Here is a 101,049-nt window from a genome sequence, read left to right as displayed (position 1 = left end):
TTCCCTGCATGGACAGGGAAGAGTTTGGCAGAGCCAGGCAAAAACACAGGTGGCAACTCTTTTTTTCCCGTCAGGCAGTCCATAATTTCTTAACAAACTGTTAAAAGTGTTACCTGATTTGGGGTAAGTGACCACAAACACATCAGAGTCACGGATCTCCAGGTCTCGGATCTGGTCCACTTCATGCGGGAGGTGCATTCCTCTGACCATCCATAAGCCCTTGTGGAGGAACAGCCAGCTCTCACTGAATGACATGTTTCTGTCTCAACTATTCAACTATACAGGGAGAGTTATATAGGCTATTCAGCCTTCTGAAACTTGTATTTGCACTACACAGTAATGTGGGCCCATGGCCATTGTGTTTTGTTTTTTGTTGCATGTTTGCCGTGATTTGTTACTTTTGTTGCATGTTTTGTGAAACATTTTTTCGGCTGACGTGGCAAAGAGCGCGGGACATCGGCTCAGTTATTATAGACTTTTAGCATTTAGGCCTAGGCTATTTTAGACTCGTTACAACTTTTTTACTGTTTTTTTTATGCTGCTAATAAACCTACTGAACCTTTGGGACCTCTGTGTTGTTTCACTGCTCACCCCTGTGTAAGAACCTGTGGCCTATTGGGTCCTACTCCCGGAAACTAGGTGGCGTTGTCGGCACCCTAAAAATAATTTAACTTACCACCGGCTTCAGTAACAACATCTGCTGCTTTATCTATTTGCAAATCCACTGACGTTATTTTGGCGGTACATACTGTACATATTTTGTTTATGTAAGGAGTTAGGGTCTTATTGTATGTCTTATGTATCTCCAAGCAATTAATACACATGGTATTATAGATTGTTATATAGCACATAACATTGTACTAAATTTGGTGGGTATGTATCAATGTAAAAAGTGTTAACCAATTTTATATGAAGCTTTTAAACCCTTTACAAAGTGAGATTTATCTGTATTTACATCTTATTTTATGATACCAAATCATCACAGAACATGCCTTTATAGTCTTAAACAATAAGAGGGTTAGACATGTCATCATTAAAGAAAACAGACACTGGAGGCAAGGTGGGTTAAGTGTATTGCCCATGCCAAAGGACACAACAACAGTGTGCAGCTGCGGGGATTCGAACCCCAACCCTTCCAATCATGAGACGACCCGTTCTACCATCTGCGCCAGGGCCACTATAAAATGTGTTCTGTGACCTCACCCAACCACAGAAATAAGATGAGATAACCGGTGTTCCATTCAGCCCCATTCATTGTAATGATCCCCAGTGGTCTGTGAAATCAACATGCTGCTCAATCTCCTACGAAACCTGTAGGCTACAAAGGGCAACAACCGCGGGACCAGCTATACGAGCCTCCACAGTGCTCCAAAGCCTGAAAATCATAGACTATAGAGCTGATCAATGTACGAAAACCAGTGTGGTTAAAAATATGACATCCAGCCCAGCGTTGTCACATGGGTCATAGCAATTTCAGGCTTTTAAACATCACCTACAACACCTGCCTCCCCCACTCGCTGAATGGTAGGTTGAAATTCAACCGATGTAACGCGGCCACTGAGATCAGACCCAGACGTACATGTTGCACACTTGATGAAGAATGAACTCAGAGTGTGACTTTCGATGGTTTTATTATCTGCGAACACAACATGACCACACTGTAAATGTTGTGCGAGATGTTGTCTGCCGTTTGACAGTAGCAGAGCTTGTTTATTCTACTAACTAACTAACATTTTTAACAATCATGTACAAGTTTACAATAAAATAAAAAATAATGTACACAATCTGTAGCCTTACTACTTTCGAATTGGCTTGTTGCACAGTATGGCTATGCTAGTTCCTCTGACCTGAAGTTGTGAGTGCCAGTACTTCCTGTCTGTATTCTTTTCCTGGAATAATAATCACATTATCTAAAGATTATGTGGTGGGCAGTGAGTTCTTGGTAGATGATCATTTACTGTGTTCAAATCATGATGTGATGGAGACACCTGTGATAATAAAGGATTGATAGTTTGGGCACTATTTCAAATTGTATAATGCATGAAATGAATGTTAGCCTTTAGCTTCAAGACAAACTCACTGATCCTCATAAACATAGAGGTCTCATCTACGAAAATATTTACACTGTACAGCAACTCGTTCACCTGCAGGAAGTGATCATCTACCAGGAACTCACTGTCCACCACAGAATCTTTAGGAAACGCGATGATACGAACGGGTCTAAGCTAATCTTAATGGAAATGAATACGAACAGGAAGTACCAGCGCCCACAACTTCAGCTCAGAGGAACTAGCGTAGCCACATTGTGCAACAAGCCAATTACCGTTTTAGATTCACTAGGTCAAGTTACAGCGCTGCCATGGCAACAGGTCTGCCGCGCTAGCATTAGCTTAGCTCGAGTTCTGGCCAATTTACTGATACACTTCTAAATCTACACAGTGGGCAAAACGGCCAACCTGCCCCACCAGTAGGTCACAAATAAAATCATTTCATACATTTATGTACTTCACACATTACCAGCGAACACAACATGACCAAAACTGTAAATGTTGTGCGAGATGTTGTCTGCCGTTTGACAGTAGCAGAGCTTCTGTTTATTCTACGCAGACGCCCGCAGTTCACGTGAAGGTACCTCCCCCTTGTGGTCGATTATTAGAATTACACTTACTGCAAATCTAAAGGGCTGGCTCAGTATTAATGTACTTTAAAAATAAATAGAAATAATACTGGAAAATAAACAATGATGAATATGACAAAAACACACCAATGATGGGATATAAGGAATTTTGAGGGGTGGCCTATTTTCAATAGCTTCTTTCTATGTCCATCCTTCGTTATCCCCACATACATGTAGGGAAATTGTAATTGACCGGAGTTTACGGATGACTAAGGCCAGGCCAGTGCTAGGGAGGTGTAAAGTCAGAATCATGTTTACCAAGTGTCTTTTGGAGTCGCCTCTGGCCACCAGGGGGTGGTATTTCAGCATTGTCAGCTCCCTGCCATGAGGACCAAAGAGGCTGAATGGAACACCGGTTCTCTTCTGTCTTATATCGATTAACCCAACCCACCCAGCTCTCCTCCATGCATTTTTGACAACAGCAAAAGGACCTTAATTTTTTTTTTTTTTTTTTTTGCTTTAAGTGTTTATAATTTAAAATGCACCAGCCCAAAGTCTAGAGTTTTGAATAGAAATTAAAATAAATAAATAGATAAAACAACCAAACATCTATTTCCCCACTGCTTTTGTTGCGAACGAAACCCGGAAGTCGTGTCCCCGTCCCTCTCGTGCGACTTGACGCTGAACGTGTTCCGTGTGTCTCCAGCTGAAAACACCCCGCACTCGAGCCGCCGCGGTTCTGCAGGTTTCACTCTCACGCCTCCTCTCCGCGCACAGCTTTACACCTCCGTACCCATCGAGCCGGACCCGCACCGTGGACCATCTCTGCGTTTGGCCCAAACAAAACCGAACCGCGCGCCGTGTGGACCCCCCCCTCCTCACCTCTTTCCTTCCACAAGTGAAGCTGTCGAGACGGTGAGGTGACCACTGGATTCTGTGCAGCATCTGGAGGTAAAAACCAGGATGTCAATCGCTTTCAATGAAATCCAAGGTAGAGCAGCCTTTTTTTTCTCCTTTTTTGGCCAGTGGATGATACTAGCCATTTTTACGCAGTGCTTTTTCTCCATCCCTAGCTTTTATATCGCCCTACCTGCCTATCCCCAGCGTCAGCGGTGAATCTCTGTATTTTTGTATGTACTTGGTCTTGTTGTGTCCATGATCCCATGCGCGCAACATGTAGCTTCATCATCTTCTTGCATTACAGGCCTGCAAATCATGGCTTCTTGTGATTCCAATATAAAAGATCGCCTGCAAAACATGTCGATCTATTGGCTATCTATCCCACTAAGGGCCATTTCTAATCCACACAATGCACGATGTCACAATGTTGGGATTATTTTAGGCAGAGCGTGCGTGAAATGGGATGTTTTGGGTGTAGCATATGGAGCTCTGGCACTGGTTATTAATCCTTAACATGGGAGCAAAATGTTTCATAGGAAGCCAGCAATTCTGTGTTTATTAGTTTGTCTTGTCTTAAAAGGCCTTTGTCAACATTGCTTGAAATGCCAAAAATAATCAGCTACTTCCATGAACATCTGCTTCCTTGCAAAATTAGTTGGAAGTGGTGTGATGCAGTGTACATATTGGAAGAAGACACCGTTTTTCTTATGTATATATGACTGGGATTAACATTTTTTATCTAGCACAGCCTAAAACAAAAACACAATATGACTTAAACTCCCAAAGATTTAGTTTTAGTCATGTTTGCTGTAGTCTATTGACGATAAAACAAATGAAATGGTAAAATGGTTTAGTCAAATATTGCTATAACATTGATATAGCAATGCCTACAGTTATTGTTCATCACTTTTTTATTGCTATATCGTGTATACCTGATTGGAAATCTGAGATACTTCTTTCAATTTCAGAAGTAAAAAATCTTAAAGCCATTGTGAACTGGACTTCTTTATATATTGATTGATATATAATTCTGCTCAGATATATTTTTTAGACAGGATAAAGACAGATTATTGGTGGTCGGTGTTGAGAAGTGGATATATTCTGACTGGTTATTAAAGTTGGCATAGGATTTTCTTGTCATACTGGCTTTTTTGAGTAGGAGCTCGCCGAATATGGCAATTCTGCTGCTTATGTATTCTCTCTCTCGTCTTCCTCCCTCTGCCCTTTGCCATGCTGGTGAGCAGGAGAATCCATGTGTTCCATAATGAATGAATGAATGTCAGTGGTATGTCGTAGTGCGCACTGGATGTGGTCCCTGCAAATAATTGTTTACTGTCCAGTAAGACTGCAGAGATGAGAAACAATGCAATATTTGAACTATTGTTGTGATTTTGCAACAATAGTTATTAGTTATTTATAGTTGCATTTTGATGCACAACAAATGTCCACTCAATAAAGGACTTTTAAACAAGGAATGGGAGTGCCTCGGATTTTGCCTATACTTTTGTTTTGATCCGGAAGAGCACCTGACCTTCTTTACAGACAATTCCTTTGTTCCTCTCAAATTTAAACACATTTTTTTGGTCTTTAGTCAAAGCATGACTACAAAATATATAAAATACATAAATAAAATTAGGACCAAAGCAATGCCCTAAAACTGACACTGAGGTTTTGGGCATATTTCAAATTGCCATGTTTTGTTTTGTATTAGATAAAAATGTGTACATGTCAATGAGACGGAAGATCTAAATTATTTTATTCATTTGATAGAGACAGTGCATATGAATGAACTTGTACAACATTTGTCATGTAAATATGCCAGATTATAGAAAAAATGCTAGTTTCCCTCTGTGTAATCCCTATAGGCGGGTGACCGAGATAAAGCAACAACACAAATGTGGCCACAAATACAAGTGACAACAGGTTAAAGTGTTCACAGGCCTGGTTTTCCTTAAGCCACTGTTTTTGGTGTGATTTAAAAGTGGCCGGTGTTGGAGTCTCCCTTATTGATACATTAGATCCTTGCGATATGGATATTGCATCCCACAATATTGCAATAATGATAGTTTAATGAGGATTTACCCTCCAAGAACTGCAAAAATATCAAACTGTGATTTTTCTGATAAGTAAGATTTGCAATCTATGTATTAACTATAAGATGCAGTTCAATGGAGCATTATCATTGAAAGCAACCTTTCCTACAGATGTTGCTATGGGCAGTACTGTGCTGTTGCTATATCAAAAGTTAATATACGATATTGTGCTTCAATTTCTCTGATATTAATTTTATGACCCGAGTTATCGTTGTTATCTGTAGTTTTGGCGGCAGTGGCTTAAAACAGCTCTGTTCAGTGTTGACACAGGACACAGTGCGGGCCTCGGCAGCTGCAGGATTTAGGCCCCGCTCCATTAAAAATAAAGTCAATGTACACACGGAGCAGCTGCTAAAACAGGAGAAAGTTACACACTCGGACACGACACGAAATGACGAGAAAAATGATTGGGAAAAGGCTTAAATATTAATGAAATGTTGCGATTGTGGCATTATTTATATGTTCTCTGATATTTACTGCGCAGTTAGTAGATAATAGTGATGCATCAGGGATATTTGTAAGGAATAGTTGATTGATTTGATGATGTATTTGCTTTCAGGATTTCTGAGATGCGACTATGGACGTGTACGGGGCCAAACTATTGAAAACGACGCCACGGCAAGAAAGCCATGAGGGAAATCCAAAAAAAGGGAAAGTGTTGGGACAATGTTTTTCAAAACGCTGATTGAGATTTGATCCAGAAGAGGAGGAGCGGTGCGTTCGAGCGCCACGGGATTAAAAGGGCGCCACTGTGAACATGTAACAGAGGAGACGTCCGAACGCACCACTGTCCTGACGCTGCCAAACTCGGTCGGGGCGGCCGCAGCGCTTCGTGATTGAAACTGCACACATGCTGGTGACAAAGGTGACGAGATCGAGGTGAGGAGGATGTGACGGAGAAGGGGCTTCAGAGTCGGACCAACAGCTTCTTTTGGGAAATACAGGTGAGACTGGCACTGGTGCGTTTCTCTTTTTCTGAATATTTTGCGGGACGAAAATAAATGTAATTGCTTTTTCCGTGACCAATTCTGGCATCACGGTGCTAAACTAGTGCATCACTTTCAGAACAGGATTTTCACAGTCTAAAAATAAAATACTTCAGGTAAGACGAGGTGACAGGATTTTTTTTATTGTTTGCAGAGAGAGGATATTGTACCTACAGTAAATTTCATTTGCTTGCTTTATTGTGGTCATTGACATAATTAATTTTGCAGCCCTTTTTCATGCAAAACCTAAAATTGTCATGATCCTTTGAGCTTGAACCTAGCCGTGTTTTGATTCTGGTTTAGTCTGGTGCTGATTTTAAACTCTGAATGTCAATTATTGTTGTAGATAAAAACATGAAACAATACACTACTTTGTTTTATGAGATGTTTAGTTGGAATCTCATGCTTCTAAACAATTACAGCACGTATCTAATTGCAGGTTGCAGTCAGATTTAGTTCAGAGTCCAAATGAATTAAGCAGGAACATGTATTGTTGCGCTCGCATGACTATTTTTAGAGTCATGGCAGGCACGGGTTCGGTCAACTCTTTTTAGTGGCACAAGAGAACACACACACAAGTGCATGTTTTCGTGACTTGTCCGACCCACTCTCCCAAATGAATGCTCCTGATTAGGGCTGGGTACCTGTAGTCACATTTTTCCCCCAATACCGGTGTTTTAACGATACTTGGTTTACGATACCGACAGCAGCTCAGAGATTAAAAATGCAGGATTAGTCAAACACACATGAATGATAACTGTGGTTCACATGGGAGCAACATTATATCAGGGTTAAGCTCAAAGAAGTCAGAGTATCCTAATATGGACATTAAGTGCTTTTTTTACCCAAATCTAAAAGCTTCTCACCTGAAGAGTTTACAGCGTATAGGGCAGTATAACGGCTCATTTGGAAGCTAAGGCCTGCAAAACTTTTTTGTCATGTTGTTGCTGCGTTTTTGGTAGCGTTTTTGTCATGTTTTTGTTGTGTTATCGTAGTTTTTTTGTTGTGTTTTTGTTGCTTTTTCTGTTGTTTTTTTTTGCCACATTTTTGTCACTTTTTTTTTTTTTTGCTGTTTTGTTGTGGTTTCATCCTTATTTTTGTATTGATGTTTTTAGATTTGGGTAATACCAACCTGGAGAAAATGTCCTCGGTCCAGGCGGAGGTTAAGAGACTAAATAATTTAAAGGTTTTTCCATACTGAGGAATACATTGGGAAAGGCCAAATGTTAACAACATATTTGGTCTTTTTGCATGACTGAGGGCACACAGTTCTTCCATGCTGTGATATGTTCTTACCTGAGCTTAGACGAGTTGATACGTACCTGTCTGGTCTTTGTACCTGTGGAAGAGCGTGGTAGCTTCCAACTTCAACCCCGTTTGGAGCTATAGGAATATATTGAGGGAGTCCAAATGCTAACAACATCTTTAGCCGTTTTGCGTGACTGAGGGCATGCACAAAGACCAGACAGGTACGCATCAACTCGTCTAAGCTCAAGTAAGAACATATCTCAGTATGTAAAAACTGTGGACTGTTCCTTTTTAAAAATAACAACTTGGCTAAACAGTTAGAGTCCTCACCTCCTTTCCTGGCCTTACTGTGTACAGTTTGCATGCATAAGAGTCATTTCCAAACCAAGAAATTGAGTCTTGGGGAGTGTTCTGGTTTAAAAGCTAAAGAAAAATAAATAACAGCGGAATAAAAAGCTATGCACTCTCTAATCCTAATGGGAATAATTGCTGAAGTTGACCTGAGTTCCATTCCTTGCATTTAACCCAAATATGAATGTTTATGCCTAAAATGTTTTCGTTTCCTCTCGTTCAGGCTGCCACACTTGTCCCTCGATCCTCCAGCGCCGCCATGCCTCGGACCCGTGCGTTTTCGGAGCCGGAGTACTCCGCGGAGTATTCGGCCGACTGCTCCGTCACGCTTCCGTCCGACCCGGGACAGGCTGTGGGGCGCACCCATGAGGTCACCGTGCGCAGCTCCGGATGCTGCCTCTGCCTCCCCCGCTTCATGCGTCTCACCTTCGCCCCCGAATCTCTGGAAAACCTCTACCAAACCTACTTCAGGCGGCAACGGCACGAGACCCTGCTAGTCCTGGTGGTTTTCGCCGCCCTTTTCGACAGCTACGTCATCGTCATGTGCGCCGTGGTCTACACGAGCGACAAGCTGGCGTCCGTCCTGGTGGCGTCGCTCGGGTTAGCCGCGGATATCGTTTTGTACCTGCTATGCCGGTTCGGGCTGCTCCCGGATCGAGTGTCCCGTCGAGTGGTGCCCTACGCGCTGTGGGTGCTCATAGCGGCGCAGATATTTTGCTACTTGGGGTTGAACTACGCTAAGTTTCACCAGGCCAGCGACACGGTGGGATGGCAAGCGTTTTTCAGTTTTTCCTTCTTCCTGACGTTGCCGCTCAGACTGACGCCGATCGTGCTGATAACTACGGTGTCCTGCGGCGTTCACACTTTAGTGCTGGGGGTCACGATCGCTCAGCAGCAGCAGGAGGACATACAGGGCGCTTCACTGGGACGGCAGGTAAGATCATTTTATGACACGACAGATGACACGACAATTTAGGTCATGTCGAGCTCAATTTAGATGAGAGTAGTTTAAATGTCTATCGTTGATCTGCAGATTTTGTAGTGTGGTTGGATGACAAATAACAATAGCAGAAAAATGATAATGAATTACGTTCAGTTTTAGAAACGCTGAGCAAAAGTGTGCCTTCACGTGGTAGATATTTTTGTCTGGTTTAAGGTTTTGGAGTTATCCACATGAAAGAAAAACTGGAACAAAGTTTATTGTCTTCCCAGTCACTATACTTAAAATCATATTGCATTAGGCCAGTGGTTCTCAAACTGGTGGTACTTGGGCTTCTTCTGGTGACAGTCTCCTCAGGGTGTGTGTGTTTGGGTGGGTCTGTTTATTTGGTCGGAACAGTGCATGTTAATGAACACGCATGTAAACACGCAGACATGGGAAGAACATGCAAATTCCACACAGAAAGGCCCCGCCGGGGATCGAACTTGGGACCTTCCAGCTGTGAAGTATGAGTGCTAACCGCTGCCCCTCTTCCATTTTAGACTACTAGAGATATTTTCATTTATGTTTTAGTAATGCTTTTAAGTTAGGTGTTTTCTGGCTTAAACATGGTTAACCCTCAGTTTAGACATAATTTGGTCCAATTTAAATCTATTTTGTATCTATTTCAGGTCAGTTTCAGTCATGATTTGGTCTTGGTTTTGGCCTGGTGGTACTTTTGCATTAGGCTACTCAGTCACATGAATCACATGATTAATATGACAAATTAGTGGATTTTATCCCTATCAAAAGTGACATGTGTATTAACCGTTGAATATTTCTGACTAAAAGGGGACCGTACATTCATGAACATTTCTATAAAAGTGTCAATATCAGCTGCAGAGCTAGTTTTCAACTATTCTCCCCGGGCAAAGTGTATAGTGCCAAAAATAATAATATGTATGTGACATGTGACATGCAAAAGAGAAAAGACATTGGTGCAGCTCAAAACAGAAAACTTTAGAATAAAAATTAATATACAGGTATTTTATACAAAGCCACACCTCTTGCTTGAGGTGTTTTCTGACGCATGGCTCAGTCATGCACCAGGGGATCTGTATGTTCTTGTGTGTGTTTTCAGTTCAGAGTCTTGAAGGTGTTAAAAGTGGGGCTTTTTCTCATGTAGTGAGACTTTATGGCCTCTGTCCTCGATGTGAACATGAGTCAGAAGAGCATATGACTGTCCCAAAGGCAAATACACACAATGGATTATCAGTGTCTGCAGAAAGTTGTCCGTGTTAACATGATGCGTCCATTCCTGATGTTGATGAAACGCTTTAAAAGTGACAAATTGCAAAACCAGATATTGAGGCTAACTTACTTTGCTGTCACAAGTGAAAGAAGTGCAGACTTTTGCATTCAAAATACCATCCTGCATTGTTGTTTCAAAAACATACTTGAAGTTCTGTTTTGCCTCATTTGAGCAGGTTCCAGTAATTTACAGCTCATTCCATGTCAACAAATGCATCCACACACGATGTCACATAATAACCAGTCTCTGGAGTTTCAGTTTCAGGAATAACTTGATTTTAAGGAGTGGGTGTGTTTGCCCAAAATCTAAAATGCTAAAGCCAGACCAACTGTAATTCCTTTGTTTGCACAAACTGAATGAAATGTTCAGGGTTTGTTCTACATATTGTGGACTACTGTAGGTGCTACACAGAGGACTCAATCCAGTATAATTTACACTAATGGCCTGCCAGATCCCAGATGATATTTTTTCCTTAATTCGGCTCCACCAGTTTGATTGAAATCTGCTATAGCAACATGTAGGAGAACTGTATTACTGTCTTGGTCTGCCTTTATGATAATTCACTTTTTTTTATTTTTTTTTATCAGCCATTAAACACAAAAGCACACACAAAAAGAAGCACCGGAAAGAGCACGACTTCCTAGATACATGTTGAAAAGCACATGTGGATGCATTGAGATTAGACTAGGGATTGGACGATAATGAAATTTGGGGTCACGATTATCTTGCCCAAAATAAATGCGATTAACGATATTATCACGATATTTCCCTGTTGTTTAAAAAATCACTGAAACTGCAGAAATTATGGTTATTGGGCAATTATTAAGTATTCCTCTTCTTTGTCTGCTGTAAATGTCCTATTGAGTATTTAAAGGGGCTAGATGCAAGTTGGTCATTTTATACTCACTACTGCCACCTCAGGTCTTAGCTGTATCTGCAGCTTCTATATTAAGCTTGTGCATGACGTTACTTCTGACTCGAAATTAGCAACTTTTTGAGTGACAGTGCAGGATTTTAGAGGCAGTTGTGGTGAACAGGTCTGAGCTCATTCTACACATTAGGACGTTGGGCATTGGAAAATACTTCTTTTTTTTTTTTTTTAACTCCTTATAGTCCCTTTAAAGGCACACCGTGTGACATTTTGGACTATACGGTTGCCATCAATACAAAACATGCAGCTGACACAGAGAATGCTATTTCTGCATTGGGTTATCAAAGAATGGATGTGGATGAGGAACTAACCTACTGAAATCTTAAATACACGATGGCTCTGGTTGTCTGATGGATTTAGCGATTATCTTTTAGCACAATAATCAAAAATTATGGCGATTGATTAATTGCTGCATTTTTTGTCGCGATTAACGATATTATTGTATATCGTCCCATCCCTAGATTAGACATGTTAATTGTTTGCCCACTAGTTATTTCACAAACTACAAAACAATCGCAACTTGGTGTAACTGGAAAAAACACTGTTGGGTGGGAGCTATTTAAGATATATCGATATATATTTTTAAATGAGATACGGAATTAGACCATATATCGCATATATTGATATAGTTCAAATTCTGATAAGCTATTAAGTTAACAAAAAGAAAAAGGTCATCTCAAGGTGATGTTTAAAAAAGTTTTTAAACTGTGCATTTTACCTTTTTATCTCTTTACATATAAATGCTGCCCTCAGAAAAAGATTGATCTATATGCATCTTACAGCCCTTTTTACAGCCCTTTGTTATACAGTGTTTATGTTTACATTTTGTTGTGAGTTTTCAATAAAATTGACTTGTATTTGCATTTGAATTAGCCTTTACTTTTCATTTCACAGCTCTCACTTTGCGGAAACAATATCGGGATATACAGTATGTCGTATGTTGATATTCGATTATATGGCATGAAAAAATGAGTCAAGATTTTTTTCCCCCATATTGATTGATCTCGATTTGTGATTTGAGTTGACTTTTTCATAATTAAATAATCACATGTAGCTGATTTTGTCTTCTCCAAACTCCAAAAATAGGTACTGTTTCTGCCAAAGAAATGGCTGTAAACCTGACTATTACAAAGTCCCACGACGATTATTGAGATCGGCCAAAGTAGGGATTTCCATTAAATTTTAGATGAATTGCCCAGCCCTACTATTGGGTTTACGCCAACAACAATCCTTCCAGGTATGAAGAAAATAGAAATGGTGTCTTCAAAGTCTGACTCCGTGTACATCTTCAACAAATTCCCCCAAGTTGCTATTGTTTTGTAGCTTTATTTTTGCAAGATGCCGAGGCTAAGTTGGCAGAAAATATTTTAAAAGCTTGTGCAATGCATTTTAAGAGACCTTTAACCCAGATCTCAAAGAACCACAATTTAATCTGCAAACATCGGCTAATCTTCCAGGAAAAGAACAGGCCAGACAGCAGTATCTCGTGAGCTTCCTCCTAAAACTCAAGCCTCCTTTGTCTGCTGCAGGTTTCGGCCCCGACTTCCTTCATCCCGTTTCATCACTTCACATTTTGTTGTACTGGACAAACACATCAGTATTTGTTTAGCCCATAACCAAATGATCCACCCGGGTCAGCAGTGAGATAACAGGAACTCAGGGAGGAAGTAGCTACTCGATCTGTACAGTCAATACGCCTGCAACATGTGCTCAGCTTTTGAAGAACAGCTGAAAGGGCAGCAAGAAGGAAATAAAACAAAGACATGAAGAAAAAAGAATGACGGAGAGAGAAAAAAGGGGGGGAAAAGTCTTCAATGCACTTATTTTTTGGGGGTTCAACTTTCACGATGTCACTTTAACTTTAGCGGCTGAATTAAAGTCAGACAAAACACTGATTTCATTAATGTGACTTAAGTTATATTGTTTTTATATGTCAGCCATTTCAAGTCATCTAGACATCGGTGGATACATGGGGCATAATTAGCTGGTGTGTTGGTTGGTTGGTTGAAGTTCGGTAGTTAGTTGGTTTCTTGGTTAGTTACTTGGTTGACTAGTTGGTTGCTTAGTTGGTTGGTTGACTAGTTGGTCAACTAGTTAGTTGAAGTTGATTGGTTGAAGTTGGTTGGTTACTTAGTTGGTTAGTTAGTTGAAGTTGGTTGGTTGGTCAGTTACTTGGTTGTCTAGTTGGTTTAGTTGAAGTTGGTTGGTTGGTCAGTTACTTGGTTGTTTGACTAGTTGGTCAGCAAGTTAGTTGAAGTTGATTGGTTGAAGTTGGTTGGTTACTTGGTAGGTTGGTTGGTTAGTTGAAGTTGGTGGGTTAGTCCGTTGGTTTGCTAGTTTGGTCAGTTAGCTGGTTAGTTTATTGGTTACTTGGTTGAAGTTGGTTAGTTAGTAGGTTGAAGTTAGTTGGTTAGTTGGTTTAAGTTGGTTAGTAGGTTGACATGGTTTGGTTGGCTGACGTTGGTTAGTAGGTTGGTTAGTTAGTAGGTTGAAGTTGGTTGGTTGGTTGACAATGGTTGGCTAGTTGGTTGAGGTCGGTTAGTTAATAGGTTGATGATGGTTGGCTAGTTGGTTGAAATTGGTTGGTTAGTTGGTTGAAGTTTGTTGGTTAGTGGGTTGTAGTTGGTTACTTTGTTGGTTGAAGTTGGTTACTTATTTGGTTAGTTAGATGGTTGATTATTTGGTTGGTTGGTTAGTCTGTTGGTTAGTTAGCTGGTTAATTGGTTGGTTTAGGTACTACTGGTTTTGAAAAATATCAAAGTATTGAAAGCAGGTACTGAAAAAGTCAGTCTCATCTAAACTTCTCCAATTGTTTTGTTGCTCGTGAGCGAAGTCAAAGATTTCACTAAATGTCGACAGCTTGATTGTGTTTAATCAGTCTCCATATTAGACTTTCCTTTTAAAATGAAAAGTGCTAAAGGTCCCGGGGAACAAAAGGTTGAGGTACTTTGAAAGAATGGGAGCGTTACAGCCTGGACATCGAAGTGTTCTTTATTTTTCAGCTCTTGGCGAATGTGGTGATCTACGTGTGCGCGATCACTGTGGGGATCATGTCCTATTACATGGCTGACAGGAAACACAGGAAGGCCTTTCTGGAGGCGAGACAATCTCTGGAGGTGAAACTCAACCTGGAGGAGCAGAGCCAGCAGCAGGTGAGGAGACTTTATTTTGTTTTTATGTATTCACGAGATCCAGATTAATCCACCTGTCACTATTAACCAGGCAGTGTTTTCACAAGTAAAAGCTCACATAATTCCTTTGGAGAGCTCAGAGGTGATTTATTACTTATGTTCCTAATACGTCTGTACTGTTGGCAACAGTGAGGAGCATTAAACGGGGCTCTTAACATTAGCTGTCAGCTTTGAAGTTGGATTTTAGATTGCTCACAAGGGCCATGCAATTTTAAACACTTTATGTATCGACTTTTCTTTACTTTCAACACAGTTTGCATTGTATGGTTCTCATTGAAGACATTAAACTATTAATGAGCGCATGGGATTATCCTGGCATTTTCTCAATAAGCTTCATATGGTGAAATGGTTTAACAGTCTGTGAAGTGAAAACCACTTCTTGTGATTACATCGTGAAGGAGCCCATTGAGCAAATGTCAAAATGAATGCCTTCGATGAGAATCTACAATGTAAATAGTCATAAATAAATGAAAAAAACAACAACTTTTGAATGATACTGTACATATTGTTTTAAATATTTCAAGCCTTCAGGACATGTTTACAACTAAATGACATACAACAAAAACACTTCTGTCTTTACTCTCAAAATGTCCTTGAATCACTTTAGCTTCAGGTTTGAATTTGCGGGGAAAAGAAAGGAATCAATTGTTCTTATATGAAGTTCTTACACAATCCCAGAGCCTTGACTTCCCAGTGCAGAGAGGGCCACGTGCTTAATGCTTAATGCTTAATACATTTCCCTCTGATTTGCATAGAAAGAGATCTGTAAAATGCTAATAACCAACTCGCTGAATGCTAATGGGGCTAACGGCGCTCGAGTCTTGAAGCACCAACGTCCAAAAAACGCGTGTCGAGTCGAGAGGCGACCGGCCGCTCTGATTGGGTGCTTCCGTTACCGCGGCAACCGGCCCCTGTGAGACGGAGATGTCATCGGTAATCACCGTCGGGCTGGAGGAGGATATGGAGAGTCTGCGAGGGTTTTTTTTTTTTTTTAAACCCGGTCTTCAGTTTTGGAATGAAACCAAGACTGTTTACTTTATTTTATCTTAGACATTGCTCTACTTTGTTTTTATGTTCTTTTGTTTACAGAAATTATTGTCTAACATTTCAACTTTGCTTTATATACATTTTTTACTTGTTGCTATAAAAGCACTAAAGCTTAAAAATGACAGTAGATCTTTGTTTGAACAGTACGTAGATCTTAAAATATACCACTATAAACATGAAATACAATAAAACACAACACACTTTGGATAAAAATATCGAGCCCGGTCATTTATTGAACGATAAGTTGATGTAGTAAATCGTGACAGCCCTTGATGATCAGACCAGAAAATACGCCGGACTTAATTGTTTTCTCTGGTTACTTTGGGGTGTAAATGTCTTGCTATTGCCTTTTTAAGGAGCGGTTGCTGTTGTCCATCCTCCCGAAGCACATTGCCGACGAGATGCTCCAGGACATGAAGAAGGGGGAGAGTCAGAAGGAGATGCAGCAGTTCAACACCATGTACATGTACAGGCACGAAAATGTCAGGTACAGGGCTGAAGCTGAACTTAATCAAGCTTGAAAACATATGCATACATATCATGAATTGTTGGAAACAGGAAATGTAGTAACTTGCTTTTCTCTGTTTCAGTATTCTGTTTGCGGATATCGTCGGCTTCACTCAGCTGTCCTCATCCTGCAGCGCCCAAGAGCTCGTCAAACTCCTCAATGAACTCTTCGCTCGCTTCGACAAACTGGCCGCAGTGAGTTTGTAATTCATTGACGACAACAGGCTAGGTGGTTAGGACTCGTAGCAAGAAGGTCCTGGCTTTGATTCCTGGACTGTATGGGCCATTCTGGGTTTTCGGTTTCTCCCTTCAATCCAAAACGTGCACAGTATATGTAGATACGGACAGCATATAATGGTCTTGTTTGAAGCAGCCAGAGAGGGGAAAACGGAGCAGAGACTAAAACTGAACTTACTCCCATTTCTCCACCATTCGTTTAACAAATGCTGAACATATTTTTCTGCTAAATAAAGATACAGAGACATGGAGAGGAGCAAAGTGGTTCAACAGCCAATAATACTTAAAAAAAACGGACAATGCTAACCGGGACTCTAGTGCTAGATTCATGCTACATATGCTAACATTAGCGATGAGCGCCGTTTTTTTATTTTATTGAACAATTTGCTGTGAGAGAACAACAAAATGGACTTGATTTTGGCTTGACTTTATTGTTGTGTGATGAATATGTTATAGTTCGCCAGAAAAAAGGCTAAAAAGAGTGAAAAATTGTAATTCCCATGCAAGGTTTTCTTCCCTTGCCACGCTCCCGTGTATGGCTGAATGATATGGACAAAATTCCATATCTCAATATTCATGCCAGATATCTCGATATCGATGCGATATAACTATGGGTTAGGTGAAAACCAAGCATTTTTTCAGAAAAATATAAACATAATGCAAAAGAGTGCAGTTTTACTGATGAAAATCTACATTGTTTATATCTTGCTTTTAATGTTTTGAATGTTCATATCTCAATATCGATACGATAACGATATGTCTTTCAGCCCTACTCCCTTGTATGACGCATTGCCTGCTGTATCTATGGCTAAAAAAAAATCTCATAGCAACTAACTAAATGTTGACCAAGCCTAGCTACTGACAGGTTGCCCCAGTGATATTGAAGTTAGGGTTAAATACAGAGACTACGACACGGCACCTCGACAGAGACGTAAACCTTTCACAGAAAACAGGCCAGCGGACTGAGAGTGGGAGCTTCTGGGGCAGGTGGGAGACTGTCACAGGGGGAGGAAGAGCTGCTAACTTTATGTTGAGCTAACTTATTGAATTGGTAAAGTTACAACCACATGGCGACGTAAAGCAGACCTCACAAGTTCAAGCACTGTCTCTTATTACAAAATCAAGCAGAGGGTAAAAGAGTGCATGTCACAACAGCGGAATAATCAGAGGAGAAGGAGAGGCCCCTCCTCCCCCCCCCCGTCATTCTCCCTCTCCCACAGCTACACAAGCGCTGCGTAAGGCACTATTTGCTCACAACAAACACACAATAATATGCTAAGAACAGGAAGGAGACTGTTTCGTATGTAGTTGGCTGGACGTACAGCAGGATTAAAGTTTGACCGGTCATTGGAACTAGGGCTATGAGCCCAATGCGGGTTCACAAGCTCACAGTAGGATTAAATCTCTACAACCAGATTCAAAACCAATAGTCAGATACAAAAACCTGTGAGGCTAAAAATATACAATGTGTCATTCCACTTTCTATTAATGTTATTGGTAATCTGCTAAAAGGCTTTGCAACTAACTCTGTTTTTATCATTTTATCACAGTGTCTCACATACCCTGGTGGCTCAGATTTGTGATACACCAAGTAACGCATTGATTTGTGAAGATTTTTCATATCATGAAAGGATTAAGAGCTTAAGACTTTAGGCCAAGGATAAAAGCAGGAGTTGAGAAGTAAGTCTACTAAACAAAATTAAAAAGTAGTTTGTAGTTGACAAAATGAGGCTTAGGAAAATCCACTCCTGTTCCTTGTACCTTGCAGCTCCTATCACTGTCGGCGAATCCCTGCCTTTTACCCTATAAACTAATCACTTCTCAAGCCATTCATATAAATGCACTTTCTCTCAGCTGTGTTCCTCCTCTGCCCCCATCTCCACCGCAGCAGCAGAAGCATCAGCCTCCTCTGCCTCTCCATCTCCTCCTCTTCACCACCAGCGTCTCGGTTCTAACGTTTATAAACTATTCATTGTGCCTTTCTCATTTGTCTGTGTCTTGGCTGAATTATTTTTAGAAAAAAAAAACAACAGCAAATGCTCAGCTGCTGTTTCTTTGTGCACCTGCGACTCAAACCAGGTGCGGTTCTGTCAGCTCACGTTTGATTCGAATAAGAGTCGGTTTCAGATCTTTAAAACTAATTTTCAGCTATATTATATTCATGGGTTTCCGCTTCCAGCCTTTTTCCTGTTATGAGTGGCACTGGCAACGTCATTGGAGATTCATGGATATTCAGAGACATAACTCTAAAACAATGACGCCCCATAGCAACCAATAAGAACTGCTTTATTTTCCCTGCAGGATTAACTGTCCCGTGCATTTGACCCATCCTTCAATGCCGCTTCACTGGGCAACCTGTGTTCATATACTTTTATATTTGTACTTTTACTTCCTCCACCACTGTACACTGGCATTCCAAAAAAATATATATATATATAGATGAACTGACAGAATATTGGCAGACAGTTCGTATTTCTATATGATTATACAGACCTTGTGCACATTTATCAGGGCTGAGCGAAATTGAAGAGTATATGTATATTTTTATATTATAAAAAATGAAAAAGATGTGCCTTGGTATGAATGTTAAGTACCATATGGTGTATTTATTCTGTTCGACTGTAAACGATGAATCCTTTATGACATATTTGTAAGATCATAAATGGTTCATATTAATGCACAAACATAGACTCATGCATCTGTTGCTCGCCTGAGTGTTTGCAGAAAGTTTATGTGATGTTTTTATGAATGAGAGATAAGGGGTAGGTTTTTATACGTTCTTTGAATTTCTTCCTACTTCTTTTGAGCAAAAAAGTCTTATTCTTGTCTATTCTGTAAAAGATGTTTGAAATACTTGCTCATATAAATAAATTTGGGCTGAAACGACTAATCGATGACTAAACGATTATTGAAATAGTCGACAACTGTTTTAGTAATTGATTAATCGTTTTTTGGTTCACATAGACTCAAATAGAGCAAAAATGACATGAAAATATAGTATTTTTGATGAAATCCTACTTTGTTTTTCATAGTAAGTGTATGTAGTGTTTTGTGCATTGTAACTTTCATGAATATCTGTTTGTGTCTCATCCAATCAGAAATCTGAATTAGCACTAAGAGCCTCCAACAAGCATTTACTTTAAGTTTACTCCATCCTTAAGCGACGCCACTTTAGTTTTATGTGATAAAAAACATTGAAAAAAATCTAATTTTCATACACCATTCACAGCCAAGCGATTAATCGATTAATCGTAAGAATAATCGATAGATTAATCGATGACAAAATAATCGTTAGTTGCAGCTCTCAAATAAATACATGAAATGAAATGAACAAGGACAGTACCAAATTAATTATGCAATGTCTTTTTTGTGTGAGCTCCTGAGCTATTTTGGTTAAAAGTAGCTGGAGGATTAGCCTATTGTGCATATTTCGGGTTGTTGTTGGACACAGAGAGAGCTCCCCAACTTCATACTACTGCAATACTGTTGGAGATAAAAGAATATACCATGTTGGCTGCTGCATGTCTTCTATATTCTCATTGTAACTCAATTTTGATTTGAGCTTTTGAATTTGATATTTTCTTCCCTCAGAAATACCACCAGTTGCGGATCAAGATCTTGGGTGACTGTTACTACTGTATCTGTGGTCTGCCGGATTACAGGGAGGACCACGCGGCCTGCTCCATCATGATGGGACTGGCCATGGTGGAGGCCATTTCGTGAGTTTCCTCTAACACCGCGCCTCTGTTGGGGATGAATTTAATGACTGTTCTCTGTGCCAGGCCAGTGCCATCTGGCGCAAGTCACGTGCCTATTATTGATCAGGCCCAGAGATTGAAATTGATGTTTTGGGACAGTTGCTCAGGCTAAAGTTAGATATGCAGTGTACTGCTGATTCAGAACAGCCACAGTAGAGGCCTATTTGACTGGACTGGGAACCTAATTTCTCATGAGTGCTAAAAATGTGCAAATTTGATCATGGTTCTTATTAATGATTGAAGAAATTGTCCCCATGAAATCTTTGATTGTATGATTTCAAAAAATACAGAAGGTGTTGCAAGAAACAAATGAATTCACACTCTCAGCTAACTGGATATTGTCTAGGCCAGTGTTTATCAAACTGTGGTCTGAGTTCCACTGGTGGTACCTGCACGTGATGCTGTCATCTGCAATTTTATCATTTATTTTAGTGAGAGGACTTTTCATTTTTGCTTTCGTAATGCATTTAAGTTAACTGTTATGTTATGTTTTGGTTTAGACATTAATAACAACCAGTTTACACAGGATTCAGTAACATTTTAGTCTATTTTAGATTATTTTAAGACTCAGTTTAGTGCTGATCTTGAACTAGTGGTGCATAGGCTTCGATTAATTTACCTGGGTTGCTTGAGCCTTGCAGCATCACGAGACCTGTGCTTGGAAGGTCAAACGTTTCATGAGGTGGTACTTACGTCTTCATACATACCCTTATAGGAAATATTGGTCAGTTTAGTTCCACTGTTTTTGATACAATGGTTATACAAATGACATGATTAGTCTCAGCATTTCAAATCAAGTTAAAGCTGTTTAAAGCTGCTTTTGTTGTTGTAAAGTAAATGTATTTTACCACCACAGAGTATGTTGTAAACACAGTAAAAGCAGACCTTGTTGCATGGTCTTCACGTATTTTTTTTTTTTATTGAGCGATAGAAGTAGAATCTATATTCTATTTGCCACCACTCAAAACTGTCCATGGGCTTGAAACGTGCATACATTTATAAACAATTTGTTTGAACATTGCAGTAGGGATTGTGAGAGGTAGAGACGAGTTTTAGCAAAATTAAAAAAAAATCTCTGTTTGTGCTGGAAAAATACCCCAGCTTTAAGTTTATTATTGTTACAGACTGAGGAACTGGCTTTTTATATTTGACCATGAATAGGCTGTACCCGTTCTCCAAATTTGTATTAGAGTGAAATGCATTCTAATGATGGCATTGCAATGACTTACGTTCACACACTTGTTGAATTTGTTGAAAAAAAAGAGACTGCTGCATGGCTTCGGCTGCGTGTTATGACTGAGCCTGAACGTAGCATAATATAGGATAATATTGTAAACGTTACGGGTCACTCTGCTTCCTGAAAGCAGTGAAATATGCTTATGAACTCATTAATGTGAAGAGATTAAGCAATGTGTTCAAAGCGATTGGTAAGTAATTGTTTTAGACCAATGGAAAGTGTAATACACCTTCCCTGCTCTTAATGATTGAGCGATGACAGATCTGTGACAAAAACAAACTTTGTGGCTTTGTTTTTAGTAAATCTACCCACAAAAAGAGGGAGATTCAGCTTTTGTCAATCTGTTCAAGGATCTTTTGATTAAAAGCTGTTGCATCTGCAGGTATGTGAGGGAGAAGACGCAGACGGATGTGGACATGCGTGTGGGCGTGCACAGCGGCACAGTGCTGGGGGGAGTCCTGGGACAGAAGCGCTGGCAGTACGACGTCTGGTCCACTGACGTCACCGTGGCCAACAAGATGGAGGCCGGAGGGATCCCTGGGTGAGAACTTGACGTCGCATATGGATTATACAGTGTTTTCATAAGAAATGTCCATGCACAGCACTGAATCAGATCATTTATATTACTGACAGGATCTGGCAAGATTAATCGCAATGGAATCATGTAATCTTATGCAATATAATGTTCTGATGATTAAATGTCCCTGTTTCTCCATGATTTCTTATTATTTTATAAGAGCTGCTAACCCTGTAGATTAAACCGGTGTTTCACAATCAGGTGTACAAGGACTCCTAAAAAGTTCAAAGAAACAATATTTAAGATTAAGCTTATTTTACAGTAAAAAAAGTATTTGTCTGAGTGATTTTAGCTTTATTTTTAATACAACGCATTGAATTTCTTGCTGATAAATATGCGTTTTAGGTGATTACTTTTTAAAATGTCATCATGGACCTCCTCGAGGGTGGGGCTACTCCGAGTATAAATTCAAAACGGGGTGGATGAAGTACTCAATTTCTTGAGCAAAATTGGTTAAAGTAAAATGACGTTATCAGCCATGTCAAACATCATAGACTAAATGTGTCACTTTTGTTTTCTGACTTTTTTAATCTCATGTGTCTGATAAAAACTTGCATAACTGCATTTTTTTCACTTTAATCCATTTAAAAATGTAGTGGGGTAGAAGGTACAGATAACAGAGATGTAGTGACTTGACTCGGCTCAAACATCAAACTGAGGACTTGAATTTGATATTCAGATGAGATGACTTGGACTTGAATGATTTCGCTCTCAAATCCTTGACACTATGGACCTCTGAAAATGCGCTTTTGTAAACAAGCTTTTATATTATGGTTTAAGTTAAAGGAGGTAAATGCTCGCAGAATTCATAGGAGGGTCGATTGCGTGGAGAAACTGGTGGGGAAAAAGTAGATGGGCTGGACTTGTGCCATGGACTCAGTTTAACCAATTTCAAATGTCGTTCCCAGGCGTGTGCACATCTCCCAGAGCACGCTGGAGTGTCTTCACGGAGAGTTCGACGTGGAGCCGGGGAACGGGGGCGACCGCTGCGACTATCTGAGGGAGAGGGGCATCGAGACCTACCTGGTGGTGGTGCCCAAGGGTCCCGTGGGCAAAAATGGCATCAATGGAGTGGTGAGTTCAAAATACGCCGCGGGGTTATAATAAATGTGTTAAATCCTCTTGTGCTGTTTGAGGAATGTGTTTTACGATTATCAGAGTGGCGCTTCAGGGTATGAGAAAAACTCTTCAACCAGTTAATTATAGCCTTTACAATTTATATATCACCTTGCACTTCTATTACGTGGTTGGAGCAGCTATTAATTTTCCTATTTTTTTATGTATTTGAAGAGCAGATGTGATGCATGTGATTGTTTTAAACGCTTTCAGACACAGCATTTTATTTATTTCATAGATGCCCCAAGACATTGGAGAATACTGAAATAGGTGTTACTGAAATGCTCCGACGGTAAATGTAGCTAAATATATTATCTGGCTTTGATTGTCTTTGACTGACCAGGAGACTCTCGAAGTCCATGTTTTTTGCTGTTTATCGCACTTGGAACTGTTTACACCAAAGCAGCTGTGATCTCACTCTCAACTTTGCTGAAAGGCCGTGGTTAAACGCGGTGATATACGTACATATCCAGATCATATCTACCTGCACCTGCATCACACAGGCCCGTTGTGCACGTCTGTGTCCTCTCTTACGGCCGCTCGCCTCGTTTTTGTTTCTCTTTCCTCGCCTTCGTCAAAATTGTAAACAAACAAAGGATTGACATAATGTCCCTTTCCATGTCATGAGTCTATGTCATATATTACTGTCACATTTTAAGTTGAATAACAGAAGTTAATACACTTTTTCATGATATTCTAGTTAAATGGCAAGCACTTGTATTGGATTAATATTGGACTAGAAGCATCTGCACTTTAATAAAATGAAATACTTTGACTACCATTGTATATAGGTCTAGGAAATACTTGAATACAGAACATAAACCAGGTGAAAGCATTGGCATCAATGGCGCAGACCAAAAAAAGGTCACACGCTCTAATATTTTGGACGCCTTTAGCTTTGATTACAGCGCACATGGCACTGGCATTGTTTCCAGAAGCTTCTGTAATGTCAAAAGATACAGTTTTGTCTTAATTTTTCACCAAGACCTTGTATTGAGGATGGGAGTGTGAGACCACTGAGCAAAGCCTTCTCCAGGACATCCCAAAGATTCTCATTGAGGTTCAGATCTGGACTGAATCCATCGATGGAATAACCTGGTCATTCAGGATGTTCAGATGTTCAGCTGTTCTCATTCTTTGGGTAAAGAGTGTTGCTGAACCTAGACCTCACCAACTTCAACCTCATAACAGTTATTTAGATCTAGGTGGCACATTTTGGGGGGTCAGGCTCTGTATTTGCAGTCCAGAAATTCTAAACCATAGGCTCACTTATATATAACTATAACATTCACACTTCACATATGTTTTTTGTTCCCCCTTATAGAAGCTGTCTGTGACCTCGTCCAATGGGAACTCTCCTCAGCTCATCAACACCACAGAATGTAACGGCAGCGTGAACACGGCCTGCACCACCCCGGAGGAGGCGGACGAGCTCGACGCCAGGGTAAATACAGCAGCGGCTCAAACTATAATGAAATATGGGAAAAGAATGTGAGGGTTGACGATGGCTTTGCTCTCAAAATCTCCAGTTCGGCAATAAATAGCTTACGCTCGGCACTATTGTTACACCCCTTGTATTTCTTCTTGTCTCTCTGCAGGTAGTAAACCCGTCGTTCCCAAACCCGCGGAGAAGGCTGCGTCTGAGGGACCTGGCAGAGAGAGTGATCGACGCTCAGGAGAACGAGCAGGAGCTGAACAAACTGCTCAACGAGGCTCTGCTGGAGAGAGAGACCGTCCAGGCGTGAGTGTCTGTAATACTGAAGCTATTGTTCTAGCTAACCATTAACATTCAAGCCAATTCTCTGATCTGCGCTCTATTCAGGCTTTGTACTGTAGTTACTCCTTTCTTTTGAGATATTCTTGTGTTAGCACATGGTTCCTGTTAAGAATAAAACAAAACTAATTTTCTAGGGACCCACTGGTTTACTTTAAAGGCCTTATACCAGATTTTTTTTCTTTACAAACATTGAAAGAGAGTGTGCATACATTTGAGTTGTAAGTGCTTTTCCCCTTCCTTTTCTTTACATGAATTTGTTTAGAAGCATAACTTTCAGGGAGTAGTACTGTCATCTAATGTAATGATCAACAAAATGGGTTTATAATTAACAATGCACATAGGGTGTCACTCTATTGTCAATGCCTTTTTATTGAAATGGAGGTGAAGTTGCTGTGTTTCGTTGCCTCAGTTTGAAGGGGAAGCACACCAACAGCCTGTCGTTGCGGTTTGTGGACCCGGAGCTGGAGACTTGTTACTCTGTGGAGAAGGAGAAGCAGAGCGGAGCGGCCTTCTGCTGCTCCTGTGCCGTCCTGCTCTTCACCGCAGCCATGGAGGCGCTCATAGACCCATGGTACGCCCACACGCAGTAGTTTAGTTTAGTTTAGTTTAGTTTATTTATTTATTTGAGCAGGGACAGTGTACAATATACATTAACCTCAAAGGGAGAGATGCATTGTACCAGGTTATAGCACTTGTGCTAATTTCCACCTGTAGTCCCTGGGCAGACTGATGTCAACAAAGTCATAAAAATACTAATACAGAATAATACATTTCCCCAAAAACAGCATTAAAATCAACACACACTTCATTCATTCAAAGCATTAGATTGCACGCTCTTGCATACACACCAATTACAGGACATTATGGGAACAAGTTTGTTTTAAAATAAGCCATTTTTTAGCCTGGTGTGAAAAAGTGTTAAAAGTACTGTCTATGGTTTACATCAGGAGGCCTTTTGCTCACGTTTCCTATCTACATTTTCAACATATATTCTGGAGCGGCATCAAAGGATGGGCAATAAAGTACACCTAAACCTTAAACCAAAAATTGAAAAACAAGATAACAAAATGACTTGAATAAAAGTCAATCCAATTGTTTTCATGAAAATTGGCTCAGATTCTGGCACTATATTAATATTAATTGGTGTCATATTAGCTTCTAAACTAAACAGCAGGTCCGTACATACGGTATGTTCCCCACTACAGCTGTTGCCCCTTTTCAGTGGATGGGGAAATCAAATGGAGCTGTTTTTATAGCCTAATATCAAAACAAGAGTTGCCTCAAAGCGGGACTTGTTCTCCCACTCAGATTTTGGAGAACAGCAGTCCTGGGGAACTACGCTTCTCACCGATCGTCAAGATCCCACTTCCAGATTCTGGCCCTGACTTAAACACTACCAATGTTCATTGCACACTTTAAACCTGAAATCAAACCGCTGATATTAAACCCAGTCCTAATCCAAACCCCAACCCCTAATCGTGGCCCTGATCCTGAATCTGAGCGGTACCTTTGGCATACGTAACACTGGTCACCATTGCTCCTGTGAAACATCGCGTTGATCTCCTTAACACATACAATATCTAATTGTGAAACGGGTTTGATTTTTGTTTTGATTTTGGGTTCAACACTGAATCCTATTGTTAAGAAATGTTAGCATTGCTTTGCCTCATCTAACATGCTTTCTCTCTGCTCTTTTGTCAAAGGCTGATGGCGAACTACATCACGTTTGCAGTGGGAGAAGTTCTGCTGTTGATCCTGACCATCTGCTCGCTGGCGGCCATCTTTCCCAGGGTCAGCCCATGACACACACTCATTAAATTTCAAGTACTATTATTGTAGCATGTTAAAAGCTCTGTGAAAGCAGCGAAAAGATCAAACAAAACCACTTGATGAATAAGATGATAGAACACAAAACACAAACATGCACATTGTGAATGAATGACTTTGGATTTGGTTAAGTGGACCCTGTGTAAGTGCTCTCATTTTATTCCACTCCAGAAAACCTGATTATATGGTATCATTTTCAATCAGTGTCTTTTTTTAAGATGACTGAGATATCGCAGTTTAATTGACAATTCAAAAAAATATGTACTGAACATTTTTCACATGCTACAGATTTACATTTTTGAAGAATAAGAATATGGCCTGTCCAAACTCCAAACCTATCCAACTAATAACATAAAACTAATCTAATTTGACCCCTGATTTGTGGTTCAGTCCATCAACGGGGGACTTTTTCGACTGTTCATTATGTTTTTGGCACCTTCTCTCTGTGCTTTTGGCCTCATCCTGTTCGTGGAAACTACGATATATCAATACATTCCCCTGGAGCCGGGCCAAGTATTGATCTCACAAACCCCAACATGACCGACCGACGACATGAAGTGTGGAGCTGCATCATCACTGTTCATAAAGCTCGGGGCATCGAAGTCGATACAGTTTTGGATTTGACATTGTCCACTTTCCCCTCAGCAGATGGCAATGGCAGCATTAGTTACATAGTCCACTCTATGAACCAGTGAGGCGTGAGACGGGACAGTCACGTTTACTGTGCAGCCGAAAAACACTTGTTATAGCTTCACTACAGACACACTTTTTGCTTTCTCTCTGTATTTTAACAGCTGCACAGCAAAGAGGAGCAAAAGGACTACGGTGGGAAGAGGTTATGATGTGATCTCTTGAAAATCTGAGAGTGAAACTGCTCAATATTTTTTTTTTAAGCTGTTTTAGATCAATAGTGCGTGTAAGTGTAAGATACTGATAAAGATGTGTTTGAGATTATTACCAAGTACCTCCAAAAAGCATAATTACCCCCTCTTTAAAATAGAAATCAGAAGAAGTTCACCGAAACACTTACTGAGCTACTCCCTCCCAAAATAACCTGAAGATTAACCTTAAAGATGTGTGACTATTTAAGTTGTATGTGACCGCAGGTTTTCCCGAAGAAGCTGGTGACCTTCTCCACGTGGATTGACCACACGCGCTGGGCTCGAAACACCTGGGCCATGGCAGCCATCTTCATCCTCACCATGGCCGACATTGTGGACATGGTCAGTTTCTCTCCCTTTTTTGAACTGTGACTAACCCCTAGCCTTGACCATATCATTAACCCAGTATAGACTGTAACCAGGAAACAAGAGTGCAAAACTCACAAACTATCTCTCTTGTTTGCCACATAAAAATACATTCTTATTCTTAAACCTCAGTCAAAGTAGCCTTGGCTTTGTTGAATCTCAATGAGACAAAATAAATGCCCTGTCTCTAATCTGTCCAGTTGAGCTGCTTGCACCGGGTCCCGGCTGCCTCCTCCACAGCCTCTACCTCCTCTCCCAGGCCGGGGCAGGGGGGCTGCCCTGAGAACCCAAAATACTACAGCTACATCGCGGTCCTCGCCCTCATGGCCACCACCATGTTGGTCCAGGTCAGTCACATGGTCAAACTCACGCTCATGCTCCTGATCACCGTGGCAACGGGCATCGTCAACATCTACAGCTGGAGGGACATCTTCGACCGCTACGACCAGGAGCGCTTCCAGGATTACAGGTAAAGCAGCATGCCATGCGTGTTTTTAGATCTAAAAGAGTGCAAAATTGATCAATAGTAACTCTCACAGTACACATGTGTCTGGTACAGGTGCAGGTGGGTTCATGTATATCGTGTTTTATTAATTGATCAAATTCATTTGGCCAAGTCGGTCTTTATGCCAAGTTAAATGATCTTGAAACAGTCAACAATATATTAATATAAAAAAAAGAGTAGAGTAAGAGTAGAGTAAGACAGAAGGTTTGTTCACCCGCTAGTTTATTTATTTATTTATTGTTTTTTTTGGTCGGGACAGTGCATGTTAATGAACATACATGGGTCTCATGCATGTAAACAAGCCACACTGGATTGTAGCCATGGGCTAATTTCCATCCGTTGTCCCCCATGCGCACTCTCAAACACACTCTCATTCATCCTGGCCTATTGTACATGTTTTTAGTGGTAGAGGAAACCGGAGTACCCGGAGGAAACCTACGCAGACAAGGGGAGAACATGCAAACTCCACACAGAAAGGCCCCGTCCAGGTGGGAATGGGACTCGGAACCTTCTAGCTGTGAAGCACAAGTGCTAACCACTGCGCTTCCTGTAGCCTTTATCAGAAGTGTTATGTGATGCTGAAGTGACGTGCCTTGGGCTGGTACATGGGTTTGCCAGTCAGTAGGGGGTGCTTAAGGCACCATCATGTTTATAAAAAAAAAAAAAAAAGTTAAAGTAAACTAAGAAGGCAGTATTCATTTCTTCAAAAGATTGCTGAAATCCATCAGGTATTTAAGAGTAGATCTTGAATGCCTGTCCTGCTTTGTTGCAGCCCGTACTTGGTTCCCTCCAAATTCATCATGACCATTATGATCTTCATTATGATGGTCAGCTTCTACTACTTCTCTAGACATGTAAGTAACATATTTTTTCAATATTGCATATGTAACAGATATAAAAACACTTGTGTTGATGTAAGATGTATCCTTTTGTTGAAGAAAATGATTTATAATGTGTGTGTAGCATGTGAACTTGACATCCAGGAGTTTCTAACAGTCCCAGTTTTAGGCGTCTTCACCCGTTTCTGGTTCCAAACTTGTTTCCTTGTTTTTGCCTCCACAACTCTGGTCTACCTTATGTTGAGATGATAAGCTTGACATCGCATGTCTTCACCGCAGGTTGAGAAATTGGCTCGTACGCTGTTCCTGTGGAAGATCGAGGTGCACGAGCAGAAGGAGAAGGTTTACGAGATGAGGCGCTGGAACGAGGCTCTAGTCACCAACATGTTACCCGAGCACGTGGCACGGCACTTCCTTGGCTCCAAGAAGAGAGACGAGGTATGAAGAGTAGTGGCAGTACTAATATTAATGGTGGTAGTATGAAGTATGACAGTATATCATGTGGTTTCCTTCTAGTTTCCTTCACCCCAGACCCCTATAGACAGTGTTACTTAAGTCCTCCAGAAATACTTGGGAATATTGGAGAAAAGCAAAGTGTGGTGTTTTTTCTGTCTATTCAGTGTCCTTACTATTGCGTGCTCGTAGTCCTCACAGCATTAAAAACAGAACTGTTGTTACGTTATAATGAAGTACATTGTTTTACCCTCTTGTCCCCCACAGGAGCTGTACAGCCAGTCGTACGATGAGATTGGCGTCATGTTTGCCTCGATCCCAAACTTCTCCGACTTTTACACCGAGGAAAGCATCAACAACGGGGGCATCGAGTGTCTGCGCTTCCTCAACGAAATCATCTCAGACTTTGACAGCGTAAGACAGTACTTCCTGTTTAGCATTTAGATACTTATATAAGGCCAGTAACCAGAGTCCGACTGAGGACACTGCACAACTATAAAAGCATTATTTCCCCAATCTTCTAATATTATTAATGTCATTATTTTAGCTGCTGGATGAGCCCCAGTTTCGGTGCATCACCAAAATCAAGACGATCGGCAGCACGTACATGGCAGCGTCCGGGGTCACGCCAGACGTCTCCAACGGATACTCCTGCATCAAGGTCCGCACTGGGAGACAGAGCCACATTCGAGCATTTAATGTCTTTCTAACTTGTAAATAACTTGCATTATGTTGTTGTTTTGACAGAAGGAGGAGCTGACGGACAGAGAGCGCTGGCAGCATTTGGCCGACTTGGCAGACTTCGCTTTGGCCATGAAGGTCACGCTCATGAACATCAACTACCAGTCCTTCAACAACTTCATGCTGAGGATAGGTACTGGGTTTACATTTTCATCAATAACGGGGAGCTTGAGTTATTTATGTTGGCCCATTCTTACCATATATTTCTTGTCCCAGGGCTGAATAAAGGCGGGGTGCTAGCTGGGGTCATTGGAGCCCGGAAACCTCACTACGACATTTGGGGCAACACTGTGAACGTGGCCAGTCGCATGGAGTCCACCGGCGTCATGGGAAACATACAGGTCTGGATTCATGCTCAGTACTTTTGATTATAGGGGCAGATGACCTCTAAAAAATTCCAACCTGAATATTTAGTCATGTATACTCTTATTGTAATACAGGAAGTACTTGTATGTGCCGTTCATGTATGGTGCGCAGCCTTCAGTAACTATCTGAGTAACTATCTGCTCACACATGTGAACGAGTTATTCCAAATGTTTCAGAAACCGGAATATCGACCTTAAATTGAATATAGTGATATTCTGTAAGATTGCAAATGAGGAGAGAGAGAGAGGACATTTCCAGAAGTAAATGATCAACTCCCCCCTCCCTGACTGGACCTAAAAGCCAGTCCTAATATGCAATATGACGAGAGGGAGAGACTATTTAAAAAGTAAACAATCAAGCTGCCTCTCCCTTTGCTCCTGGTTGGATCTGACAGCCCAGTTTGCAGAATGAAAGACGATTTTGGTCTTTAGCTTCTTCACACGTCTAATAATGCAAGAGTTTAACTATTTGTAACTAATATTGTTAAAGAGAATTTGCATCCAAGTCATCTATTTTAAATGGGCACTATCTATTATAGAAAACGCTATTTCCATGGCCGCCGCCTGGGCGCCGCCATGTTTATTTCCATACCGACTTTGAAGCTAAGCAGGGACGGGCCTGGTTAGGACTGGGATGGGAGACCGTTCCTCCGAAGCTAAGCAGGGAAGGGCCTGGTTAGGACTGGGATGGGAGACCGTTTGGGAACATCAGGAAGCCTGGCGACAGTACTGAGTGTGTGCGTGGTGCCGGCCCCCACGTTGCGGTCCCGCCGCCCGCGGGCATTGACCACGGGTCCATATGGACCGCGGTGCTGCTGTCCGAGGACAACCCGCCGTCACAACAACGCGAGTGCACGAGATCTGACTGCCGTGCGTGTGCGCGCATCCACAGAGGGCGATGCGTGTGTGCGCACGTGCGCGCGATTGTGTGTGCGTCGGTGCGTGTATGTGTGCGCGCGTGCATCACAACAGGCCGGTGTGTGCGTGCGTGTGCGCGTGCGTGTGTGCGTATGTGTGCGCGTGTGCATCAAAACAGGGCGGTGTGTGCGTGCGCGCGTGCGTGTGTACGTATGTGAGCGCGCGCGCATCGAAACAGGGCGATGTGTGTCATTTGCTTTCACGTATTGTGAGCCCAGAGGTACATTTTATTCTAAAGCAGCTTTGAAAGCATTGCGAATTTTATTGTACGGTTATAAATACTGTCTAACAACGATCATTAGGCTATTTCATTTCTAAACCAACTTATTTTTTTTTTACATTGTACACTACCGTGATGCACCAAACCACGGGCCCTGCACCGTGAACCGAACCGTTAGAGCTGAACCCCTAATATTTATCCATAATTATTCCACTGTCTCTTGAATTCTATTCCCTTTTAGCGAACATATTGTCGTTGTAGTTAATAAGAAAGAAGTACGGGTGCATCAAACACTCAAATTGCAGTTTGTTTGAAATTATTTTTAGCATTAATTATTTTACACATTTGTAGTGGCCATAGTTTTTGGACTGGGTTGGGAACCACTGGTCTACAGCTGAACTGTGTGACGGGTTGGACATTTCTTTGTAATAACTCATAATCTCAGAATATCAAATGTGGAAACTACCGAGGCCCGGCCGAAGGCCGGGTCTCAGCTAGTTGTTACTAGAAAAGGACTTCATGATATATTTGTGTGTCGCCCCCAGGTGGTAGAAGACTGCTACAACATCCTGAAGGAGTACGGTTTCCGGTTCGTGCGTCGAGGGCCCATTTTTGTTAAAGGCAAAGGCGAACTTCTCACGTACTTCTTAAAGGGGCGGGACAAGCAAGGCTCTTTTATAAACGGATCCTCTGTTACTTTGCCGCACCAAGTGGTGGACAGCTAAAGACTGAACCGACCCACTCGAGGACAATGATTTTCATACAAGCAAAAGACTTTCCCTGAAATGGGACTTTGAACCAATCGACCACTGTTTCCTTAACCATCTACAAGACATGGGCTGCCATTTGGACTTTCTACATGCGTGGACCAGCAGAAATGGTAAAAACGTGAAGATGGATTGTAGGGGAAGAGATGTCTTTTCTTGAAATGATTCACTATGCCAAGCTTAAAACTTCAAAATGTTGATGTTTCTCTGTTTGTGGAAAGATAGACACAGAAGGCGTCTTTACACTTTTCATGGGAGCGGTTTGGAGACGTTTCCACAGCTAAAATTAAACTGGGGTCACGTTTGCAGCGGGGTCTGGAGCTGTCCACCTTTGGGACCAGTTTGAGAAAAGGCAGAGGAGATGGTAATTGAAAAAAGTTGGTGATAAACGAAAAGTAGAGACACCATAAGACACCATAGATACTTGCCTTAAGAAATTGTCCTCTCTCTTAAAGTTAATGAAAGAGGTAGAATAGTGGGGTGGAGACATGTGACAACCCAGCCCTATCCTTATCATTTCACTCTAGAGTAGGGCTGCACAACATAGGGACTGAGATCACTTTAAATTAAAAGGAGAAGAAGAAAAATGCTCAATCAGGACCAGAACTGGGCTAAAATGAGAAAAAATATAGATTTTTGGGAAAATCTCAGTCATTTTGTGATATGTTGTGGCTTTTTGTGATTTAGATATAGTTCACTAATAATAATAATTTGGCAGTATGTTCTGCAGCCCTACTCCAGCGTAAATTTTCCAAGTAATTACTACTTTCTTTACTTTGTGTTCTGTCTTTCCACAAAAAGATTGAAAGATCTCTATTTGGTCTGCGTCGGGAGGGACAGCCTGGCTTTCTGCTGCCGTCCATGTGTGTGTGCAAGTTTAACACGCAATTTTCACCTTTTTTTTTTTTATTTTATTTTTTTTACCCGATCTGAGGTCAGGCACGAACACGAAGGTGAAATTATAGACACTTGTGGCTTACAATATGAATGAATGAATGTAAGAAGACAGAAACACTGGTGGTTTATGAGTATGTAAATTGTGATTGTGGACTAGTGGAAGTGCCTATCACAGCTAATGGTGGAAGGATGACGTTGCTTTCAAGTTTTATAGCTATTTAAGCATTAGTAATCCTAATGAGGCATTTTAAGTAGCAAGACATTCTGCTGAGCTTATACATTAATATAAAAGGGTTTTAACTCAAAATGCAAATGTCTTGCCTTGGTTTGTTGTTAACATCCCCGCATTCCCCGCTTAGCCACATGAAACCAAAACTGGCACATGTCTCTCATATAATCTACAAAGTTTACATGTGGCATTTAAAAAGTCAGTGGATAAATGAATTAAGGCTTTAAAAGTCATTAATAAATGAATCTAAATTTCTTACACATAGCAATATATTTTTTCCTCAGAGACAGAACCCACAATTGCTCAACGATTTGTCAAAAACACAAAAAATCTGTAGTCTAAAAAGAGAAAGAAATGCCTCCAAATTCCCCTCTTTTCTTTTGCATTTGTTGCATTAAGAATATAGCATTTAGGCATTAAAATGGCATGAAAAAGCTTTACATTTTACTTCCTGCCACCTGTAGAAACACTGATCTAGGGCAGTGGTACTCAGGGTCATACGCAAAAAAAAAAAAAAACATTTTAATTACAGTGAATTCCATGTACAGTATGCTTAAGTAATGCATTTAAGTTTGGCGTTTCTCTTGTTGGTTGGACAGTGTGCCATTGTTTTCCCCAAATCTATAGGATTTTGTCTTGGACTTTTTTGAGAAATATCTTTCTCCTTCCACTGTTAGCCAGACAAAAGGAAAGACAAATACACTTAGCCTAACATGCATATTGAACCACAGTGTGTGAAATTGTCAGAATGTCCAAGGAAGCCTGAGGAGGGTCTCTGCTGATTGTAAAGCCCATCGTCGAGTGTCTGAAATGGGATGAAAGTGCAATACCGTCTTCTCTCTTTGAACCAACCATCTCTTCCCCTTTAAACTGTATTTTTATATTGTAACTTAAGCATTTAGTTGTATTAATGGAAAGTGAACTCAAAGGTCCTTTTAGCCATGATGATTTTCTCGTCTGAACCATACTCTGGAGTTGTGTTTGAGTCACCCTGGATAATTGCTCCCCAAGTCCAGACTGGCACCATCGCCGGACTCCTCCTGATCATTACAAGTTGCCTTCACCAAGCGTTGACGCGAGCAGTTATTGTTTTTAGCCTTGTTTTGAAGACCGTCACTCCTCACTGCACCAGCAGGGGGCGAGTTCTCGTGCTCTCTGCAGTCCACCTTGATGTTTTGTGCTCCATAAGTTATTTTAAGCTGTAAAACGTCGAATGCCAAGGCGAACGTGTCAAAAGCATAGTTCAAAAAGCCTAAACAATGCATACAGTAATATAGGACCTTATAAGGAAGTGTACATAGAGAGTGTTTTATTGTTGAAGATTTTATTTATTCTGAAAAGACTTTGGGGGCTTTGCTTTTGTTTTGTTTTTTACTCAATGATAATGTGTGAAAGTGCCAATGATAAATTAAGAGTAATTATTTAAAGGCTTCCATGCCAAAGCGCTGACCACAGCTGTTTACTGTATTTTCAATGAAATCTCAGGCTTTGGGAACAAAATAGCACTTTGAGAAACAATGTGACAGCTCTGTATTAGATTCTTTGGTTTTTGTCCAAGGTTTAAAATGATTTACATGTAGGCTCTTAGAGTGTGGGTAAATGAAGTTGAGATAAAGGGGAAAAAAATGTAATTACAACGTCAATCCACATGAAACAATCATTATCACTGTCAACACTAATGAGCTATAGGTAATCTATGGTTGAGGGGTCTGGGTCATGACCAAAAAGATGCTGAAGATAGTGGTGAAAATGAGTTCCCTTACAGAGAGGGTGAGGAAGTCCGTTATCTGGGAGGAGCTTGGAGTAGAGTCACTGCTCTTTTACATTGAGAGAAGCAGGTGAGGTGGCTCTCTCTGGTCAAGTGTTCCTCTTGAGAAATGGCCCCAGGGAAAACCATTCCTTGGATGAGCTAGAGGGTCTCTCCGGGGCCTGGGAACACCTCGGGGTCCTCTTTAAGCATGTCTGTGGAGAGTCATGCTTAAGAGTCAGTTTAAACTTCTGCCTCCATAGCACTGGATAAGCGGTAAAAGGGGATCAGACCAGTGTGGTTTTCATGGTTTTACTGACAGTCTTTATTGCCACTTTCTACATTCTGAGCGCTCAAAACTTACATATGAAACACTACACAGGTTTGTTTAAAAGGGCCTTTCGATTATTAACATTAGAAGACTAAATTGAACAATATTGGACTATTTTATCTAATCAAGTTTAAGCAATTATTTCACATGAGGGACTTGACTATATGAGGAAGCAGCACGAACAGCATTGACCCACTATTTACAATTCAATTAGATAATGGCACAAATGCAGTAGATGAAACATATGGCTTTGATCCAAGTCGAGGAGCATGGGTTTAAAGTGTTTGAAGGGACTATTTTACACTTGGCTCACTTTGCAGCTGATTCCAATCAACTTATAGTTTGCTATAGTTTGTTATGTTCCTGTAACTTGTTTACCAACACTGTGAGAGTCGATAACACAGTCTATTATAGGGTCCAAAGACCAAAACCACTTCGTCCCGTGTCTCGAATCGATCTGAGCATGTCTGAGTTTCTATTCCCAATTTTGGTTCCTGTTGGAAATTTAAATGTACTGGTTTAAAGAAGGTTTATGTCACTCTTTGATTTAAAGAGATTCTCTGTTTGTGTAAACTCTGATTTAACTTCTAATGTTTGTCCCCTTTAGGTGAGATGAATAAAAATAAATGAATTAAATCTGTGGTTTTCATTCTTGTTTAAATTGAGTTGTTAATTAGTGTAAATTGGTATGCCGCATACTGTTCAGTTAAGAGGATGGTTTTAGCTTTGTCATAAGCGCCTAAAGTTTATCACAAGGCTATATCTATGCAACCACATCGATGTCAGTATATTCACAGTATATTTCACATGAAATTATTTTTTATTTTTTTATTTATCACTTTAGCATAACTAGTTAAAAAGAACATAAAACGCATCCATTCGGATGTATGAATATACAAGAAAATAATTAATAATAATAATAGCATGTGCATGGGAGAGGTAGAAGAAGAAATTAAAGAATAATGAATGCTGTGCTTTTATTGGCTGTAAATCTAAAGTACGTTTTTTTCTCTTTTAGAAAGCACCCCTGTTGTACCAGGCCTAGGTTTACTGATCACGCCCTAGCTGAGAGTATTTTCTCCAGTTCAGCTTTATCCAAATCTGAATACTTCTGGACTGGAGCTTACAGACTATAGGCCGGTGTGACGCCTCATTTGAAAGCTAAGACCTACAAAACTGATAGTAGCTTTTTTGTTGGGTTGTGTTTTCATTTCTTTTTTGTGGCGTTTTTGTTGCTTTTTTGTGTGTTTTTGTTGCTTTTTTGTCACTTTTTGGTGTTTTTGTCACTTTTTTGTCATTTTTGTAGTGTTTTAGTCATTTTTTGTGTTTTGTTGCCTTTTTGTGTCTTTTTTGTCTCTTTTTTATTGTGCTATTGTTACTTTTTTGTCCCTCTTTTGTTGGGTTTTCATCGTTTTTGTCACTATGTTGATGCCAAAACTGGGTTCAGGTGGGGGTTATTATTGGTTGGGTTTTTGTCCTGGTTTAGTTTGGTCCTGGTGAAATACGTCCTAATTTAGACTGTATGTTCTGATGCAGTACTTGTTTGGCCTTCTTTTCGTGGTGTTTTTGAGAACTACTGTACGCAGTGAAGTAAAAGCGGTGCGAGCGCGCCCCCTGCAGGTGACGCAGCGCGCACAGCGAGGACGTGAAGGAATTTCCGCTGACGTCACTGCGTATGTCCATAACAAGGCTGTGCAGCTGTCTGAGAGCGCAACAATAACAAGCGCGATACTGCAACTTCTACGCGTCCGAAACGGGCCCTGACAGCGCACCCAGCCCGCAAAACCAGACAAAATGCGACGCACGGAATAAAACCCCGGCCTCCGCTTTTCACCCCCCCGCGGTTCGTGTCGTAAAAGCGGGCGATAAACACCGGCGAGACTTGGCCCGCAGTGGAAGCGCTCTCGCTCGGCTGCATCTGGGTCAGGCCGAGTCCGCTCCTCTTCTTCTTCTTCTCCCTTTTCCTAAGCGCGACACACGATCCACAGGGTGAAAATGCAGGCGAACGGAACAGCAACAACAACAACGGCGGCGGCGGCGGCGGCGGGACAGGAGCGACCGCAGACCGAGCTGTCATGTCGCAACGGAGCCCCGACGAACGGCGACTCGACCGGGGCAGAGGAAGAGGTGACCAATGGACTCCCGCTGCCCGTCTCCGTCTCCACCGCCGCCGCCGCCGCCGCCACCAACAACACCAACAACAATGGCAACTCTGTAGGCAACAACAACAACAATGGAGTGACAGCGGACGACGGCAACGGCAGCCCCCAGCTCGACGTCAGCTCATCGGGGAAGAAGAAGAAGCGTTTGTCGCAGTCCGAGGAGGATGTCATTCGGCTCATAGGGCAACATTTGCACGATCTCGGGCTCAAGTAAGTCCCCCCCCCCCCAGTGAGAGAGTGTGGAGGTGGGGGGGAGGAAGGGGGTCAGGGGAGGGCACGGCGGCTGCTGCTGGGGTCATTGGGTTGACATTGGGACATAGGCTCCGGAGTCCTGTTGTCATATGTTTCCATGTTTGGGCTGGTGGAGTGGGAGCCGTGTCCTTGGCGTTACGGCTGTGTAGTTACAGGCAGGGTAGGCCTATGTAAGATAAACAGGACCTCTCTGTGTTCCCAGAAATGGAGTAAACACGCTCAAAGGTATCGACAGTTGTAATGTTGTTGATTTATCCACGGTTACAAAACGCCGTCTGACGTGAAGTTGTTGTTATGTTGACCCGTTCTGGCTCTTCAAGGCTCTTTACTAGATTTGTTCCATTGCATTTGCGTTTGTACCATCCTAATTCTTCATAAGGACCGGTTAAGAAGCTCATTTTACAGCTTTCATGGAGCATAATGTAAACAAAGAGATAGACATAGATGCTGTTTTTCACCACAAAAGTCTTGATTTTTGAATAAATAGAAGGAGGATCAAAACAAATCCCACTAGTGTGCTGGAAAAAACATTGTGTACAGATCCTTCAGGGCCCGTGTATCCAATCAGAAAGTCCATGGAACCACTTGCCTCTGTGTAGGGAATAGATGAATACGTATCACAGCTTGCTTTGATTTTGTTGTTTCATTTGTCCACTACCTTCAGTGTTGTTTCTACGGTTGGTTTAGTGTAGCCTGTCGTTCTTTTTTTGTAGTATCTTGACAATCTTGTTATTGGATTTGTACCAGAAACATGTTGTCTTTCACTTGCCTTTTAAATACTTGGGAGTCTAGGAGTCTCACATCCTCTGCTGGCAACAGAGTGAAGCATTTTGAAAAGACAAATTAGCAGTGGGCCAGGGTGTTGTCTGTTTTGCTGCACAGAGAGTTGAAACCGCGCTTTTATCTGTGATCAGTTCTGTTATTCCAACGTCGTTATTATGCAGAATTGATCATTGAGTCAGTTATATATGGTGTCCTGGTTTGCTGGTTGTGGTGTAGTCTTTTTGTGGCACCGGGACTAAATGCTGGACTCCTTGTTGCAGTCACGTTTTACTTCAGTTGATTCAGTGCGATGTTACTCAGTCACTGTCACATGACTTATAACTCTCATCCATCACACTGGAGCCTTCTGCTGCTTCACGCTGTTTATATTTATGACCCAAAGACCAAACTGTAGCTTTTTTCCCCCACCATGATTTCATAAAACCACTGTAAAGAGCAATGACAATGTTATTGAGGTTGGAGAAAATATCAAAATCCAATCGTCCAGTCCTGCAGTTTTCAGTTGACTCGGGTCTTACGCTGCTGAAGTGTTTTTCGGCTCCGATCTCATGAGGATGAAACACAAAACTATCTTCTCATACACCATTACCAGACGCGTTTCCCCACTGCTGCCTGCAGAGGGAGCTCCAGGCAAAACCCTGACCCACCCAGGCCCTGTGTTGAGTCACCTAGGAATAAAATGTGAAATCAATTTGTGTTTGATGTTGCTGGAGTGGAAGGCTTTATTGTTTTTATTTCTCGTTGCCTATGTTAATAAATTAGTGAAGCCATAATTATTTGATTGAATCATAGATAAAGTTAAGCTCTCAGTCGTATTATTTTAGTGTTGAGGATGCTCCGCCTTTCACCTCAAGAGGCTTTGTCAGCAACTAATGATCTTTTATTAGTAGGTCGAATGTACATAGGATTTATAGATAATAAAAGCTATACGACAAATTGTGATTAGCTTTTTTTTTTAGTTTATTCACCCAACCAAGTGAAAAAAATATTAAAAATATCTACTCACTGTACAAGCCTATAGTAGCCTATAGAAAAAGCAATGATTATCACATGAGTAAGCGCAGCCCTACCCTCAACCTTAGAAACTGTGCACCTGCATTATTAAATCTAACTAAGTTCAGTGCAGACAGTCTTGTTTGTGATTTGCATTGTGTTAAATACCTCAGCGGATATGTCATAGACCTTTGAAAGTTAAGTATAGTCCTGATGTTAAAGCACATTATGTAGAACTTACAATGGAACCCACGTAGAAACAAGTTTGCATTCTGGCTTTGATTTTCCTGGTTTTAGTCTTTGGTTTAGTCCTGCTTTGGTCCTGCCTTGTATTTGTAATAACAGATCACGTGTAGAAGGAGTCATGGTCCCTCCCCTGCGTGTCCTCATAATGATCCATATGAAAGCCTTTCTGTGTAATCCCTATTTTTAGCTGCAACTCCATTCAAGCGCTTATCCTGTCTGGTTTGTTTGTATCAAAGCTAAACAAGCTAGCATGCTAATTACAGCTAACCACCCTGGGTCACACCCGGCCCCTAAATGCACCGTAATCATGGAGCACTTTTGGAGCATTTGGCTAATTGGCCAAAGTGAAATGAGCCCTGTACCTTATTACGCTAATGCATTGTAAAATCACCAGGTGCTAGACAGCTACTGAACCATGGTTGCGAGATCTATTTGTGATTTTTGAACAATTCTGATGTGCGGGAGGGATTGTAAGAGCTAGAAATGAATTTGGGCCAAAACAGTTTGAACTGGAAAAATCAGGTACCCCAGCTTTAAGACCCCACAGAGCAGGGGTGAACTTTTTTTCATGGAGGCCGCATATTGAAGCTTATTAGCGGTGAAGGGCCACAGATCGGTGGTCAGTTCCACAAAAGCAATGGTTTAAACAGTGAGTGACCTTTAAATGCTTAAAACCTTATTGTCAGCTCCTGAAATAAAAAGGACCATCTCATGTTTGCCGATTCTGCCATATAGACGGCACTTTTTGTTGCTAGCACAGAATATTTTACTGTCTTAATCTGTGGTTCTCAAACTATCATAATGATAATAATGGATTATATTTATATTGTGTTTTACAAGCCTGAGTTCATAAGCTTTTCAAAGCTTTATACTGCAATAAAAATATAGGACTAAAACCTGAAAAATAAAACATCTTATGAGTTATTTATCAATCTGATTCTAACCTTCTAAAACATCAGCAAAACTTTGCTAGACTTGGCCAATGTTTCTGCAGTGCTGTTATTTTCACTCGTTGGTAAATTACATTATCTAAAGTGGTGTAGAGCCAGGACACTGCAGAGGAGACGCAAAGGTTAGGACTGGACTTTCATAAAGGGATGGAACGCATCGTAAACGCATGCACTGGTTTTACTTTATGCATTCACAGTTTATCTTCAAATGTTTGGAAATTGGCTAGTGTTATTGTTAGCACGACACCGTTTAAGAATGATTATTTCATCATTATTTTTTATAAGTATTTATTATTGGGACTTAAGATGTGTATGGCTTTCGTGTTATTCTTATAATTATCTTGTAACATTATGCTTGTCTGTGTTTCATGTTGCACCAAAGAAAATTCCTAGTTTGTGAAACCCTTCTCTGACAATAGCAATGAAAATAGCTCTCATTCTGATGCTGCAGTATGATGTGGAAAAGTTGGGACTCGCCCATTTTCAGTGGGTCGTGGGCCTTTCCCAAAACCATAGACTGTAGAATTGTTATAGACTAAGTTAAGGTAACCTCCCCTGTAACGTTCAGTGTGGGCTTACTGAAGCTCATTCATGCTAGCAATTTTGGCTGTTTTTTTGGAGCCAGCTCTTTGGCATAGTGCAGAAATAACAAAAACACGATAATGTTGTGCATGTTCAGACAAACACATGGCGGTAAGAATGACAAGCCTGTGTTCAAGTCCATTACAGCAAAGAACTTCCGTAAGCCTGCACTCATTTCCTTTTAGGCTTCATTTCAGCAGCTAATAGCGATGCAACGTCCATGTTTTTCACAGTCTATGGCCTAAAAACTGACGGTCAAGTAATTGTGTTAATAGTGATAGTCAGGGTCAAGAAAGATTAAAGCTTACACCATCAAATCAGAGTCAAACTGCCTAATATTTGTATTATAAGTATACGAGTTGAGAACCACTAGAACATCTTGCTCTTTTTTTTTTCTAATTTTGGGACATTTTTTCTAGAATTTGATTGAATGTTTCCATTTCGAAAATACTCTTACACTCGATTTTCTTTCTCCCTTGACAGTCAGACGGTGGACCTCTTGATGCAGGAGTCTGGCTGCCGACTGGAGCATCCTTCAGCCACAAAGTTTCGGAACCACGTCATGGAGGGAGAGTGGGACAAGGTGAGACACTTACATGTAATATGCAGGAAATTAAACACTACTAAAAGCACACTATGAGACCGACCATCCCACAGCAGGCCTTAGCTGGAAAATTTATAGGTCAATGTCGTGACTTTTGTAATGTTATTTATAGATTTTTCTGTCTCACCTTGCACCAGACAGCTCTTTCTGATGGGATTAATTCAATTTTACTTTACTACGGACTCGGGGTCCAAAGAGACAGAGGGACACAATAAAACAACAACTATAATAATATTACAAAACATAGCAATTCCAGTGATGACAGTTAGGCCAAAATATAGGGTTGTGTGGTTTGGCCGATTCAAAGCAAAAACATATTATCATTATTCATTCCTCTTTCTTTCCTTCTTTCTTTTCCTTACAGGCTGAGAGTGACTTGAATGAGCTAAAAGCACTGATGCATTCTCCCAGCGCCATTGTGGTAAGAGATTATCATCGTATTAAAATCAGTCCACATTCAAATTCTTTATGTTTGTTTTGTGTATTGTATGTTTGCCAACGTATTGGGATTGTGATTATACTGTAGTTGTCAGAATGTGTTAGAAAGACGAGGAAGCAGCTGAAAAATCCAAAATATCTCAAATGAGGCTGAGTTTTCAAAGAAATGTAGGTAGCTCTTTAGATTATAGCCTGCGAGTTCCGTGTGTTTGTACAGGGAACAAGAAAGTAATTATACATGTAAGTTCAGGTAATAACACATAACAAGTGCAAGGTTTAATAAAGGAGTTGTGTGACAACTGTATACAATGTGTAATAGAGGTGTACTAGGTGTAACAAAGGTGTACAACGTGTAGTTGCAGGTGTTTCGGCCATATACAGATGTGCTAGCTTTAAAAAATACTAGTTTCATAAATTGCCGAAAATGACTAATGTGTAACTACCATTGGCGGCTGGTGATGTAAACTCTAGGTGGGGCTGTTGCACACCACGTTTGTGTTGGATATGTATATATTTTAATCGCATACTGAATGCAGATTCTTATTGACAGAGCATCAGATCTATAACAAGGCAAAAGTTTACTCTATAAACGGTAAACAGCTACATAACGTATTTAAAACAGCAGACTATTACCTAACAATGCGTTTACCCTGAGAAAACAAGTCGCTTATGTCTTGCTAAAGTTAACAGGCCGGACAGATATGAACCGTGGTGTAAACATTGACTCACCCATTGAGGAGCATCGCGTCCTTACGTCTGTTTAGCCTCATTGAAACTCCATAAACACGCGTCAGTTTCCCCACTGCATCTTGCATTTCCAGCGAAAAGTCCCATTGCGAGGAATCGTCCAAAAAAACAAAGGATATCTGAATAATCCCCTGGTCTTTGCTAGTTTCCCATAGTGTTTACTGAGACCGTGTGCAAGTGAATGTGACAAATGAAGAGTCTTCAGCATGGTTTCCGTGCTTTGTGAATTTAATTACGTTTTTCAGTTAAAGGTTTGATTTTGAGTGTAATTTAGCACTATTAAATACTGAATAATGTTAGTTAGTTGGTCACTTTGTAAGATTATTGGCAAGAGGTAGGGGGTAATCGGAGTATAAATGATCGAATCAAGGGGCGTGCGAGACAAAAAAGGTACCACTGATCTAAAGTACCTCTTTATTACCTCTTTGTTACACCTTGTACCCCTTTGTTACATGTACACCTACATGTTGTACACCTTAATTAAAGCTTGCACTTAAAATGTAACACTTATCTGGTTACCTGTACCAACACATGGAATCTGCGGGCTAATCTAATCTAAAATGTTACAGAAATTTACAATGCGTTTACGATGCTTTCTTTCAAAACATTTGGACCTCATGATATAAATCCTCCCCATTGTTAAACCGGCCTTGTTGTTTTAAATGGTATATTTTCTTTGGCAGAGAATGAAGTTCCTGTTGCTGCAGCAGAAGTACCTAGAGTACCTGGAGGACGGGAAGGTGCTGGAGGCTCTGCAGGTGCTCAGGGCGGAACTCACTCCGCTCAAGTACAACACAGAGCGGATACACATACTGAGCGGGTCAGTCGCCTCACTATTTTATTATTTGTTTTTTTTAGCTGTATTTTTTTTGGGCTGGTATTGAAATTGGCAGCCTAAGTTTCGTACCGGATTGGGGGGGAAACGGGCATCAGAACAACTCTTGAAAACGTGATAATCTCCGCTGTATCACCTCCTATCACACTATTGTAAATAAAAGGCTGCGGTGTTGGTGCAGCGGGGGCGACTGTTTTGAGAAATCCTGTGGAAAATAGTAGTAAGCCATTGAGTGTGACCAATATGAGTCACGTTTTGCTGAAGAGCGCTGAGTAATACAGGGGGAGTACAAAAGAACAATAAAATAACAGGTTAGTACTACAAAACGCAGCTCTCTCTGCATCATGGCAGCTGTTGCTGCGGCGAATATCAGGCAGCGAGAGAACACAGAGTCCTCAAGTAAATGTGTGCGGAAAAATATAGCGGAAAATAGTACTTGGTTTAAGCCTGGTTTAGTGTTTGATCTGCATCGGTCAGTATGAAACCTGGGTTAGTCCTGTATCCGTCTGATTTAGTTCTGGTTTAGACCAGAGTTAGCCCTGGTTTAGTTTTACATGTGTATTGATAGAATCCACATTGGCACAGGCTGTCGCTATTCTTGCTGGGGTCATTTTTCATTTATTGTATTTTATTTATTCATTTCAAAACTGCCAAGTCAATGCAGTTTGAAAAGGAGCAGAAGAGAAGATCAGTCTTATGATATCTGCCTCTTTTTTACTTTACAATCACTGCAGATCAGTTCAGTTATTTTGTCTCTTTTTATCAATATTTACACACTGTAGTTTACAATCTGTTATCACCTCCTGCTCTGCTCTGATCACTGTCTATCAGAGGTGCTCCGTCCTAGTTTAGTCCTGCTTAAGTCCTGGGCTGGACCTGGTTTATCTGTCAAACATAATCCAAGGAGAGACCCCAGTGGTGAACTGTGGTGTGCTTACAGGTACCTGATGTGCAGTCATGCTGAAGACCTCCGGGCCAAAGCAGACTGGGAGGGAAAGGGCACCGCGTCTCGGACCAAACTCCTGGACAAACTACAGAGTGAGTTTGAAGAAGAAAGAGAAATGACAATATTGAAACTTACAAGTGCTAACACATGCTCAGTGCATCTATGCCTGATTTTTTTTTTTTTTTTTATGTTTTGAGTGTTGGATTCGGCAGAAAATCAATAGAGGTCCTATATAAAGCTTTATTTAGTTTTTCAAACATATTTGGCTACCTTGAAGGCTTGTATAATCTGTATAACTAAAATGTATCATTCTTAAAATAGATTTCAAAGTCCTATAATCAGTATTTTCAACACTTTTGGTCTGATGTGATGATTCAGGGAACAGGCCAAAACATTTGCCGGAACACTCTCATTAAACAGCATTATATCAGATACATTTTTTGCCGGATCCTCCTAAATATTTCCCGGATCCTTTACCCTTAAAAACTGAGAATTGGGGGAATGTGTTCAAATTAAGCACGGCCTATAATACCTTAATTAATGAATAAAAAAACGAATAAAATCTGCCATGAGGATGCTCCGTAGTTTGGACATCTAGACATTGAGTGAAACACTGGCAAGTGTAAATAGGGCGTATTAATGAACATCTGCAACGTTTGCGATTTAAATATGGTAGATCAGGTGTCCAGATCCGGACCTCCAGACGCTTGACTCTGGACCCCAAAGCCTTTCCATCCTCTCTATATACTTAATATCTCAGGCTGAATTAACAATTATATCAACAATATTAATAACATTGAAATAAAATGGCAAAATGACTGATTCATTGATCAGCTCTGCTAAGTAAATAGAATAGATAAGTAAAGACGAGACGATTTATTTGGGGACCCCTGTGCTAGATAATAGCAAAGATACAACTATCCATCTGTAATCCTTCGGCAGATGATAGATGTAAAACAAAGAAAACAAATGGGATGCAAATACAACAAGAGACTACAGCGAGACTCTAATTTACCAAGCGTCTGCTCGTGTGCAAAGCAAGTGGCACGAGCAAATGTGGATCAGCAACAGAGCTGTATTTTTTACTCACGCATCATTGTCTCATTTACATATCAGATTTGGGGTAAACTGTAATACAGGCAACATCAAATGGTAAATCAAGTGCAAAATGGCAACAAAATTTAGCACTTAGCATTTAGCACCCGCCTTGATAAATTACCCTCTAAAACCACTGTTTTAGATGTGATTTAAAAGTGGTCTAAAGCTTTACGGATGAGTGGCGACACATTCTCAACTCATTTCAGTCCAGACACTCTCATACACTTTTATAGCAATCCACCCTTATCTGTTAATCCCACTGCTCAATGTTCACTCATCGATGTAATACAAAAGCACTAAATCTAAATAAAAACCCTCAGATCTCTTTGCATCCCCAGCGTACCTGCCTCCGTCAGTGATGTTGCCCCCTCGCCGGCTCCAGACGCTGCTGAAACAGGCCGTGGAGCTGCAGAGAGAGCGCTGTCTGTACCACAACACCAAGCTGGACTCTGGGCTGGACTGCGGACTGGACTCTGTGTCTCTGCTCCTGGACCACACCTGCAGCCGGTAAGGATTCCGACTGGACTGGATTCTGGTCTATAGTACATTTTTGCATTACTTTCCTATTAGTTTTACCGATCAAATGAAAGTGTGGATACATGGCCATGGTCTAAAATACTTTAAATTTAAAAGCATTAAGAGTCATTTACCAGGTGCTTGACGTTTTGAATGTGTGTTGTTTTTGTTTTTGCAGCAAGCAGTTCCCGTGTTACACTCAGCAGATCCTCACAGAGCACTGTAATGAAGTCTGGTTCTGTAAATTCTCCAACGACGGCACAAAGCTGGCCACAGGCTCCAAAGACACCACTGTCATCGTGTGGCAGGTCGACCTGGTGAGCAGACATTCTGTGTGTTTAACTCACAGTGGGAGTTTGTCCTGTGAGCGCTTGATAAGATGCGTGAGGCTGCATGCAGTGTTAATTTAAAGAAGAGGAGGGCAAAGAGGAAGTCGTTGTAGTCAGAGTTGTTTGTAGCACACCGCGCCTCAGCCGACCCCTTTTTGTCTCTCAGTGATGCCCTCAGGTTACCGGCGAAAGCACTGGCAAGATTCTTATTTTTCCTTGAGAAATGCTGTTGTTGCGCCAGGCGGGCCCTTAAACTTTGAAGCCTCAGGAAGGGCTTATACCTGCTTTGCACTTGACTTGTCAAGTTCTGAAAGCGCAGCTATGTATTCAGTAGTTATTATTCATTGACTCCACACTCCATTGGGAAGCCACATATGTAGCCACACAGCTGCCCTGTTTGTCATTAATCTGCGCAATCGGCCCCTGCAACCACCACTCTTCACACACACATATTCATATAAAGCGAGGTGGATGAGGTGCTCAAGTCAGTGCCAGAATTTGAACCACTGCATTTGTTGCATTTGTGATACTTGTCCTTCTGCTGTTCCTTGGGCTTCTTCTGCAGTTTTAGACTTTTAGACTACATTTCAATTAGAGATACTGCAAATGCATTACTAAATCATACATGTATATGAACTTAAGTTTGGGGTTTTTTTGTTTTATGCATGCTCAATTTAGACATAATTGAGTTCAATTTAGGTCTATTTTACCCTTTTTTGACATGATATAGTCCAAACATTTTAAAAGGTGATCCTTCGAGAGTTTGAAAACCACTGCTCTAACCAACTGAGCCACTATCCTTGAGAAGTAGTGAACAATTTCAACTAAAATCCTGGTTTGGATCACTATTGTTGAGACTATGACTATGGGACGGCTATGAAAGAAACTACACCCAAAAAACAGATATCTGGCGAGTGTTTCTCAAACTGTAGCACCTACAAACCTAGTTCCACCGTCATTCTAGTTTTGTTCTATTTAATATACATGTTCTTTAATTGTATAATCTCCTTTGTTGTATTCCTCTTTCTAGATTACACTAGTCACAGTTTAGTCCTGGTTCAGTCCTTTTGTAGACCTAGTTTAGATCCGGCTAGTTACTCCTGTTAAATGTCCTGATTCCAAATCTGAAAAATAATAGCAACAACTTGATAAAAATGAAAGCTGGGCATGCTTCTGCGAATGTAAAATGTGTGAAACAAAATTATTTTCCAGGAGAGCCACAGTGTGAAGATGCTGAAGACGCTGGAGGGCCATGCGTACGGAGTGTCGTATCTGTCCTGGAGCCCTGACGATGTTTACCTGATCGCCTGCGGGCCAGACGACTGTTCTGAGCTGTGGCTGTGGAACGTACAGGTGACGAGGCATTTATCCCTTATTTAAACACAATGAGCTGAACTAGCATTAAAGCTGCTGTACCCGATTTCTCCTGTTCTCAAGCAGCGGCATTTTTGTTGTTTTTGTTGCATTATTATCATGTGTTTGGATGTTTTTAACTGCACTACAAAGAACTTGAAGCACTCTGTTTCTAATTTGTTTACGGAAATGTTTCCTCTCCCTCTCGCACGATCTCAGGGCTTTAACAACCTGTGCATTATTCACCTTTACCTGCAGCGTTACGCCCCAGGGTGCGAACAGTCATGTTTTGTTTCTCCTCTAAATTTGCCCCGTCTTACGATGGAGGAACAAGCTCGTATCTGCGGTTACTCAGTGTTGATTCTTCCTAGTTCCCACAAAAACAAAGCCTGCCTGTGTCCAGCTCTTTAGAACGACCAGCTGTCATGTGACTATGGTGGCCCATCTGTCCACACTTCATCCACGAAGCACTCACTATTTTATACACAGCGTGAAAGCATTTAGCCTCATAAGCCTTTCTTGTATTTATTGCCAGGCTCTTGTGGCAATGCAATCGACAAATTATTGCTTTTAATGATGTTTATGCTTTGGTTTCGGATTCTGCAATGAATTGGGCTATAAAAGATTGTAGTTTACACTTTAGAATATCTACAAACTGATGCTTCATAATTTATTTAACATTTACAAACTGTACTTATCATTTGTTAATTATTTATAAGCACCCTGTGAAATGCTGCTTTAGTTTCCGTGGTAACACACACACAACTTCTTTAGAAACAATGGGCGAGAAAGCACAATAATAAAGCTCTAGAAAGAACATGGCTATAGTAATACATTGGAACGATTGGCAATTCTTGCGGCCATCTTGTGGCCCTTGTGTGATCCATGTGATCAAATGGGAAGCACCACTTATTTCCTTGATACTGTTTTTATCTATTTTTAGTTATTTCATGACTGTTTGATAATTGTGACTGGCCTTATGTCATATCTGGCAAGAAAATAAAGTTATTGCCGTTTATCCACATTTTATATCAGTTGCACAGGAGGCATAGACTTAAGCTGCATTTGTTCATGGATTTTCATCTGTCCAACACTTCATATCATTCACTTCTATTTATATCAAATACTACGTTTGTTTCCTACTTTAAAACAGTATTTCTGTACTTTTTAACACTACATGACGAATATTTATTGAACATGGGTCAGTGATGAAATGAATGCTAACCACCGGAATGCTAACCCCTGAACCCTGGGAATGAATGGAGAAAACAATGCTAATACGCTTTAACAACGCAAAAAAACCAAAAAAACAAACAAGACATTTCAACAAAATTACATGCTGACGGAGATACCTAGACCAGTGGCGTGCACAGACATTTTGAGGGGCAGGTGCTCAACCAAGACAAAAGGGCACAACCCCCCCCCCGTGTTTTTTCTATAATTTGTGACACTAACAGACCATTGATTAACACAGCAACAAAAAATGTCCAACTCTGTGGACCTAATAGTAAACTACATAGACTTTAAAGGACAATGTAGAACTATCACAAGGCTTTGCACTTAAAGGCACACTGCGTAACATGACCAGCTCGAACACAGAAAATGCTGCTACTGCAGTGTGTGATAAAAGAATGGATTTGGACGTGAAACTAACCTGTTTAAATCTCAAATTCTACTGCCTTTAGTCACATCTCCATGGAGACGGGCTGGAGACGCACCCACTCCCCGTAAAGTTTACAGCCATTTCTTAGGCGGGGTGAGCCTCATAGATGTTTGTTTGTACAATTCTGAGGTATTTTTCAATGATGAAAATAATGGTCATGAAATAAATGCTTATATTTACATTTTATTTATTTTATTTATTTCACTTAAAACATCTGGTTTGTCAATATCATGACATGGATATTTTTGTCCATGTCAGAAATATGTTAAATAACAATAATCCTGGGCTGTTCATGTTCCTGCTCCTCCCACAGAGGCACAGTGTCCAGAACGCAGGCACCTCCTCACCTTCTCTCTCCTCCTCTGCCCGCTGTCTCCTCAGCTCACACTGCTCTGACCCTGGTCTACGCTCAGCCCTGACTTAGTCTGAATAATACAGCTCATTTTCAGAACATTTTATAGCGCGACAAACAGAACCGCTAAAGTGACTGACTTCTTACCGCGGACTTTATCCGGACGGTCTCGACACGCGCAGCACTGACAGTCTCGCCCCGACGGCCCTTTTGTTTCCTTTCCCCTTAATAATCCAGTCATGTCGCGCTGGCTCGTTCAGAAAGTTATCAAATTTACTCAGTTTACTTTAGCCCCGCGTCTCACAGAGATGGGCTGTACCATCTTCTTAAACAGGGGGAGACACGGGGACAACAGCTGCCCTTCTGTGATCAGGAGCATCAGCGCCGCCGCGGCTCGAGAAGCAGAGGAGGAATGAAGCGCGATTTGAAGTTGTTGAACATTAAAACTGTATTTTCAGCACATGTTGGCTTAATAGGGCAAATATCTAAGAACAATAAAATAAATAATACTTCAAAAAAAAAAAAAAACTGGTCTGGAGAAGGGCACTTAAAGGGCACAGGGCAGAGGGGCAGGTGCTTGAGCACCACCTGGGCTCTATCTGTGCACGTCCCTGACCTAGACCATGAAGTAGTACAACCAATCACATCGTTGAATCAATGAAAATGTTGCTCCTGTTTTTATATTTGTATACATCTAATAGCGGTTAGCCTCGCCAGTCAGTCACAAGATGGCCGTCACATTTGCCATGTCAACGAGCGTCATGTCCGATCTAGAGTTTTATTAAATATCTTTCTTCTTACCAATACCAACCCCTAGTGGCTTGGGGCGACTCCAACTCCAAAAGATTTACAGTATAATACAGATAATACAGTTTATTCCTGTGACAATTCTGAGAAGAATGACGTTTTTTTAAGCAATAGCGTTACTCATTATTTTTGTAGTTATAAATGATGAACAAATAATGAGGAAGGCTCTGTAAATGTTTTGTGAATACATTTATTCTTGTCAGCGCAGCCATGTTCGGGTTAGCTCCACATTTGCACCACATTTAGCAGATCTCTAGTGTGTAGAAACAGCCCCCTTCTTCCATGTTTCACAAAGCCACTTGAGAAACATTTGGAGTACATCTTTTCTTGCCCACGCTCTTCGGATATAATTTTATAAACTGTTACTAGAGTTTATGTTGTAAAAGCTATCGCACTAAACCCTATTGTATATTGGGCAGTCAACATAATATCTGGGGAAATCTGCTTTCTGTATTCGACCCATCCTTCAATGCCACTGGAGGGAACTGCTCACTCCACAGAAAAGAAAAACCTTTCACAAACTCTTTGTCTTGCTTGGGCAGCTGGTCGATGTTCATTCTTATAAAGTTCGAACTGTCCCGTCCCTCCCTTGTGTAGACCGGCGAGTTGCGGACCAAAATGTCGCAGTCGCATGAGGACAGTCTGACCAGTGTGTCGTGGAACCCGGACGGCAAGCGCTTCGTCACCGGGGGACAGCGCGGCCAGTTCTACCAGTGTGTGAGTATCAGACTCATGGGGTTATGGGGATGTTCATACGTCTACAATGGCTACATGCATGAAGTGAATGTGTCATCTGTATTAGTTAAAAGTGTATCCTCTTTCTCGATCTCTCGCTCTCTCTCAGGACCTGGATGGAAATCTGTTGGATTCGTGGGAGGGCGTGAGGGTGCAGTGTCTGTGGTGTTTGAGCGACGGCAGGACGGTTTTGGCTTCAGACACGCACCAACGAATCCGGGGGTACAACTTCGAGGACCTCACCGACAGAAATATGTGAGGCACCAGTATTCTGTAATAATATGAAAACACAAGCTATTTCTCAGCTTTGTCAGCTCTTAACCTCTTAACCTCCACCGGAAACGAGTCTGGCATTAACCAAATCTAAAAGCTTCTTGTAAAAAGCGTCAAAATAGAGGTAATAAAGCAACAATCACACATTTAAAAAATCAAGAAAATGCAGCAAAAAAGTGACAAAAATGCAACAAAAAAGGAAAAAAAGTCAACAAATAAGGGACAAAAAAGGGAAAAAAAAAATCAACAAAAAGGTTACAAAAACACAACAAAAAAGGGACAAAAAAAGGAAAAAAAATCAACAAAAAAGGGACCGAAAAGGGAAAACAAAATCAACAAAAAAGTGACAAAAACACAACTAAAAAGTGACAAAAAAAGGAAAAAAAATCAACAAAAAAGGGACCGAAAAGGGAAAACAAAATCAACAAAAAAGTGACAAAAACACAACTAAAAAGTGACAAAGAGGAAAAAAAATCAACAAAAAAGTGACAAAAACACAACAAAAAAGTGACAAAAAAAAGAAAAAAAATCAACAAAAAAGTGACAAAAACACAACAAAAAATCGACAAAAAAGGGGGAAAAAAGTGACAAAAAAGCATCTTAAAAACATCAAAAACACAAGAAAAAAAAGCGCCCAAAAAGGGATAAAGACACAGGGAAAAAAACTTTTAAAAAATGTGACAACATAAGGGCGACAACACAACAAAAAAAGTTTTGTAGGTCTTAGCTTTCAAATGAGACTCGTAATTCAAATGTAAGCTCCAGTCCAGAAGCTTTTAGATTTGGGTGAAGCGGAACTGGAGAAAATGCACTCTGTTAAGGCGGGTGGTAAGAGGTTAAGTTTAGTTTGATTCCTGCTGCAGTTGTCCTTGGGCAAGACTCTTCTCTAACCATGTGATTTTGTGGTGGAAAAACACAATGCCAAAGACATTAACCAAATTGTACTCATCAAGCTTCTGCAAAGCCTTTGTGACCCCTCGTTTAAACTTACCCCTACTGAGATTTAATTCCAGCATCTTTTTTTCAGGGGCATCGTGGCCCCAGAGCCATTGAGAGGGCTTTTTTTGTGAATTGCATTGAACTAACTACTTAAATGGTGGATATTCGTTATTTGTTTCAGAGTGCAAGAGGACCATCCCATCATGTCGTTCACCGTTTCGAAAAATGGAAGATTAGCGCTGCTCAATGTCGCAACTCAGGTCAGACTTCTACCCATGTATTCTGCCTCCTCTGTACATGTTCATGCCATCTCGATCTCTTATCAAATGATGGAGATAAAACATTCAGATAAAACATCTAGGACGTTTCCCCACAAATGTAGCTTCTTCAAGGCTGTGTAGTAGTTGTTTTTCAGCTGTAGTGTTTGCTTTGTTACCGTGTTTGTTACTGTGTCTCTTATGCAATATAACGTGTCACCGCCTACTACTTGTCTACTACATCTTGTCCAGTATCGTAATAAATCCATGTGGAACACTGTCACCAAACAGGCCTCGAAGAAGCTTTGTGGTTTGTGTCGAAATTTTGTCTTTTATGTCAAGAAAGTCCAGCTGGTTTGACTCATTGGACTGATAACTTCAGCTGTTGAAATGCTTGGCTCATGAACAATTATTTTCCTTGTTATGAACAAAATGAAGAGATGCCTGTTCTCTCTGTCTGTGTCCACAAGCCACTGTCTAAACTGCTTGTAATAGATCAGGAATAGCAAACGTCAGGCCCGGGAGAAAAAATCTGGCTCTCCAGCATAGATGATTATGAGACATTGTTAAAACAGAAATTAGGGAAAGTGCCCTAAAAATGCTGAAAACAATTCCTCCAAATGTGCCCCAATCCTCATATTAGGACGACTATCATGAACAACACTGGGACTTGGAGACATTGGGTTTTTACTTTCGGCCCCTGGACTGTCGTAGCCGGTATTACCATTGTCTTCTTTTTTTTACTTTAACTCTTACTGAAACTCTTTTCACACACAACGGTCCATTCTACATGACCAGGTCTCTTCCATACCTCTCTTTGGGGGTAGTCAATAATTTGAATTCAATGAATCAGTCAAATCTGCAGTAGGAGTGCGTTGCAGCAAAACAGCATGTGCCACTGCTTGAGTATAGATCTGCAATAAACCGAAAACAACTGAGCGCGTACTGATCTCTCCACACTGGCAGATTAATATTGTTACATCACCAAAAACCTTCAATTGCGCCAGATCAGTAAAGCCAAATAACTCACTTGCCAGTTTTGTGCTTTTGTTTCTTACCTGTCAATAATTTTCTCCTGGTCGTTTTGCGTTTTCAGGGAGTTCACCTCTGGGATCTTCAGGACCGGGTGTTGGTCAGAAAGTACCAAGGCGTGACCCAGGGCTTCTACACCATCCACTCCTGCTTCGGGGGACACAATGAAGACTTCATCGCCAGCGGCAGCGAAGGCACGGACACTTACTTTAGTAATCGAAGTTATGAAAAGTAAAATGGTAAACAATGCTAATCCTACACTATCTAAAAGAAAGAAGGAAGTACTTTTGGGGTGTGTTTTGCTTGACTGCAGGTAGAGAGAAATACGATGTGAAATTGACTTTTTAATTCACTCCAAAGCGTCTCTATTTCCTATATTTCAATACCTTTAATTTATTTTCGGTGTTTCCTGTGTGAATTTCAGACCACAAAGTGTACGTGTGGCACCGGCGCAGCGAGTTGCCGATCGCCGAGCTGACGGGCCACACCCGCACGGTGAACTGCGTCAGCTGGAACCCCGTGGTGCCCGGACTCTTGGCCAGCGCCTCGGACGATGGCACGGTCCGGGTCTGGGGTCCCGCGCCCTTCATGGACCTCCCCGAAGCAGAAGGCCTCAGCGGTACGACACATTGCACTGTCCTTGATTCTATATAGTGGGCTGGTTTTGTGATGTTTCCACTGCCCAAAGTGAACCGTGCTTTCTGGTAAGGGTCGGGACTGCGTAGGGCCAGAGTACCCCCTTCCCAGCTCTATTTCTTGCTTAGAAAAGCTATATTACACTAAGGGGGTCATTTAACAAGACGGGTAGTGTGAGCTGGAACAAAGCATATAGCCATTTGTGAGCATGTTGCATCACAATTCACCATTAGAAATCTGATTGCCCATGAGCAAACACTTGGTTAATGACCCCCTACATCAGGGGTAGGCAACGTCAGGCCCGGGGGCCAAAACCGGCCCTCCATCATCAAACTCTGGCCCTCAAAATGATTTTGAGAAATATTATGACCCAAATCGGAGATATAATGCCTGTTAAAGAACTCTAGAAATGTGAAAAATACTGTCAATTCCTTAAAATGTCTTAGCAGAGCACCTTTTTAGGCCATATTCCTAAAAGAATAATCATCTAAAGAAAGAAATGACTTAAATCTACTTGAATTAAGAGATTAAATCTAAAGTTTGAGTAGATTTGGTCTGGCCTTAGAGCAAATAAAAACCTATTTTTGCCAATGGAACAAGTACAAATTTTTACAGTAAAAGTTAATTTGTCTGATTTCCAGTGGGATTTCTATTTGTTCGATTGGCATAATCGTTTTTATCTGATTTTAGATTAGTTCAATCCGACTCAAATTTATTCAAGCGATTTTAAGTAATTGATCTAATTTAAGATGAACATTTTCCCACCGTATATGATGTGCAACACTTGCATATGTAGAAAGTCCAAAGCTTCAATTGGAGGGTCCGGCCCTTGGTCTTTTGACGATGAAGAAAACCTGCCTTCCACCGAGCAAACTTGCCTACCCCTGCCCCACATGGTGTGTTGTTGAAATGAAAAGCAGCAGCACCAAGATATGAAAGGCTGCGTTCAGACTTTTTTTGTTCACTCTATGCGACCTGTATCTGATCTTTTCATGACGGTCTGAACGAAACAGAACTGATGTTTTTAAATGCGACCCAGGCCACTTGGATATGTGGTTCTACATCCGATACGTATCTGAACGACCGCATTTATCCGACACACGTCAACGATGCGCTACAGATGAAATTCATTATTAGGGCTGGGTACTGTTAAATGATACCAGCCTGGTATCGAGGGAAAAAAAAAGGTTTAGTTACTACTGGCATCGTAGGTTTTTTACACGAGGGGGAAATTGAAAATGTTGGAAAAATTGGGGAAAAACCACATATCCAACTAACGTCATCACGGTGCCAGACCCGACATTATCATCAATCAGCTACTGCAGTGGTTTGTTTTTCTGCGTGAACTTTTCCAGGCCATCCATGAGTTCTGAACAATGTGACTGATGATGCCCTTCCATAGCTGTCAAGTGTCCCATTTTGCCCCTCTTATCAGTCACTGTAGCCACGGCAGAGCGGTCATTTCAAAGCCGAAATTGATAAAGGCCTAGGACCCCCCCCCCCAGGGTATTGACGGGTATTTTGCACACTGGTCTTTAATCTGGGGGTGAGGTTTACATTTTCTATATAGTTTGAATAGAAAATGTGCCTTGTGGGGATTGCAAACAACACAGTGTTATAAAGGTATTCCCAAATAGAATAAAAATGCTGATATCCATTATCTTTAGTAAACTTACAAATACCAACGTAGGTTTCTTTTACAGTAATCAGCAAAGAAAAGTAAACATATATACATTTAATGCAGTTATTCTCCGTAAAACATGTCTGTGTGTGTTTTTGTATCAGAGTGCTGCAGCATGGACAGCTGATAACCGCTGCCTCCCGCCGGACTGTTCTTTCTTCCTGATTGGGACAAAGGGACAAATTCACTGGACAGCAGCTCGTGTGAGGGCGGGACATAAAAAGGGAGTCACCAAAACTATGAACAAAACAAAACGCTGATGTCAGACTCCCGTTTTCAAAGACCCGCCTCAGACACTTTGGACCACGAATCCCTCTCCTAATATTTATTACAATGTTATTTATTCTCCGCTGCAAATGGAGGACCTCTGAAGAGATATAAGTACAGACTATTGGAAGGATTTAACGCCCACTTGAAAAAAAAAAAAAAAAAACACTTTCTAAATGCGTTTAATATTTTGTTTTTTGTTCCCGGTTTTTGTTGCTTCGAGGTGCAATGACTGAGCCTGTCGCCGAGAAGAGGCGTAGTTTTGTGTAAGGTGTCACTATGTCGAGGTTTGCGTTGAAGCGTTGAGTTCAGATGGAGGAGGAGGGAAGTCATTTCAAGAGATTATTTAGAATGTCCATTGTTTACTGCACAGGTAAATGTGGCAGCTGGAATAAGAACCTGTTGAAAAGAGGCCAAAGCCAGACAGATATGATTAGACTTTGAGGATCTCACAAGACGAGACTCCAACTTTTCCAACTACTGTTTCCTCAAATACTGTATATAAGCCTATTGGACAACGCTATTCCTGCTACTCTAAACTTACGAGCACCAGTACTTCCTGCCCACTGATTTTTCACGGAAATTAGCTTGCATTTTGTCCGAATGAATATATTTTTAAAGATTACGTGGTCGACGATCATCACCCTCTGCCTGCCTTGATGTAGGACAGCCAAGTTCGGAGCATCGAAGCCCCGTTAGCCATCCAAAATTATTTCTTGGCCCCCCCAATAATAATATATTGACTAATTTCAAAGGAATGCCTTAATATTTGAATCGACTAAAATTACATTAAAGCAGTACTAAGTAACTCTTCCCCCTAGAGGCCATAAGCGCAACTGCAGGTGTAGTAGCAAGTTACGATTTTTAAATGTATTAATTGTCTTGGAGAGTAAATTCTACGCTGACAGGAAAGGCGAAGGGAGAGAGGGTTACTGTGCATCCAATTATACAATAGAAATATTTTGTTTCACTCAAACTTGGCTGTAAATACTGTTTAAAGTGACGCTAGCCCGCAGTTAGCTTTGCCCGTTAGCATGTTAGCTTCTTCTTCGTGATTACATTAGTGTGTATTGCTTTCTCCGGACCGGTGGCAGTCAAGTTGCAAACATGGTTTTCTGGCCAGAGACACCAGGGGGAGATGAAAGACCCCCCAATCATCCCATAAACACTTGTATTACCCCCACAGGGACTACGGAAAGGATTTATTAAGGTAAATAAGTTACTTAGTACTGCTTTAAAAGATAGGCCTTTATTGATCTCGCAATGGAGAAATTCAACATTTGACGATGACTATAGGTTCAATACAGGTTTAAAGTAGTATTAGTAGTAATGTAGCAAAGAAAGGGCCCCGGACCCTACTTTGGGAACCACTGATGTAGGACATATGCTTCACCAGAGAAGACGTTTGTGTTTATAAAGGCAGGTGAGTTTGTCTTGAAGCTAAATGCTAGCATGACGTAAAAGATTAGATAAAGCTAATTATAACTAACTACCTACCGTTTTTTCTGGACTATAAGTCGCTCTGGAGTATAAGACACACCAAATATGCGTAGTGAAGAAGAAAAACAGGCTGAATAGGCATAGCTATTAGTTAATATTTATAATGGATCATATTAATGTTAGCCATTAGCTTTACGATAAACTCATCTACCTTTATTTACCAGGAACTTAAACTTTGTTATTAACAACTACGGTAACTAACAGTGGATTGTTTTGGTTTCCAACAATCAGTTTACAGAAAGTTCATCCCAAGGGAGTATGCGACTTTCCCTGGCCTTTGCTGATTTGGTTGCATATTTTCCAAACAGTGCCCCCTACATCCGGGAGTAATAACTGCACGAACGAGTAGTGAACATTCAGTCTCTCTTCTCTTCGCGTATGTTGTATAATTTCTAAACAACCTTCCAGCCTCCATCTGAACATTGCACTGACCTGGTTTGTGTGGTTTCAAAGCTTCGTTGGCCGCTGCCTGATTTGAAAACAAAGAAAAAGAAAAACGCTTTTCCTTTTGGCCTTCAGTTTATACCCGCTTTATTTTTTTCGCTGTTACATCTTTTATGCTTTTCTCCGATCTTATTTTCCAAAAGGTATTTTTATTTTCTCAATGTAGCATCTCTTGGTTTCTTGGTTTGCTTCAGCTCGATGTTTTAAAGATTTATTTATTGTCTTTTATTTGTAATTGTGACGCAAGTGGAGCGGGTTTTGGACGACACACTCACTCATTTTGGTTAAAAACCGTCCACATTTTTCAAGCTCATTTTCAGGTTTTTTCATGTATGGAAACAGACCAAAGCCAATAAAAAATGACTATTATGTGCCATCTCTGTGGTAAAGTTCAAACAAACCAACAAATATAGTTACCTCATTTTAATAAAATGGTTCTAAGAGGAAAATACTTGAAGCCATACTGCGTAACAATAGAATACAAGCATACAATCATTATTGCTTTTATTTTTAAAAAAATATCTACACAGGCCTCTTTACTACCTCTCCTTTGCGGGGACAGGGTCACCACAGGATCAGGTAGTCAAACATGAGGTTTAAATGTAATTGGTCCTTTTGTAAGTGCTTTATTTAGAAAACCCACTGCAAAAAGAGTTGTCCCTCAGTGTCTCGCTGAGCAGCAAAATGACACCGAGACATTTTTTGTTTAAACATGTGGGGTTTGCAATAGTTTAGTTGCAACATAGAACCTGGAATGTTCCGCAGTGTGGCTTTAGCAAAGGACTGATTTAAGCACAAATGCTCTCCTTTAGCTTATATAAAGTCGTCATGTCTTGGTAATTTTGACATGACATGCCTTCAAGTGCCAAAAAGATTGTGAAGGAACAAAAATATGTTCCGCTTAAGAAATTATGAATGACAGGATTCCTTTATTTTGTAATCGGAAGTGGCAAAGTTTTCAAAAAGTCATCTGGACAAGTGGCTCATTATTTGGACCTTCCTGGCCACGTTGTTGTCTTCATGGATGACCAGGCTCGGTGCCAGTGACTGAAAGCAAAAAGTATGCGAGCACTTTCAACCAAAGACTTGGTAAGATGACCCAAGATTACCAGAATGTTCAAAACAAGTAAAAATAGGTTTACATTTGCACATTGTAAATAGCATTCAGCTGGTCTGTATGCATAAAAAATATATATTTAGGCCAGAGAGCAAGGCCGGGACGAGAGCGTGGCGGTCGCAAAAGCCTTTATTACCGCCTGAATCTTTATATACAAATATAATATTAACATTATTTCTTGCTGGTTATATTGGCTTTGGTCAATTTAGGGCATTTCTTGAACTACATTTTTCCTTGCGATACTGTGCCTTCCACAAATAACAGCATTTCTATGAAAGTACAAACAAAGAGATCAGTAGATATCAAATTGTTTTGGTCGAAATTAAATACCGTTTAAAGTGGTTCTAGCCCGCAGTTAGCTTTGCCCGTTAGCCTGTTAGCTTCTTCTTCGTGATAGCATTACTATGTATTGTACTATGTTGAGGTCAGAGTTCCCTTTTACCAATAACTGCATAAGTGAGGGATGCCGGTGTTTGCGGAGGGCACTGTATATGTGGGTGAGTGTGTCGTTTGTGGTCAGCGATGTGAATACATTTGTAACATAGAGCCTCATGGGGAACCTGTACAGAGAATTTCCTAAAAGTCTATGGATCAATGCCTGATATTGTGTTTGAGATGTGCTGTAACTTCCTTTGTTTATGGCATGTAATACGGGGCAGCTTCATGTTTCGGGCTCCCACTTATTCACTATGACAGTAAATTATTTAATATATAATCAGGTTATTGAGCTTTTGAAGGGCCTATCGTACTCTATTTTTTTTAACATTATTATCATGCTTTGTCATATCCTTCATCAAAACCATACCTGGGATGGTGTTTTGTGGATGTAAAAAAGGCGTTTTAAAATGTTTATTTTTGCGCCTCCAACACTTTTTTGTTGTTGTAAATTGACGTATTTACATTATTTTGAAACACAAATTGCCATCTATGTAAAACCAACTTATCCATCGGTTTGGTTAGAGTCATTGGCCTTTTCAACATGTTCCACATCTTCAACCAGTAACGGGGCAAAAAGTATAAATACAGGCGGCATCACCCCATGTTTGAAAACAGTTAAGGGGGAAAATAATTTGGAGAAAAATGGAAACTTTCTCTAATTATTCAAAAACTACTCTAACAAATGCTGAATTATGAACATAGTTGTGTGCTAAATAAAGATACAAAGACATGGGGAGGAGAAAAGTCACTTAACAGCCCATGAATACATAAATAATGGAGAATACTAACACAATGCTTCATGTTAGCATTGTGCTAATGCTAACGGCTAACTAGCACTAGCTACGACTGACGTTTTTTCACTTCTCCTGAATAATCTGCTGTGATAAAACATCCATATGGACCAGATTAACATTTGACTTTATTTGTGTGTGGTAAATAAGTCCATATTCCACCAGAAAATGGCTAAAAAGAGTGGAAAATTGTGTTTCCCAAAAGATTATATTTTCCCCCTTGACGAAGCCACGCCCCCTTCTATGACACGATGCCGCCTTCAGCAAAGTTATAAAACAAGGTATCATGTATGCAAGTAATTGACATTTATGTAAAATGATTTCTACATTAATATTTGTTTTACTAAAATATAAAGTTGTTACGTTTTCTAAAATGTTAAAAAGTGCCTACAATTTTCTGGGAAAAATCTGCCCCTGTTTTTGAGAGAGAACCACAAAATCACATTTTACATTTCAGTAAAACAATATGTATATTTACAAATCATGATTTTTTTTTTTTTTCGCCAATCATGTGAGTAAGCTGTACCTGTTCATTTACTCTTAGGAGTTGCACAAACACTGTTGTGACTGGATCAGAGAAACACAATGATGGTAAATACAAAGCTACAAAAAAATACTTGAATTATGTACTGTGTGATAAGCCATTAACTACTGTGCAAACCGGCCCATAACTTACTCCTATACAAGAGAGTGTATAGGCCTACTGATTCTTTTTGCGCACTCAGCAGTAGCAGTAATTTATTTCACTGGGATGAGCGAGTGAGGGAACACAAGGATAATATAATCCCAGCACTGTGTTGTTTTGTTTTTTAATACAATAATTACATAATTTTCATTTAAAATTCTGTTATTGTTTCCATTTGTCCATATCTGTTTAGTTTTGGCCTAATATCACACATAATAATGCCATTTTCACTGTAAACAGCACCCTCAACGTTCCTGAGTGTCAAAACAAATAAAGTTTGTAACACAAAGTTGACACTCATTTGGCTTGTGCTGCCATCCTGTTACATCCCCTGCATCTCCAGCACCGTCTCAGCCCCTCCGGATGGGCCGAAATATTCGAATAAGTGGGAGCCTTCTCTTTGAGCATCACCAGCTTTCGCGTCCTCACAAATCGATAGATGTCACACTGGACTCACTGGTTGTCTGGTGTTTTGAATATTCTTTTTTTATTTTTATTTTAGTTTGTTGGTTTGCTGCAGCGTTCCCAGCTCCCCTCCGTTTTTAATAACCTTCGTGTTGGGCAGACACTCGAATCGGGAGCTGTTTTTAAAAAAAAGAAAAAAAGCTTGCAGAGGGATTGTTTTGACGCCATTTTGCAATTTAAATGTGTTATTACAAAAAAGTGATTGTACTGTTCTGTATTGTTCTGTAGGAGAATTGTCATGTAACAGATTTTAAATAAAGTATTCAGGGGTTTCAAGAAATTAAACCGTTTTCGTTTATGTATTGAACACCATGGGGAAGCACATTAAAGGGGCTAGATCATATAGTTCTATGGGCTAGATGCAAGTTAGCCATTTTATACTCACTACTGCCACCTCAGGTCACATGTGTAACTACACCTTTTATATTAAGCTTGTGCATGATGGCAATTCGGACCTGAAGTAACAACTTTTTGAGTGACAGTGCAGGATTTTCGAGACAGGTGTGGGCTCTTTCTGCACATTAGGACATGACTGGAACAGGTAGGGGGAGGAAAACACTTAATTTTAACATTTTTAAACTCACTCAACTTACGTCACAGGGGGCTAGTGCGTTTCAGGCTGTGTTTTTAAGATAGTCTTGAATTAAATGAAGCAACTCACTTTTTAACTTTCATTTCTTTATTTAAGAAACTTCCTCAAACTCAAAACAATACTGCAGCAGACAGTTCGCCCACACTTGAGAGAAGTAAATTCACATTTGGACAAACCACCAGGGTGATGGATTTCAACAGCAGAGGAATGTACACATATAAAAAGCCACGTTCGCCGTTTGTAGCTTTAGCCGACTCTAGCTGAAATTAATTACATTGGGTCATTTTGATTAGGCTTCTTATCAGGTATATGATAAGTCACAACGTGAAACATGGATTTGTTCTGAGCATTTAAGGGAGACACTGCAGATGAATTGGAGGAACATTCTTTGAGACATAAGAACATTATATGATGTGTAATAATAGCCAAAATTGCCTATATATTTAATCTGTAGATTGTTGGATTATTTTAGGAGAGAAGCTTGGATATAATCTTTCAGCAAATAAGTAAGTAAATACTGGGTAAAAAACATCTGTTCTTTTTTTTTTTTTTTTACTGTTGTTTTAACCTCTTAACCCTCACCGTAACCGAGTGCATTTTCTCCAGTTCAGCTTAACCCAAATCTAAAAGGTTACAGCCTATAGGCCAGTGTAACGCCTCATTTGAAAGCTAAGACCTACAAAACTCATCGAAATGCATCTTTTTCACTTTTTTGACCTTTTTTTTCCCATGGCTTTTTTGTTGTTTTTTTTGTCTCCTTTTCATTAGGTTTTTGTTGCGTTTTTATCCTTGTTTTCATCTCATTATTGTTGCTATTTTGACACTTTTTTCAAGAGGTTTTCAGATTTGGGTAAAGCCAAACTGGAGAAACTGTGCTAGATCGGTGGGGATTAAGGACAGTTAAAACAAATGAAATATTATAAACAAATCCTTGTGTTTTCAATTTTCAAATATAGATTTTTTCCTTTCACAATTTTGCCAATTACAAGACTAAAAAATAATACTAAAAATAGTTGGTGCCACTTTAAGGGTTGCCTTTGAGGGGGAGGGAAAGGCATTTTGAGACAACAGATTTTGTAGTTATAATTCCCCATATAAACCTATGGATGAAAGTTTAGTCAGTAAAATATTAAAAGACTGTTTCCAGGTAAAAGCTAGCACCAAAGTGCCAAGTGCATCTGAAGTGCCTCCCCTTAAAATTGCTGGCAGGAGGATAAATTCATCCAGCAACGAGAAGCTGCTTTTATTTACAAGGCAGAGTGGGTCAATCAGTAAAAACCTTTGTTCTGACTGGCAGAAGAGAGTTATTGTCTTGTAAAATGTGGCAAAAAAAAAAGAGTAAACACTTTCAAAATAGCCGAAAGTACCCACATTTTAAGACTCAATTCCAGAATGAATTGTGGAAAGTGAACTGCCATTTGTTCTGATCAAAGCGCATCAACCGGGAATATTTAAAACAGAAACAAATATTTACACAAAGTAAAAGGTATAAGTGAACCCCAAACGCTTTTCTCATGCACCGATTTAGCTGGATATAAAACTGTCTGCATATAATCTGAAACTTGCTTTGTGATGGGAGTGTCTTAAGTTGGTTCAAAAATCCTCACAAATAATTTAATAAAAGCGATGACAACAAAGCGTTAGTGCTGCAGAAGACAAGTGTGTCCTCTGGGAAAAATAAGGATAAAATAGCCTAACCGTGTCCTGTTCAGTGGATATGTTGCATCAGGCATAACACTGGGATATAAGCGAGTTTGACGGTAGGAGGTGTTTTACAATTGTGACAGCCTTCCTCATTTTGCCTGTCACCTCACAGAGCCGGTTGTGACATGTTTTAAAACGTGTTACTCAATATTGAGAGCCAACAGAGGAAGACAATCTGTAGTGACTATCAGAGGAGCTTTAGATCTGGTTTAGTGCAACTCTTATGGTGCTCAAAACCATTCACTCCTCCCTTGAAGTGTCTGGCTTTTCCACCCTAAAAGCCTATGATGTACTACTTAAATTAAAACTTTGCCGCTTCTAAATAAACATGGAATATTGTTTGGCGCACATTGAACGAGGGGCATCACGCACCTGCATATCAACTCATTGTGAAGGAACTCGTTGCCCACGTCTTCTCGCTGCTTCATTACGGAGCAACCGTAGACTGTAAATGTAGAATGGACTAATTGTAGCCTAGTCCTTCCTGAAGCCGCAAGGAAATGACGGTGGGCTCCAGAAGTGGATTTTATCGAACAAAGTCTTGTATTAAAAGGAATAGGCCACCGCGGCGCTTCTACATACTGAGATATCTTCTTACCTTAGACGAGTTGATGCGTAACTCTCTGGTCTTTGTGCGTGCACTCGGTCACGAAAATAGACCAAAGACGTTGTTAGCATTTGGCTTCTCCCAGTATATTCCTATAGCTCCAAACTGGGGCGAAGTTAGACGCTACCTACCAAGCTCTTCCACGTTTTCCTGTTTAAAGGAATAGGCCACCGCTTTTAAATACAGAGATATGTTCTTGCCTTAGCTTAGACGAGTTGATAGGTAGCTGTCTGGTCTTTACGCGTGCGCTCAGTCATGTAAACAGAGCACAGACAGCGTTAGCATTTAGCCTCACCTCTTCTCATCTATGGATCCAAACGGAGGTGAAGTTACAAGCTCTTCCATGTTTTCCCTATTTAAATATGGTTACATGAGTAGCTACACAATCCAAGTATAGTCACACAAAATTAAACCTGTCAATTTTCTAAGCGGATAAAAAGGGGAACTATATTGCAATATTGTAGTATTGTCTTGCAATATAGTTCGTAGTACTTTCCGCTTAGAAAATCAACATGTTTAATTTTGTGTGACTATGATTGGATTGTGTACAGGCTCGTATTTAAATTTAAAAAACGTGGAAGAGCTTGGTCGCTTCTAACTTCACCTGTTTGGATCCAATGCTAACGCCGTCTGTGCTCTGTTTACGTGACTGAGCGCACGCGTAAAGACCAGACAGCTACATATCAACTTGTCTAAGCTAAGAACATATCTCAGTATGTAAAAACAGTGGCCTATTCCTTTAACACACGCGACATTGTCCAATTTTTATTTTTGTCATATTCTAAATATAGGAGCTGGCACCAAAAACCCAGCCAAATTGCTAGCACAATTGAGCTTCGGTAATGGGGGGAGCCACTCTCACTTAGTCCATTCTTAGTTTCCAGTCTCTGGCAGCAACATGTTGGGTGTTAGGGTTAGCGTGTAGCGTGTAGCGAAAGGGAGAAGAAAGCAGTTTTCGATCAGTATCTATCCATCTAGTATTCCATGGAAGTGTGATTGCACAATATATCGGCTCAATGCTACAGTACTGGAAACCACATAAATATAAAACATATCATAATACACAAATGATGTCGAGTGATCCAGTTGTTATGCCTGATTGTTTGATAATACTCCACTGTTTAACTGGTCAGCCCAGAAGATTTCATAGCCCTGTTTGTTTCCTATTACAATAGATTTTACTGAAACACCTTTTAGAATACGCTGGATAGGTTTGCTCACTGCTACTTAATACAACTGTTTCCTTGTGGAAGTCGTCTTGTTTTCTGTGAGTGGATAAAAGTGAGGACCAGTGGTTTTCAAATAGTGTTCCAAAACCAATAACGTTTCAAAATCAGCATACTACATTCTTTATGGCACTTATCTATTTCTCTTTAAGGCCTCAAATGAGCTGAACTGTACTGTATTGTCCCACAAAACCCCCTTTTAGCGTCCTGAACCACCATTGGAGAACCACTGCTCGTCTGTCTGTGGATAATGTTGAGATTAAATGAAATGGATGCGTCTCCTCAGCTCAGCCGCTCCCAGTCGATTAATGGAGTTTTGAGTGAAAAAAATCCACACGTCTGAACTGACTTTGCCGTTTGGAGGTTCAGTCATTGATGAGAGCCAGGATCATGCTGCAAAACAAAAACAAAAATACGTTAAGTGACATTTATTACACAGTGAGTCAGGTCTGACTGCAGGAAAGCTTTAATCCACTAGGCTGTCGTGAACTCTCCTCGTCCATCCCTCTGCTGCCTCTACTGTGTGCATAAGCTTTTTTTAGGGATGTACAATAATAGCAGCCAATATCTGACTCTATGGCGTCATGACTGATAATCTGAGAAAACATTTTTAAGGCCGGTAATGCCCAAATTGCAGACCGGAGCTGCTGCAGATTCACAACAGCAGATTTCCGAGCGTCTTCTGCACCGTTGTGACTTACACTGAAGTTACCACAACATTTTTACCGCAACAACAGGATATGTGGAAAAGACGGGGAAGTTTGTATTGCATGAACCCGCACTGAAGTTAAACACACGAACAGAATGGGTCCTAAATTGATCTATTGTCTTTATATTTGAGTGTGATGAATGAGGAGTTTTGCATGCATGGTTTCACACGTTTGATCAGAGATAGCTTTGTCCAATGGGAAACCTTTTTCGATATTATGGCCCCAGACACCATTCACAGCGCAGATCCAGCCACTAAATCTGGCTCTCTGATCATTGCTTTTAATCCTGTGTCTTTATAAAAGTCAAAAAGCTGCTGAATTGTAGCTCTGGTTCACAACACCCACAGTGAAGCTACTTCTTTCCGTTCCTGCATTGTAGCCACGTGACTTTTGGGGAAAGCTCCAACCATAGACTTTGCATGTAAACCAGACGCTCTAAACATGTTTGAGCACAGCAAAATGGATGCATAAGGCACCAGCAGTTCTGAAATACATGCAAGATTATGGAGACTGTCTCATTGAAATTCAAGTGTCAAGGCCTTGGGGATGTTTCCTGCTGAGGCGTGCCTGTGTGCCGTTACCTGTACAGGTAGATGAAGAAGCAGAGCAGGTGGTAGCCCAGTTTGATCATGGCCTCCTTCATGTGAGACTTGAGCTGACCGCGATTGTGGATCTCTGTGGGGTCAAAGACTCCCATGTTCCCCATCGGCACCTTCACGTACCTACAGAGCATTTCACATTGAAAACCATTACAGACAATAAGAATCTGTATAAGATTAGAGTTTGTTATTTTCGGAAGTAGGGAGGCTCTATTACATTATATGGTTTAGGTCAGTCATTCTCAAACAGTGGTGGGAGTTAATAGTTACTCACGGTCAGCAACAATTTCAGCCTTTGTTCATTTGAGAGTTCATTTGTCCATTATTTATGCTTTACTGATACATGTTTTTTCCAATGTAGACATAATGTGGTTTTATTTAGAGCTATTTTAGACCTGGATTAGTCCTGTTTGGATCTTGATCTCAGCCTAGTGGCAAATGGAAGGTCAAATACTTTATATACTATAATACTTTCACTTGAATTTGTAGGTTTTGGTGTAAAGTTTGAGGTAATGCCAGACTGAGGATAAACCTGGAAGCTCAGCTCTGAAAGAGAAATGACTTAACACTTCATTCACACTTTCAACAATGGCTAAAAATAATATTCAGGGTGAATATTATTCCTCCATCTGTGAGATCAATAAAGTACCATCTTATCTTATCTTTATCTTATCTATTACAATAGTACAAACACACAGTATCAAAGACATCAATAATTCATATACTGTAGAGGCGTTTTGGCAAGCAGCTTTCCCTGTATGTAAACAGAGAAGGAATAATAAAAGTAAATAATTGTGTATCTTTCTTAATTGATTTGATGCTTTTCTCTCATCCTTATATTCTCCATCACTACATTCATACATTTCTTTGGTCTTCTAAAACACAATCTAAAATGAGCTCTCTGCATAAACTCTTGACTCCTTCTTCAATGCTTTTCATTCTCATCCTCTCACCTGTTCCTGAATGCCACTGATTATCAAAGATAGAAAACACAGCTGCTGCTTTGCCGCTGTGCTACACTCATTTTTTACAAACACCAAGTGCTCTTAACACTGCATTGTATGTGTTGTGTTGATTTTTTCCACTGATTTTACCTGTAAATATTCCAGACTGCGACCGGAAAGTTGAGCAGAAAAATGAACCAGTGCATCGACACAAGCATCAGCATCGTGGAGAGGCACTGGCCGATCATCTCTGGGATCACCCACTACAAAACACAACAAATAAAGATATAGAGCCAACAAATAACACAATAAAAACTACAGTACTGGCAGGGATTTTACTGACTTTGTTGAGTTTCGAGCAGCAGGCTCTTGCATTGATGTAGTCGCATTCAAGATCAGACAAAGTTATGATCTGAAGTGGATGAGTGGTTAAGGAGTAAATGAAACGTACAACAAGATAAAAAATACACCAACTTAGTACAGACGTTCATGTTGTCGGTAGGACTGGGTTGATTCAATACCAATACAAGTATCGGATTTTATGTGCATGTATATGTAATGCATTAAATAGATAATAATAGTTCTATGGTGGGTCAAAACATCTTTCACAAACAGAGCATTGCTTCTGGGAAAAGATCAGCGCTGTATAAGATCTGTGATGTAAATAAACAGCTCTTCAAGCTTGGAAAAATCAGCTGTTTGCCCACCAGTCGCCAAAACATCCAGTGAAAATGGCGATGAAAAAGGCGATGTTGAGGGTGTAACTACAAAGAGGAATAGGTACCAACTCTCCTTTGTGACCTCTTAATAATCAAAAATGTATTACAAATTAATGGTGAATGTTTTTTTTTTTTCTTTATGGGCACATCTGCAAACCAAGTGATTATGCATAAATGTAGTCATTCAAAATATAGACCATAAATATCATGTGTGTGTACTGGTTAGGTTATGCTGAATTCTAATACATAACATTTACACATGGGATATTGCTAAATCCGAGCTTTGCGACACTTCAAAATGCCATAAAAGCCTGGTTGAATGCAAGAATGGTAAATGGTCTCAATTTGTGTAGTTCTTTTGTACCTTTATTAGGCCCAAATCACTTTGCATCAAGGAACCGGTCACCCATTCACTCTCTCATTCATACACCAATGTACGTTGTAAACATACCAAAATATGTCTTTTGAAACAATCACACCAAACCAACCCACTGGCATTTTAAGACATCTTAAAAAGCAAACTTTATTAGCTAAAAATTCAATGTATAACTTTGAAAAGTGAGCAAGCCAAAAGAGATTAAGAAGCACAGCATAGAATTACATATTGATAGCACTCGTGATCGACTGAGTCATTCAGCGCTAATGCATTTCCTCTTATCCCTGACCACTTTTTAAGCATCTATTCTGAAAAGTAGCTTAGTTTACGACCTAAAATTGGACTAAATTTGACCACGCCTATAGGAAAAAGAAGAGTTGAGAGTGCGGCTAAACCCAACCCCCGGCGGCTAGTGCTAAAACAGCTAGCACCGCAATGCTAACTGCGCTCATAAACAAACGAACGGAAGCGATTTCAGACACAGGTTTCACATCAGATGATTGAGACAAAATGGAGAAGTCATCGTGATAAAAGGATACAAAATAGACCGATAAGAAAATCAGCGCACAGCAGTCGACCAGTGAGAGAATGAAGACTGCCGCCTCCATGTTTGGGCCAGTTCTTCTTCTACGGCGCGTCTTCTTCTTCGTGGGATTCAGACACGCGCTCGCGGGTTTCTGTGAACTCTGTCGCCGTCTACCGGAATAAAGAGTCACTAACCGTGGTGCAAAATGACAAAGAAGTATAAAGTGATTTATTCCAAACCAGAGAGAGTGGAGTAGAGAAAATATTAAGAACAACACAAATTCTAACCTCTCAAAAAAAAAAATGTAAAGAAAAAAAAAACAATAAGTGACAAAAAATGCAATGAACACGAACAAAATGCAACAAAAAAGTGACAAAAATGAAACTAAAAAGCAACAAAAATGTAAAAAAAAAAAAAAAAGCAACTGAAATGTTACAGAAAAGTGACAAAAAAATTGAAAACTTACTAAATCGTTACAAAAAAGTGGCAAAATATGCAACAAAGTGGCAAAAATGCAAAGCTTTTTTGTCAAAAAATAATTTACAACTAAAATGAAGCCCTTGTTGTGAGCATAAAACACTTCCATTAATCCTATTCAAGATCATTTGTCAAAAATTTTAGATTTAGAACAAAATAAAGTTAATCTTTGTTCATTGCACGTTTTTGTTTCATGTGGATGGGCCCAGTAATTATTAGAAACCGTCATCACCATAAACTAGGTCCAAACATCTGCAATAGGACAGTTTGGAGGGGGGATGGTTTATAGGGGGGATGGAGGGGGGATGGTTTATAAATCAAAGAACAGTTACTCTGGTCCCTCCTCCTTTTCAGACTTTGACATAAAAACTCAAAACAAAACACAGTCATGTTTCCTGCAATGCATTTTAATTGACAGCATGGTTCTCCAGTTACATAAATGCATTCACAAAACAATATTTAAAAGTGCAGACAACTCGTTTTATACCTTGCATATTAAAATTTGCCATAGATATTTGAAGCTCTCGCACTAAATGCCCTGGTTTACACATAGTCCATCGCAGCAGTGTTTTGAGACTATTTTCTGCCAGGTGCTGCCCTGTGCATAGAAAAATATATTAAGATTTTTCAGTCTTTTTTAATTAAACCTGGCTAGTCGTAGGCACGTCTTTAGTTTCAGCCCTGGAAGGCGTGGAGCGCCTGATCCTCAAAACCCTGCTGCCTCAACAACCTGCAACGCAAAAGTCAGGGTCAAAAAGATGTACTTGCAAACTGGAAAGCAATGTTTATACCAACCCCATGGTGAGCTCGGTGAAAGCGTCTGGACCACAGACGCAGGCGAAACATTTGGACCCGTCTGGCTTTGAGACGGTTTCTCTGAGCAAAGTCTCGTTCACTCTCCCCGTCGTCCCGCTCCAGCTCTCACGCGGCTCCGACAGGACGTACTCCACCTCAAACCTGAAGAAATACAGATAGAAAGACTATTCACCATGAAAGATGAGACAAAACTGTATGACTTCCTGGTCAGAGATTCATTTGCTTTCATTGTAGTGAAACACTGGCGAGATTTTCAGTATGAGAGAGCAAGAAAACATTATTTTGATTGAGCAATTAGAGTAAGAAAATGTAATAGGGAGTAGAGCTGAACGATATGGACAAAATTTCATCTCTCGATATTCATGCCAGATGTCTCCATATCGATACGATACAATATAACTATGGGTTGGGTGAAAACTAAGCATTTTTCAGAAAAATAAAATCATAATTCAAAAGAGTGCAGTTTTATTTATCATATCATATCATATCAAAGTTTATTTATATAGCACATTACAACAACACCAGGAGGACCAAAGTGCTTCACAGAAAGATAGAAAACATTTTAAAATGTTATTTATGAAAATCTATATCATTAATATCTTGCTTTTTCAATTTTAATATTTTTCATGTTCATATCTCGATATCAATACGATAACGATATATTTTTCTTTTGCGATATTGTTATCTTGAATGTTCATATCTCGATATCGATATATCTTTCAGCCCTATTAGGGAGCACATCACTTCACTTTCTTCTGCAAGTATTTGGCTCTAGAAAAACAGCAGTCTAGAGCCCTGATGTGTGTGTATTTATAACAATATAAATAAAATGATTGCTTGATTTAATTTGAGAACAGAAGCATAGTAATTTATGAAGCTATGGGCGCCATTTTTGAACATCAGAACTTGCAATGTTTTTCTTATTTCAAGCTATTATTATTTTAAAATTATTATAAATTATTTTGAAATCACATAATAAATATAAACTCGTCAAAACAACACAATTCATGTAAAAGTACCTCTCCTCAGTAGCTGCCAGTTCGTCCAACTCACTCCTCCACAAAATGTCTTCTTCAGTCCGGTTGAAAAACAGCAGCTTTGTTTTCCTGCAAGCAGAAAACACAGAAACATTCCAGGACCTGCACTTCTTATTTTTAATTATACACAATATAATCAATTAGTAGAAATTATCTGTTTTCCAGACCTGATGGTTTGGACGTCCCTCAGTGCTGTGTGGATGAGACGGGCCATCGGCGTGAAGCCCGTCCCCGCGGCGACGAGGAACAGGTGTGTGACATCACGAAGGGGGCGGAGACTAAAGCTTCCCTCTGGACCACTCACGGAGATGCTGCCCCCTATGGGCCACAATAAAGGACGGAAACATGTTTATTTTACACATTGAATCACATGAACAAGCAGGACGTGTGGGAGATATTTGGAAAGTTTATGTACCGGGGTGGATGCTGTCCAGGTGCGGCGTGAACAGACCGTCGCGGTACACTTTGACCATGAGGTAGAGATCGGGGTCCTGAGCAGAGTCCGGGGGGGTCCACAGGGTCCGGTCCACGGGGGTGTACGGCCGAACGACCTCCGCTTCTGAGAGGAGAGAGAGAACACTGTCAGGAATGGGGCATTTTATCATTACAGTTTAACTTTTTTTTATATTCAGTAGGGTCCAGATCCTGAAGCGAATACCAGGTGGCAATAAACCACAGAGACAGTAGGTGTGTGCCATTATATCAATTTTGTGATTTATCGTGATATTTTGCCCAATACAATACCGTCAATAGAGGCCAATAATGGTCAAGAATTCAAGCACTTAAACCGAACAATGTCCCACAACTAAACCACATAACGTTTAATAATATTACTTTTGAAGATGGTGTTTACGATCATAAATAAGATTAACTTGTTGTTTATGTATTCCTTTTAGATAACTGTTGTTTCTTGTGTATTTAAATACGTGTAAATGAAGTGATCTGCCACTGACACAGGAGGACCATTTTTGGTAAGTAAGTCAGTAAAGAAAAAGAGAAACAATGCACAGGAAATTCATGAATATTTTCCTTTTATTTTTTATTTGACCTTTATTTAACCAGGAAAGTCATGCTGAGATAAAGAATCTCTTTATTGGGGAGTCCTGGCCCAAGAGGGAAACCTTTTGTACATGTTTCTAGGGGTAGGGGAAACCGGAGGACCCGGATGAAACCTACGGACCTTCTTGCGGTGAAGCTAACTGCTGCGCCACCATGCCGCCAATAAATAAATAAGGGGCATGTAGTTGCTTTATAAGGTGTATAGTATATTGCAGGTATGTGCCAAATAGTATATATAATATTTTTATGTTCGAAGCAGCCAGAGGGGGAAAAAAGGGGAAAAAACTGAGCTCTATCCCATTCTTCCTCCATTACTTTAACAAATGCTAAATTAAATACATATCTGTTAAATAAAGATATAGTGACATGGTTCAACAGCCCATAAATACTTAAAAAATGGACAATGCTAACCAGGAAGCTAACGTTAGCTTCATGCTACATATGCTAACATTAGCAGCGAGTCACATTTTTCGCTTCTACTGAACAATTTGCTGTGAAAAAAACTCCATATGGACCCGAGTTTGGCTTGCCGTTATTGGTGTGTGATGAATATGTTTATAGTTTGCCAGAAAACTTGCGATTCCCATGAGAGGCTTTCCTCCCCCTCAGCCACACCCCCTTGTATGACGTGTTGCCGTCTGTGTCTATACTGATAATCGCAGTATCGGCATGTCATACAGTTATAACTATCATTAGCCGTGTATCGTATAGAATATTTGATACGAGGCTGGAGTCCGAGTGCATCCTCACCTTGAATGTTGGTTTTGAGGTAGACGTGTTTTCCCACGGGCACATGCATCGCCGTCCCCGGAGGCAGCTGCAGCCTGTACACGCGTGTGTTGTGATTGACGTCCGTCTTAGACACCAGCGCACACTCTCTATAAAACACAGCTGAAAAACAGAGAACGGGTCAAAGGCAAAGGACAGATACCTCCGTGTGCAGGTAAACGAAGCTAATCCTCGTCATGCCTGATCCTGCGTGTGCAATAAAACATACACGACATGCAAACAATTCACCAGATTGTAAATAAACAGAATTTCAAATGTCACCTCTGTCCTGTTTGCGCAGAAACGTATTGTGCGACTCCAGTGCTTGACCAAGAGTCGCCCACTTCCCCGCTTTCTGTTTGCGAATCGTGAGCTGTATCTTTCCCACAGAGAAGGCCGTTTGCACTGAGGACACACACAAGCAGAGGATACCGGTCAGTTTGTCTGCGTTTATGCAGTTATAGCACCCTCTAGTGGACGGTTTTAGTCAGATATGTTCATGGACATCAAGTAGACTTTATTAGCAAGTCCCCACATCACAGAGCTCATTTTAATCCAATATTAGGTTTTTAGGCAGTTTGACTTCTACACAGCAGCGGTTCTCAACTAGTGTAGCGTCAGGTATAGTTTCGGAACCAGCCCTCAGCCCAGATACAAATATTAATTCTTATAAAATAAAAAAAAGGAAAAAAGGAATATTCAGTTTGGTCCAGTTTGGAATATTTATCAAATAACACTCAAGGTTTATGCAAGAGAAAATGGATGCTTTTTAATGCTTTTTTAACATCCCCAAATTGATTTCTAACGCCACAAAAACAAGAAATTAGGGCAGGGCAATTAATTGAAACTGAATCGAAATCACAATCTCTACTTAGGTCAATCTCAATAGTAATCCTGGGTCTTTATAATCGTCAGGTTTCCAGCCTTCCTTTTCCTTCATCATCTCGTTTTGGAGTTTGGACAAAACAATGGAAAATTTTGTGTTAAATGAAATCGGAGGAAACCATTTGTTTTTGTTTGAGCTTAGGTTTGTATAAAAGGTGTGTCTACGTAAAATGGATTTTTTTTTTTTTTGCCATATCATCCGGCCCTACAACAAATGTATATATTTTTGAGAGGAACAAAGTGATCGCTTCAGTGGATTCAATAGTCTGCAAAGAAGGTCAGGATCAAAACTTAAGAATAGGCACAAAAAATAGAAAAATCTGAGGCACTGGTTAAAAGTCCTTTATTGCTTTTTTTTTTTTGGGGGGGGGCTCTTTTGTCTCAAACCGGAAGCTCTACATCACGTGACTGAGACCGGGCTCAGATCCAATAGAGGACTTTTAACCAGGCATCGGAGTGGATATATTTATTATGTCTTAAGATTTGTAACTGCTCCTTTAATAGAGAAATGAAGGGAAATTTGGATTTTTTTTTTTGGGATGAAAATTGGACAAATACAAAACAAATTTGGTGAAGTTGATGGGAACATTTTGCATTTAGACTTGTATAAATGTGGATGAACTTATGGAGTAAAAAAAACATTATTCGAGCAATGCCCTTACTCTATTTATGAATCCAATCCAATGCTTTTTGATTATTTTTAATGCCTGATTCAATGACTTTTAATGCCAGGTGGGAAAACCCAGACACTATTAACAATTTGTCGTTTTTGACTGAAAATGATTCCACGGCCCACCAGTTCAGAACCACGGCAGTACGTTATGTTCATATATCGGTATCTTTTGCTGATAAATCGAATGTGTTATTTATCAGAAAGAATATGGAAAGTGAAGTCAGTGTAATTCTTGCATTAGAGCGTCGTACCTGAAACATTGTCCTCAACTTCGTCAGTGAGTCCTGAAAGAGAACAGGAAAGGGAGGAAAAATCTTATGAAAAATCAACATTACAGACTTTTTAAACCATTGAAGTGTTCTTAAAAGACATGCATAATGTTTACAGTAATGTGGTATGTTTTTAGTTCATCTCCCAACCCAGGGAAAAATTAAACCCTTGAAGCTGCCACATGTTTTTTGCTTTGTTTTTTAAGTCAAGTCATCTTCACTGAAAGATTAAACAAATCACTCACGTAAATGGATCATGTAGGACATTTTCTGTAGAAGAACCTCAATTCGTAAAACGCCGTCTCGAAGATCGACAACTGTGCAACCTGAGCTGGGGATCTGCAAACAGAAATCACAGCCTTTTGTTTCATTACTGTTTATCGGTAAATTCTAGCACTAAAGACTTTCTTTCCCTCACCTTTCTTTTTGCATAAATGACAAGGTGAACCGTTGAATCTGTCTGGAACCAGTCGTACCTAAAGCAAACACACAGATACGGAAAGAAAGTTTAGTTATTAAGTAAAAAACACAACCACCCATAAAAGAGATTGTGAATACCGTGGGCGGCCATCTTTCTCTGGGGGCGGCGCGATTGAATTAGGCGGTGCGAGGCTCATCGGTGCAGGAGGAGGAGAGATGACTGCTGAGAAAACATTTGATGTTTGTCAGCACAATGAAAGCATTTTAGATATTCTAGCTGTATGTTTCTCATTGTGTCCCACAGTGCTCTGGTTGTGAGGCAGAACTAAGGATGTGATATTACTAAAACACATCAGTGATTGGCCTAGATCAGGGTAGGCAACGTCAGGCCCGGGGGCTAAATCTGTCCCTCAAGCATAAAACCTCTGGCCCTTAAAGGAACAGGCCACCGTTTTTCCATGCTGAGCTATACTCTTACCTGAACTTAGACGGGTTTAAGCGTAACTGTCTGGTCTTTGTGCGTGTGCTCAGTCACGCAAATGTTGTTAACATTTAGCCTCTTCCAGCAAAGGTACCTAGCCGTTATCCTCGTTTTCCCTATTTAAATACAGTTATGTGAGCTTTTACATGATCCAAGTCTAGGTACACAAAATCAAACATGTCGATTTTCTAAGTGGATAAAAAAAGGGCACTATATTATAAGGCGTAATAATACCTTAGGAGCACTTCAACATCATTTTTAGTTTTGTGTAACTAGACTTGAATCATGTAACTTTTCACCCAACTGTATTTAAATAGGGAAAAGGTGTAACAGCTTGGGAGCTTCTAACGTCACCCCAGTTTGGGGCCATAAATATGCTGGGAGAGGCTAAATGCTAACAACGTTTGCGTGACTGAGTGCACGCACAAAGACCAGACAGTTACGTATCAACTTGTCTAAGCTCAGGTAAGAACATGTCTCAGTAGGGAGAAACGGTACATGATCTTAAGAAATCTACAATTGAGAGCTCAAATACCCAAAATGTGGGACATACTGTTAAATCTTTAAAGGGCCTAGATGCAAGTTGGCCATTTTATACACACTACTGCCACCTGTGTAACTGGACCTTCTATATTAAGCTTGTGCATGACGGCACTTCAGACCCGAAGTAACACCTTTTTGAGTGAAGCCTCATTCTACACATTAGGATATTGCTGGAACATGTAGGGGGAGGAAAATACAGAATTTTAGCATATTTAAACACACACATAGTCCCTTTAAAAAGCAACTAAAGGCCAAACCATGCTGATTAACTGTATATCTGATGATTTTAGAGCATTATCTTACCTTTATCTAATTTTAGTGTAAACAAGTTCAGTATATTATGCTCTTTTATCGGCTAAAACCGTTTACATTTCTGTGTGTACTGTTACCTCATAGGTAAAAAGTAAAGGGAATTTTGATCTTGTGAACTTCCACCTTTTTGTAAAAAACTCCACGTCATGAGCTCACGCCGATCTGATCATTCCCCGATCACGCCCAGAGAAGGAAGAAGCAGAAGTGTAGCAGTATTTTGTGTTTTGTCAAAATACCTTTATTTGTAATGACAGGCTTTGTGGCCATCCTTCCCACAAGACATTCTTTCAACATGGACTCGTAGTTCACCCAACGATGAACCTGGACAGGAAACATTCATGAGGAAGAAAACTTATTTTTGTCTGGCATTAAAGGCTGGAATAGACTCAGACCTGGTCAAAGAGCTCAGTGCCGTCGATGCCTGCAGCCTTCATCAGCTCATCCTCTCCTCCAGGATGGTAGTCCATGTATGGGGTGATGTTATAGACCAGGCCTGAGGGGGAAAATGCATTTTTATATTGCTGAATTGTTGCCTAAGCAAACCCAGTTAAAGTAATGGCTTGACTCCATCATATCCAAATGACACTGTAAATGTCTGTAGGAATCTCTTCTGACCAGTCTATCCTCTGCAGCCTTATCTGCCTTTTCCCAGTATAGAGCATGTTGGGAAGAGCTCCCTCTGCTCCTCACAGATAAAGCCTGTACCTCTGATGCAGGTCCAGCAGTCGTTTCTGGTGTTGTGCTTCAGAAGTTCTTCCGATGTCACTTCAATGAGTCTCCCTCTCAAACCGGTCAGATCTTTGCCGCTCTTCGCAAATCGGATCCAGTCCATCAAACTGTGGCCAGGCTTCAGAGCGACCTGCCACGACATTTACAGATGAATGAAAAAACATGTTAAGGCAACATTTAATTAACAGTAAAGATTGATTTAGGCCATAACATAATCTTGTCTCCGTAGGCCTACTCACCCTGGAGCTTAGAACTATACAAACATGTAAAATACGTGAGATTTTTAAGTTAGCAAATCATATTCCAGTCTTTTCAATTGTTATGTTATAAATCTTGGTTTAAAACATGAAGAGAAATCAATACCAGTCAGAAAAATCACAATTGGATAGTTTTCCAAAATTATACAGCGCTTCAATGCAAAACAGAAAGTTTAAACCAGCTTGCCAATAGTTTGAAGCTCATTTTAATAGGATAGTCAAAAAACACCTTGATAGTTAACAGTTAGATAATAAACTGACAAATTTGCATTTATCATATTGGGTCATGCTGTACGGTCGGCAGTATAGCCCTGACTGGTGCCTGCTCTCAGTTACTGTATGTTTTGATTTGCATATCAGTATGATAAACAGCGGAGTATGCTCATGCCTCTTCATAAGCAGGACGGCACGGTAGCCCAGCCGTGGGCTCATGCTTCACAGCTAGAAGGTCTCTGGTTCGATTCCCATCTGGACGGGGCCTTTCTGTGGGGTCAGTCCATCTCAGATCACCCAAAAAAATAGAATTTTTAAACCTCACCCTCTCCAATTTTTGTGAAATTTGGTATACATGTAATTCATGGCCAGAAAAGCCAACATTTCAAATTTTAAACTAATCGGACCAACGGTTTTCGAGATATGGCATTTTCATTTTTTCACTTTTTCGCGAAAAAGGGCATGGCCGCCTACTTTCAAATTGCTGTAACTCAGCAACCACTGGTCCGATTTTCAAAAAAACAGGTATGTCTGTAAAGGGGAGACCACGAGGAACAAAAATGTGACATTGGTTCGTGCATTTTGGTATTTTTTAGGTGAATTACCTTTGTACTTATATTTTGACCTTGAAATTGACCCTGTGGGACACGCCCAAACTCTCCGACGCAAATAGGAAAAATGTAGCCCTATGTGTCAACTACAACATCTAAAAAAACTGGAGGGGCTTTCTTTTTCATTTTCATGTAATACCAGGTAGAAGTTGACATACCCACTCCTCCAGACATCCATTCACAGTCCGTTCTGTACAATTCCATTAATTTATATACACAGTGCCTCAGATTGATTTATTCCAAGATATGTCAATCACAAACAAAAAGTCAATGAAAATTTCACAGCTGTCTCAGCCTCCTGGTCACTAGAGACACAGATTTAGACATTATGTTAATCGTATCAGTCAAAAATGCTATAATAGTGGTGCAAATGGTAGAGCGGATCGCCTCATGATCGGAAGGTCGGGGTCCAAATTCTGGCTCCTGCAGGTGCACACTGTCGTTGTGTCCTTGGGCAAGACACCAATCGTGTCTGCGTACATTGCTGTAGGAATGTATAAGTGGGCAAGTGGTGCCTTAATATAAAGTGCTTTGGATAAAAGCTCTACATAAGTTGAGACCATTTACCATAGAAAACATGGAAAAGCAACACTATACGGATATGCAGGAGAGACAGGTGTTTAATTCAGGTAAGAGTTTTCTTTAGAGTGGTCACACATTGACACTCACAACACAATATAGGTGTGTCTGTGTGTCAGAGCTTTACCTTGTTCCTCCCGGTAGCGCCTGATCCTCCCGGTGAGACCCGCTGCTGGGAGCTCGGGGCTGGGAAAGACTGAGTCGGGATATTCAACATGTTGTGGACGTTCCTAAAACAGCTCCAGTTCCGGAGGAAATCTACCAAAAACAGGCTCAAAATTACATCCACTCCTCATTTAAAAAAACGCTCTTCGAGACAGCTTCCTGTTCCCCGCTTTCTTCATGCTGTTGTCGTTATGTGATGCATAGCTGTGAAAACTGTTAAGCAATGTTGTTGTTAGCTACGCGGCTATGCTAGGCTAACGCGACATTACGGAAAATGCCTCTTTTTTCAATGCATCAGCGTTTTGTACAGTGTCAAACAGGTTCTACAAACTGATATAAGTGAGGCATTATGGCTAAACTTAAATAACGACGCGTTTCACATCAGCGTTGTCTCGTAATTCCGGTTTGTTGCCACATTTCGGAGGCTTCACGGTACCGGAAAACTACAACTGTGCGTCGCGTAAAAGTGACGTAAGAGTTGCCAAAGGAAAAGAAAGAAAGCAAACAAATAATAATATACCGTCTTAATAAAATAAAATAGAAATTAAAATTAAAATGAAATTAAAATGAAATGAAATTAAAATAAAATAAAATAAAATAAAATAAAATAAAATAAAATAAAATAAAATAAAATAAAATAAAATAAAATACAATAAAATACAATAAAATGAAATGAAATGAAATGAAATGAAATGAAATGAAACAAAATAAAATAAAATAACCTGCATAACATTACAGAAAAAAAAATCTATTTATTTCTAGTTGGACATAAAGTTGGGGTTAGAATCAACATTTGTTTTTGGTTTTACACATACATTTTGGACACCTTGAAAGAAGCAAATGCTCCAATTTGATAGTAAAGAGCCTGTACAGTTTTCTAAAAGACGAAATCAAGATAAACTTAATTCAAGCTGTGACTAGTTGTAATATCTAATATCGCCTCATACTCACCTAAATATAATTTGTTAAAGAATGCAGTGATGGTAGATCCTGCTTTTTCACTTGAATCGCTCTCACTGTCACTGCCTTCTTCCTCTGAGTCACTTGTGGTTTTGTTGTTCATGGCTAAATATCTTTCTCATTCTCACTGTTTATTTACTGTGTGTTCAGCGTGGCAGCTCAAGGCCTGTTTCTCAAGCACTAATCTGCTGCTAAGAGGATTCACACACTTCATTTCAAATTAAAAGCATGAGGCCATCCTGTTTAAAGCGTAGCCTAAAACAAATGTATTTCTTTCATGTGAGCTAGACTTTTGTACACTGAATATGACAGAAAACTAATCATTCTTACACATCATTTGCATAAAAATAATTTGAGTTTTACATTTCTTTTAGATGTATTTATTTATTATAATCAGTATTTAGCATGTAGTCCATGTTATTTGTAAATTGATATTTTAGAGTAACGATAAAAAATGTTCTATTCTTTTAAAGGAGTACATCCATCGTGGGTTGTTTGGGTGATGCCCTGGATTTTGTCAGGGGCTACTCTTGCCTAATATCCAGCAGATGGCAGCAGAGACTTATCTATCATGTCACGCAAATCGCATAGAATAAAGATTATAACCACTTTCCAAATAGGCTAAATAACATCTGTAAAAGTACATTTCTGATAACATAGGCATACTAGCAATAATTTAAATATCATATTTTATTATTCAGCCTTTTTGAAACACCCAGCTTCAGTCTGTGTTATTAGTTTTCAAACTTCTCACATGAGGAATAATTTGGCTCTGTTATTAACCACATGAAAATAGGAAATCATGAATTTAAGAACTATAAACAAGGACTAATCCCCCCAATAGCCTATTAAACAAAGACGTGACCTATAGGCCTGAGTACCTCCTGAAGTCTGTAGCAGCTGTAGTTTTAGAAACACTGGCCTTATTTTATAACTGGAGAACTTACTTACTTACTTTACTTACTTTAATCTTCATGGAAGGGACAATGTACAAAGAGACAGACATGGACTGCACCAGAATATAGCTAAATAGCTAGTTTCCATCTGTAGTCCCTGGTTACATCAAAATAAAACAACAATATATAGCATGACCATTCATTATTCTAACAGTCACATAGTCACATAACACTTTACCAATCACAACGAGTAACCAGCCAAAATATCTGCTGTACAAAACACCTAAACCCTCTGCTGACATGGAGGGAATAGTCCTTAAAACGATTCAAATCTTAATAATGAATAGTTCAGCGGTGCCTTCTCTTCACCCCCTTCCACCCTGAGCAATCCTGCTGGATAAAACCACTGGTCAGAAAAGTATTTGAAAACAAAAAAGTTATGTCTCCTTTAAAACTCTCTTCGTGATGCAGAGGCAGAGCACCAGATGACTGGCCCATCTTCTGTAAACAAACCATAAAGGCGGGTATTCCCATTAAAATGACCCACAAAGAAAAAGTGCGAATGAAGAAAATCCTTCTCATGATCCAAACGTCTCGGATTATGGCACGCCGTTTGGTGGAGAAATGTGGAGCCACTGGGAGATAAGTGTCAATAACAGCAGCAAACAACGGCGCGTTTACAAGAATACGCTGTAAAGCCACACGGAGGAAACAGATGGAGTGTAATGTCCAATGGGCGAGTCTGCTTTTGTTTTGGAGAGCTGTGTCGACATGCCGAAAATGTTGACGTTTTGGCACAAAGAATTGGAAATCTAGATCGGTAGATTGAAACAGCGCGGGTAAATACACCCATGCCGACTGTGTTTCCTTTTTGTTCTTAACACTTGCCTCATATAAAATCCATCATTCCTCCATCGTCCTGCCATTTCAGCTGAAACCCTCCTCTGCACCATCTCCCCCACAGCAGCAGAGCCACTGACCTCAGCCTCTCCATCAGTGTCTTCCCAAACAAATCACCCTTGTCCAATTTGTTCCACTGCATGCAGGCAAAACCATTTATTTTTTTTCCTCCTATTTCTCCATAAAGGCCTTAATCCACATTCATACTTTACTGAACATCCCTATGTCATTTACAGTGGGATGCATAAGTATAGGCCCCCCTTTAAGTTTTTCAACATTTTGCCATACTATGGACCATAAACATAAATATTTTTAATTGAAATTTTATGTGAAAGACACACACTAAGTGACAAACCATTAGAAGTCACGTTTTCTGTTTGCCAGAAGATACATGGAGGCTTCTGGCAAACAGAAAACGTGACTTCTTATGGTTTTCTTTTAATAATGTCACTCTGCCATAAAGGCCATATTTGTGCAGTGTACGACTAATAGTTGTTCTGTGGACAGTTTCCCCCACCTGAGCTGTGTCTCTCTGCAGTTCATCCAGGATCATCATAGGCTTCTTGGTAACAGCTCTGGTCAGTGCTGTCCTTGTTCGAGCAGTAAATTGAGTAAATTGAGGAGGACGACCGGGTCTTGGTAGGTTTGTAGTGATGCCATACTCTTCCATTCCTGGATGGTGTATTTAACTGTACTTTGAGAGATGTTCAAAGATTGAAGACTTTTTATAACATAACCCAGCTTTATACTTCTCAATAACTTTATCACAGACCTGTCTGGTGTGTTCTTGGACTTCATGATGCTTCTGCTCCACAATAGTCTCTTAACAGACCCATGAGACCATCACAGAGTAGCTGTATTTGAACTGACATGAAATTACACACAGGTAGACTCTATTTAATCATTGGGTCAACATGTGATCATACAGAAATCGTCAGGCAACTTCTGTTGCAAATCCCACTTTTCAGTTTTTTATTTATAAAAAAAAAAATGTAAATCATGTATACATTTAATTTCACTTCACGATCGTGTGTCACTTAGTGTGTGTCTTTCACATAAAATGTCAATTAAATGTATTTATGTTTATGGACCATAGCATGGCAAAATGTCGAAACGGGGGCCCATACTTTTGCATACCAATGTATATGTTAACTTCAAAGGTATAATTCTCAAAGAGCTTTTGGAGACGTGTGTTATGTGAAAAGTGCTATACAGATAAGATTCCCTTCAAACATGGCTGCTACCACTGTTTTACTTATACACAGTGGGAAGAGCAGCCAAAATGTTAAAAGTTAATTAAAACATACTCTTAAAGTGCATTTTCATTCAGAGCATGCAAGCATTTGAGTAAATATAACTTGTTTCTGTCCATCCCTTTGGAAAGGAACTCTTTTAACCTGCGCCTGACCCTTCCGTACCTTTGAACCTTTCCCCAACTTTGACCTCAGGGGAATCGCTCACAGTTCAGCTCAGCCTCACACGTTTGCTGCAGGAACAGTCTGTGTCTAATGCAGATGTATGGTGAGCGCAGGTCAGGGAGAGTCCATCACTGCAGGAGAGAGTTTTTCAAATTGTTTTTTTTTTCCATTATTAATTGCAATGTTTTCACAAGTTAAGTGCCCTTTGTCATCTGGGTCTCAAGAGGAAACAGTCCCAACAATATAGTTAAATACGGCCTTTGAAGGAGTGTTTCCTCCTGCCCTTAGCTGTCAAACATTTTGGGTTGTGATCATCTCATCGAACACATTTGGGTGATTTCAACGCCTGGTTAAAAATCATTACTGAATGTCAATTCCAAAATGTTACCAAGCGGGGTCTTTCTCTAATATAGTTGTGCCGAGTCAGAAATCAAGTTTACATTATAAATTGTCACAAATATTTAACAGAACAAGTTACCTTGTTTAGTTTGGGTACTACTGTATCGATAAATAGAAGTATCTATGGAAAGCAGATACTGGAAAAAATATTATATGTTTAGAGACCCAAGTGTTGATTCCTGTTGGTCCAGGGACAGCATTAAAGTTACTTGGTTGTTTCAGATCAAATAAACGACACAAATTCAAAAGAAATAATATTTTATGGGATAGATTAACATTATTGTTATGTTTTCCGGTTCTAGATGACACATGTTTTAGTATAGGTATCGGAAAAAGTATTGTTCAGGTATCGGTAGTAAACAAGTATAGGTAAGGTACCGATTATTGAAAATACTTTAACAGTACTTAGCTCTATCCAAAGGCGTTGCTGCTCGTTTTTAAGTCAGTTTTGAACACAGGTCTTAATGTGCGTAACATCACTATTTCCACACACTGTTCTAAATTATAGAGCTGTCTCCTCTGATCCTCTGAAACGGTGCAGTGGGTTTGTTGTCCCTGTTTCAGAGCGTGGTGTCCTGCACTGGTCAGCTCCACCTCCTTCCTCTTCCTCCTGCGCAGCTCCCTCCGCTCCACAGCAGTCTTTTACCATCTTCTAGGAAGAGCTCAGCAGTTCATCTGTTTTATTCTCTAGTGAACGTCCATTAGCCAGAACAATAGCAGGCATATACTGTATGTATGGCTTAGCTGTGAGTCTCGACTTGATACCTCCTCGTTTTTCTCTGTTTTGTTTCCTGTAGCTCGTCTTGTGACGCCTCCTCTGTGCGGCAGGTTTGGGGGGCTCTCGGTGCCTCTTCAGTGCCTCAGAAGAAGAAATTTGTAGGTCTCAAATGGGTATAGCTGAAAAACTAGCTGTTTGTGCCCTCAGGCCATTGATATACAGTAAAGTCTATGTCAGTGTAAGGTCATCGGCACTTTAATTGATTAAAACCTTTGTGCAGTCCCACCATAAAATACAATTAAAACATGTTCTTTGCCACGTACCGTACTTTACCATGTTGAAACATTCTAAAAACACTTTGTGCTTCACTTTCTCCTTTCATTTTCTTTCTTTATTCTTAACTTGGAATATGTAATTCTTCCTCTTCACCTCTTCCCCCTCAAATCTGCTTCATAAACTGGTGTAAAAGATGAAGTCTTGCCGCTAGCATCATCCATCAAAGTAATAATTAGAAAAGACTTACACCATTTTACACAATGCCCCTTTGAGAACCAGGGAAAACACGTACTTTTGACTCAACGTCGTATTTCAAATCTAAATACCCCACAGTGATTTATTTTGTTTTTGCAGGAGAGAGAGAGGTGTTCCTGAGGCCCCACAGATGTCAGCAGAGTCTACAGCCGTGACCATCCTGAAGCGGGACAGTCCGATAATGGAGCTGGAGGAGAGAAAGAGAGATGACCTGAAGGCGAGTGTCCATAGTTAAACTCTCAGCAGGACTAAACCAACCCAAGCGGCAGGGGGGGCTGAGCTGTCTGTCACTGAGAGGACTACAGTTTCACAAGTTCATCTTTACTCAGAGCCGGACAGGCCTGGAACAGTGACTGCTTTTATAAGTGAACGCTAAGGGTCTGTCAAAGTGCCCTGTGTGCCTTTATTTGCCATATCATGTTCAACCAATAAAACTTCTTATAGCCAAACCTAACCTACACAGACAGTGAGCAGCAAGAGTAAATAAACAGTGTAAATTCCAGAGTTTAGTTTCCAAATTACTCACTTTTCACCGTATGAATCTTAACGTTTCATTTGCTCTTTGTTTCTTCTGGATCCTAATTGCTGTGGCTTTGTTCCCTCCTTGTCAGAGAGTTCGCACCTGGTTCTCCGCACACTCCCTCGCTCTGTTCTAATGAGCCCGACCTCTGAACGCTCGGATCCTCTCTTCGTTAATGGAGGTTGAATTTGCCGGTAACCGCTTCGTGATTCATGGCTGCGCGGGCTGATCAAACGGGAGAGTCGCTTGATTCGTTTTGACTGGGCCATAACAGCACCACACTCCGGTCGAAGGTCAGAGTGGGAAGAATGCGTTTGGATCTGTTTAGTTGTGTACTCATTCTTGGCCACAAACAAGTCTCGCTCTACCTCGTGGTATATTTATAATAATATAGCCTATACTTTCCTGCAATCATAGGGTATAATTTTCAAAAGAATGAACCCTTTAAATGCCTTAGGGGGATTATGCAAAATATTCGCTGACCGGCACCAGGCGACGGGAGCACATCACACCTGTGCTCGCCCGTCTGCCCTGGCTCCCTGTCCGCCACAGAATCCACTTCAAGATGATTGTTTTTAAATGTTTAAATGGCTTGGCACCTTTGTATCCGTCTGAGCTCCTGTCTGTCCATGCCCCGTTCTCCCCCTGGATGTGCCCTGAACGCGCATGCAAACCAGAGCAGACAGAGCTTTTAAACAGTTTCAAATCCACCCTTAAAGGAACAGGCCACCGTTTTTACACACTGAGATATGTTCTTACCTGAGCGTAGACGAGTTGATGTGTACCTGTCTGGTCTTTGTGCGTATCCTCAGTTGTTGTTAGCATTTGGCCTCTCCCAATGTATTCCTATAGCTCCAAACGGGGGTGGAGTTGGTGGAGCTCCGCAGAGGCTGCACCACGGCGGCAGCTCCCATAAAGATCTTTTTGAGGTACGTATACAGGAAGTGCTGTCCTCACCTCTCCATCTTTTGGTAAGCTTAATCCTTTCACAGCAAAGCAAGCAAAGTAAAACACTTGCCTTAGCTTTACTTCTGCCACATCAGCCACACGGCCTATGCAGCAAATTTTCTGGACAAATTTCAACATCCTGTTAAAATGAGTCCACATTACCCTTGTCAAATTACTCTCTTCAGAGTTACACTTCAGGTCAGACACCAGGGGCGACAGTGGTGCAGTTGGTGGAGCGGGTCGTCTTTTAATCGGAAGGTCGGGGGTTTGAATTCCTGCAGGTGCCGACTTCGTTGTGTCCTTGGGCAAGACACTTCACCCACCTTGTCTCCAGTGTTTGTGTACACTGGTGCATGAATGAGAGAGTGAATGGGTGACTGGTTCCTTGCTGCAAAGTGCTTTTAATCATGGACTCAGACCTGAACTTAAACAGCCACATCAAAGCAATAACATCAGCAGCTTTTTACCACCTGAAAAACATTGCTAAGATCAGAGGAATAGTGTCAAAACCAGACTTAGAGAGACTTATCCATGCATTTGTCTCCAGCAGGTTAGACTACTGTAACGGCCTACTCACTGGCCTCTCTAAACGAGCTATCAGACAGCTACAGTACATCCAGAACGCTGCTGCTCGAGTCCTGACAAGAACCAGGAAATACGACCATATTAGTCCAGTGCTCCGGTCTCTGCACTGGCTTCCTGTCACTCAGAGAATAGACTTTAAAACAGCTCTGCTTGTGTGCAAGTCTTTTCATGGTTAAGCTCCAAAGTACATCTCTGACATGTTACAGCCGTATGAACCATCTCGGGCCCTGAGAACTTCAGGGAGGGGCCTCCTGGTGGTTCCCAGAGTCAATAATAAACACGGTGAGGCTGCGTTTCAGTTTCATGCAGCTAAAATCTGGAACAGTCTTCACGAGGATGTGAGACAGGCCTCAACTCTGACAATGTTCAAATCCAGGCTGAAAACAGTTCTTTTTACCGATGCATATGACTTGCCTTTTACTGTAAATTATCAATTTTATGTTGATGTTTTTATTGATTCTATTTGTTTTCTTGTATTTATGCAACTGTGAAGCACTTTGAATTGCCTTGTGTATGAATTGTGCTCTACAAATAAACTTGCCTTGCCTTTGGGCCTAACAAAGGTAGAAAAGCACTGTATAGGTTGAGACCATTTACAATTTTCCATGAATTACAGTAACATGACATTAAATACAATGTGCTCTTTATTTTCAATAAAAAAAAAGCTGATGCCTCGTTGCAATTTCGTCTGTCAAGAAGGAAGCCATGGAGATCCTGCATCAGACCTCCACATAATACTTAAGTGTTTTCTACAGCAAACGCTCCATTACTTTCACTTAAATAATATGACTGAGCAACCTTTACTTGTATTGGAGTAAAGTTTGATCAGTTGTATCTGTGCTTTTACTCAAGTACTTTGACCACCCCTGGTTAAAACCTCAGTAACCAGATTTTGGATAGTTTTAGTCTCCTTAAACCTATCGCCGGGATACAAATGCGGGACAAGTCGCACGTCTTTCGTCCTCATGCTTGTTTCTTTGCGTCTTTTCAGCACAAGCAGATGGTTCGAACGGCAGACAGTTGTGTTGCATTCAGGGACATAAATGAACCCCAGGAAACAGCGGATTTTTTCAATAGAACCTTTTCTTTGTTGGACTGATGTGTGTGTATTCACAGAGTACCAGGACTGATTCAGCGTCCGCCTCAACATTTACATGAGAGAGACATACAGACAGATAAAGAGAGTTTTAATTAGACAAGTTTAGACAACGGTGAAGTCCATTCGTGTGTGGGAGAGTGAGTGTGTTTTTTTTTTTATACTATTACTACTCCTTTTGTACTTTGTTCAATCTGAAAACCTCCCCAGACACCTTCCACACACACATATATAGCGTTGGGCGGTATAACAGACAGGCGCTGACAGCAGCCTCCTCTGTAAATATTGAGTTTAGCCAAGCCGGGCTCAGCGTGACGTCCCAGCATGCATTTGGGCGGCGCTCCATTCTCCAGATGGACAGCTTTGCTCAGAGTTATTTGGTAAACAGCTCTCATATGTTCCGCAATGTTGCAACGCGGACAAATACACGAATAACTGCAGCCGCCGGAGACGAGCCAGACTCACAAGAGGGGGGACATGTTTAGCTTTAGTTTAGGCGGCACAAGGAGACGTTTCTTTGGACTTGTGATGAAGAAACTGTGAGTTACATCGGGAGAAGTGGTGGTGCTGGTTGTAGTAGATCTTCAGTTAAGATTTTCTTAATGCAAAGAATCAAAGTAAACCCTGTGATTCAGAAACATGGATGGAAAAAGAAAGTCAGGATGAAGCTGAAAGCAGAAGGAAATTGATTAAGCTTCGGCACATACATCATCATACATATATTAAACTGCCAAAATTCAGCTTATAATAAAATCTATTTGTAGTTAGGCAAAGGCTTGTGAAAAAAATATGGTTCTGGGTAGGACTCAACCGATATGGATTTTTGGGGTCTGATACGATACAGCCAGGTAAAGGTTTCAGTCATTGAAATATATATAAATAGCTTATAGTGGTCGATAAGTCTGATGCCGATATGCACCACTGATATTTTTGGCCAAATTAAGAAAAAAAAAAGTATTGTTCATAATGCTGTGTGTGATGCTTCTAAACATGTCAGTGTTAAACTGTGACAGCTGGGGGCGCTGTATGAGGGGCATTGGGCTTATTTACTCTTGCCTGGCCAACCTTTCCTTTCTGTTCAAAAGAAGAACCGTATGGGCAGCTGCTCGCAGCCAATCATTTCCCGATTTTACCAGTATCGGACCACTCACGGCCCGATTCTGAAATGATGTGCAATTCACTAGCAAGGACCACGCCACAACAAAGTGCATTTAAGATTTTATACACAAGGTTGTGAAACTGGGCGAGACTGTGGGTGGGGGCTCCGTCTCGGATGAACCCAGCTCTTATGGACCCCCGGTTTTATGCAGTAGAATCAATGTTGAAATGGAACAGACATGAAGGGAGGGAGGGTGGAGTCCACAGTTTCAAACAAACTGAGATGATGAGGCTTGGCTTGGTATATAATGGCTCATGACATGAGTAATTAGAGGCGTGGTTAGGTGAAGGCAAGAGTGGTTGGTGTGATAGGTTGAGGCGTGGTCCTGCTCCCGAACCTAGCCAATAAATATTGATAGAATATATAGAATAGGTGTACAAACTTGTGACAAATTTTCACAGCGAGGTTTCTCTGCTCCCCTGAGGCCTAGGAAGCTGTGGGAGTGGGAGTGCCCATTTTCCAATGCGAGAAGTCTCTATCAGTTCCGGAGATATGGGCCTTTGTAGTCGATATAGCCAAATATCAGCCCTAGCTCTGGGACCTATACCTTTTGTGTCCCATCCCACCAGTTGAGAACTGCTCAATGTCCGAGCAAATGCTCATGTAACAAGTGCTCCAAATTCCAAGGTGTCATTTCAAAGAGAAATGTTTTAGACAAATGTGAATCAGAAATTATCCTATCCAATCCAGCTTTATTTACAATGCACTTTAGAAACAACGCAACTGACTAAACTGCATCATAAAAAACGAGCATGAATCAAAATCTCAAAGTCAATGTTTCCATGACTTTGAGATTTTAATTTGTTGCTTTCATAACAAGCCGGATTGGCTCGGAGAGGACGGGTTTGACTTTGGCAAATTGACACAATTGTACGACTGAACTAATTTGTGTGTCAAGAGTCTTTACAGTTTTGTGTCAGAAACATGCAGAGTAAAAGCATGTTATTGGTCTCCCTTCATTCGTATTCTGTTTCATTTTGCTTGTAGTGATTTGGCATTATTAACGCTTCCACTAAATTAAAGTAATCATCCTCAGTGTGGCTTTAATTTTATTATAATGTGTAGCCTTTTCAGATCAAGCTGAATCGGATAAAAAGAAATCACATTATGTATTGCCTAAAGCTGGGAAAAAAGGGCCAGTTCCTTCAACGACAGCAGTGGAAGAAGCAGCTTTTATGCACCGCTCCGTAGGCATCCGCGCCAAGGTTGAAATCTCCATTGCTAATCTGAACTTTGCGTAAGTGCTTATAATGGCGAGAATGAGACGCGCTGCTCATTGTTTTTTCCTCCGCGTCGAAGTAAAAGCAAAGCGGGCGAGATTATCCTATGTAAATATAAACTTTGCTTAAGTGCTTATGCTGCGGCCCGATTCGCGCTCCCATATGGCATCCAGAGGCACAAAGGCGACGGGCGCAGCATCTCAAGCAGCCGCGGGATAAGAGCGATTGCAGCGGCGGAGGGGGCAGACAAAGGGGCGAGTCTTCAAAGGCTGGAGGCTGGAGTCGAAATGGTTAAAGACACAAAACCTGCAGGAGGTTTTTCCGAAAGTGGCTCACGCTACTCTCTCAGCACTAACAAAAGAGTGAAGGGGTGAGATGGGCTGTTATTATGCATAATTGAGGCTTAAAAACCTTCCTTTTGTATTTAAGCGATGATATCTGACATTTTGAAATAGCCCAGATAGTAAGGAGTGGGATTCTGGGTGGGCCAGGATTTCAAATTGGCCTGGACCACCCTCTGCAGATGGCAGTGGGGACTGACGCAATGATGAACACACTTTGGGAGTCATTTATCAAGCGTTTGCTCAAGTGCAAAGCGAGTAGCACGTGCAAAAGTGGATCAACAACAGAGTCATTGTGGGCCTGTTGCTCTTAAAGGAAAATAATAATAATAAATGATGCATTGGTTTTATATAGCGCTTTTCTGGACACTCAAAGACGCTTTACATTGCACTATTCATTCACTCCATACTTGGTGGTGGTAAGCTAGTATTGTAGCCACAGCTGCCCTGGGGTAGACTGACGGAAGCGAGGCAACCAGTCTGCGCCATCGGCCCCTCCGACCACCACCACTCACTCACTCACTCACGCATTACATTCGCTAGGCTTCCTGGTGTTCCTAAACGGTCTCCCATCCAAGTACCGACCAGGCCCTTCCCTGCTTAGCTTCCAAGGTCTGACGGGATTGGGCGGAGCATAGGCGGTATGGCCACAAAAAAGGCCACTGTGATATGTTCTTACCTTAGCTTATACGAGGAGAAGTATATTGTAAGGCATAATAATACCAGGAGTATTTCGGCGTCCGCACAGTAAAGTGAAGATATCCACATAGAAAATCCACATTGTTTAATTTTGAGTAACTATACTTGGATTGTGTAACTTCATGTAACCATATTCAAATAGGGAAAACGTGGAAGAGCTTGGTAGCTTCTATCTTCACCTCGTTTGGAGCTATAGAGGAGAGGCTATATGCTAACGCCGTCTGTGCTGACTTTACGTGACTGAGGGCACGAGTGAAGACAAGACAGGTACAAATGAACTCATCTAAGCTAAGGTAAGAACATATCTCAGGATGTAAAAATGGTGGCCCAGTCCTTTAAGAGCAACAGGCCCACAAAATAGTCGATTTTAATTTTCAGTTTCCGCCCACTATTTAGCACCTGTCTTGATAAATGACACCCTTAGAGCTTTGAACTGCTCAAAATGTGTCCGGTTATAGTAGATTATAGGTTCATAGCTGTCAAGTCTCCTGTTTTGGCCCCGAAACTACCGCATTTCACCTGTCTTGGGGCTTGATTGGGCTGGAGAGACAGTTCGCGGGCATTCGAAAATGTCCCATACAATTGAAACCAAATCTTGATAAAGGCAGGCACCATATTTGATCATACGCCCAGTTCACTTAAACCTCAAGTTAACAGGTATGTAGGCTTTATAATATAAGTGTAAAAAGCCTGTGTATAGAGTTCAGGAAATTCCACAGTTACCATGGAGATCCGCCATCTTTGCAGCTGTTAGCGTACATTCCCAGTGACTAACATCAGCTAAAAACAGTATAAAAAGTGGAGGAAAAAAGCCGTGGAACAACTCCATTAGCTGCTGAGTTACTGCTGGTAAACTCACTGTGGTGTCCAAGTGTTTTAATGTGAACAATAACTCCAGTATTTTAACTTTTAAAATCTCCATTAGTTTACAACTGCTGCTAATCCCATAATGCTTAGCGATATGACATCACATTCCCGAACTCTATTAGGTGATAAAACTCAGCGGTTGTAAGAGTTGGCTTCAAAAACAATCCCAAAACACATTTACTAACATCAATGAAACTGTATTCATTATTATCTGTAAAACTGTTTTCATAAATTACCTTAGACTTCCCATCCGTACAGAAGTCAGCATTTAGCGTTAACGATAAAACCTCCTCTGACAATATCCGTTTGTGTCTACTGCTTCATCTATTGTGCGTCACTCCTTTGGTATGCCGTCCGCGAGTTAAGTTGTGCGCTTTTTCACTCAAAGCTATAATATCCTCTTGTCGTTTGTGTGTGGCATTTGTTGCGGGCTTCACAGTGCTATAATTACCTTGTTAATATATTAGCCGCTAGCATTGATTAGCCGCTAATCCCATCTACAGAGGCTGCCATTGATCCCTTAGCAAGCGGCGCGACAATAAGCACTTTTAGCCCGCGGCGCTCAATAGCACCTCCACAATGGCCGGCTCTCGCGGCTTAATTGGCTAAAAATAAGCCAAACATTTAGGTTTCCCTCTCGACGCGGCGATCAATGCGGGGAATGGGGACAGAATTCAGATGGCTTTCTTAACCGGCTCAGCTGCCCTCATGCACCCAGCCTCCCCCCACTCTTCATCCTGCACTGCAAAGCCAGTTTAGATTAGTTTGAATACAGATCGGGTTTGTTGGTTAGTAAGAGATGCGATGAGTGAGAGGCCACGAACTGAAATCAACAGAAAACTATTTGTCTCTGTGGGTTAGAACCAAATATGGATTTGATGGAGAAAAAAAAAAGGAAAAGACAGTGAATTCTTAAACTTGAAGTTGAGGGGCACAGGGCAGACTCTGGTGAACCATTTGAGGCCTTTGTAAGTAAAGAGTTCGGGAAAATCCACTGTCACTATGGAGATACATTTTCCATTGACAAACATAAGCTAAACACAGTATAAAAAGTGGAGGGAAAAAACGTGGAACAACTCTGCTAGCTGTTGAGTCACTACTGGTAAATCCATTTAACACACTGTGGTGTCCAAGTGTTTTAATGTGAACAAGAACTTCAGTATTTCACCTTTTAAAATCTCCATTCGTTTAATATTGCTGCAAATCCCATGGTGACATCACAGTCCTGAATTCTATATAGCTGCTCCAGGCCCTATACCTGACTTTAAAAAAAAATATACATATATAGGGTAACATTCCTGTTTTAACAGTAGTAATATGTGGAAAAAACAAGCCTGATACGTGAAGTTAGCATTGTATTATGATATGTCAATGTTGTGTATGGTCAACACAAATAGTCAACATCAACATGTAGAACGCCCCTCCTAGAACCGGTACTGCAAGGTGGTGGAGGGGTTTGAGCACCCGAATGATCCTGGGGGCTCTGTTGTCGGCGGCTTCGTGCCCCTGGTATGGTCCTCCATGGCAAACAGGTCCTAGGTGACGGGTCAGAAGCCCCAATGAATGGATGGATGGATGGATGGATGGATGGATGGATGGATGGATGGATGGATGGACGGATGTAGAACGATGAAACCCAAAAAACTGGTGATGTTTCATATCTGAAAGTGTTGCAACAAAATCCAACACTGTCACAAAAAATTTAAGGAACAAACACTCGAAGGAACCAGGCAATGAACATGGATATGGGAAAAGCAAGGGTATAAATACACATGAGGAATCAATGCGCAAGTGCACATCCGGGCGGGGCAGGCAGTTAACACACTAGAAAAGCAACAATAACACTATAAAAAAGCAACAAAAACTATAAAAAAGCAACAAAAACGTGACGAAAATATGACAAAAAAGCGGAAGAAAGCAAGGGAAAAAAGCAATGAAAAAGGCAAGAAAAAATGACAAAAACGTGACAAAAACGTGACGAAAACGTGACATAAACGCGGCGGCAATGCAGCAAAAAAGTTTTGTAGGTCTTAGCTTTCAAATGAGGTGTTACTCTGGCCTAGAGACTGTAAGCTCCACTCGAGAAGGTTTACAGGTTGGGTAAAGGTCAGGTGATTCTGATTTTGTCCCTAAAATTAGCAATTTTTTTTGGGACCATTTTCATGCCCAATATGCTTTAATATAAAAAAATATATGAAGTAATGGAAAACTATACTTAGTTTTTTTATAATCATGTTAGTAATCTCCTATAATAATTTCCCATTCACCTGCAGCACGACTCTCCGGAAGTCTTAAAGTGCAAACTAAAGTCTTCTCTATTTTAATGTGCCCTTTTCTCTCCGTCTGTGTCTCAGAGCAGCTGCAGATTTCCACAGCTGAGCTCCATAAATCAGCTCCAGGCCCGGTCCGGGATTCCTCGCTCCGCGCTGCCACTCACTGTGTCAGCCGTGAAATAAAGATGTAGCGGGCCGTAGGGGTCGCAGTCTGGTCCTACCCCCCGTCGGGCCAATAACACCCCCTTGACACAGGACGTCCCGCGCTGGGATAGACCTCTCCACAGGTAGCACCAACACTCGGCTGTGTGGTCCACGTTAAGGGAGAATTTACAGCATGTTGACAGTTATGGGATCAGCACGAGCGTAAACCCTGGGGCTGAACATTTCTGGAACAATTGTTTTCATGTTTAGATTTGTAACTTATCTTTATCAATAAAACTTCAGGAGCGTGAACATTTATTTTTATTTCTTTATATCACCTAAATAGTTGAAGCCTTTGCAAACAAAATCGTTTTTTTTGTGTGTGAGTGCAATCATTTTTGCTGCCCTTTAGAAAACAAAAAACAAGTGGTTCTCAACCTTAAAGCAGAACTAAGTAACTCCTTAACTTTAATAAATTCTCCCTCTGGGGGTAATACAAGAGTTAATGGGATGATTGGGGGGGCTTTCATCTCCCCCTGGTGTCTCTGGCCAGAAAACCACAATTGCGTTTTCGCTGCCACCGGGTCGGAGTCACCAATACACACTAATGGAATCACGCAGAAGAAGCTAACAGGCTAACGGGGCAAAGCTAACTGTGGGCTAGCGCCTCTTAAACAATATTTACAGCCACGTTTGAGTGAAAAAAATGATCTCCATTGTGTAATTGGATGTACAATATCCCTCTCTCCCTTTGTCTTTTCTGTCAGCGTAGTATTTACTCTCACGGACAATTAATGAGTAAAAAAACGCAACTTGCTACGACACCTGCAGTGACGCTTATGGCCTCTAGGGGCACGAGTTACTTAGTACTGCTTTAAATGCAGTAGAGTCGACAACCTCCGGTGTTTGCGACTTTTACACGGCACATTTTCTAGTCAAAGTACAGAGAACATAAGTTGTTATGTACTTTTATCGGCAACTTACCTTTCCAGCAAACTGAAGTCTCGCGGTACTTGTGAGTTTACAAACACACGAGGCTCCATCACTTCACCGTTCAGACAGAACCAAAATTGGTTCTGGCAAAAAGACACTAATTAACAGCACGGCAATCACAAAACAAACATGAGGTTTGCAGCAACACATAATACAAACACAAATAACTTTATTCAAACTAAACATTGAGTGGATTTGCAGTGTTCTTCATCTGGTCCCAGATTGAGGCAAATGTTATTAGCACTGAAATATCAATCTCTCTCTTGCCAGGTTAACACTTCACTGGTACAGTTTTAAAAGCTCAAAGCAGATGGCAAGTCATGTTTAAGAGAAATCATGCTTGACATGGCAACCCTTCTTTGAAATTAGGTCGAAAACCAACCACAAGGCTGAGAACCGCTGCAGTAAAGCATGTGCAGCTGATCGGCTACTTTGGGCCCGCGGTGGATGGGACAGTTTGACCTCAATTATACCCCACACAATGGCTACATGCAAGTGTCACGTGACGCCCGAGTGGATCAGGATTTCTCGTTATTTCCCTTTGAGTTTGTAGTGGTGGCTTGTCCAAAAAAATAAATAGCTCAAGATTAGGCTACATGCCAGGCAGTCACAGCATCGTCTTAAAAACATCGCATATAGGTTTCAATAAGACAACACTTTAGCCTCTTTAATTCATGGCTTGTTTTTCGTATTTAAAGAAAAGGCAACACATTCAGCTTTGTCACACATTCAGTTTTTTAGTATGAAGCTTACTGTCGCTTGAAACCTGAGCTTTCCTCCCGTTGTGAGTTGTGAGAATATCTTGTCCTGATTTCACGCGTGTTAAAGGACACATCTGTAGAAGCGCTCACGCTGTGGTCCACCTGCCCCTCCTCCATCACCGCCATCCTGGATTCCTGCTAATCCTGCCCATGTTGTCCCTGCATTAGCTTTCGTGTCAAAGAGACGTGTTTGCGGCAGGATTGTGCGAACGTCTAAAGAGGTGGCTCTCAACACAGTTTCGCACAAGCTGGTACTTTTAAAAATCTCTTCTTTTGAACGACATCCGAAGGCTATCCATTTTATCTAGTACGTTTTGAGTTTTTTATATATAGCTTGTCCATGAGAGATTGTTTGTACTCTGTGTCCACTCCAAGCCTGGAAAATTGAGAAGTTGCATCAGAAAGAGAATTTACTGCAGCACAGATATAACAACTGCATTATGTAAATCTCACGGAAAATAGAAAAGACATCTCGAACCCATAATTTGTTGCCAATCCACACCAAAAACATTGCTGGGAGAGAGAGAATGGTCAGCCAGACGACTCACTTTTCCCCTTCTTCAACTAAAACTACGATTTATCTGCCGATCTCAGCAAGTTTCGATGGGCGTGATTGACAGGCGGATTAACCAGTGGTCTCGGAGCAGCCTGAGCCGCTCTCTGGTTCGGAGCGGGTTGTGGTGTGAATGTGGCTGAACCACTTTTGCTTTGATGAATGAACTGAATCAACTTGAAATAATCAAGGTTAAACAAGCTGGTCAGGAGGGCTATAGGAGCTGAGCAGCTCTTTCAGTGGCAGACTGAGACACCCTCAGTGCAAGATGGAGCAGGTCCTTCATCCCCACTGCTGTCAGACTGAACAACAACACTGTAAAGCAACATGAGCAATAACCCCTTTGCAGAACACATGCAATAATCCCTGTATTTAAATCACTCACCTGCGTCACTTTATCAACCTCTTTCACTATGATGTAAACCTGCACTGCTTATACTGACTTCAACATTTTTGTTATAGTCTGTTTACTTAATTTTTTTACTGTTTATACATTTGTCCCCACAAAGTCCTTGGTAGTCACTGTACATAAGATACCACTATTTTACTATTTAATTGCTATTTGTTTCTAAGAGCTGAATGTAACAAGTAAATTTCTCCATTGTGAGCTCAATAAAGGCCTATCTTATCTTATCTTATCTTATCTTATCTTATCTTATCTTATCTTATCTTATCTTATCTTATCTTATCTTATCTTATCTTATCTTATCTTATCTTATCTTATCTTATCTTATCTTATCTTAAGGTAGGCCTACGTCTCTCTTTCCCGTCTTTCCCTTCCTGCTGCAGTAAAACTTTACTCTACATGAGCCCCACTGTGGGCTATTTAACCACAGTGAGGGAGAGGAGTGACCGCCGCACACGAACACGGACTGAACTAACTTTGGAGTAAATGCAGCCGGAACTAGAACGGTCTCGGGCCGATCTACAAGGAGCTCCAACATGTGTGAAAACGGCCTAAGACTGAGAAACAGCGCCACCTTCTGCCAAATCAACAGGCGAAGCACTAAACTCTGTTGTTTACAGGTGAGAGGAGTTATAAAGCTCATTCTAAATGATTTTGGAGAAAGTCTCAACACAAAACTTGTAAGTCATGGTTGGAGGGCTAGTCTTCATTAGCATCTAGTTGTTCTAATCATTTTACCATTTCTTTCAACAAACTTTTTAATACTCTCTACCGGGCATCGATGGATGATGTTGCTAAAAATAGTGCATTGTTTCAAAATGCGATTGCACAAATGTAGATAGATGTAGATGTATTATTTTAACCTAAAATTAAAACTATAATAGATTTACAATGGAATAACTGTAGATTCACTTGTAAAGAATTTGTAAAGAATTAGTCCATTTTTAGATCATGATGTAAATGCTTTGACTCATTGATACTTTCTTTAATATTCAACCAATCAAAACACTATGCACCTCTCCTTTATTAATTAAAGTCGAACAAGGGACACAACTTAAAGAAAATATCATGAAGTCTTTACTTGTTCATAATGAGTTGTGTATTAGTTCTTCATGATGTGGTAGTAAATACTGTATGAGAAAATAAAAGCAACGCACACCAGAAGTACTCTCAGAGGTGCGGATGTTGAGGAAAATCTTTCTAGCCGATGTCCAATTTTTGATCAAGGATAACGTTTCGGCGTAGCCTTCATCAGGTCACTCTTTTTTCACCTTTGAACCACAGAAAATACTGTATGCCTCATTAAAAAGCTTTTAAACCTCAAATCAAATATATTTTGCAATGTTGATCCGAAAGCATTTCCACATATACCGTTCCCATGCCAGTTTGGGACGTCCTGGTGCAGACCGGGCAGAGGTGAGGAAGCATGAGCACAAAGGCCAGGGGTCCCACTGTGTCCAATTACAGTCACTCTGTGTTTACGACGACCACATTATGCTTTTGTCAAAGGGCAGGAACACTATCCAGACCTCATATAATGATGCAGATTGTTCATGTGA

At 40.7% G+C, this 101,049-nt stretch overlaps 4 protein-coding genes across 5 annotated transcripts; 2 read left to right on the top strand and 2 right to left on the bottom strand.

Moving 5' to 3' along the window:
- Positions 1-8,421: 8,421 nt before the first annotated feature.
- Positions 8,422-33,079, top strand: adcy3a (adenylate cyclase 3a). The gene is made up of 20 exons (XM_079561298.1): positions 8,422-9,129; positions 14,360-14,509; positions 15,952-16,082; positions 16,186-16,297; positions 19,931-20,058; positions 21,717-21,875; positions 22,820-22,985; positions 24,352-24,471; positions 24,626-24,768; positions 25,214-25,375; positions 26,508-26,595; positions 27,738-27,854; positions 28,079-28,347; positions 29,156-29,237; positions 29,502-29,660; positions 29,943-30,089; positions 30,223-30,336; positions 30,423-30,549; positions 30,633-30,757; positions 32,465-33,079. Exons 1-20 carry the CDS (start codon positions 8,455-8,457, stop codon positions 32,642-32,644), a joined length of 3,354 nt encoding a protein of 1,117 aa, XP_079417424.1. The 5' UTR covers positions 8,422-8,454; the 3' UTR covers positions 32,645-33,079.
- Positions 33,080-37,531: 4,452 nt separating this feature from the next.
- Positions 37,532-57,925, top strand: wdr26a (WD repeat domain 26a). Of its 2 annotated transcripts, none has more exons than XM_079561333.1 (14): positions 37,532-38,262; positions 42,342-42,441; positions 42,827-42,883; positions 44,331-44,467; positions 45,423-45,520; positions 46,847-47,033; positions 47,221-47,359; positions 48,584-48,724; positions 52,144-52,263; positions 52,391-52,536; positions 53,675-53,753; positions 54,847-54,976; positions 55,207-55,401; positions 57,204-57,925. In XM_079561333.1, exons 1-14 carry the CDS (start codon positions 37,886-37,888, stop codon positions 57,224-57,226), a joined length of 1,929 nt encoding a protein of 642 aa, XP_079417459.1. In that variant the 5' UTR covers positions 37,532-37,885; the 3' UTR covers positions 57,227-57,925. The 2 variants fall into 2 exon arrangements, with proteins under 2 accessions (XP_079417459.1, XP_079417460.1); XM_079561334.1 differs by having other exon boundaries at positions 37,533-38,262; positions 46,865-47,033.
- An 8,454-nt stretch (positions 57,926-66,379) lies between these two features.
- cnih4 (cornichon family member 4) lies at positions 66,380-70,946 on the bottom strand. The gene is made up of 5 exons (XM_079562201.1): positions 70,823-70,946; positions 69,532-69,600; positions 69,339-69,451; positions 68,227-68,367; positions 66,380-67,328 (listed from the first exon to the last, which is right to left on the bottom strand). Exons 1-5 carry the CDS (start codon positions 70,889-70,891, stop codon positions 67,301-67,303), a joined length of 420 nt encoding a protein of 139 aa, XP_079418327.1. The 5' UTR covers positions 70,892-70,946; the 3' UTR covers positions 66,380-67,300.
- A 749-nt stretch (positions 70,947-71,695) lies between these two features.
- On the bottom strand, positions 71,696-81,227 carry cyb5r4 (cytochrome b5 reductase 4). The gene is made up of 15 exons (XM_079561691.1): positions 81,066-81,227; positions 79,255-79,408; positions 78,942-79,042; positions 78,786-78,870; positions 77,352-77,433; positions 77,212-77,269; positions 77,039-77,132; positions 76,776-76,808; positions 75,249-75,371; positions 74,949-75,089; positions 73,555-73,698; positions 73,307-73,457; positions 73,122-73,208; positions 72,082-72,243; positions 71,696-72,016 (listed from the first exon to the last, which is right to left on the bottom strand). Exons 1-15 carry the CDS (start codon positions 81,153-81,155, stop codon positions 71,962-71,964), a joined length of 1,560 nt encoding a protein of 519 aa, XP_079417817.1. The 5' UTR covers positions 81,156-81,227; the 3' UTR covers positions 71,696-71,961.
- Between the last annotated feature and the right edge of the window lie 19,822 nt (positions 81,228-101,049).

The sequence above is a fragment of the Gobius niger genome, assembly GCF_951799975.1.
Source record: "Gobius niger genome assembly, chromosome: 8".
Lineage (NCBI taxonomy): Eukaryota > Metazoa > Chordata > Actinopteri > Gobiiformes > Gobiidae > Gobius > Gobius niger.
Note: the sequence above shows the minus strand (reverse complement) of the source record. Positions and strands in the feature narration are given on the sequence as shown.

Excerpts from the sequence above, each read along its gene's own strand:
- adcy3a (XM_079561298.1), top strand. The coding sequence starts at position 8,455 with ATGCCTCGGACCCGTGCGTTTTCGGAGCCGGAGTACTCCGCGGAGTAT. Across the intron at positions 16,083-16,185 it reads TACAGGCACGAAAATGTCAG|TATTCTGTTTGCGGATATCG; the intron begins GTACAGGGCTGA and ends TCTCTGTTTCAG. Across the intron at positions 25,376-26,507 it reads GAGGCGCTCATAGACCCATG|GCTGATGGCGAACTACATCA; the intron begins GTACGCCCACAC and ends CTTTTGTCAAAG.
- wdr26a (XM_079561333.1), top strand. The coding sequence starts at position 37,886 with ATGCAGGCGAACGGAACAGCAACAACAACAACGGCGGCGGCGGCGGCG. Across the intron at positions 38,263-42,341 it reads TTGCACGATCTCGGGCTCAA|TCAGACGGTGGACCTCTTGA; the intron begins GTAAGTCCCCCC and ends CTCCCTTGACAG. Across the intron at positions 55,402-57,203 it reads CGAAGCAGAAGGCCTCAGCG|AGTGCTGCAGCATGGACAGC; the intron begins GTACGACACATT and ends TTTTTGTATCAG.
- cnih4 (XM_079562201.1), bottom strand. The coding sequence starts at position 70,891 with ATGGAGGCGGCAGTCTTCATTCTCTCACTGGTCGACTGCTGTGCGCTG. Across the intron at positions 69,601-70,822 it reads TTTTCTTATCGGTCTATTTT|ATCATAACTTTGTCTGATCT; the intron begins GTATCCTTTTAT and ends CATCCACTTCAG. Across the intron at positions 67,329-68,226 it reads TTCTTCATCTACCTGTACAG|CATGATCCTGGCTCTCATCA; the intron begins GTAACGGCACAC and ends TTTGTTTTGCAG.
- cyb5r4 (XM_079561691.1), bottom strand. The coding sequence starts at position 81,155 with ATGTTGAATATCCCGACTCAGTCTTTCCCAGCCCCGAGCTCCCAGCAG. Across the intron at positions 75,372-76,775 it reads AGTTGAGGACAATGTTTCAG|TGCAAACGGCCTTCTCTGTG; the intron begins GTACGACGCTCT and ends GTGTGTCCTCAG. Across the intron at positions 73,209-73,306 it reads AGGGACGTCCAAACCATCAG|GAAAACAAAGCTGCTGTTTT; the intron begins GTCTGGAAAACA and ends TTCTGCTTGCAG.